This window comes from Phodopus roborovskii, unplaced genomic scaffold (assembly GCF_943737965.1).
Source record: "Phodopus roborovskii unplaced genomic scaffold, PHOROB, whole genome shotgun sequence".
In the NCBI taxonomy this organism is placed as follows: Eukaryota; Metazoa; Chordata; class Mammalia; order Rodentia; family Cricetidae; genus Phodopus; species Phodopus roborovskii.
Window position 1 is genome coordinate 76,898,008 of NW_026126418.1, and position 121,896 is coordinate 77,019,903.

The 121,896-nt window shown below is 47.7% G+C and overlaps 4 protein-coding genes across 7 annotated transcripts in view; 1 reads left to right on the forward strand and 3 right to left on the reverse strand.

The window, feature by feature from the left end:
• The window catches only part of Ttll11 (tubulin tyrosine ligase like 11), a 239,613-nt gene extending 233,688 nt beyond the window's left edge, over positions 1–5,925 (reverse strand). Inside the window, exon 1 of the mRNA XM_051185303.1 lies at positions 5,247–5,925. Coding sequence (XP_051041260.1) covers positions 5,247–5,702 — 456 coding nt within the window. The 5' untranslated portion in view covers positions 5,703–5,925. The remainder of the gene's footprint in view (positions 1–5,246) is intronic.
• A 49,075-nt stretch (positions 5,926–55,000) lies between these two features.
• Positions 55,001–67,432, reverse strand: Ndufa8 (NADH:ubiquinone oxidoreductase subunit A8). The gene is made up of 4 exons (XM_051185321.1): positions 67,264–67,432; positions 61,416–61,579; positions 57,645–57,810; positions 55,001–55,298 (listed from the first exon to the last, which is right to left on the reverse strand). Exons 1-4 carry the CDS (start codon positions 67,414–67,416, stop codon positions 55,161–55,163), a joined length of 621 nt encoding a protein of 206 aa, XP_051041278.1. The 5' UTR covers positions 67,417–67,432; the 3' UTR covers positions 55,001–55,160.
• On the forward strand, positions 66,947–95,914 carry Morn5 (MORN repeat containing 5). Its single transcript, XM_051185324.1, has 6 exons — positions 66,947–67,023; positions 67,485–67,632; positions 71,166–71,313; positions 73,359–73,470; positions 74,888–75,019; positions 95,737–95,914. Exons 2-6 carry the CDS (start codon positions 67,586–67,588, stop codon positions 95,814–95,816), a joined length of 519 nt encoding a protein of 172 aa, XP_051041281.1. The 5' UTR covers positions 66,947–67,023; positions 67,485–67,585; the 3' UTR covers positions 95,817–95,914.
• A 2,331-nt stretch (positions 95,915–98,245) lies between these two features.
• On the reverse strand, positions 98,246–121,174 carry Lhx6 (LIM homeobox 6). 4 transcript variants are annotated; one of them, XM_051185305.1, is made up of 10 exons: positions 120,646–121,167; positions 119,428–119,499; positions 118,867–119,049; positions 118,378–118,499; positions 110,183–110,403; positions 107,831–107,931; positions 107,539–107,634; positions 107,184–107,358; positions 103,756–103,859; positions 100,167–100,332 (listed from the first exon to the last, which is right to left on the reverse strand). In XM_051185305.1, exons 1-10 carry the CDS (start codon positions 121,105–121,107, stop codon positions 100,312–100,314), a joined length of 1,557 nt encoding a protein of 518 aa, XP_051041262.1. In that variant the 5' UTR covers positions 121,108–121,167; the 3' UTR covers positions 100,167–100,311. The 4 variants fall into 4 exon arrangements, with proteins under 4 accessions (XP_051041261.1, XP_051041263.1, XP_051041262.1 ...); XM_051185304.1 differs by lacking the exon at positions 107,184–107,358 and having other exon boundaries at positions 98,246–100,332; positions 120,646–121,171; XM_051185306.1 differs by lacking the exon at positions 103,756–103,859 and having other exon boundaries at positions 100,120–100,332; positions 120,646–121,168.
• Between the last annotated feature and the right edge of the window lie 722 nt (positions 121,175–121,896).

Below are 121,896 nucleotides of genomic sequence, written 5' to 3' on the forward strand. Positions count from 1 at the left end.
TGGCAAGACAGGACTTGGAAGGAATGGATGCTGGGTGTTCATCTGCCAGGCAACATGTAGTTCAGCATGTTTTATTTTAAGTGCTGTTTGTAATATTGCTCTCCTGGCTCTGAGTGACACTGCTGTCATTTGAGAGTTACAGGTTGGATGGGGAAAGGGAGGGATCAGAAGTGGAGAATTATGGAATACCCACAGAAGGAGCTTAGGAACACTACTGTTCAAAGCTGCCTCTCTTGCTTGGGTGCTGTGCCTGCCTTGCTTTTTCCGACCATTAGCTGGGGATAATGGTGGTGATGGTCTAGTCCCTAGCAGGATGACTTTCAACAAAGGATAGCAATAAAGATGGTTTAGGATTGTACACTGGTGACAAATTCTAGTCCTGAATGGCTCTGCCACTTGTCTCTATGTAGCCTTGGTACAATCTCAAACATTGGTTTTTCTCATCTCTAAACAGGAAATGATGTTAGCATCTGCCTGAGATTAGTGTGAGGGAGAAATAAGAGAGCCCACAGAAAGTGCTCCATCCACTTGGTTTTGTAAATGTTTCACTACAGTTACTCATTTAAATTGTTTTATTATTCTGTGTGTATAGGGTATTTTGCCCACATGTATGTTTGTGCACTATTGTGTGCCTGATGCCCATGAAAGCCAGCAGAGGGCACTAGATCCCTAGGGAATTGGAGTTGTAAACAGTTGTGAGCCACCATGTGCATGCTGGGAATCAAACCCAGGTCATCGGGGAAAAGCAGCTAGTTCTCTTAACTGCTGAGCTATCTCTCCAACCCTCATTTGTTCTCTGTGTGTGTGTGTGTGTGTGTGTGTGTGTGTGTGTGTGTGTGTGTGTATGTGTACATGTCTGTACATGTGGGCATGCCAAGGTGTTCCTATGGAAAGCAAAAAACAACTTACGGGGGGGGGGGGGATCAATAGTAAGTTCTCATCTTCTACTATATGGTTCCCAGGAATCAAATTCCAGGTCACCAGGCCTGGAGGCAAGCACCTCTACCCACTAAGCCATTATGGCAGCCCCTCGATCCACTCTTTTAAAAAGAACAAGTTGATTTGTTTGTTTTTATGTGTGTGGGTATTTTGCCTGCATGTGCATCTACACACCATGGTCACACAGTGCTGACAGGGGTAGGAAGAAAGCATCAGATCTACAGGAACTGGAGTTACAGGTGTGAGCCTCCATGTGGGTGCTGGGAAATGAACCTGGTCCCTAGAAGAGCAACCAGTGCTCTAAAGTGCTGAGCCATCTCTCCAGCTCCTTAATCTACTTTTAATGCACACTAAGAACTTAGTACCACACCTAGCAATACACCTAATAAATAATAACTCATGTGACACAAATGGGTAGTATGTATGTGCAGAAAGCTGGTATATTTCAGAAGATACACTAGAGTGTCTGTGACAGCTCTTAGGACAGGGACTATGCAAACCATTGCCAACAAATGACTTACTATCAAATCTCTCAGAGCCCCAATTCATGTTATCTGGTGTCCATGGCATCATGGCACCCATACACAACTGACATCTCCAAGGATGTGTCTTTTCTCCTTTGATAAAATTGGCAAGTGAAAAAAAAAAAAAAAAAAGCATGTAGGAGATGGGAAGAGGATTTTCTATGGAGCCTCCAAATGTGAGCCAGGAACCACTTCATCATTGGTGATTTTGGGACATGTGATTTTGCCAGCTAAGGATAGCTTTATTCACATCTACAAATTTACAGAGCTACCATCTGTGAATTTGTGAATTAGACCAGAACTGAAAACTGCACCATCGGCGTCAGCATGAGGCATGGTGGGCAAGGGAAACTGCAGGGCAGTACAGGTAGGAATGCAAGCTTCTTGGCATGCTGCAGCTGGCTCTCTGAACTGGCCCTTTCTGCATCTCTCTGCTGTCCACATGCTCTGTTAGCCAGCAGCATGTCACTGCTGTACCTGACACCTGGCCCTGCCTCCCTGCCTTGAGCCCACCGTGTGGGATTTCCTTTGCCAAATTAGACCCCAGAGAAGACTGTGACTATCTGTTTTGCAGCTCAGTGTCTCTTCAGTGAGAGCTCTTACACAACAAGGAGCTTAGTCTATTCATATCCACTGCTGCAGTCTTCAGGTGAGTGGGTTGCTAAAGCCCATCTACCTCAAATGCTAGCTGTGCCCCAACTAATTATGTGACCCTGCATAAGGTAGCAGTATGCACTTCAGTTTTCCCATCTAGAAAATGGGTATAATAGTGCACTTACTGTAGTGAGCAGTTAGGAAGCTTAAAGATTATTGTAGGCATCACGGTAGTCTTTAGATGTGTGTGGAATTAAAAAGAAACCCAGTAGCTGAGCACATTTCTGATTCATGGGCTAACTCAAGACCCCTGTGAAGTGGAACATGGTGAGAAGGTTCTTACTACACACCCTCAAAAAAAGAGGGAACGGTCACACTGATTGGCAGTCAAGACCTTCCTTCATTTATTCGTTTTGTTTTTTCAAACAAGGTCTTGCTATATACCCCAGGCTTGCCTTGAGCTTGTGATCCTCCAGCCTTGGCCTCCCAATTCCCTGTATGAGAAGTGGGTGCCACCACTCCTAGCCATGACTTTATTTCTCACCTCCACCAAAGCCAGGCAGCAGAACTCCCACAGTCTTCAGCAGCACAGCCAAACATGCAGGCACACTGCTGCCCAGTCACCCCTACCTGACACAAAGAGGCTCTCCTCACATTAGAGAGGGTCTGTCCAACATCGCTACATAACTAATGAAAAAAAAAACAGGCCTACAGAGGTTGAGCATCTGTGCTTTGTCAGTACCAAGTTTATCTCTATATGACTTGTCATGCATTCATTTTGTCTTAGATGCTCAGGGTCCAACAATCATAGTGTAAAGTCAGCCAGATCTTTAAGGGTTCTGTAGTCTAGTGTTTTAAAACCCACATTCTAGTGCACCTGATGGCATACATGTGCTACAACATCCTGCCATTCATTTGCTGGGTATGTCTTGAACAGAACACCAGGGACACAAGTCAAACACCACCCTGCCTTTAGGAAGGGTTGGTACTAAGTAAATCACTAAGTCACAGTGAAGTTTTGTTTTTGTTTTGTGTGTATGTGTATGACTGAATTATGTTCAAATATGCTAGAATGAGCATCTTTACCTACACGCCAACATGTCTTACAAGTGTCACAAGGCAGGCCTGGGATGGAGGGGTAGTCAAGGTAGGGTCCTAAAAAGTGCCCACTCTGCTGTGTTCACTAGTGCAAGGGTTTTACACTGTCATCCTGAAGTTACAGTAAGAGGACTGGGAGCTCTAGCTACTCATTGTGCAGATGACCAAACTGAAGCATGAAGAATTTCACTCGACTGTCCAAGGTAGTACAGCTGATGGACAGAAGCCTCAGACTTCCACAATGGCTTGTAAGGCTTCTTTTCAAGAACAGGCCCAAGTCCCATCACAGGATCTGACTCTGGCTCACACCTACTGCCTTCTCCCACCATCTGACTGCCACTCTGTGATCCAGCCAAACAGTGTTGCATATAAAGCACTGAGTGTACCTCTGCTGGCCCACACAGCTGCCTCTACCAAGACCTGGTCCACAATGATAAACAACTTTGACCCAATGTCAACACTCAAGACTCATTCGGGCTTTACTCCCCCAAGAAGCTGTGCTGGAGCTGGCCTCCTCTGTCTCCCACAGCACATAGAAAAACTCATCACATAAGGTATTCATGCATCCAACAAATATTTATTGAGCAACTTCCATATGCAAAACACCTTTGAGTACAGCAGTAACAAAACAAAATGCCTGCCCTTTAAGAGCGTACATTCTGGTGAACAAAACAAGCAATAAACAAACAAAACACAATGTCATGCTTTGAAACAGTAAGAGTTGGAAATGGCTGGAAGCACTGTCTGGCAGACTTCTCTCGGGATGTGGTATCTGATCAGAGGCCTCAAGAGGCCACAGAGAAAGCCACGCAAATAGCTGGGAAAGGAGTTCAGCAGTAGCAGCAGCAGAAACAGCAGTTCAGTCCTATGGATGCTGGTATTTACGGCATTTCATTCCCTACCGAACTATGAATGTCTGAAGGCGAGGGCACATCTTAACACATGTTAACTGTGACTGCCCAGGCCCAGCATACAACTTGGTATCACCCAGTGGATACTCACAAAACAAGTGAATGAACCTATGCTAGATTGGCTGCATGCTTAGCCAGTGTCTATGCCTGGACTCTTCCATTGACAGCACACTGACAAGTCCAGGTTTGCCTTCCTGACCCTCCTCTCTTTGGGCTGGACATGGGACTTTATCTCCAAACCTAGACACTGAAGAACTGGGTCTTCCCAATCATCCCTCAGTTTCCAGGGTGTGAAAGCCAAGACTGAGGGGTTCAGACACCTGGGAGCTCTCCAGTCGATAGCCTCCCCTTCTTGGTTTCTCTCCAAACAACCTCTTGCCCACTGGGACATCAACATTCTGGCCACAGTGGGCCTTCCTGTGGCCACAGTGGATCTTCCTGTGGCCACAGTGGACCTTCCTGTGGTTACTTCTCCAGTTTCCAGCTTCATTAAACCACATCTGTCATAGCCTCAGCACAGGTCCCAAAAGCTCACCTATGTCTTCCACAAAGTCAAATGGTTTTATTTACTCAGCTGATGGCAACAGAAACCTCTCAGATTCGTGGTACTTTGCCCCACACCTTAAAAGGACAGAAATGATTTCAAGGGTGAGTGATTCATCTCCTCACCAGCTTTCATCCCCCACTTACTGACTCCTATATGCCCTGAATCATTCAACAGTGGCTGCGGTGGTGGTGGCAGTGGTGGCAGTGGCTGCGGTGGGGGTGGGGGGTGGGGGAAGGGAGAATGGTAAAAGTAGCTTGTCACTTACTGAAGACTGTGTGATCACTTGGCAGTAAGCCCCCTGATGGTAACTACCTTACAGAGGTTAAGGGGCTGAAGAAGAAAAGCAGCTTGCTCAAGGTCGCACGGCTAAGCAGCTGGGTGTGGTGAGGCGCTGTGGAGGAGTACAAAACCTGGCCCAAGAGTGGAACTCAAGCACTCAAGTTTACGAAACTTTAAACAGAACTTAAATGAAGAAAAAGAAAGTCAGCGGAGAAGCCAGACAAACCGTGGGGAGGCCTTAAGGAGCTGTCGGGGAGCCAGGGCAAGGCGGGGCTGACCTGACCCGGGGGAGCGGTTCGGGGCCAGGCCTGGAAGGACGACCCCCCTGTGCCCACGCGGCGGGCCGGGCCTCACCTCCTTCCACCTGAGCTGCCGCAGGCTGATCTTCAGCGCGTCCAGGGACGTGCGGGCCTTGGAGCTGTCCACGGTGACCGGCCGCAGCGAGCCCGAGCCGCGCCGGTAGCCCCGGCTGCGACCCCGGGTCTTCGTGAGCTGGTACAGGGCCCGCGCCGGCCTCGGCGGGGCCAGGGGCGGCGCGGGCGGCAGACGCCGGGCGACGCGGGCATCGCCTTCCTCGGCCGCGCGGGGTCGCGCGGGGGCCGGGCCCGCGGCCTTGGGCTGCTCCTCGCGCGCCGGGCGCTCGGGCTCCCCGGCCGCGCCCGCGTCCACGCCCAGCTGCTCCTCCGCCTCCGCGGCTTGCGACTTGGCCGCCGCCGCCGCTGCCGCCGCCTCTGCCGCCGCCGCCGCCTCCGCCGCCGCCGCCGCCTCCCAGCCGGCCGCCAGCTCCCGCTCCGGGCTGCCGCGCCACATGGCGCTCAGGGCCGGTGCCGACGCCACAGCCACCGCCGCCGCCGCCGCCGCCGCTCCGCCGCCTCAGCGCCTGACCAAGCTGCCGCCGCCGCCACCACGCGCTCCCCGCCCGAGCCCGTTGCCATGATCGCTCAGGCTCCTGTTGACAGGGATATTCGGGACGGGGCCCGGGAAGGGACAATCGCCCTCCGGGGCACCGCGACCTCACAAGCGAGCGCGCCCACGTGACTAGGCCTGTCACAGAGGCGGCGGCGGCCATCTTGGAAGAGGGCGGCGAGCGGCCAAGGCCCAAATACCTGTGGGTGAGGTTGAGGATAAAAGGTGTTGACCTCCTGTCCCGCTCCCGAGCCTGGAACAGGAAGAAGTTGTGATGTGCCACATCTTTCACAAACACGAGATCCAGTTTCCCTAGCCCTACACACACTGGAGTAACTCCAAGCCCACATCCATCCATCCACCCACCCATCCATCCATCCATCCATCCCTTTGCCTCAACTGAGATGGGAGGCCTCCTTTGTCGATTTGCAGGTATGTCCTACAGAATAAAGAAGCCTTACAGATTCCCAGATGCATAGCGACATCGACAATTTTTTAAAAATATAATACATATAATTACCATTTTAACTTTTTAAATGTATTATGTATGTGTATAAGTTTTTCTTTTTCTTGCATGCACGTATGTGTACCATGTGTACACCTGCTGCCCCAGGAGGCCAGAAGAAGGTATCAGACTCCCTGAAACCTGGGTCAAAGAGAGCTGACTACCTCTGCCTCCTGAGTGATGGGGTTAAAGGTGAGAGCCACTATGCCACTGTGCCCAACTAAGGTTGTCATAAAATTGTGAAGCCAATCTAGAAGGGCTCTCCTCTCTGGACTAAGGGAGCCACATTTGGGTTGATTTGAGGTTTCAGGAAATAGAGTTAGAAAGTTATACAGCAGCCTATACTGACCAATGGCCATGATGGCACTTGGGTGAGTTCTGCCTCATTTAGTTTTAAGGGTTCTGGAGGAAGGTGGCCGCTTCTCCCATTTCTCCAGGAGTCTCATTTCCTTGGCCAGGAATTTCAGTGGGCTTCAAGAGCGGCCATGGACACTTTTCTTAAGTACCTGTACTTAATGAAGCAGAATCCTGAGCCTTTCTTCCAGAGTCTGTGGCACAGAACAACTGGTTGAGCCGGTGGGTGCGATTGTTAAAACTGCTGCTCTGCTAATCAATGTCCTGGTGGGTTTTTGCTAGAGGCCTTTGGATCCTCCTGGAGCTGTCCATGGTACCCAAAAGAGGCCTTCCCTGCCCAGTCATTCTCTTTCCCCCTCCTGCACCCCAAATCCCGTCCCCCCCCCCCGGTGTCTCCAGCTTCAGTAGTTGCCAGCACCCTCATTCACTGATGTTTGAAAATTGACAAGGCTTAACAGACCCCACTCTCTCCTTTCTTAAAGCTAGTGCAATCCTAAAGTCTTGTGACTTTTACACTAAGGATTTGTTCCTCTTGCTTATTCTCACTGTTTCAATCATCCTGTCCCTCTAGTCTGTTGCAGCATCCTCCTCATGGGTGTCTATAAATCCTCCCACCCATTCATACTGCAGCCAGTACTGCTCCCTCCTTGCTTAGAAACCTCTCCTCAAGCCCGTTGTTTCAAGACTCTTTCTGATCCCCATTCCTGGAATCACACCCTCTCTTTGCTTCTGTGACTTAGCACACACCGTTCCCTCTGCCTGGATCCTTCCTTTGTGTCTCTGCTTGGGAAACTGGCTCATCCTGGATGCTGTCTTTTTGAGCACTTTTTCTCAGTACCCTCCGGAAGTGGTTACTCTGTGTACTGATGGCATCCATGATATCCCTCCACAGCAGCCTGGCTGTCACATCATAGAAAAAGCATCTGGGTCCCTTCCATCAGTCTAGGCAAGGACAAATATGAACTGCTTTCTCCATAGAAGAGGACATAACATAGTGGTCTGCAAAAAGCAGTGTGAATGAGGTAAAAAATTGTTTACAACCTAGCAAATCCGGAAAGGTCAGCCTTCTGCTACAGGGCCTTTACATGTGCCCTTCCTTCTGCCTAGAACATTCTTGTTCTCCCACTTCTTCATGGTAAATGATGGCCCTGCTGAGAAGCCTCTGATCTCCCAATCTAAAACAGACCTCTCTGGGCTGAGATAATTATAGAAGAGAGGAAGTCAAGATGAAGCATGAGACTGCCCATGGCAAAACAAACAAACAAACAAACAAACAAACAAACAAACTACTCAGGAGTTCCAGGAATGCTAAGTTTCCTGAGAATTAAAAGTCACTCTCTACATCAGACATAGACTATATGCTGAATCTTGAGAATGTGACAGGCAGAAATTTAGATGAGGTGGCCACTGCGGAGGCCATGGCCAGATTCAGTAGAGAAGGAACAAGATCAGGCTCTGCCCACTTAGCCACATCACAGATGTCCACCAGTGGAGGACATCCCTGTTCCAGGGCCAGTGGAGGGCCTCACTGAGAGAGGGGATAAGGAAAAGGTGAGCATGGATGCAAACAGAGAGCATCAGCTGACTAGAGCAGATGAAAGCCAAGCCTCAGAAGGAGCTGCAGGGCACAGAGTGGCTCCACTGCCAGGGGCTTTGGGCATGGCAAGGGATACCTCTAACTGTTCCAGAAGCACCCAGAATGTATTAGTGGGCATTCCAGCCCTGTGGAGAAGCCCAAGAGAAGCAGCCAATGTCACCGCTGGGAGCAAGAGCAGGTTGGCGTGAAGGACCACCTCACACCTCCAAGGTGGGGGCTTCTTTTCCACGACTGTGGTGCCAGTCTAGGGGCCAGAAGTGAGAAATGATCTGTGGGTCAAAGTGACCCAGTGCCTAGCAAAAAGGAGGCACTCAGTAACGTATGAATGAATGAATGAATGAATGAATGAATGAAAATGTACATGGCTCAGATATTCCACAGTAAGGATACAGTTAATTTGGCAACTGCTGTCTGTGACAGCCTTAGCCCTAGAGGAAAATGTCAGTGATGTGACATCAAGGGATGCAAGCACTGTAATCACTGTTTAAAAACTGCCTAACATAAAGAGGGCCTGGAAGAATTTAAAGAGAAATAGGAATATCTGTGGTGCTGGAGACACGGGATCTTGTTGAAATTTTTCCTTTCAGTTTTGTATCAGCCTTTTGGCTTTTCATGCCTCTGGGCCCCAAATCAACTCTATTTCTGGAGGTTGATTCAAGGAATCAGAAGACAAAGTTTGCATCCCAATCAATTGTTGGGCTCTATGGCAGGCCCGGTCTGATCATTTTGCAAATGTCCTATCATTTCACTGGGACAGCTCCAGGAATAATGTTTTATAGACAGTAAAAATAAGTCACTACTCATTTACCCAAGTCACACAGTCAGTAACTGCAAACACAAGGTTCTAAACCAGGGTTAGCTCCCAGCATCTGAGAGGCTTCTCCATCCAAGTGTGTGTGTGTGGGGGGTGTGTGTGTGTAGAGGGAGCTGTGAAAATATGTAAAGAGCATATTGAGAGAAAATTACTGAAAGTTAATATTTCCAAATATTAATTACTAATCTAGGTTGTACCTCTTAAGTGTGTCATATTTCTTCTTTTCTATGCCTTCCAAATTTTCTGAAACTAGCATGTAATTTCCTTTCTAACTTGAAAATAAACTTTAAGTAAAATTAACTATTGCTATATCATTTTTACAGCAGGTCCACATCTGGAAAGACAGGAAGTCTAAGGTAGCACAAGGGCTACTTTTATGTCAGCCAGATTTTTTTGTTTGTTTGTTTCTGTCAATGTCAGCCACCAGGTGGCGCTCGAGGCCCGATGTTGGAATGGTTTGCGGTTGATGGACAAGGAAGGTGCCTACAGTATTCTGTACACTAAACAGCTGCCATCTGCCTCTCACAGAGGCACACGCTAGACTTGTGACAGCTGATTCTTCTGCCTGGTACATCCTCCTGCCTCTTTGTACTTAACCCCACCTACCTTAAGTCCCAGACTTAGTTAAGCACGTTAAGGTTTAGTTAAGCACCTTAAGGTTCTGATTAAAAAAAAAAAAAAAAAAAAAAAAAAAAACCCTCCTCCTCTTAGGCTGTGGCAAGATACTTGACACGGCATCTGAAATAAATTTTAAACAACTCCACATCTTAAGGACCCATGCTGTCCACTATCTACTTGAGGTGAGAATGGGGAATAGTCCCAACACAAAAGTGAAGGTGGAGTTTCTTTCCCAACTGGTCCCGCAGCCATTTCACCCCCAAATGAACACACAGAGGCTTCTATTAACTATAAGCTGTTGTCTGATGGCTCATGCTTCTTAACTGGCTAACTCTCTTTTAAGTATTAACCCATAACTACTAATCTATGTACTTCTACATGGTTTTATCTTCCCAGAGAATTTCCAGCACCCAGCCTTCTCCTAGTCTGGTAATCCCATCTAAACTTCCTGCCTGGCTACTGGCCAATCAGTGTTTATTCATCAACCAGTTAGAGAAACATATATACAGAAGAACATCCCTCATCACAAAGTCCACAGCAGTTGGGACCTGCTTCATGGCAGAGGCTTGAAAATGCCTTGCAATGTTGCACAGTGAATGACTGACTCATCCTGTCCCCACACAAGCCATGAGCAGGGGTAGGAGGCAGGTGCCTGAGGAGGGGACAGATCGAAAGCTGGGAAGCCCGGAAGAAACAACAGGGTCAAGGACTCCCAGAATGTTGAATGGGGATGGAGGGAGTTTGAGGGTGGGTTGGGGGTTTGGGTGGTGTGCTAGAGACATAGTGAGGCTTGCAAGCCCTTCTGCACAGGCATCAGTGTCTCTGAGAGGGTTTTAAGTGAGGGGCTGGATGGTCAGGTTTCTTTTCCAAAAATGAATGAAACAGGACAAGCAGAAGTCAACACTCATTGTGGTGGTTAATTGACCCTTTACTTGATGGAATCTAATATCAGGTCTAGCATCACCCAAGAGGCACACCTCTGGGAACATTTGTAAGGAACTATCTTGGTTAGTTTAATTAAAATGGGAAGAACCACACTGAATGTGGCCACACTTTCTACCAGGAAGATAGAACACAAGGAGATCCCAAGGAAAAGCTTTTGTGTTTTGCCTGCTCTCTTCCCTATCTTGGTGAATGCTGCTGCCACCACTACCCTACCCCCATGCTTCCCCCCACCCCCATCTTTCACTGACATCAGACCTTAGCATCATCTTTAGCCTTCCAATCTGGACTGATCAGTGGCTCTCCAAGCAACTTCTAGATTTCCAGACCCACACAGGGGCTTCATCTCCTTCTTAAACATCCCCAAACAACTCAGCCTTTTCAGAGTTCACTCTCCCAAGGAATATGCTTGGAAAAGTGCAGTCAATCTGGGATCCCACAGTTATGGTCTCTGTCCTGAGGCCCTGGACCTTCTATTAGATCTGGGATCCAGGAAAACCCTGCTCCCTCTCTAGTAACCATCCCCAGCCATCAGTACCCCTTCTCCTGTGCAGCTTTCTCCACGGTGCCCTCTCAGGAGGATGAGCCTGGAGTCAGGTTCCCGTCCATCTCAGGTGGATGACTGCTTACCAGGGGCTCCAGGGAGGGTCTCTGTCCTGAGAAGAAGCCAGGAGGGGCAGAATAGAAAACCTCAAAGGGCCTGACAGTTGCTCTAAAAAGGAGCCTATTTTTAGAAGTTGGAAGAGTGAAAACTGAGCAAGAGAAGGAGGTAACATGTGTTTCACTCTTCCAGCAGGTATGTGATTTCCTCTTTAGATCTGTGACCTCACCTGAGAAAAGTAAGTTTAGCCAGATCTGTGAAGCAGCAGGTCTTAAACACGCACCCTCTCTGGATTCTCAGTTATGCCCACAGTCCCAATAGGCTCTGGTCGGCAACTAGGTAACACAGGCATCAGGTCCTAGGCTCTTCCACTTTTTGCCCCTCCATTGACCAAAGATTTTATCTTATCAAAGCTGTTGGCCAACCTGTCCTCTGCCAGGACCAGCATACATTGGTAGAGAAACCTGCAGATCAGGCTCAGAGTCGTACAGAGATGCTACTCATGTGCCATGCAGGGGTCAGCATCACTGGAGACTTCTACAGGACCATGATTAGCACGCCCAGGTACAGAGCATCCTGGCTAGACACAGGTACCAGGGGCGGCCCACATAGTTCCTAAGTACAGCAGCCAAGAGCTGGGGAGAGGAAGGACAGTGTCCAATCTGGGGGATGGGTGTGGCACAGAACAGTCCTGAGCAGGGAAGAGTTTACCATGGAAAGTCAACAAAGCTGGAAGGTTGGAGTCAGGAGTGTGTTGCTTAGTCTCCCCTGCCCTCTTATGATCACCATAAGAATGGAGATTGATGCATGGATGGGGGCCAGGGCTGAGTCTTAGGCTGTGGCCACAGATTTTTGCCACAGATTGCCCACGTCTAGCCCCATGCTACAGAGGTGAGCCAAGATGTGCCCCCAATTTGGCCTGGGTCATGGGACCAAGCATGTGAAAGGCCCTGACTCCTATACTACAGGAACACACACACACACACACACACACACACACACACACACACACACACAAATTTTAAATTAAATCTTCTGATTCCTACTTCTGGATTTCAAAACTCCCAGAAGCAAAACAAAAGACAGAGAAGAAAAAGTAAACATTAAATAGGCAGGAATTAGCTGGATGTGGTGGTACCCTCCTAATCCCAAGCACTATGGAGGGTAGGGCAGGAGGAACACAGCTTAAAGACAGTCTGTAGGACACAAGATCTCCTGTCTTGGGGAGGGGGAGGCAGAAAGTATAGAAACAACAGGGCCTCTGTTGTTGTTTTTCAGAAACTTTATTTATTTTAGCTTATTATGTATGAATATTTTCCTGCGTGCAAGAGGTTGGTGCCTGGTCAGAAGAGGGCATCAGTTCCTCTGCAACTGGAGTCACAAATAAATGGTTGTGAGTCACCATACTTAAACTGAGTCCTCTGCAACTCAGTAAATGCTCTTAACCCCTGAGATCTCCGGTCCCGGTTTTTTAACGATATGGTCTTATTCTAAAGGGCTGGCATATAGACAATGATGACTTTGAACTCATGGTTCAAAGTCTTTAAGCAACTCAGCCAACCTATAAATCTCCAGCCTCTCCAGAGACTTTTTTTACACTTCTGATATAGTAACACACCACTACTCACTAACCGTCCACATGGTTATATCCCAAGACCAGAGAAGGGGAATTGTGTTGGGGCAGGGTAGGAGGGGTGCAAGGGGAAAGCAGCCACCGCCAGGCCAGGACCAACAGAAACACCAGGGAAATCAGGTTTGGGGAGGCAGGAACTGAGGGTCAAGCGCAACTGGAAGTCCCAAGAGTCACTAGCTAGTCACCTAGCAGCTACCGTGTAGGACAAGGGCTGGGTTGCTGAGGGGCCCCCTGGCACCAAGAGGCACCCTGTGCCTTAGATTCCTGCTGAAGTCCTATGCCTCAGACTCTGGCTGAAGTCTGATCATTGGGGGCTCTCAGACTGAATTAAATTAAGAGGAGCTTTTTTTTACATTTTCGTGGCTGTAACCAATGTGCTATGCTCAACTTCTCTGGGCAGAGAGGGAATGCCTGCCATCGCTGTCTGGCCCCTACAGCTCCAAGGGGACCTAAGGGAGGCGGAGTATCTAAGGCCAAGGATACAAGGTGTGGTCACATTGCGTGATGTGGGAAACGATTGGTGAACCCTGACTGCTGGACCCTCTGCAGTCTGTCACAGGATGGTGCAGGTCCTCTACACTGGGTGTGTGCACAGTTTGAACAATCTCCATTGCCATTCTATTTACCTCCGACCCTAAGGTAGGTGGGTGAGGACCGCGGATTTCCTTCTCAGGCTTTTCCTGACTCCTCTGGCCTCTGCCCAGTCTTCCTCTCAAAGGTTCTCGGCCCAGTTCCCCTCCCACACGAGAACCCGGACCTCTACAGCTCCTGTCCCATCACATCTCAGGTGGACCAGCCACTTCCCCACTCAAGCTCCCGCTTGGTGGCCCGATCTCCGCCCTTCCGTTGGGTTCCTCCCCAGGACAGAGTTCCGACTTGTCTGGGATGGGTGGGTAGAGAACTCCCAATTTCTGTGGACTATGTCTGCTCCACCCTGCCTGCTCCATCCCAACATCTGCCCACCCATCTCAGCTCCCATCAAGCTCTTCCTGCAGCTTTTCTGATACATCAATTTGTTTGTGCCCCCTTCCCTTTCTAGTTGCCTTCTATTCCTGCCTGCTCGGAAGCCAGGCTTCTTCAACCACCTCCTGCTCACAGCTTTCGCTCCTCACCCAGCCCAACCAATCTTTAGTCCTTTATGCCATTACCCAATCAAAGAATCTCTCTCTCCAGGCATGCCACTCCATTAGCTACTTACCGGCAGCAACATTTCCTTTTCTCTGGCCACCCTAAAACTTAAGAGTCCTTCATCTGTCATCCCCAAAGACGGGTTTCCTACACTATTCTCAACCCACACATGACTTATCCATGTGTTCCGTTAAAAACAAACAAGTTTATTTAGTACAGTTCAAAGACAACAACGGACATGGCAGTAACTGCTTGGGATATGCTGCTGTTATTACTATTTTAGACAGGTTCTCCTGTGTCTCAGGCTGGCCTCAACCCCCTGATCTGTCTGCCTCCCTGAGCTGGTGTTATAAACATGCACCACCATGATCCATGTATCCTGTTCTCCATCTAAAATGATGTTGGCTCTAGGTTTGTTATATATAACCTCCATTATGTTGAGATATGTTCCTTTTGATCCTAAAGTCTTCAGGCTTTCACCATGAGGGATCTTAGATTTTGGTCTGTGGCCTTTTCTGCATCTGTTGAGATAATCACATGATTTTTATCCTTGAATCTGTTTACTGATTTGTGTATGTTGATCTAGACCCAAACTCTCTGGAATGAAGCCAATTAGAGTAGAGTGAATAGTGACCTTTCTTTTCCTTTCTTTCTTTCTTTCTTTCTTTCTTTCTTCCTTCCTTCCTTTCTTTTTCCTTTCTTTTTTGTTGTTGTTTTAGCACTTTTTTTAAAGTTTTTTTTCCCTTTTTTCCTCCCTCCCTTTTTCCCTCTCTTCCACCCTCCCATGCCCCTGGACCACCCTCCCCTCCCATCCCTCCCCACTCCACATGTAGGGTGATGCCTTCCAGGAGGGGTCATCTAAATCTGTCAAGTCATTTGGAGTAAGGTCTAAGCCCTCCCTCCTGCCTCTAGGCTAAGGGAGTATCCCTCCATGGGGAATTTGCTCCCAAAGTCCTTTTGTGCACCAGGGATACATCCTGGTTCCACTGTCTGAGGTCCCTTAGATTTCTCATAGCTGAGACCCATGTTCAGGGGGTCTGAGTCAGTCCCATGCTGGATTCCCAGCTATCAGTCTGGGGGCCCATTAGCTTCTCCTTGTGAATAGTGACCTTTCTAATATATTCTTGGATTAAGTTTGAAGTACTTTGTAGAAAAATTTTGTATCTGTATTCATCAGGAAGATTGACCTATCATTTTCTTTTTTATATGTTTTTGTCCAGTTTTGGTATGGGATCTTTGGGATTGGTCTTATTAAAAGAGGTTGAAAGCATTTCTTCATTTACTTTGAGGAATAATTTAAGAAGTATTGGGTCTTTCAACTTGGGTAGAATTTGGCAGGGAATTCCTTAGGATCTGAACTTCTTTTAGTTGGGAGATTTTTATTACTGTTTCAATCTTACTGCCTATTATAGATCTGTTTAAATTGTTTTGGCTTAACTTTGGTAAGTCACATGCACCTAGAAATCCATCCGTTTCCTTTAGATTTTACAACTTAGTGGAACCTGTGTGCATTGGTTACTTTGTTCATTCGTATGATAAAGAACCTGACAAAACAACTTAGAGAGAGAAGAAGGGGATCATACTGTTTTTTGAGGACGCAGACCATCATTGGCTTCAGGAGAGTGAATCTTCTATTTTTCTTCAAATATTTTTCTCTGTTTGTTCAAGATGATTTGCCTATTGGTGAGAGTGGGCATTAAATTCACCCCCTATTACTGTATTGGGAGAAGAATATGACTTGTCTCTCATAGAGTGTTCCCAGGGTCAATATATGTATGTTTTAAATTGTACTGACCTATTAGTGGCTTGTTCCCTTAATTGATATGAAATGACTTTTTCTGTAAAGAGGAGAGGTGAGCATACACATGTGTATACAGGTGCATGTATGTGCTTATGTACACACACGTGGAGGCCAGAATTTAAACTCAGTTATCACTCTTCAGCAGCTATCCACCTTAGTTTTTGAGGCAGGATCTCTCACTGAGATGCGGGGCTCACTAATTAGCCTAAGCTGGCTGGCCAGCAAACCACAAGGATCTTTCTGTCTCCACTCTATAGGGAAGCAGACAGTATACACCAGATTTCAAATCACAACTCTGAAAAAGTCAAGGGAAACTGGAAGCCAGTGCACTCTCCTAACAAGTGCTTCTTCTCTTGGAGAACTGCCAAGGTTTGAAAATATTTTAGGCAGCAATCATCTGTAGGCACTCAAGAGAGATGCCTCACCCAGGCATGGAAAGCAAGGGATGCTGAATGTATGTGGTGAACCTGTGCTTTAGGGGAAAACTCAACACCACTGCTCAATGTTAGCCTGACATTAGAAATCAGGTTAAAAAAGAAAAACACCAAGTACTTCAAGATAACTCAGTCTGAGAAGAAATCTGCCTTGTAGGCAGAAGGGGTGGATTGAAAAAGAGGATGTCTTTCAGATTTTGGACACCTGATCCCTTTGGCTACAAACAGAGTGAAGGCTCAGCTCTGTGCTAACATGCCTGCAGGCTTGAGCGTAGCTCATTGCTAATGTGGATGAAGTCCTGGATTCCACCCGCAGTGCACTGGGAAGAAGGACGAAGAGGAGGAGGCATGGAGGAATCGGACAGTCATTTAGCACTATTCCTTGAATCAGAAATGGTGAGAGAGTGTGAAATGAAGAAAGCACAGGTGGGGGTGGAGATGGGGGTGACTCTTCTCAGCCGAGCAACAAAGGCTTGCAGCTTGGGTAAGTCTTCGATGCCCTGTATCTCGGGAGGAAACAGTCATGGCACTTCTGTTGTTCTGGGCTGAAGGATATCCCATAGAAGGAAGCTGTTCCCAAAGCCCCCGCCTCCTAAGGGAAAAGAGGCAAATACAACCAAGAAGTCAAAGCTTTTGCTGCTACCTTTGTGAATGAGACCATGTCTGGACCAGAGTGGGGTCAGAACCCACTTGACACTTGTAGACCAACATGCCCTGGACCTGGTGGGAGGGAAGGATTCTCAGATGTATTCAGCATCGCTACTGAAGGAGGAAGCATGACCATGGTGGACAGGTTCCTTGACAGCCCCACATAAATCATACATACACCCCCCTCGTGACCATGTGACTTGCTCTGGTAAGTATGGCACAGGTAAAGGCCTGAGGAGTTCCTGGAGTTCCTGTGCAGCAGGACGCATCCTCTTGGAAGTCCAACCCCCTGCTGTAAAGACTTGCAGACTTTTCTGGACCAACATAATTTCCTCACACATAAGTATATGTGGCTACCACCCTTCACCAAAGAAGCCTCTCTTCACAGCTTCTGAAGACCATCATAGAAAACCACAACTGGACACAATGCAGGGCTCAGTGGCTCCTGAGGAGCCCAGCCCCAGTGCGTACATCTGCATCACTCAGAGAACATCAGAGAAAAAGGGATGGAAATATTGCAAATGCCAGAATACCAGGAAGCCTGCTGTAAAAAAGTGTCTCCTAAAAATAGCTTCATAAAGGCATCACCCTCCCTGTGGAGTGAAGGGGGAATGGGATGGGAGGATGGTTGGGGGGCTTAGGGAAGGAGAGAGGGAACTGGAATAGGAGCAAAAAAAAATTTTTTTTAAAAAAAGAGAGAGAGAGGAAGGAAGGAAGGAAGGAAGGAAGGAAGGAAGGAAGGAAGGAAGGAAGGAAGCTTCATAAAGAAGACAAGGACTCAGAGCCATGGCAGTATCAGTGGATATACTAACACAGAAGGAGGGAATTCTCTATGGGTCCCACCCCTATACAGGCAACTAGCAATTTGTGGGAGGAGGAGACAGCCTTTCCCAGGCACGAGTTCCCTTATTGGTGAATCCCACTGACCCAAATTATGGCCAAACTAAAGCAAGCTATATTCATATGCATAAGATCTGGCTGGCGGCTGACTCTTCCTAAGGCAGAGTTCAAGAGACCAGTCCTGAGCCTGTTTCTCAGGTTCCTTTTATAAGAAAACCATAGGGTGGGGAGCAAGCATGGTTACAGAAGCAAGACCAGGCAGTTAAGATTATACAAAGAATCTTCCCGGGACATTCGTTACAGAACATTCTATGGTTACGGGCTGGGGTGCAGCCCAACTCTGAGGAACAGTAACTCAAGTTTTACAGTAAACAGGAATTTAACTGAACTAGAGAATCATAATGGTTCCTGATTATAAAATGGAGGCCTACTGATTACAAAATGTCTAATGCAGAGTGGTCAGCCTTGAAACCATATACACACAACAAAAACAGATTCAGGTTACACACACACACATGCATTTGCATACATACATATATGTGCATGTAATGAAAAGGCTATCAACTTGGGGGGAACAGGGAAGGGGCTGGAGGGAGGGGCACTTTATAAGAAGGCAATCAGGACAGCAGAGTGGTGAGCAATTAAGAATGAGATGTGCCAGGCCCCGCTGAGTATCACCACAGGGAGCAGCCTCAACTATAGCACATGGGGCAGTCCCCAGGAGAGGCCAGGCAGCTCCGCAGATCAGGGTCAGAAAATGACCACTGTTTGAACAGAGTCTGTGTTAGAGCCATGTGCTGAGTGAGTGTCAGTGAGTGACTGGCACAGTGATTTCCATTTGGACAAGATATGTATGCAGTTACACAGGAATGGTACATGAACAGGACCTGGACAGTGAGATATCCTACATTTCTGCTTCTGTACTCCAGGTCTGTGCAGGGCACTCTGGACAGAGATGAATAAGGCAGGTCTAGGGCCTGAGGAAAGTCCTATCCATTTATTGAACCGACACATCCATAAGTAAGTAACAGATACACAAAGAAGTCCAGTTGAGTCTCATGGCCAGGGTGATGTTTGAATATCCTCCAAAGTGTGAATCACCCACTGAGCAGATGGGATGGGGGTGGGGGATCATAGTCATGTGCTAAACAGAAGTGTGAGTCATCAGCTTGGCACAGTAGGCTGCTTGAAAGACCTATGATATGGCTAGAACATTTATATATAGCAGTATGTAGAGAGAGAGGCGGGGAGAGCATGAATACCACCATCTCTGAGGTTGGCAGAGCACCCCAGGCTTGAACAGGGCTAAGATGATCCTGCTACTCTGGCTACTCCATAGATGCTAGATTGCAGGGACTGGGTCTACAGGAGTTACTAGATTTAGAACTAGCCAGCCCTCCCACCAGACGCCTATGCTCCAGGCACTGTTTTGTGGGTTGGCCACAGTAGCAGAGAGAGAGGTGATGGAGAGAAAAGGGTAACCTAGAGATGACTGGGAGTTCAAGGTAGAATCAACTGTTAAACCCAACTGAGGGATGGATGGAGATGTTTTCCACAATGGAACCAGAGGGATGCGAGTTGGAGACCTGTGGTGAGCTGAGTGAGAACAGTGGCAGACTTGTTGCTTTTGAGATGCTTGGAAACCACTGAAATCCCTCCCAGCCTATATCTCCATCTATGGTGTGAGTCAGTAAGCCTGGCCACTGGAATCCCTGCTCTGAGTATCCTGTCCCAGGTGAGCCCTGTGGTGTAGATGTGTGAAAGGCAGTGAGTGCATGGTGGGCTGAGAGAACAGGCAGCATTAGAGGTCAGGAGAACTCAGGTATGGGGAGGAATGTGGGGGCAGGGTCTTCTACAGAGTCCAAAGGATGCTTGCAGCAGGGAGCAGATGACCCCTATTAACATGCAACCTCAGCACTGGAGAGGAGTGGTGGGCTGGGGGATGTGGAGGAGGGTGGGGTGGGGAGGCAGAGTCAGGCAGATCTCTGAGTTCAAAGCCAGCCTGGTCTTCTGCAGAGAGAGTCCCAGGACAGTCAGGGCTACACAGAGAAACCCTGTCTCAAACATGCAAACAAAAACCCCAAAGAACATTTTCTATCTCAAAATTGTTAAAGTCATTGAAGACTAAACTAGACAATTCCAGCTAAATTTTTAGCAAGAGTGTGTGCCAATTATAACCCATCACCCAGAGACTCTGGAAAAAGAACTATCTTCCCAGGGTTTGGGAAGCCTGTCAGCTCCAGGCCAGTCAGGAAGAATTATACAGAGCTGGACTGAAGGGAGCCAGGAAAACAAGTGAAAGGCCCCAGCAGATCCCAAGAGTTTGGAGCCTGTCAGGGGGAAGGCCCTTGCCCCCAAGAGATGAGACCGGACCACTGGATGCAAATGCAAGAGGTTATTTATTGTTTACACACAGGTACCTATGGACGCCCCAGTCTTTCGAGAGACTGAGAGAGCGTGCCTGGTTAAGGTTGGTGTGGCAAGAAGCAGGCTTACAGAAGCAGAAGCATGGTTACAGGGACTTCATTGTTTCATCTAAATGTAGCAGTTGTAGTTAACCAAGGATAGTTGGTTATTCGGGTTGGGCACAAAGAATACAAAGAATTCAGTTATGACTATCTCAGCATACTGGACACTGTCCTGCTGACCTTGCTTTAGTCCAAGCTGCAGACCACAGATATCTGGTTGGCGTCGGATGAGAGCAGCACCTGGTTCCCTCCTGTACTTTTCTCATAACTTGACCTTGGCAAATTAGCAAGAGCAATTTAAACAGGCAATAAGCATAATGGGGGTCTTTCACAAGATCAGAGCAAAGGAGTGCAGGAGAGGTGCAGACTGCCAGGGACAGGCAGTGAATCCCCTAGATCTTCGCCATCAGGTTGGGACCCACTGTCCCCAGCCCTGACATCTGTTCCCAGCTTGGGGCCAGATGCTGTCACTGCTTCCCCATACTTCCCTATACTTATGGCTAGTTCTCCTCCCTTCCTTGGGGAACTGGCACTAACTGGGTTGGAGGGCCAAGTGGTTAGAACACCAACTGGTCACCAGCAAGATGAGTGGCAAGGATAACCCAGGAAGAATGAAGGAGCCAGGATGGTGCTGTGAGGACACAGGGACACTTGGCACCCTAAAAACCTGCAGCCCTCAGAACATTGTAACCTGCCCTTTAGTGCCTATCCTGCAGTCAGGCAAACACCTTTTCTCTGAGTGAAGTGGAAAACTCTACTTAGGAATCAGTTTGAAGGCTGTGCTGGTAAGTCCTATGTGAACTTGACACAAGCTAAACTCATCCGAGAGGAGGAAGTGTCCACAGACAGGGCTGTAGGCAAACCTGTGGGCATCTCCTTCTTCCTTTCCTTCCTTCCTCCCTTCCTCTCTTCCTGCCCCCCCCCCTTTGTTTGTGATTTCTGAGACAGGGTTTCTTTGTGTATCCCTGGCTGTCCTGGAACTCTGTGGATCAGGCCTCAAATTCACAGAGATCAGCCTGCCTCTGCCTCCCAAGTGCTGCTGGGATTAAAGGTGCACACCACCACTGCCCAGCTGGCATTTTATGAATTAATGAGTGATGGTGGAGAGCCCAACCCATTGTGGGTGATGCCATCCTGGGCAGGTGGTCCTGGATTCTGTAAGAAAGCAGGCTAAGCAAGCCATGGGGAGCAAGCCAGTAAGCAGCACTGCTCCATGTCCTCTGCATCAGCTCCTGCCCTGCTTGAGTTCCTGTCCTGACTTCCTTGATGGACTACAATGTGGAAGTGTAAACCAAACAAACCTTTTCCTCCCAACTTATTTTTGCCCATGGTAATCCATCAGAGCAATAGAAACCCTAACTAGGACAAAGGCCAAGTCTGGCCTCATCTGGCCTTGCCCCTGCCTGACTCTATGTCAGTCTGGTCTAGTCAGGGAGAAAGGGCAACTCTTCCAGTACCACAGGGCTACCTACCTGGGAGAAAATAGACAGGTCAGTAATACTCTACCATCACCTCAAAACTGAATTCCAAAGGAAACCACCCAAACCAGGAGCGTAGGCAGGCCTTCCACACTGGCCCTAACTTCCTGGGCTGGAGTTGGCCACACCCTTCAGTGACGACATCTGAAAAGCTGGCACTTCAGTCAGCCCTTCAGTACTGCCGTCCTGCCAGCTCTGGGTGATGCTTGCTTTAGTTACCTTTGTGTCACTATGACCAAAGTTTATTTTGGCCCATGGTCTCAGTTTCATGCCTGAAAGGCATGATGAAAAGCTCAGTTCATGGTGGGGGAACATGTGGTAGGAATTGTTCACATCCTAGTGGATCAGGAAGCAGAGGCCACACTGGGAAGGAGGGCCTGCCCCTTATGACCTACTTCTGACAGCTGATTCCTACCTCCTAAAGATACCACAGCCTCCCATATGTAAGGACCACCTGTTCAAACCATGACTGTGTGGGTGGTATTAAAGAGGCTGCTCCTGCTTGGAGGATGCCTGTGACAAAGGACCCTGTGTCTCCACCCTAGCCCTTATCACTTTCCCTATGTTCCTGTTCCCATCCTATCCCTGACTCTACCCTGAGGGTGAGTCTCTTCAGGGGCTTTATGGTTTGAATATGAAATGTTCCCTAGTCTCACATGTTGAAGCCTGGGTGGAAACTTTAAATGGTGGGGCTAGCAGAAGGGAGTAAGTTCCTGGGGAGGTTTGCTTTTAAGTTAAACCTAATAGACAGTGAAGGAAACCACGGAAAACAGAAATCTGGTGAAGATGTAATTGAATGAGGGGATCATGTGCCAACCCCAGAAAGCAGCAGAACTTGGCAGCTTTAGCCACATGGTTCTAGCTTTAGAGTTAAGAATAAAAGAAATGGGTTATGGAATCTTCCTCTGTGACTAAGGAAAACTGCTGAGGCCAGGCATGTCCCGGGGGGTGTCCCTGCATGCAGGCCTAGGGAGGCCGTTGCATGAAGCTGTGAAAGTGAAGCCTACATTGCTTTTAAGACCCCAAAATGTTAGGAGAGCCAGAGCTGTGGGATACCTGCTGAGGAAGGCTGCTAACAGAGAGTGGAAGCAGCCCAAGAGAAAGAAGTGTGTTGCAGTCACAAAACTTACAGGAGTTGGAGTTCTGAAGAGAGCATTTTGACATGAGACATGGAGATGTAGTTTGGAGCTTGCCCAGATGGTTTCCAGGCTTATTTTCATCCAGCATTTCCTTACTGTCCTTGCTTTCCTCCACTTTGGAACAATAATGTATATCCTGTGCCATAATATAGTGGAAGTATGGTTTTTTGATTTTGATTTTATAGGGGATTATGTTTAAGAGATTGAATAAATCTCAGAAGAGATTTTAAACTCTGATTTCTTTCCTTTTTTGTTTTGCTTTGTTTTGTTTTGTTTTTTTGACACAGAATCTCTCTGTGCAGCTTTAGCTGTCCTGAAACTCACTCTGTAGGCCAGGATGGCCTTGAACTCACAGAGATACACCTACCTCTGTGTGCTGGGATTAAAGGCAGGCACTACCACCACCTGGCTTGGACTTTTAAACATAGTTGAGACTGTGATAGACTATGAGGGCTTTTAAAATGAATTTTGCATTATGTTATGGCTACAAGCCTATGGGGGCCAGGGAATGGGATATGATGGTTTGAATAGGTATGACCCTCATATTCTCATGTGTGTGAATGCTTAGCCTATAGGGAGTGGCACTATTAGGAGATATGGCCTTGTTGGAGTAGCTGTGCCCTTGTTAGGAAGTGTGGTCACTGTGAGGGCTGGCTTTGAGGTCTCATATGCTCAAGCTAGGCCCAGTTTTGTAGACAGTCTACTTCCTGCAGATCAAGATGTAGAACTCTCTACACCTTCTCCTTCACCATGTCTGCCTGCATGCCACCATGAAGATAATGGACTAAACATCTGAAACTGTAAGCCAGCCTGAATTAAATGTTTCCCTTTATAAGAGTTGTCATGATCATGATGTCTCTTCACAGCTATAGAACCCCTAACTAAGACATAGTATCTGGCAGGCCCTGATGCTCTGCTCCTGCCTGACCCTCAGCTTTTAATGCTCACTTTGGCAGGGAGGGGCCTAGTGGATCTGCTCAGTTTCAGGGACTTCCTGAAGATATTTTGAGTTGTTACTTTCCTGCTTAAGGAGCATTTGTGTAGCATGGAATGTTTCAATATAGGAGGAAACTGTTGCACAACAGCAGCTGTGACTAAGGCCCTAGTTCTGTTTTGGTTAATTCACACTCTATTTATAGAAGAGACCCGAGAGGATTCTGATGTGTTTTCTTCCAATAGAACACTAAGTGGGGTTGTCTTTGAGGAAGCAGTGGAGAGAGGGGGCAGGGGGTGCTGAGGTGGGAAGTGAGGAGGTTGGGTGCCTGCAGGCCAATAAGATCTGAAATAAATTCAAGATATAGTTTTTGAAGCAAGACAGTTCTAGAAGGAGGGAAGGGCTTCTGTGGTGTTGGAGCAGCTGCCCTTGGAGCTACCACCCATTTAAAAATGAATGTTTGTTCATTTATTTATTCACCTCTCTTAGATGCTGAGCCTGCAGCAGTAGCCATTAACAACCTGACAAGAATAGTGTCCCTGGAGGCTGGGGAGTGAGTCTCTGTTTGTTTGTTTGTTTGTTTGTTTGACACAGGGTTTCCCTATGTACCTCTGGCTGTCCTGGAACTCACTACACCAGGCTGGCCCCGAACTCACAGAGATCCACCTGCCTCTGCCTCCCTAGTGCTGGGATTAAAGGCATGTGCCATGACAGCTCAGTGTGAGCCATTCTTAGTAAGAAAGGAAGACCCAGGACACTGGGGTTTAGACTGTGGGGAAGACAATCTAGATAAAAACAGGAAGAGGAACAGCCAAGAAAGTCATTTACCCAATGATGAGTCAAAGAAATGAGCAGAACTCTCCAAACTACAGCCAGTGCTCTTCTGGGCATACCAAGCTGCCCCAGCAGCTGCCCTCATGGCTGTCTATACTGTGTGGTGTGTACATCGTGCAAGCCTATTGCAGGGGCTCTGTTTTTGAAGAGATCAAGGCCAGGAGAGCTCCATGGAGGAGGTGAAGTAGGAAGCTAGACTTTGGGAGATGGGTGTGAGATGGTCAAGTTAAGAAAGTGAAGTGATGGTAGCTCCTAGATGAGACTGAGACCAGCTAGGGGAGAGGGGCCTCACCACTAGGAGAGGAGTAAAGTGCTGGACTGGGACAAGGGGGTGCTCCATCAGGATATGAAGAAACAGGCAGAGGAAGAACTGGAGAGGGGAAGGGGTTCCAGGAGAGGGTCTGAGGCTGGGCAGCCACAGTGGACCAGCTGCCAGTAATTGAGGCTCGTTGTCATCTCTTCATCTCCAGGACTCTCAGAAACTGATTAGCAATTGTTCCTCCAGCTTCTGGAGAGGCCTGGGGATTGCAGGGGTGGATGTGGGGAGAGAGAGGTCAGGGGCCTGCAGTGGTGGATACGTGGGAGGGGGAGGCCATAGGATTACAGGGTATGAGGGGAGGAGAGGCCAGGGGATTGCAGTTGTGTGGGGAGAGGCCAGGGGGTTGCAGGGGCAAGTGAGGGGGTGCAGAGAATTGCAGGTGTGTGTGTGTGTGTGTAAGAGAGAGAGAACCCAGGGGATTACAAGGGTATGTGGGTGGGTGGGGGGACAGGAGATTGCAGGTGTGTGTGTGGAGGGAGAAGCCAGGGAATTACAGGTGTGCGTGCATGCGTGCGGGCGTGCGTGCGTGCGTGCGTGTGTGTGTGTGTGTGTGTGTGTGTGTGTGTGTAGGGAGGGAGAAGCCAGGGGATTGAAGGGGAGGCAGGAGACTGCAGCAGTGGGTATGTGGGAAGAGGTCCTGGGGTTGCAGAGGTAAATACGTGTGGGAGGGTGGTTCTTGTTGAGCCTACAGGCTTCCATAGAAGGACCCATATGCAATGTAGGGGATGCAAGAGACCCCTCAGCAAGAAACCTAGCTCTCTAACCTTCTGTGCTTGCCCCCTTCCCAACCAAACCTGAAGGAATAACTAAATATACTGAGACCGAGACAAGGCAGAGAGGGACCTTCCAAACTGAGGCAAGATAGCTCTGAAGGTAAAGGCACTTGTTGCCAAGTCTGATCACACAAGTTTCATCGTCTGAACCCACATGGTATTAAGCCACGTACTCAGAGCCACTAACTTGGACCTCGCCCTGATCCAGTGTCTCATCAGGTAATTATCTTGAGCAAGATGTGAGGAGAGCATTCTAGTAATCCCAGGGCATTTGGCCACTCCCCCACAGGCCTCTGGGGGAAGCATGGACACAATGGCACCAAATATGGTGCAGGAACCCAAGAAGAAAACCACCCAAACACAGCCACAGCCTTAGCTGGCCATTCTGCTTCCTGGTTCTGATTCCCCAGCAGGGAGGGCTGGGGCATGGCTCTGGAGTGTGTGGTTAGCAGGCATCTCCAGCTCCAAGAAAAATAGCAATGGAAAAGCTTGTGTCAGTGGTGTTTACCGCACACAAGAAAACTGGCTTTGGTGTGTTGTGTATTTTACATTGTAATTTACTGAATCCCCGCTGACCCTAAAGGTGGGTATTGTTCTTCCCATGTTGTGAGTGACCACCAGTATTAAGGTTAACATCCACAGGTTCGAGAAAGACCACCTAACTTGAACACCCTATAGCAATAGTTCTCAACCTATGGGTCGTGACCCCTTTGGGTTCGCATATCATACATCCCGCATATCAGATATTTATATTACAATTCATAACAGTAGCAAAATTACAGTTATGAAGTAGCAATGAAATAATTGTATGATTAGGGGTCATCACAACATGAGGAACTGTATTATAGTGTTAGGAAGGTTGAGAACCAGTGACCAAGAGTCTAGGGTGATTTCAGGATTGACAGAAGCAGTGCATAGCCCTCGCTGCACTGAAAGGGAATGTCTAGTTCTATGGTACTGTTGGCCTCCATCAGTCCTAACCCAAAAGTGCTGGCAGTTGTGAGCATAGCCTGGGGCTCTAGAGAGCACATCTGATTTTTCTTCTGATCAAGGATATGGTATGGACATCTCAAAGAGGTGTCACTGTCACATGAGCATGTTTTATCCAGTGACTAAGAACCTTCCAAGGCTGCTGTGGAGAGTTATGGAGGGGAGGGGACTGGTGCAGTGCCTGCTGAGTCTGGGGCCACCCAGGTCATGGGGTTACCTGCTACAGCATGGCCCTTAGCTGGACCCAGGGTTCAGTGACAAGCTTACCTTCTTGCTCCTGCAAATAATTCCTTGAGGAAGCGATGTGAGGGCAGCGGGGCCCAGGAGGAAGCAGGAGGTGAGGTGACTTGCATTAAAACAAACTGCAAGTGCCAATAACAACTGAGGGGAGTTGCCAACATTTATGAACTTCCCTTAAAACCTGCATTCCCACCGTCCTCTGTGAGCCTCTGTGAGCTGGGAGGAAGGAATGTGTCTCTGTGACTGCATAAGAACAAGGATGGGGCTGCTGTCCCAAGCCCAGCTCTGTCGCTAGCTTGTGTGCGTTCTTGGTTGAATAACTTCACCTCTTTTCTGGTTCCTTCAGGTGCACAATGAAGATAACAAAAGTCCTTGCTTCAGGACTGTCATGAAGACTGCATGAGAAGGCGCCCACAGAACACAGCCTTAGGATACTCTAGGACCAGTTAGGTAAGATGGCTCAGCAGGAAAAGGTGTTTGCACTGCAAGCCTGGAAATCTGAGTTTGATCCCTGGGACCCAGGTAAAAGTGGGAAGAGAAAACTGAATCCACAAAGTTGACCTCTGATCTCCATGCATGCACTGTGACATGTGCACCCCATACACAGGGTATACGATACACACATCTGCATAACAAATAATTAATAATGTAAAACACTCTGGGTACAAGAGAAGCATTCAGGATGCTAGTTACTACACTGATCTCGCCGTCCTCTTAGGATCAGTATGAGAGCTCTCACTTCACATTCTCTCTCCAGGACAAAGCTGTGGGGCCAGGGAGATGGCTTAGTGAGTCAGGGGCTTGAGGATCCGAGTTTGATCCTCAGGGTGTACAGAGAGACAGGTGGACCCTTGAGGTGTGCCAGCTGGGCAATCTAACCAAAACAGAAAGCTCCAGGTTCAGTGAGAGACCCTGTCTCAAAACATAAGGTGAAGGGTGGCAGAGGAGGACACCACTGCCAACCTCTGGTCTTTACACACACACACACACACATACACACCAACCAATATGATAGTGGCAAGGACTAAACAGCAGCCACTCCTTTACGTGGACTGAGAGCCCTTCTTTGGTCCCCACCTCCCAGCCCCACAAGCCCAGGCTAACACTCTTTCTTTCTTTTTTTTTTTTTTTTTTTTTTTTTTTTTTTTTTTTTTTTTGAGACAGGATTTTTCTATAGAAATTTCTCTGCCCTGTCCTGGCACTTACTCTGTAGATCAGGCTGGCCTTGAACTCACAGAGATCTGTCTGCCTCTGCTTCCCAAGTGCTGGGATTAAAGACTTGTACCACCACTGCCTGACAATAGGCTAGCACTCTTAACAGAGTTCTGGGGCTGAAGAGATGGCTCCACAATGAAAAGCACTCAGCACTTTTGCAGAAGATCCCCAGTTTGTTTGCAGCACCCACTCAGGCACCTTACAACTGCCTATAACTAGCTCCAGAGCACCTGACACTCTATTCTGGCCTCAGGAACCTGCTCTAATGTGCAAATACCTACACATGCACACACATAATTAAAAAAATCAATCTCTCAGAATGAAACAGTTGAAAATTAAAAGAAAAAGGGAGTAACACCATGTAGAACCCTGCCTGGAATTGCTGCTTGGCTTGGATCATCACTCTATCTCTCGAAAACAGTTTCCCATTTATAGTGGGATGCAGAGCCCTGTGAACACACTCCTTCATGAAAGAAACCATGCAGTGTGGACACCTTCATCAAAATGTCTGCCATTGACAAATCTGGGGCAGGGTGTAGATTTCTGGGGGGTTAGAGGCCAGGTGGCAGAGCTCCTAGTGGTCCTGGGACTTCCTTTGTAGTGATAGAAAATTCTGGAGCTAGATGGTGGTAATGGTTATGCAACCTTGTGGATACACTGAAATGAGCACGTCAGTGTGGGGTTACATAGGTCAATTATACCTCCATGTTTTCAGTTTCACAGGGATGGCTTGGCTTTCTGGTTAGGGGTGTGGGGAAGATCAGAGGAGGAGTGGGCTGGATGGCTAGCAGAGTGTGGGCACCCGCTGACATTCTCCAGCACAGCCAGCTTGGCCTAAGTGAGTAGGAGCAGTTTCCAGGCCTGAGGCCTGGGTTCCTTCCCACTCACTTGTCTCTGTGGCCAAGATCTGCCTGGAGCCCTCTTATCTTCAAAGGTCGAGGACACTACTTGCTCAGAGTCTGCTCAAGGACTCTGCAGGGCAGGATTGGATGGCTTCCCGAGGGTACAGTTGATCCTGATGGCCCACAGAGAGCTCAGCCTGCAGGAGTGGACTGAAGAAGCAGTTTGTGCCCAGAGCTAATAAATTATGCTTCCCTGATTCCGGAATGTTCTTGTAAGCACACCTCAGCATCAATGTTCCTGGGCACCTCCACATGTGCATAAAAATGGACAGAAGTGCATGCCACATTGGAATCTGCACATACATGTAGAATTTTGTTTCCTCACCCATGTCTGCACTCCTGATGCTGCATGTACCTGATTCAATAGACATACAGCTCTCAAACACAGTGTCCTGACTACACTTAGAACCTGGGTGTAGAGCTGTGTGCATGTGTCTGCTGGTGTGTGTGTGTGCATGTGCGCTCTCGTACTCAAAGGGCTCTCCTGCATTCAAGTCAGTGCACAGGTCTTTTCTGTGGTACAGAGCCAGACATTGAAGTGGTCATGGGACAGCCCAGGCCTTGGAAGTATATCTGGGCACAAATTCAGCACTCACTGCATGTTGCAGGTAGCACTCTTGTACAGCATGGAAAACACAGGTGCCAGAGAAAGCAAGGCTGCTGCCTGCAGGCTCTGGAGACTGCAGCACCTGCAGGACACACAGAGGGAGAGGGGACTGCTTACAGCTGACCCAGTGACCCCATTGCTCATATTCCTAATGTGTAATATCCATTCTCCTAGGACTCCTGGAATGCAAAGCCTCTGATAGAAAAGGCTGCCCCACCGGTGCCTGGGCCCAGGTGTAAGAATGTGGGAAGGGCCAGCATAGACAGGAAGAGGAGCTTCTAGTCTGAAGAATTAACAACAGCTTAGGCAAGGACCAATGCACAGCCTCCCTCCTGTCTGAGGAGTAGCTTAGTCTGGCTCTATGCCTTAGGCTCATTCACCAGAGCAGAAGGCTTAGGAGGGAGGCAAAGGCTCCTGTGAGATCTGGGGGTGAACAGGTGAGCTATTGGGTGGGGGAAGAGCACTCACCAGCTGGCCAGGCCCTGGGAGTGCTTCACAAAGCCTGGTGAGTGCTCAATGATTCACAGGGCCAGCACTTGCTGGTTCCCTTCACCAGCCAAGGCTCATCAGTGAGAGAGTATATGACCCATCTCAGCCTGGATCCTAAGAGCCAGGGAGCGGGGAACTCTGATGGCCTTGCCATGGGTGGAAATGATGCTCAGAGACTTCCCAGGCCACCTGGGAAGGAGTGGTGACACTCTTGTCCTTGGATTAGTCCTGCTAATCTCCAAGCCCATATATTTATACCAAGACCCCACTGAGTGAGAGCACTCCCAAATCTGGACCCCAGTGGGTTCTTTTTGTTTGTTTTTTCAATACAGGGGTTCTCTACCCTAGTTGTCCTGGAACTTGCTCTGTAGACAAGGCTGGCCTTGAACTCACAGAGATTCATCTGTCTTTGCCTCCCAAGTGCTGGGATCAATGGTGTGTGCCACCACCACCCGGTCTCCAGTGGGTTCTAAGGGAAGAATTGTGCTCCACAGACATGTGGGTGGCCCAGGGTTGCTCCTCTTTTTAACAATGTTAAGGTTATCAAGAGTTTGTGAATGCTGCCCAGAATCATGGGTATGTTTCCCTGCAAAGGCTAGAGAAGGCTATCCATTGGTTCAAGGTCACACAGCAGGGAAGGCTGTACTAGCCAACTGTGAGTCCCTAAGTGCTGCCCTGCCCTTCTGCCCAGGCTGCCCTGGGGTGGCTTCTGTGGGGAAACACTGTCCTTCAGGCAGGCAATGTCCCTCCATGCAGTCCTGGTCCTAGTTACCCCACTATTTCATCAGTAGTGATCAACTGAGACTGCTTTATCATAGGAAGGGGAGCCTACCCTTCCCTTCATCTCTAGTGAGGTCACTAGAAGCCCCCAGCACAACAGCTTCTGTGAGAATCTGATCACAACACCTCTTCAGAACCACCTGTCCAGATCTTACTGCTGTCCTCAACAGGCATCAGAGGACACACAGGCAGCTGGGGGCAGGGAGTAGGGCACCTCAGACATCTGTGTATGGTGAGGTGTGGAAAAGGAAACTCTTGGTCGTTCAGATGGGCCTGCAGAGGGTATGCACATGAACACAGCACGCTAGCACTCCTATTAAACTAAGCCAGAGGAGCCTTCAGAGACTGTGATCACTGGCTGCTTAAACTGGAGGCAGCTCTTAGGTTGCTTAGCTTGCTCATGCTCTGTTCTTGTCCACACTATCTGTGCCTTTGACTGTGGGGCTTTCTCACTGGGCTGAGTGAAAATACAAGCTGCAAGCTTTTGCTTCACAGGGAAGAGTTCTAGAGATTTCAGTGCCCAACTGCTTCACCTGCTAAAAAGAAACAGGCCCAGGCAGCCCAAGGATACTTGAAGTAAAGATCTGGATAGGTCCTTAGACAAAGAAGCATGGATGGAGGCAGGGACTGCTTTTGCTATTCTCTAGTGGTCATAGGGTAAATTGCAGTCTGGCAGCCCCCTGTCCCTTATGTGATGTCCAGCCATCCCTGTGTTGGCTTCCTTTGTCTCTTACTGGGAAAACTCACCTCAGTTCTGCCCTAGTGTCCAATCTCCTTCCTTTTTCTCACTCTGAACTGTCCTGAAAGACAAAGGTCGTGTAAAAATCCTCACCCAAGGCTGTCCCCCTTAGGCAGGCAAACTAGCAAGGTGGACCAGCTTAGAAATGCAGAGTGAGCTCAAATTTCAGAGCTCAAATAGCCACTCCACAGCCACAGCTGGGCATGATCCTCAACCCTCATCTCCTCTAGTCCTGGACATGATCTTCTTGAGACTCCCTGTCCTTGGCCTCCCTGACTGGTCCTTCTTGGCTGTCCCTGGTCTTCCAGGTCTTTTTGTCCCTGCCTGTGGGTATTTCCTTAGTCCATGGCCTATTGTTCTTGCAATATTGGGAGCTGGGTCACAAAACAGGCAGGTGTCACATGGAACTTGCCGGCAGAAGCACCAGTGGTGTTGGTGTCTACCATTCGGTGCATTCAGTGAGACACAGGTTTGTGTGGTGCCTGTGCTCAATCTTACCTAGAAGGTTCCCCTTTGATGTTCAGGCGGGATGAGCACCATCCATCTTCAGTTCTTCTGGCCTTTCAGGGCTTACCTCAGTGACTTCTCAGCCACCTGTCAGCAAATTTCCAAGTCACATATGACTTTTCCAGGCCTGATGTCACTGACTTCCAGACAAAATCTTTTATTACTGTACCAAATTGCCTGGAGGGGAGGACACTTAGTGGAAGATTAATTTACTTTGGCACATGGTTTCAGGATATTGGCCTGAGGCAAAGCTGAAACATCATGATGGAGGGATATTAAGGAAGGCTGCTTACTTCATGGTGAGGGCTGCAGAGAGGCAGAAGGGGACCAAGGACAAGCACACCCCGGTGACCAACTCTATCCAACTATGCCCTAGCTTAGCACAGGCCTGTAAGGAGTACAGTTTTTCCTCCCGCCGCCTAGTCTTGTCCTGCCGCCGTGCCAGCCCCAAATAACACAGAGAGACTCTGTATATGATATAATTCTGTTGACCAGTTACTAGTTTCTTATCGGCTAGCTCTGTCTTAAGTATTAACCCATTTCTATGTATTTCCACGTGGTCTTACCAGCGAGAGGCAGCTGGTGGTTCTAGTCTCTCCAGACTCTCCATGTTGACCCCTCCTTCCTCCTTCCTCTTTCCTCCTTGTCTCCTAGTCCCTCCTATCTTCCTTTCCTATTGGCCAACAGTACTTTATTCATTAACCAGTATGAGAAACGTATACAGAATGGCATCTCCCATCACAGGCCACTTAATTATACAGCCACATTTACATTAATTAATTGATGCAATTAACATATCATGATCTAATCACCCCTCAACAAAGCTGGGGAACCATGTCTTTGACCCACAGAGCTTCTATAGAAGGCGCCTCATATCCAAACCACACCACCCTGGCTTGGCAGCACCATACCAGACACACTATTTCCCCCATCTTGTAGTCCTTCAGTGTCCTGCCCTTCAAGGCTGATCTCTCTCCAAGCTGGGTGGGCAACTTTCTCCACAACTATGAAACTGGGATACCTCTACCCACCCATCTCTCACCCTCAGCCAGGTCCAAGCCATTGGTTTCCCTTTCAATATCCCTGCCTCTCATCTCCTCAGCCATTTAACTCTTTCTGTATTAGTTTATTAACATACCCCTGTAGGTCCAAGGATAAGTGCATGCTCCCTATAGTGGCCTTCCAGATGTCTAAAAGGTAGCTTCCTTTCCCAGCACCAGAGCCTTGCACCATGCCCCAATGCTGAGATAGCTCACTGCTTAAAACACACACACACACACACACACACACACACACACACACACACATACGCACGGAAAGTGGCTGGGCTGGGGTGGAAGTAAAAGAATAGTAGAAAGGACCCCTGATGTTGTCCATTCTGTTACAGAAGGCCCAGCTTCTCTGCCTTCCAGGATGGGAGCTCCTGCTCTCCCAGTCTCTGAATGGGTATTGCAAGTTCTGTGACTGGGGGATAGCAATATAGAATTGAAATAAGAATAACAGGTGTCACCTTCAGGGACACCTGATCTCTTCTGAGCCCTATCCATGAAAGTCCTGGTTCTCTGGATCTGGATACCTATGAGCTCTGTAGTTTCTAAGGAAGCAGGTGTGAACACAGCAGAACTCCACAAAAACCACCAGGGGGCAGTGCTGCCCCACTCACTGCCTGGGAAGTCCTGGCTCTGAGGTCTTTTGAGGAGAATCAGTGTGTGTGTGTGTGTGTGTGTGTGTGTGTGTGTGTGTGTGTGTGTGTGTGTGTGTGTGACTTTGGGTGTCTCCTGGTAGATCGGGTGTGTCCGTTTTTGTTCACATCAGTGCTTCCCAATCTAGTCATTTTGTGGACTTCTGGACAGGTGGCAGGATGGATAGCCTGAACCTCCATCCATTTCTGTGTGTCTGCCTCTCTTCCTCAGGAGATCTATGGATTCTGCTCAACACAAAATTATAAATGTCTTTAAAACATGATGAAGTTGTTTGGGAGATGGTTGCTACAAATGTTTTTATTCTATAGCTCAGTTCTATGATTTTGTCCATGGGCTTTGTTGATGACAGTGTTCTGTGTTGATGTCGAATGGATGGGCAGCTGGAGAGATGGCTGAACAGCTGCAAGTGCTTACTGCTTTCTCAAAGGACCCTGGCTTAGGTTCCATTCTCAACATCCACACCAGGTGCTTCAAAGGACTGCCTGTGACACCAGTCCCAAGAGATTGGGTGCCCTTTGGCTTCCATGAGCAACTGACACACTCAGTGTACATAAACTCACGAATGTACATACAAACACACATAAACAAACATAATGTTTTACAGGGGTGGAGCCTGAGACTGTAGCTCAGTTGGCAGAGTGCTTACCTGGTATAGTATGAGCATAGTGGCACATTCCTCTCACTCCAGCTCTGGGGAGGTAGAGATAGGAGGATCTGAAGTTCAAGGCTGTCCTCAGCTACAATAAGGAGCTTGAGCTACCCTGGACAAAAGACTAGCTCCAAAAGAAAAGTTGGATACATCTGATTGAGCCTTACTGACTACATCCAGGCCTCAGGCACCTGCCAACCACAGCAATGACCTTGAGAAGGACCAGTTAGTTGTTCTTGTCACTGGCTAGAATCCAGGCTGACCTAACTGATGAGACCCACATAGGCTGAAGCTTCAAGGCATTCTCTCCCAGTCTCACATCTGTTGGGGCCGGCCAACACACAACAGTGCAGATGATGGGTGGGCATATGCCCACATGGCAGAGGATTCTTGTTTTTTCTCAGCCCTGAGCACCACACCGGGCCTCTTGGTGACTCAGCCAGCCCTGGGAGCCTCTCAGGTCAGACCTGGGGAACAGAGATGAATGTACTATGCCAGTAGCTCTATCAGGGTGTGCTAGGAAACAGGGTGCTCTTTAGAGGGAACTGTCTCCTGCTGGGAAGAGAAGGGTAGGTTAGCTGTTTTGGAAAGGGTGCCTATTCACTGGAAGGATAGGAATGACTACACAAGGTACGCATGGGACAAGGATACCTCTGAAGTCTTGCGATGGGGAGGGCAGTGAAACATCCCCTCATTGCTCCTGCTTTCTCCTACAGTCCAGGAATCCAGAACGCAGGGAATTTCTGCAGCTGGGACCGGGAGGAGAAATGACTGGCATTCCTTTGCCTGTTCCACATTCTTCTGGTGCTAGGGCAGCCCTAGGGGTCTGGTGCTTGCGAAGCACTGCACTACATCCCAGCCTGGGTTCACGTTCTATACCTGGGGGAGACACACACGGAGTTGTAGAGTCAGAAAGTGTGTAGTGCACCGAAAAAGGAAAGAGGAGAGGGAGAAGAAGAGACACCCGGAGAGTCGGGGACAGGGAAAGGGCGGGAGGGGGGGAGTGCCCCGAGGAGGGGGCAGGGAGAACTTTCTTGGCCTCCCTTTCCGCGCCCTTGCCTGCAATCAGGCCGGCAGGAGGCAGGTGGTCCGGGCAGACAATGGCGCGGAGGAGTGCGGAACCTGGAACTAAATTTGGCGTTGCCTTTGCAGGGCTCGGGGCCGCCCGTTCATCTCCATGCAAAGGAGAGACGAAATGAATATGCAGCGCGGGCTGTAATTGGGCCGCCGCGGCCGCCGCCGCCGCCGCCGCACTATAATTTTCCAAACAGGATCTTGCAATCAGGGCCTTATTCATTAGCGCATAAACAATTTTGTTTCTCGGCACTCGAGCCTGTCAATCATGCCGAGAGGGAACATCTTGGCCGAAGGCGCGGGCCGTCGCGCGCGCTCCTATGCGCGCCCCCTCGAGCGCCGCCAAGTGGCTTTGTGCCTGGGAGCCCTTGGGTGCTGGGATAGAGGGGGAAAGGGGGCTTACTGCAGGGTCTCCTGTCAGCACACGTTTGGAAAAACCAGACACCCCATTGAATCTGCTTCTGACCCCCAGCCTTGTCTTAGGGCCATCCTGGCTCCTCTTCCAAACCTCAGTTTCCCCATAAGCCAGCTGGACTAGAGCAGCTCCAGAGAGAATAAAACATGACTACAGCTTTTGTTGCTGAAGCTCCAGGAGCTAGGGAATGTTGCCCAGTCATCTAGTTTTATCGTTTTTAATCAAAAAGGGTGTCAGGGATCTGCAGAGGGCCCTTCATCCCAGCAAGGACACTCAAGACAGCCTTCTGGGTTACTGTATGCCTCTGACAGCGCGAGGGATCCTGGGAAAGCTGAGCCCTGTCTTGGGCTCCTCACAAAGGGGCATACTAGCATGTGTCGTCGCCTTCCCCTCCGCCCCCCCCCCCGCCCCGTGCTTGCTGGCAGTTAAGCCTGCTCTAGGGCACCTGTAATTCTACAAGTTGGTGTGTAGCATTGGCCGCGAGGGCTCTGTGCCTGTGGGTGGCTGTGTTTGTGTGCCTGTGATTGAGTCTGTGCACACAAGCCCAATGCTTGTGGGAAGGCTATGGTGGTGGCTGTAGCTGCCAAGCTGTGACTCAGTGACGAGAATCCAGGCTGTGGGGCTCCAGGGGGAGAATGTTTGGGGTTCAGGAGATCCAACAGGAACCATATATGGAAACCCCAATATTGGCAGGCTATTTGTCTCAAGACAGATGACAGCTCTGCTTTCTTTGCCTCCTTGTCAACCCCTTCCCACTGCTGCCAGTGCGGAGAGCTTACTCTCCTTTTATGAGTTCCCTTGGAGGTTGCTGATTCCCCCACCACCACCACTCTGGCTATTGAAGGAGTCTAAGGTCGCTGGAATGCCAGGGCCACATATTCTGATCAGCCCAGTTTTGCATGGATCACCTGTCAGGGTTATAGGCTCATTGCCTGAGACAGGAAACCAGGAAGAGACTAGCTAGAGGTGTTCCTGCTAATGAGAAGCAGAGGCAGGGTTTCAAATCATATCTGACCTTCTGTCTGTCCCTGGAGATCAGAGCCTGATTCTCTCTCTTTCTCTTTCTCTCTCTCTCTTTCTCTCTCTCCCCCTCTCTCATACACACACACACACACACACACACACACACACACACACACACGACCAAGCCAATGGTAATGGCAGGCTATGGAGGTATTCATAACTCCATAACTCCATATACTACCTCTACTTCCTATTTCTTCTGCTTTGTCTCTCTTCCCCACCCCCAACAGTCCCCACTTGAAGAGACAAAGAATTTGAGGATGTGCAGGCAGCCAAATGACAGGCCATCAGTCTCTGCCCAGACACTCTCTTCACAGTTCTAGCCCAGCCCGGATGCCACTCCACCCCATGGTCACCCCCAGCACCAGGCCAGGAAGGGAGGCGGCCCAGGGAAGGGGCTGCAGTGGGAGGCACGGAGTCCGGAAGCCCAGAGGAACAGTCTTCAACCTGTGAATCCGGCCACGCCTGGCCTGCAGCCTCCCAGCCCTTGCCAAATCCCTGGATGCACGATGCATGCTGATCCCAGCCCACGAGGGACAGGCTATTTGTATTGTGACCTCTGGAGACAAATTACCACCTTCACGTGCTAGAAGACAGAAGCAATAATTCTGGGCAGGGGAGCCAAGGTTAAAAGCTATATGGCTACTTCCTGGCTGGAACGTGTCATCAAATTTCCCCGTGACTTGATTTCCTTGACTGTGAACAGAGCTATTCAATCCACCTGGCACAGTAAGATAAAGAAGAGCCTAAAAGAAGCCCCCTCTCCTCCCCAGCCAACCAGAGACCCCAGATATGGGCAGAGTTTCACTCATGAGGAGCCCCTGCTGGAGACAACCCAGTCTGTCAGGATCTCAATGTTAAACATGAGTTTGTACTTTAGAAAATGGATCTTTTCCCAAACCCTTGTACCACCCTTTCTAATGCACCATGTGCCTTGTGGCTATCGTGTGGTCCCACTGGGGACACAGGCGAGTCTGCCCATCTCATCAAAGTACAATTTGAAACCTAGGTCAAGTCACCTTCCCCAAGGTTGCCCATTAGCAAGAAAAGGAATCAGAAATTGGACACATGGTTTCACACAGAGCAGTGATCCCCCGCCATGCTTCCACCCTTTTGCTGCCTTGCTGAGGGTGTCTGCTTTCATGTTAGAGACACCTGGTTGTTCCTAACCCAACCTCCAGAGCCATCAGGTCATATAGGTGTAGGGACCCAAGGATCAGACCTCCTTGGAGATCCCACTAGGTCTCCAACCTCCTTCCTGTTGGAGCTTTACTTACATCTTGGTTACTTGTAACATGGGACAACAAAAGACTGTGTGACCCCCCAGAAAGTCACTCACCTTCTCTGGGCATCAGCTTCTTCACCTAAGAATGACTACTCCTAGGGCCAGTTCTAACCCCAGTACCTACTGTAACCCCAGCAGTGTGGTGGGTGGAGACAGGAGGATCCCTTGGGGCTTCCTCCACAATTAGTCTAGTTGAATTGGTAAGCTCCAAATTCAGTGAGAGGATCCAGTCTCAAAAATAAAGTAGATTAGTGCATAGCCCTACACAAGACTTTTCTCTCATCCTTCCCAGGGCTCTGGGAGCACCATGGAAGGGGGGCAAGAAGGAAGAGCAGGCAGATAGGGAGAGAGGCTGTGACATACCACGTTGTGAATGATACACAGCAATTGCAGTCATGAACTTTCAGCAGCCTTGGACATCGTGCCCTAGATCTCCACAGAATGGCTCCGTCAATCCCCAGGTAAGGATGGAGAAAAAGGTTAGCACCCTCACTGCTAAACTATTTCCTGCTGGTAGATTCAAGGAATGAAGCAATCACCAGTTTCAGTTGTATACCCACTAATGACCCCACGGGGCTCCAGTGGGTGGTCTCAATCTAACGGTAGTACTGAGCACATGGCCACCAGCACCTGGTCGGTAATTACTTCAAACTGGGTTGTGCTGCACAGCACACATACAACTTTGCCAAGACTTTGTACTGAAAAGAGAAAGGTGAACTAGCTCGTGGATGCTTCCTGTTGATAGCCTGTTGAGGTGATCAGGTGGCTGTGTGGGATGAAGTAAAATACATTACTAACCTTGCACCATCTGATTCTTTATCTCTTTATAGTGCTGTTTACAAGACCATGTTAACTCTCCACTGACAAGCTACATCCTGTCTTCCCTAGAATATATAAACTGGTGTGTATGCTTGCTCTTGAGGTCTGCACTGTTTTTCTATTAGAAGTTCCATGTTCATCTAAAGCTACCCCCTGTAGCTCTCCCAATGCACTCAGGTGCAGGACAACCTATGGCCTCTGCCTCAGTCTCCCTCTCCAGCCCCTCCACTTCTGTCCTGCCAGGACCTCATCTTTGTGGGGCCAAAACCACCAGCTCAGGAATCCTTGGAGGCCTGGGGCACCCATCTCCCGTCACTGAGGCTGCCACCTTAGTCCTGCCAATCATTTTCTGCAGTGTACTTCTCTACATCTCCTCCAGGTGTTCTCCACTCACCCAGGTCCATTCATCAAACACATATTAGGCACTAATGTCCAGGTCTCTTCTTGGAGCTTAGTAAGTACCTCAGTGGGACTTCCTCTTATGAGCTCACATCCTGAAGGGGATGAAGACGACACTAGCGTTTGAAGCAACAAATGATCTTTATTAGAAGGGAAACACTAATAGCAACAAGGCTGAACCAGGCAGAAGACAATAGTTTACACTGGTCCCTCACCCTTCAGGCTTGCCCCTTTGACCGTTCTTTGTGGGTAGCTGGAGGGAATCTCATGTCCAGCCAGGCCACCTCCCTGATTCAAAACCCTTCCTTACTTCCTAAACCTCTAGGTTTAGGGACAAGTTCTTTAGCGGACCCTGCAAAACCCGGCATGCTTCCGGGCTCTGCCAACTCCCTCCCCCATCCCCATCCACCCCCAACTCCCAACTCCCACCCCACCCCTACCCCGTTTGGCACTTCCCTGGCCTGCTCTTTAGCACCCCCTGCGTTGGCTTGTTCTCATCTTAAAGGGTTCCTGTGGGGCTCGGGGAGCTTTGAGTCCTGTCATATGTGTCTCGAAAAGTGTGCCCCTGCTGTACACTGGCAGCCATTGTGGTTAACACACACGTGCGCCGACTCTCTATGATCAGGCAAGCCACGTGTCCACGAATCTTTCCCTCTGGGAGAGACCTAGCTGGCCTCAGGGTCTGCCAAGGTAGGTCTGACTTTCCAGAGCCCCAGCAGGACCAGGCTCTGTGATTCGGAAGTTGCCATGGCAACCGCTGGGCCCTCGTGCCATCTCCTGCAATCAGCGCTGGGACCCGGACACCCGCTGGGCTTCCTGGAGATTCGTTGCCTTTGTAGCCTTCGGTGGGAGGCAGAGGGGAGGGAGTATGGGGAAGCCTCTTAGCCCTCCATCCCTTCCTGCCTATCCTCCCTCTTCGCTCCTCATGACAGGGTTGGGACACTGGTACTTGAGAGATAACTGCTCTGGACTTTAAGCAGGGACAGAAGTTCTGGTACCTTACAAGTCACCCACACCTCCTGAGGCTTTGGGTAGAGATGATTCCTTCCTCTCTACACCTCCATTTTCAGCCCCCTGAGATGTTTCCCTACTGAGTCTATGTAAAGGCTCAGGCAATGGCATTCCATGTATCACATGCTCTGTTAATACTCTGTCACAGACCTTCAAGATCTGCCTCCCCCCTTGTTTAGAACAGGTGGATGGTTTAATATCAGTCTGGCAGTAAAAGAACTTAGGGGTCAAAGAGGGAGAGAAAAAAGACAAGGTCACCTGCATGAACACAGATGCTGATATGGCCAGGAGAGGCTGACCGGAAGGGACAGCATGTGTTACCAGCCAACAAGTGACCCAGCCTCCCTTCTATTTCCTGTATCTCTTACTTTAGGTTAGATGAAGGGAGTGGAGAAGGGGCCCCATATCCCAGGATCCTCAGTGGCACGATCCCTGAGTCAGAAGAAGCCTATCTTGTCAGGATCCCAGGAAGGTATACCCACCATCACTGAACCTCACAGACCTCTGGCTCACAGTCTGGGTTATAACTCCTATTCTAGATCCAGCCAAACTCTCAGTGGCTGTAACCATGGGCAACAGGAACCTGCAAATGTGACATGTGACAAGAGCCAGGCCCAGACCTCTGCTGCTCTGGGATGGGTCCTGCTTCATACCTGCTCATTCAGTAAACAAGGGATATCTCCATTCTCCACCCAGAGCCTTGGGTTTCTGATTCAGAATCCCATGGTATCTGGTTCTCCATCTCCCTCCAGTTCTTGCTCAGGTATGGGAAATGAAACTATGTGTTGCTACACATCTTGTGCCCCATGACCTCATTTAATCCCTACAACTCTGCCAAGCAGCTTTTATAGCCTGAATTTCATGGGAAAGGAAACAAAAGCTCAGAGACGTACAGTGATTTACTCAAGGTCATATAGCTAATAAGAGACAGTCTGGATTTGAACCCAAGTTTCTCTGACTCTAGAGCCCAGTAGAGACATCATCCCTGAGGCCTCTGCATAGTTACTTGTCTCACCCTCAGCAGGAGTTGAGGCCCCTTCTTTGGCGACTGTGACATTGCCTCTCTTTTTTTATTCTCTCAGGAAAGATGCAGAGCTAGCAAGAGCCCTTTAAAGAGACCCAGAACAGCCCTGCCTGATGTGTTCTGCTTCTGCACAGACAGGGAGCCCGGTAGGGGCCAAGCTTGGCTCCAGAATTAACCAGTGCAGTGCTGTCCAGCCATCGGGTGTGGGGGGAAGAAGGCACTGTTCACCCACCAAGACCCCAGGATCACAGCTCTCAGAGAAAAAGGAACTGACAGGCTTTGTGGATGCTTCTAGGATAGGAAAGCCTGCTGGTCAGTGCTGGAAGAGTTTGGAACTGGCTGGCAGAGAGGAGAGAACGCACATACAGGGTGGGGGCTGAATGGCCTGGCCAAGTGGAGGGTCAAGCTGCCTTGGCCCAGCTCCCATCTCCAGCTCCAGGGCCAGCTTGTGAGGTGGAGCTGAAACATTCAGGCAGTTTCCTCTCCTTTGTTGGGAGTGATGTCGCCCATTTCCTGGATGTTCAAGAACCCGGCTTCAAACAATGGTGCTGTCAGGAAGCCAGGAAGGGGCTGCTGCCCTGTGCTTGGTCCTGCCCCATCCCTCCCCACCTCCTGAGACCTGGCCAGGCCATCCTTTATGCTTATCTCTTAGAGTCTGATGTCGCACTCTGCCACCAGCCAGGCTGCATTCCTGTGGATGGGCTGCCTTACTTGGCTTCCCATTTGAAGATCCAGAGACACATCCTCACCAAGCAGAGCTGGTGTAGCCATCAGAGGACAGAAACAGGAATAGCAAAAGCAGCTAACCCACTAGGCTCAGGCAACAGATGTTCTGGAAACTTGCCTTTTTTCTAGTCATTCAGAAAATTCCAGTCAGCTCTAAATGATGGGAATTGTCAACTCACTTTCAAGGTTACTAATCACCAACCATGTCCATGTGATCACCTATATATGTTACTTATTAAGACTGATTCAGGCTTAGAGCTTAAAGGTCAAACAAAATAGATGGTTAGCTTTAATCGTCAACCCCATACAATCCACAATCACCTGGGAAAACAGTCTTAATGATAATTGTCTACACTGGCTTGTTCTGTGGACAACTCAGCCCACTGTGGGTAGCATCATTCCCTGAACGATGTGAAAATGGGAAAACTGAGCTGAGTATAAGCAAGCAAACATTCATTTCTCATGTGAGCTCTTGCCACTGCGCCACCCTGGATATGAGAGACTGTAAGTGGTTATAAACGGAAATAAACTCTTTCTTTCCTGAGCTGTTTTTGTCAGGGTGTTTCATCACAACAACAGAAATGAGAACAGAACAAGTGAAATCCAACTTTACGATGGCACGTAATCTGGGACAATGATGTGGCCTGTGAGCTTCAGTTTCTCCATCTGTAAAATAGGGTAATAATAATAATGCCTATGTTATGTGTCTCTGTGAGAGACAGACAATATGTGTAAGCCACTTGGCTAAGTGCCTGACCAAAAAGTAGGTATGCAGTAAACGCCAGCAATCATGATCATTGCCAAAACACTGCTGTTATTATTTCCATGGTGCCTTCACAATTCCCATCTCCAGTCTTTGCTCCCAGGGTTCGCCTGCCTCCAAGCCTTCCTTCTCTGTTGCTCACACATTCCATGCACAGATTGTCTAGTCACTGCCCACAGGTTGTCCAAGGTAAGAGAGGCAGAATCTAGGCTTAACTCTAATTTCTCATCTTTGGGGCTCAGCTACCCCATTGTTAAACAATGGAAATCATTGGCCTCTCTGTTTCCCCGTGCTGCTATTTCAAGAGCCATTCCAGTCCTCTTGACATTGAACTTGCCAGCATTGAAGCCTATACCCAGCATTAGAGGGCGTCTGTGTCCCCACTTCCCCAACAGACTGGAATCCTCCCCGAAAGAAGGGAGCTGCACAAGTGGTTCAAGCTGTCTCCAGGCTTGGGAGCTGGGTGGGTGCTTTTGTCAAGAAACATGGCCTTTTCATTAACTCCATTGTCCGCCAATTAGCCCAGCACTGACTCACAGGGAGCACAGTGCTGGGGGCCCGCTGTTGAGGCGGCCTGTGGCTGCAGCATTGTGTTCTGTGAGCCCTGTGGCCTGTCCCCTGGAGAGCCTCCATTCTGCTGCTCTTCTAGGTGGTTTCTTCACCCCACTGCGGGTGCACCTGTCACCTCAATGAGGGCACATTTGTTGCACATGGGCAGTATACCATCATCTTGTCTCATTATTGAGTTAACAAAGCCACCCAGGAGGACAGCAAGCACTGTTGTCTTCATCGTTCTGCAGAGGAGGCAGTGAAACCTCTGAGAAGTGTTTCTCAAGGCTCAGAGGACACAAAACCATCTCATTAGTCACCAGCACTGCCGTTCGGACTGTGTCTGCTAAATAAGCTTAGAGTTGTGCGGCCTTAGGTGAGTCACATCCCTCTATTTGCCCTCAGTCCACTCAGTCCTCCCCATTCCCCTTCAGCCCACAACTCAGAAGGGAGCATGAAGTCAGATAGTGTACACACACAGCTTCTGACGGAGATGCTGGAGAGAATAAAAGGAGGCAAACAGTACAGATAATCACCATGCTATTAACACAGGCAAGAGCTACATGCCAGAGACATTTCCTGTGTCAATGCAGAGTCACCCCAGAGCTTCTCATGGATGCTCAGGCTTGTGTGCGACGGACCTATCACAGATCAGGGGGCTGTCATGTTACTGGTGGGCCCTTTATTGTTTTCTCTCACTATTTCTTACATTTCACTGAAACCCTCAGAGCACCTCTCCACATACCTCAATCTGCATTTCTACACTATCACTTAAAGGTGACAGCTGCACCTTCAGGACATAATGCATCAATATATCCATTATGATGGCCATATCTGTGTCAATACATGATATTATCAGATTTTTACATTTTTGCAGGCATCTTGTGGTTTTAATATGGGTTATTCTGCTCACTGGTTAGATATATCACATGCTCATTAGTTGATAGTCTCTCCAGCAAACTTGTGTCCTGTACCTTTGTGGATATCTGTAAAGCATGTTTATCCCCTAGACATGCTCTCTGGCAAATTCTTGATTCCACACCTGCCTTTCTGGCTTCTTGGACCTAGACCTCCTCTAGCAACACACCTGCTGTGCCTCTAGGCTCACCATAGAACCCAAGAGGCCAAAGGATTTCTCTGACTCAACTTTGCTCAAGCAGGGCACGATTTCCAAAAGGTGTCTTTGTTTTTAAAATCAAACACTTATGTTGTGGAATATTTGTTCACACTGTGTGAATGTGTGTCATTGTGATTGGTTTAATGAGCTGAATGGCCAATACCTTGGCAGGAGAGAACAGGTGGGATTTTGGGAGACAGAGAGAACTCTGGGAAGAGAAATGAACAGACATCAGGGAGACACTGAAGAGGTCCAACATACAGCACAGAGTAGAGGCGACTGAGCCATGTGGCAAAACATAAATTAATAAAACTGGTTAGTTTACGTTATAAGAGCTAGTGGAACAAGCCTAAGCTAACGGCCAAGCTTTCATAATTAGAAAGACATCTGTGTGTTCTTATTTGGGGGCTGGTGGTCCCACAAAAGGAAGTGTGACAACATTAGTAGGAACAGGGGAGACAGCTCAGCAGTTAGGAGCATTTGCTGCTCTTACAGAGGACCTGAGTTCAGTTCCCAGCTTCCACAATTTAGGTCACCCACATGCATTTACATAAACAAAAAATAAAATCTTTTTTAAAAGCTTCCTAGTAATATTTTAAACCAACTCAACCTCAAACAATAACAAAACTACGTGAAGTTTCAATGAGGAAAATGGAAATTGAAATCTCAGAAATTCTTCCATAGTGTGCCCTTTAAATGTCAGTGTGGATGATCTATTTAAACAGGGCCCAGGGCTGGGCATGCAAGCTGGAGGCCCTGAGTTCAGCTCCCAGAACCCATGTAAAAGTGCCAGGATTGGTGGCAAGTACTTGCTTTGTATTTTTTTTGGGGGGGGGGGTTGTTTGTTTGTTTTAGTTTTTGGCTTTTGGTTTTATAAGACAGGATCTCCATTACATAGCCCTGGCTGTCCTAGAACTCACTCTGTAGACCAGGCTGGCTTGTACTCACAGAGAACCACCTGTTTCTACCTCCAGAGTGCTGGAATTAAAGGTATATGCCACCATGCCAGGCCTGGTGACATGTGCTTATAATCCCAATACTAGGGAGCTATCGAGATGATCCTTGAGTTTTTCTGGCTAGCCTAATTGGTGAGCTCCAGGCCAATGAGAGACCTCATCTCAAATGAAGCAGACGGTGTCCTGAGGGTGAGTTTGTCTTCTGGCTTCCATATACACACACATGTATGTACCTGCATACATACACATGCACAAAATACACACATGCACACATATATAAAATTAGAGACCCAAAGGTCTTTCTTATCTTATTTAAATGTCCAAAATTAATCACCCAGGTGAATAGATCTAATTTGAGAGAATCATCTGAATCCCATAGTTACCACTAGCAGGTTAGCCAAAAGACAAAACACATTGCATGAAATTCCCTTTGAAAACATTCTTACTTGCTCTTTGACAATTTCCTACCTATACACAATGTATCTTGATCATATCCTCCATCCACTCCTCTTGGACCTTTGCAAACCTCCACATACACCTGCTCCTCTGCCTTCGTGTTTGTGCCCCATCCCAGCTAGGGTGGATGCTAATGAGTCCCTCCCCCTCCACAGTGGAACTAGTGACTGGGATGATCATGTGGTGGTAACCATAGCTACTATGCATCTTCCATGAGTGCAACAGACCTGCTACAATCACAAGGTAGCGTTTCACAGCACTCCCCCACACCCTCCCGCCCTCACATTCTTTTTACCTTTCCTTCCACAATATTTCCTTGAAAAGCTTCAAGAAGTTGGCATAGATGTCTCAGTTAGGGCTGAGCATATCCTCTGTACTTTGACCATTTATACATTTCTGCACTGACTACTACTCACTACAAAAAGAAGCTTCTCTGGCCAAGGTTGACAGCGACATTCATCTATGGGTTTCAGCATAAATATTTAGAAGGCAATTTGACAAACATGTCTGGTTAGCATGACAATAGGTTCCCCTCCCTAGAGCCCATGATCTTCTGAATAGTGGCTTTTGACCAGGTTTCCAGTATGAGATGCAAATTCTTTCCTGTAGAGCAGACTTGTAATTCAGGCTGTTGCCTCTGTGACAGTCAATGTCACTATTATGTCAGTAGGCACATCTTGCCTGGCACGTTTGTGATGACATGCAGGGTCCACCACCATGTAAGTCATTGACTTCCCTCTCAGCAGCCTGCATAACACCTTTGGGAATAGGAAAGATGGTCAGCAAGGAGGAACTTCTAGTTCAGTTCCAACTTGATTTTTCAACATGCTGCAACTGGAGTATGTTCTATCTTCAGCTACAGAGTCTTACCATCTGGTGGGCAATCAAGAGCAACATTAATGACCTATATGGGGGTACTCTGGGATCCCTCTGACCAATACACATGTGGAGGTAATCCACATTGGCACTAAAACTTTTATTTGATAGCCTGTATTTTCTGGTGTTTGCTTGTTTGTTTGTTAAGATGGGTATTTAAGTTAGCTTATACAATAGTGGGCTTCCATAGGCTTTTTCATACATCCTTAGTTTTGGTTAACCTTTCTTCTACCCATCCTCTTCCCATCCCCTGGCTCCCATCCTTGCTTAAGCCTTTTAAGCCCAAGTACCCTTCCCCAGTTTCAAATCACTTGTGACATGTAATAACAGGGAAAAAACCCCAGATGTTCACTTCCTCCAATTCTTCATCATATAGTTGAAGAATCAGACTCAGAGAAAAAGGTAACTTGTTAGGGCCATGTAACAAAGTTAGAGGTGGAGTGGGCAAAGTTCCCCTGCCACAGTATCCTCTTTGTCTTATTACCTGTTACTCTAATATGGTAGGTCAGATGCTAAAGAACTTTCCTGAGAGTTCTACTTGAGTTCAGCCGGGGGACCCACAGATCCTTGGAAGCCACCATAGAAACATAAGCTGTATGTCCAATAGATGATGACATAAACAATGTCTTTAAATCAAGCTGTCATATAATGCTCCCATTCCTATGGCAGGGGGAAGGAATGTTATTATCATTTTCTTTTAAACATCCACTCTTCCACCAGAGCAACAGAACTGATTAAAATAAGGCTTCCAGAAAGGGCATGCCTGCTTCATTTGCATTCAACCCTCAAATTAAAGGAATCCTGGCATGCAATTAAATATCTTATTACCACAGCCTAATTTGACCTTTTTATGTATCCTTCCTTCAGTTCACAGATGGCATTTCTCCTGAGACTGCTATGGGGATTTCTGGGCTTCCATAAAAACAAAACAAAACAACAACAACAACAACAACAAAAACTGCTGAATTCATCTTTTCTCCGCAGTACCAATCACTGTGTTAGAATGCCTGGCCTTCCTTGTGTGTATTCTGTAGACAGTGCATATTTCTTGGTGATCCAGGCTACTCTTCCTGGAGAAAGTTTTGTGGTGGAGCATGTGTTCAACAGGTTCTCCTACAGTGCTGACATCCTTTAGGGGCAGAACAATGGAAAACAAGGTAGCTTTCCAGCTCATGAGCAGGAGGAGGGCAGCACGTGCAAGGTGTTCCTGAGCAGAAGGAAGATAGTGCTTCACAGAGGGGACACAGTTTGAGCATCATCCTGAAGGAATGGTCCCCCAAGAAGAGGTGGAGAGACATTTTAGGCAGTGGCTAGAGCAAGTGGGAAGGTACAGGTAGATGTCAGGGTGCAATGGTGAGGGCTGAAGTGGAAGACTTCTGAATCTGACTCTGGGGACAGGCGCAGCCACACACACTGGACTTAGTGCAACAGGCTATGGAGACACCATGACAGCAAATGTCTCTGTCAGAATAAGACACAAGAAACTGCATGGGATCAGATAGCTGAATCTCACACACCAAGACCTCTGTCAGAAGAACATTTTATTCCCACCTCAGGGTTGTTGATCCTGCTGTTCCCTCAGACTGGGATGGTGATGGGAGATGTCATTCTGTATATGTCTCTCATACTGGTTAATAATAAAGCACTGTTGGCCAATAGGATAGGAAGATAGGAGGGACTAGGAGACAAGGAGGAAATAGGAAGTAGTAAGGAGGGGTCAAGATGGAGAGTCTGGAGAGAGCTGGACAGCAGCCACCTCCCCGGTAAGAGAAGGCCATGTGAAAATACATAGATCAGCAGAAATGGGTTAATACTTAAGCCAGAGCTAGCCGATAAGAAAGTAGTAACTGGTCAACAGTATAATATCAAATACAGAGTCTCTGTGTGTTATTTGGGGTTGGCGCGGCAGCAGGACAAGACCAGTGGCAGCAGGCAGAAAAACCGTACTCGTTACAGGATAGTTTTCTACCAGCTCTTCCTCAAATACCACTTCCCCAAGCAGTTCTCTACCCCCATCATCCAGCTGCCCACTCTAGCCTCATACTTTACCTGTGTAGTTCCTTCTCAGGAGTTAGCATAACCTCAAACCACCTTGTTTCTGTGTTTACCTGTATACTGCCTACAGCATGTTTGTTGCCTATTACTGAATAGCAACCAGCAGACTGTAAAATAGCGGTTGGTGAATAATTAATGTATTCCCACCTTCTTCCCATTGGACAGAAGACATTGAATATAAATGAGCATGCACAGTACCATTTAACCACAATATTTATGCCCAAGCCATTCTATACCAAGTAAAGCTGTATTTCAAGCAGTGGCTACAGATATTAGTATTCCAAAAGGGGTATCTTGTAGAAGGTAGAGACACAGCATGGAGCGGTTAGAGAGGAGTAAAAGGGCAAGGGCAAAGGCCGGACTATTATGGGATGTGGGAATGCACTCAGGAACCCCTGAAGGTTTTGGAACCTTTGGAACCTCATGTAGCGTTGCAGAGGGTGAAATGGATGGGGAAATGGTGCTTTTAATGTTCATGCCAGGCTTAAAGTCTGCTGATCCCAAAGGACAAGAGCATGGCCATTGGAATCAGGCATTCACCATTGCTTCCCAGATCTACCAATTCATATACAGGAAGGAAATTTATGTTTGTAGATTTCAATAACATTTTTTGATAAAGTTTCATGTAGCCTAGTGTGTCCTTGAACTTGTTATACAGCTGAAGATGGCCTTGATTTTCTATGACCATACTTCCTGGGATTATAGGTGTGTGGTAGTCTGGTGGTTTGAATAGGTGTGGCCCCATAGACTCATGTGTTTCAATGCTTGGCCCATAGGGAGTGGCACTACTAGGAGCTGTGCCTTGTTGGAGTAGGTGTGGCCTTGTTGGAGGAAGAGTGTCATCAGGGGATGGGTCTTGAGATCTCACAAATTCAAGTTTTCTGCCTGTTGTCTGCAGACCCAGTTGTAGAACTCTCAGCCCCTTCTCTAGCACCATGCCTGCCTGCATGCTGCCATGTTTCCCGCCATGATGATATGGACTAAACCTCTGAAACTGTAAGCCAGCCCAAAATAAATGCTTTCCTTCAAAAGAGTTGCCATGGTCATGGTGTCTCTTCACAGCAATAGAAACCCTGACTAAGACAGGGGTTTGAATGGAAATGTTGCTCACAGACTCAAGCATTCAAACACTTGATCCCTAGTTGGTAGTGCTGTTTGCAGTAATTACGAGGAGGTGTAGAAGTGTGTGTGTGTGTGGGGGGGGTTAAATGATCACACCACTTCCTGTTCACTCTCTGACTCCTGTGTTTGATTGAAGATGTGACTTTTCAGCTTCCTTCTCCTGCCACCAGGCCTGCTGCTTGCTAAGTGTCTCCACCACAATGGACTCTTACCCCCTGGAACCATAAGTCAAACAAAACCTTTCTTCTATAAGCTTCCTTGGTCATGGTGTTTTATCACAGCAATGAAAAATTAACTAATATAGAAGTGAGTTCCCCAGAGTGGGCTATTGCTGAAGACCTGACCATGTTGTTTGTTGGAGGAATATTAAAGACTTTGAAACTTTGGACAAGAAAAGTGGTTGGATACAGTAAGAAGAACTTAACAGGGCACCCCAGTAGGAGCCTGGAAGAGGGTAGCTCTGAGAACAAAGCAGACTATAGAGGCCTGGCTCAAAAGACATTAGGAGGAAGCAAGGAATTTAATAGCATCTGGGCTAGAGTGCATTCCTGAAATATTTTGCCCAGGAATCTGGCTGTCTTCTGCCCTTGTCCTAAGAACTTCCCTGAGGCTAAATTAAAAAGCAATGGAATAATCTCTTTGGAGGAGAAAATTCCCAGATTGTATAATGTCAAGTGTGCCATATAAATGAACTATTCCACGTATGAGTTGCTTTGGTCATGGTGTTTTATCACAGCAATAATAAAGTAACAAGGCATGTGCCAAAACACTTGGCTTTTCATTATGACAAAAACAGGTGACTTGGGATTTTTATTACAAATGTTTAAGAACCATAAGGACATCACAACTCCAAATTGAGATTTTTCCCATGTGGTAGAAGCAACTTTTGTTTTTTAGTTGGATTTTGTTTTTTAATTGACCTTGTATTTTGAGACAAAGTTTCATTCTGCAGCTCAGGTTTCACTTGAAGCCTGCAGTGCTCCTACTGCCTAAACCTTCCCAACACTGGGATTATAGGCATGAGCCACCAGACTCAGCTATTACAGGCAACTTTTAAAAGCCCAAGGACTTCATGGCCTGTTTCATGGTGTAAGAGTACAACCTTCATTACACTCAAAGCTTTTCACCTGGGATTTGGTACCTATAAAGAAGCAATTCAATGTGAATGAATTAGGCACACTTTTACAAAGAAGAAAATTTTGGGGGGATGGTGGGCTTTGGAAAGGTAAATGTAGTAGTCAGTTAGTCATTTCCTAGATGTCTGTCATGCAGTGGGAGCATCAGAATATAGAAGATAAAATAAGAGACATTTAGCCCTTGGAGTTCAGGACCAGGGGAGGTAATACCCAGTGCCATGACACTCATGTCACATGTGTTAGGATACTGTTATCATTTGTCAACACTGCAGGGTGCATATGTGTGTAATTCACCAAGTACTTATGGCCACACCAGAGAGTAGGTACCATCTCTGTGCTCCTCGTTCTTTTACAGGTGGAGAAACTAAGGTATAATGCAGGTAAGAGCCTTGTGTAGGGTCACAGCTAGGCAGTGGTACAGCCTGTATCCAACACATTCCACAAGATTCCTGAGCTCTTATGCTCAGCTATCACGCTGTATACCGTGTCATGGGAACAATGGGGCAGGAAAGACCACTTCTGTGTGTAGGAAGATGATGCTTCCTGGGGAAGACAGGACTAGTATCTGCCTTGAGAGATGGCTAGAGGTCCAAGGGGCAGAGACGGGGGAAGGATGGTTTCCTGGTGAGATAGCAGCCATATAGACTTAAACTTAGGAAAGTGTCTAGACTTCTAGGTCTGATGGCACAAGCCCATAATCCCAGTTATTCATGAAGATCACCAAGTTCAAGGCAGTGAGTTCAATGCCAGTCTGAGCAAGTTAGTTAAGATCATGTCTCAAACATGAAAAGTAAAAATCAGACTGGGAATGTAACTTGGGTGGGAGGGTTTAATTAGCATGCAGGAAGCCCTGAGTTTAAACTCCTGCACCAGTGTGAGGGGTGTGGGGGATGTGGAAAACAATCTGGGATTGACTTTCTATGGAGTACAGATTAATATGAACCGGGGGAAATGAGCTAGGCTATGACCAGATTATGGAGTATCAGATACCAGCAGAAGCTTGGGCTTTCCTTAGCAGGCATTCGAGAGCCGTTAAAGGTTTTGAGCACTAGAGGCACAAACAGCAATGTGTGAGATGGACTGAACCACAATTAGGAAACTTTTAACAATCCAGGCCAGGGAAACAAATCAGCCTAGGGTGAGGACAGTGAGATAAGAGAGGAAGCAGCCAATGTAAGGCCACAGAAGAGGCTCAGCAGGGCTTGGTGTTGGGTTGTGAGCGAGAGAGGAAGGCGGAAGGAGCCAAAGATGCATCTCAGGTTTTAACACTGGGAGGATGGAGACAGTGTGGACTCTGATAGGGAAGTCAGAAATGAATGGGCTTGGCAGGGGAAAGGGGGCAGATATGTCTCCTTTGGGAATGCAAGGAATTAGTTTCACTGTCCTCAAGCCAAACCAGAGTTTGTTATTTGTAGCCCTGTTCAGGGACCTTCACATTAACTGCTTTCAAATTGTCTGTGACCGTGACCTTTTACTACTGACATCGAGACATGCATTTGTTGTGAGCAATTAATATCTTTAACTACCTAGACTTTCTGTCCTAGAAGGCTATGATGTGTGATCCCATCAAGAAGAGCACAGGAAAGCCAAAAGCTGGTTTCTTTGTTCAAGGAATTCAAAGCAAGGTGGGGAGGGAAGACACAGTTGCTGTCCAACTTGGGTAAAAGTTAAAACATCCTAGAATTGAATTTGAAGGCATTAAGAGTTCAGGCTGCATTGTTGTAATTCTACAGAAGTGGATTAGCATTTGGGAAGTGATTGGCACTCCACAGGCCACTTGAAGAAAGCTAGATCAAGTCAGCTTCTTGCACCCCACAAATGCTTCATTCCTTTGTTACCCAATAAGTTGTCAGCAGTCTGTTCGGGAAGCTTGTTAGAAATCTCAAGTCTCACTTCAGATCTTCTGAACGGGAATCTTCCTGTCCTGCATGTGCACTGACTTCCATTAGGGGTACAGGCTTTGCTACTGGCTGGAACTGGATTCAGATCTCAGCTTAGTCACTTACTACTCAACTAGAACATGACCTTCTGGCTGGCTTCCATACACAAAATCAGCCCAGAGCCTTATACCTTGGTTTTGCAACAAAGGAGTTTTCAAACCCTTGTTAGTCCACACCACAGATCAATGAAATCAGAACCTCTGAGTGTGTGGGGTGGGGTGCAGATACCAGTAAATACAAGTTTTGAGATGATTCAATGTGTCCAAGGCTATGAAGTACAAATGGTGTTGATGAACCTTTCACCTGTACCCTGTATGCCTTCTCCCATGGGGTGGGGCCCTCTTCACTGCTCCCTAGGCATTAGTTCTTTTATCTATGAAACTGGCTAGTTGACATATTTTTCTTCAAGACAGGGTTTCTCTGTGTAGCTCTGGCTGTCCTGGAACTAGTTCTGTAGACCACGTTGGCCTTGAACTCAGAGATCTGCCTGCCTCTGCTTCCCAAGTGCTGGGATTAAAGATGTACTCCACCATTGCCTGGCTAGAAACTTTATTTTAAATCATACATATGCCACATACGTGTTAGTGTCCACAATCCAGAGGTGCTGGATCCCCTTAGCATTACAGATGGTTGTGAGGCACCTGATTATGAGTGCTGGAAACTGAACCTAAGTCCTTTGGTAGAGCCATACATTCTCTCTCCAGACAACAGTTATCACTTACAAACAGCTCTGAACTCATAGGCGCTGATTTCCGTATAGCACTGGGCACATTCCAAGTGCTCAATGTGTGTTATTTAGGTAAGACCCAGCCTCCCCTGAGAGGGAACCAGGGAAGTAAACTGTGGCAGGCAGTATACCATATACCTGTCAGCTGGCCTTGCAATTCTGGACAGCAGCCCCTGAACATCTCATGTGTCCTAATGCGTCACTCTCCCCACTGAGAGTTGGATAAACTTGAAGGAGACACATGTCCCAAAGTTCTATTTTCAGTTTTACAAAGAAGCCCAAAGCCATTGAGTTTGGATGACTTACACAGCCTTATGTGGCAGTGTAATGCCACAACCAGAAAGTGCTGTGACCCAGTCAGCTGTAAAGGAAATGGCCGAGTAAGTGAAAGGGAACTGGATGGGGTGAAGGGACTTGGGGGCACAGTGCTTTGAACCAGAGCTTTATAAACACTGGGACTCTAACCTGCCCAGGAGGTAGATAAACATGTGCCCTTTGGTTTGTCCTCAAACTCAACCTCTCACAAGGGTTAAGGAACACACCCAAGGTTGGAATTGACACACAGACCTCCAACTTCCTGGCTTTGGAGCTGGGAGTTCAGCCTCCACCTCCCTTGTCTATCAGGAAAAACATCTGGGTTATATCGCACCGGACGGACGACAGGCTACTGAGGGGAAGCGGTGGAAGTTAGATTCTTTAAGGAACTTCAAGCAACACTGCCTCGGACCCAGCCAGCAGCCCCTCCCGTGCCTAAGTTACAGGCTCAAGCCTTTACTCTGTCCTGGACGTGTCCCTGGATTGGGTTATGGAGAGCTATCTGCCTGGAATGCTGGCCATGAAGAGAGAGCTGGGGTTTCACACTGTACGCCGAACACCTCCAGGAAGCTGCTTCAGGGTAGAAAAGCTTCCATGCTGGAGTGTGTCTCTCCTGCCACACTGGTGAGGCCATCCTAGGGCAAGCAGTAGGACAGTCAGTAGCACAAGAAAGGACAGGGGAAGTCATCTCTAAAGGCTAAAAGGTTACATAAAGTGTAATAAAACACAACTGTTTCCTTTAAAATTTTAATGGACAGGAAATGTATAGAATAACTGCCAAGTCACATAAATTAACTTTTTTGTTAATGTCCATGATCCAGGAAAGAACACGCGAGCAGCATGGGCATTTTTATCAGCTGTCATCTGGGCACGTGTGGGCCATGGACCCTTCTTTACACGGTCCAGAAGAAAAATCGGCTGCCATGCTTGGCAGGCTTCAGATCCCCTTCTATCACAGGGTTGGGCTCCGGCCTCGCTCTTGAGTGATAAGGGTTCTCTGGTAAAGGACGCTCAGTTTTCACTTTGGTGACCTGCAAAGGCAAAGAAGGGAGGCAGGGATCAAAGGGACTGCAGCAGTAGAGACTCTGAGTAGTGACCCCTCTACTCTTGCTACTGCTCAGCTTCAAACCTCAGGCAGAAGTGTCTAGAATGATTTAGCCCTTGCATAACCATCTGAAAACCCAATTTTTGGTCATTCTGCAAGGAGAAGACACATGATGTCCTCTGGGGTTCACTCACTGGCTAGTGAGCAAAACAGAACTGTGAAGCAAGACTTCTACCATGCTGCCCAATGACAAGGGAAATGGGTGGACCTTGTACAAATCACTCACACGAAATCCTGGACCTAGGCTATTTCTGAAGAGAATCGGGAGTCAGCTAGGGAGATTAAGGAGGAAGACAAGTAAATAGATAAGGACAATTGTGGTGACATCTATAGAATTCCACAGAACAGCAGACCACACACCTAAACAAGCTCTGGTGTTCAGTGCTGATGATGAGGATGTTATCTCAGCTGGCCCTTACCAGCCCTTCCCACCAGGTGACTTCCCAGAGGTTTACTACGCCCACCCTGCAAGGACAGTCAGGCCTGTCTGCTTCGTGCTTGTAAATTCCATGCACAGCTAAGGACAAGGCAGGGTGGCACAGTATATAATGCTGTGCAAAGGTGCTTGGATTTAACCTGATGACGGTGCCACTGTTTGGGGAGGCAAACAATCACTATCTGCAGGATGGGAGGCAGGGAAGCTAAGCTAGGCCTGGTGGTGGGACTGGAGTTAAGAGTTGAGTCCTTAAAAAAGAGGGGAAGGGGGCTGGGAGATGGTTCAGAGGTTAAGACCACTGGCTGGTCTTCCAGAGTCCTGAGTTCAATTCCCAGCACCCACATGGTGGGTCACAATCATCTGTAATGAGATCTGGTGCCCTCTTCTGGGCTTCAGGCATACATGCAGGCGGAACACTATACATAGGTAAATCTTTTTTTTTTCTTCTCCGAAACAGGGTTTTTCTGTGTAGCCTTGGCTGTCCTGGAACCAGCTCTGTAGAGCAGGCTGGCCTCAAACTCACAGAGATCCGCCTGTCTCTGCCTCCCCGAGTGCTGGGATTAAAGGTGTGTACCACCAACGCCTGGCTACATAAGTAAATCTTAAAACAAACAAACAAACAAAAACAGCTGAGCCAACAGCCAAATGAAATGGTAGGTTCTAAACTGAAGCCAAGAGGGAGATGAAGAATATCTACAACTATCACCCCGATGGCCACCAAAATCTCAGTTGAAAAGCAACCAGAAATTCATTTTTAATTTTTGAATTTTTGTGTGGATCTGGGGACTAGAGTCAGGCAGGGCTTTGTACATGCTAGGTAATTGCTGTACTATTTGGCAACACCTCTGGCCCACAGATTACCCCTTTGAAAGTTAAGGAAGCAGAGTTCTTATAGGCGAGCCAATGGTGGCTTTTACTCTAAGCCATGTGCCAGCTCTAAGCCACATGCAGCATAGAGGCCAGGACCGTCTGCCTTGATATACCATTTCTGTGCCCAGAGCTCCCAGGCACACAACTCTATAACCACCCTATGTGCGTGAAGTACCTCCAGCTCACAGGACAGTGACTGGATCACCTCAGATGACATCAGAGCTGGTGCTGGAACTCAAGGCATTGAGTTCAGGTCCCTATCCCCTGCTCTAACTGCAGGTCACTAACAAAGGGTTCCTTGACAGAGTAGTTCCAAATGTTCATTCAAGATATTCATGCAGTGAATCTAGAAAGCTGTCATTCTTTGTTTTTGGAAAACGCTGAACATAAAATACCCAGGGGCCCCTTGAAAGAACAACTGACCAAGGGAAGAACAAAGCCACTTGCTCTTTGGTAGCATTCCCCAGAAAAGGAGTACTCCCTAGCTTTAAGAGCAGAGGAGCTGAACTAAAGCAGCAGAAACTGTAGGCCATTGTGGGTAGGGCTTCTTCAGCTGCACACTACATAGAGACAGTGCATTCAGCTGGGGAGCCAGTGGAAGTCTCGACAGGTCTCTACTTTCAATGATGGATCTTTCTTGCCCACACAGATCACTCCTACAGTGAAGACAGAGCTTTGGACCTAGAGTCTTCAATTTCACAGAAGTATCTCAAGAAGAGCTCTCCAAGAAGGCCACAGTGGTGGGCTGGGGGATGGACAGGCTGAGGAGATCAGCACTCAGAATGCTCCTGTGCCAAGTACAGTCACGAGAACACAGAGGAGGTGCAGACATCAGGAGGAAGGGAAGATGGAGCTCCTCAACTATGAACATAGGCTTTTAAATTCCTGGTGTTCTCTGCCTTGTCATAGCCCATCCCCTCTACCCAACCCCACCTCCAGGTCAGGGTGAGCCCAGAGGAACCTTACCTTGGACAGCTCCCCAAGGTCAGGCCGCACCCAACCCAACTCATCCAGCACACACTTGTCAAATTTGGCCTGCTGTTTGCGACAGTAACGAAACAGCTGCAGGTTGGAATAATCAAGGCAAGTCCAGTACTCTGTGAAAGGCTCTGCACAGTGACGCTTTATCTGCCTGGAGAGGAAGGAGGAGGTTAGGGTAGCTCTTCTCACAATAGAGCACCCACAGGCAAATGGGCAGACTTACATTATGGAAACTGTAAGAGTCAATAACGCCATACCACACATTACCTTCCAGGCCTTCAAGTAAAAATTGACAACAAATGCTGAGACTGCACGGAAGGAGCCCTTTCCACTGCTGAAATGCAAACTACTGCAACCACCGTGGAAGTCAGTGTGAAAGGTTGTCAAAAATAAAAACTACAACACCATGTGAACCATCTACACCATTCCTAAGCTGTACCCCAAAGACTCGCTATAACCTTCCTTAGACACTAGGACCCACATTTAGTGCCAAGTGGCACCCCACTATAAATTCCATCCTCTGATGGATAAGACAGGGGATCCCACAGCAAGCTGACCAGTGAGACTAGCCATAGTGCTAAGTGCTGTGTCTGAGTGAGAGACCCTGATCAAAGAATAAAGACCCCTGATATCAGCCTCAAGTTTCTGGGTAAATGAGGGCACATGTGCACACACAGAAACAGACACACAAAGAAAACACATGGCTAAAGAGGCTAAGTGTGGGGCACAGGACTATAATTCCAGATGTGGGACAGGAGGATCAGGAGTTCAAGGATAACCTTAGCTACAAAGTGAATTTGAGGATGGCTTACATGAGATCCTATTCCTCCCCTACTCCATCTCCCCAAGAGAGGGAAGATGGAGATAAGAGAATAAAAAAATGACTGAAGCAAAATTCCCCTTCCCTTTTCATTCAAACCTGTTAGGAATTAAATACAAATTCAAGGAAGAATAAAATAGCACTATTTTTTGTAACCCCCACCCCTCCCCAGAGCTGAGAAGCAATCTCAGGGCACTGTCCTTGCTAGGCAAGTGCAAAATAGCACACTTTTATTAGAAGCTATATTTAAGGCAATGGGAAGGGGCTAAACAAACTCAGAATATGTTTCTGTCAGTGGAATCAAGACCGAAAGTGTTTCCTACTCTATTCTAGAACCTGAGGACACTCAACACGTGGCCCTCCTTTAAAATGTAGCAGGAAAATCTACACATGCAGCAAAAATCTACTTTTCATGGCTGCCCTCCTGCCACTCACTCAGTTTCCTTCCTAGGACTCACCAGTGTTACCCAGCACCCTGTGTAACCTGCACCCACTCCTTCTGTGTTCTCCAGTCTTTTTGCATTGCAGTGGGAGATCCTGCCTGGCCTCTGCTCACCATGCCTGAAGACCCTAATCATCTCCAGCCCTGAGTATCTCCTCCCTAGGAGGGCCTCAGGGCCAAGGGGAGTCTTCATTTCCCACTTATTTCATCTCTGCCTCTCAGGAAAAGATGCTTTGACAATGTTCTCTTAGAAAATCATTTGTATTCCCTAAAATAAAGTCATATTTAGCCTTGCTAGCAATCAAATTGACGTAATTCACGCATCATAAAGTATCATCTCCTATCTACTCAATATTTAAACACTGTGCATACCATCAGTGCAGAGGGCAGAATAAGTTGGCCCAACCTAGAAAACAGTAAGGCAGAGGCTGGTGGTGCACTGGGTAAAACCGTTTGCCACAAAGCCTGATGACTTGAGTTTACTCCCTAGAACTGACATAAAGGTGGCAGAAGAAAACCAACTCCAGCCAGGTGGTGGTGGCACATTCCTTAATCTCAGCACTCGGGAGGCAGAGGCAGGCAGATTTCTGTGAGTTAAAGGCCAGCCTGGTTTACAAAGTGAGTTCCAGACAGCCAGGGCTGTTACACAGAGAAACACTGCCTGAAAAAACAAAACAAAACAAACAAAAAACAAGAGAGAGAGAGAGAGAGAGAGAGAGAGAGAGAGAGAGAGAGAGAGAAGCAACTCCACAAAGTTGGCCTCTGACCCTCCATCATGGCATGTGGACATGCCCCCCCCATCAATAAATAACATATTTTTAAATTAGGGCTGGAGAGATGTCTCAGCAGTTAAAATCATTTGCTGCTCCTGCCAAGGAACTGGTTTGGTTCCCCAGCACCCACAGCAGCTCATCTGACGCCCTTTTCTGACTCCCTGTCCCAAGGTACACGAGGCACTCATGAACATGGTGCATAGACATTTGAAAAACATTTAAATCATTCATTTTTTAAAAAAATACATAGCAATAAAAGTTCAGAAGCCAAATGTGATTATCAAAACCTTAAAAAAATTCTATTGTTGGAAAATGTATACTAAGGAATTATTGGGGGAGGGGGGAACTAGGCATAGTGCACTTGGAAGGCAGAAGCAGGCCTATCTCTGTGAGTTCAAGGCAGCCTGATCCACACAGTAAGTTCTAGGACAGCCAGGCTACTTAGGAAAAACATGTCCAAAAATAATAAAAAGAAAAAGGGGGAAGGAAAAGAAAGAAAGGTTAAACAATACAGACTGATGATCACTAACAAAAGCTTTCAGATACATTACAATTGGTCCTTCTACTAATAGACTATGTAGTCATTAAAAATAGATTCAAAAGAATGTATCCAACCATGTCCAGTGACAATCAGTTTTAAAATATACACATTATAATTATAGCCACAAAAAGTATCTTTTCATGTGGACAGAGGCAGAAGGTTGCTACTGAGCTGTGACGTTTGATTCTCCCCTCTAATGTCTGTGGTTTTGACAGCCAGCAGTTAGTCCCCATTCTTCTGTAATGGCACTCCAATGACACCCTCTCAGGGCTTACTGCTGAGGAGGCCAGCTTAGATGGTTGATGACCATCTAGGCAATAGCAAAGGGAAAGGCTATTTGAAAAATGGCATCAACAGAGAAATGCTGAACTGAGAGATTATACAGAAAAGAGGAAACAGATACCACATAGCTCTGCTGTCATTTAGACCCTTGAATCCAGCCCTGCCTGACACCAGAACTATTTCTGGACTTCACAGTCAACTTGCTGTTGAGTTGAGTTTCTGTCTTTTATTATAACACTCAAACACTTTTTCCAAGGCTGGGTGAGGTAGTACCCATTGGAAGCCGATGACTTGGGAGCTGAATCAAGAATTCCTGGACTACATGTGAGGTGAGTTCTAGGCTGACTGAATCAAACCTTTTTTTTTTTTTTTTTTTTTTTTTTTTTTTTTTGAGACAGCATCTCATGTAGCCCAGACTGACTTCCAACTCCCTATGTAGCCATGGCTACTCTTATTGATCCTCTTGCCTCCACCTCCTGAATGCTAGGATTACAAGACCATAACATTTTTCAGTTTATTACATACCTGGGCTTCTATGAGTACTGAGCATAATGGCCCACCTAAAAACCAACTCAATGCTTTCCTAACCACTACAACTGCCTGTTGTCTGTCAGCATGTATTGGGCTGAGATGGCAGAGCATACCTTTCAAAACACCTACTGTAATACTGTAGAGGACAGACACTATTTCACAGATGAAAACTGAGATTCATGGAGGAACTTGCCTTATAAAAACAAACCCAAAACAAACAAAATAACTAATTTTGGTCTATCCAATTTCAAAACCTGCACACTTGCAACTCTACTTAATTAGCTAGAAGTCACTTCCTCATTGGAGAATATTTCAGAATACCTTGATGTTACAACTCATATAGGCAGTGCCTTCAGGCGAGTCTTACCTGAAGAAGTCCAATGCACAGCTGTTGACCAGCTTGCCCTCCTGCAGACAGCGCCTGGGGTCCTTTTCCTCCCAGCGACATAGCATAAACTCCTTATTGGCCTTATCACACTGAGCCCCATAGTGATGGGCAGCAGCTTTAAGGACGGCTGAGCTGACCTTCACCTGGAAAAGTGATGTAAGCGGGAATCACACACTAAGCCAGGTACAATAGAGTGCTTTAGGCTCTCCCCAGACCCATTTTCTCTTTAAGGTGAGGATGGTGACCCTAACAGAATCTTGTTTAAAGTAACTGTCAACGTTGCTATGGTCCCTCTACAGGTATGAAATGAATCATATAAGGACACCTGAAACTCTCAGAGGACTGGGAATCAGAGGAATCAGGGGAAAGGAAAAGAAGAGCTCAGTCTGGTAATTACTAAGAATAAAACCTTGGAACCTCCCTACAGCTCATGTTAACTCTAACACTGTGACCATGCCAGACTTCCCTGCTTGCCTTCCAGCACTTCTGAGAAGCACTATTGAGCAGTTGCAGATAACTCGCAAGGATCGGAAGAGTACAGGGCCCAGCTTTCTGCTCTACAGCCTTAGCCTAGGCGGAAGACTCAATGTTTCAGTTATTGGAACCTGACAGAGCATTCTGCTGTCTGGGAGAACTCATCTTTATCCTTGCTTTTCAGTCATTTTGATTACTATGCTTCTCTTCTAATATCTCAATCTTACTGCCCTGTTAAAGCCTTCCAGCCAGACACTAACCACCAGCTCTGCCATGGGGAACTTTTAAGAACAGGGCAGGGTATTTACTGCTGTCATCTGGGTGCAGTAGTCCCATTCAGGGCTGGTTGATAGTTCCATTCAGGGCTGGTCTGTCTGATCTAATGTGCTTTTGCTTTACTGTTGCTGTTTTCCCAACCAGAGAATTTTCAGATTCCTAATTAACTGAGAAATTAATAGAGAGCATTAGTAGGATTCCTAAAACTCCTTGTCAGGAAACCATACTTTAACACACACTGAATTGGATTTTTAAAAAAATATGAAAACTTTTATGTGAGAAAGTCCCTAGTCGTATTTTTATGCACTTTATACATATTATTTTACTAATAAGACAAATGTTGGGAAAAGAAGAGGGAGGTTCACCTACATCCTAGAGGAAGGAGACAATAGCCAGGACAGTATCAACACAAAGCTAAACTTATAAATAAGTGAAGTTTACCACACCAACTATAACAGTTAAATTCATACCCCAAATCTGTAAATTTTTGTGTTTAAGTTTGGTGTACATTTGCTTATTTTATTTCCTACAGCCTAATAAAAGGTACTCAACCTTTTCATTTTGTTTCTAGTTTTTGGAGACACTCTCAAGTAGGCCAGGCTGGCTTTGAACTATGCAAGCCAGGCTGGCCTCTTACTCTCAGTCTCCCTAGAGCTGGGATTACTACCATGTGCAACCATTCTGGCTTCACGGTTTTGTTTTGTTTAGACCTGTGTTTAGTTCTTAGCACCCACATGGTGTCTCACAAACAGTTCCAGGGGATCTGATGCCATCTTCTGGCAATGGTAACCAAACATAAATGGTACACATACATTCAGACAAAACATTCATACACATAAAACAAGTAAATCTTATTTTTTAAAAAAATAAAAAACTGAGCACCATTTCACTTGCTTGCCAAATGTCTCAAAAATATCTTTAAATGGCTGGTTTGATTACTAAAGCCTCATGACAACAGCCCTCCAAAAGCCTGCTTGCACACTGGCTGCTCAATTTCCCTACACAGGTGGCAATCTTATCAAAATGAAGGTATATTCATGCTATCATGGGGAAACAAAAGATGAGATGCATTCACTGAACCAATTCCTAAACAGTGAAAAAACAGATGCATACGAGGTGACATTCCATCCATCCTCAGAACTGGAACCCAGATACTGTGGCCTCTCCTCAGGCCTTTGGCATGACAGTGCAATCACAGAAAAAGTGCAGAGCTTGAGATGTAACCATGTGCCCTCACCAACTTCTTCACAGCTGATGAAGTTCAACAGTCCCCTCTCAAGTGCATCCTGCGTCCTTTGTCCCCACAACACAGAATTTCAGCATCTCCTCCTTATCCCTCACACAGTCACTCTGCACTGCAGGTACCCACAGACAAAGTCACACCAAAGCCTCCAAAGCTCCACAACTGACACTGCTTTCACAAACCACGCATACCTCCAACCTTCCTCACACTTAATTTATGGCAGGCCTATTTCTGATTTATGTAAAATGGAGCATGACACACTTATTTCATAGTACCTTGTGAGGATCTAATGAACTCATAACTATAAAAATGATAAGAATGTACCAGACACATAAAATGTTATCAGTACTGGCTGTTGCTTAATTTTTACTCAAAATTATCAACATACCAGGAATATTTTTGTTGTTTTGGGGTTGTTTTGTTTTGTTTTCCAGACAAAGTTTCTCTGTGTAGCCCTGGTTGTCCCAGAACTCACTCTGTAGACCAGGCTGGTCTTGAACCTGGAGATCTGCCTGCCTCTGCCTCCAAAATGCTGGGATTAAAGGCATGTGCCACTACCACCCGGCTGGCATTTTTAAAATATAATTTATTTAACTTTATTGTTTTATGTGCAATGGTATGAATGCATCAGATCCTCTAGAACTGGAGTTACAAACAGTTGTGAGCTGCCATTTGGATGCTTGGAATTGAACCCAATTCCAGTTAAAAGCCAGTGCTCTTAACTGCTGAGGCCCCACCACCACCACCAGTGGGCATTTTTAACTCAAAGTTTCTGGATGTTTGTTTCCATAGGGCTGTGACATGACTCCTAAGTCATAAAGTCCAAAATGGATTCTACCTGCTCTCTGAGCTGTTTTTTTTTTTTTTTTTTTTCCCTTAAGTTAAAAATACAGTTCCAGAAAACAAGATTTGGTTATAATTCCTTACACACTTTATAAACAGAAGAGGAAAGCAGTCAACAGAAGGGTGAGAAGCAACAGAGTGCTCACATCAGATGCTTGACTCTGTCCTTCAGCGCCTTAAAGGTGACTCTTCTTGCTAAATTTCTTGTTGAAAACAGCCAGGAGCTGGTCCTCTGACATGTGATGGTCACTCTTCACTGTGAGGGACTGAGCTATAACCTTTTTCTCCAACTTTTTGATTGACATCTTGTTGTCTGGAGCCTGACTCAGACCAGCTTTAATGGCCCCTTCCACTGGAATTTCCCTTTCGCTGGGACCTTATAGTCCTTGGACTCTCCCTCCTGTCCTGGCAACATCACCTTTTTCTTCTTGTAATCAGACTCAATTTCTGAGTGTTTTCCTGCCCGTCTTGGCCTGCCCCTCATCACCATCTTCACTGGGCACCAGTTTCTGTCTGCATCCTCTTCTGAGGCCTGCCCATCCCCTTCGGCATGTGGCCCTCAGGGTCTCCTCAGCTTATTCTTCACTGGTATCATTTGCTTTCAAAGATGGCTGCCGATCTTGTTCACTGCTGGACGCTTGGGAGATGTCACACACCTGCTCCACCACAGTTACTGTGCACTTTCAGGCTGTTCCTCATCCAGTTCTGAAACTCTGCCCTTTTTCTGGGAACACTGTCAAAGGCACTGATTTGCTGCAGAAGTTCTCCAACCTTAGGGCTGACAATGGGTTTCTTTATTAATTCATTAATTTTCTGAATCCACGCCTGCTGCTTTGCATAACCTTTGTGGGTCTTGGCTTCACAGTCTTTGCCTCCACACTTCTGACCTTCACTGATACACTTCACGTGGCTTTTATAGTCATCACCCCAGAAATTTTCCTCACAGTCAATCCAAGAAAGACATTCACAGTTTCTGCAAACAAATACATGCTTTTCCACCAGTATCTTCTTCAATGATTCCCTACATGCATTGCATGTAAATAATAGCATTTTTGGGGTTAAATGACTAAATATTCTATTGGAGACAGGTCTGACCTCTTGCCTTCTCAGCAGGGCCACAGCCACCCACTGCCATGCTGCCCCTGGCTAGCCCAGTTCATTCACGCAGTCACTCAGTTACTTTAACATCATTGGAGCAAGTCTTCCTGAGTTTCTTACTCTTCAATTTACTCTCTACAAAGCTGCTGAAGTAACCTTCCTAAAAGATTCTTACTTTACTCTACTGCCACAACAAACCAGAAACAAGCTCCCCAAAGGAGTCATGCTTAGCATCAGGATGAAACCTGAACTTCTTGTTTGCTTTCTAGGCTCAACCCATGTTTCCAACCTTCTCAGCAGACTTCACAAAGGGCTGTGCTGCTGAACTCTATGCCTCCAGGATTCACTGCCAGCCTCTGCTTCCCCCATTACCTTACCTTTATTCACTTCCTTCCTCCACTGCTCTGTTTTTTTCTCTCCATCCCTACCCATAAAACATCTGCCTTCAAATACTGTGTTTTACATTAAGCTAACATGTGGTTTCTCCATCCTTTCTATGTCCTCATAGAAAACCCTTGTCTACAAGTGCTAAAAGTTACTCAGGGTGACAAAGCAGTCAGGCCTAGAATTCAGATCCAACATCAAATCGTGCATTCTCCTTAACCCGTGCATGCCTGGCTCTCATATTTAATCATGTGTGACTTATCTTTTATTACACTTCAGCTATTTGCATAATTAGATACATCAACTGTGCAAACTTTAAAGAAAAATATATTAGCAAGCTCTTGCATGAAATGTTTGCTGAGCCAATTAAAAAAAAATCTAACAAAAAAACCACATCAACTCATGTCTAACTAGTTTTATGATGGGCTAAAAATAAAAAGCTGGCTCATGGGAACATCCCTTGTCACCTCTTAGTAAATGTCTCTCACACCACGTACAGCTAATACTTTTTTCATCTGAGGAGAGTAACAGTTGCCACCTGCACAGGTCTGTAAGAGACTACAAGAAGTAGTGTGGGGAAACCCTTAGCAGCACCAGTTGTGTCCTTGCCAGTCTGTTTTTTTCTATCAAGTCCTGCCATGGCAGTCTTCTGCGTTACAACATCCACCCTTCCTCACCACCTCACCGGATCAAGTTCAAACGGCTCCGGCTCCGGCCTCAACAGTGACTTCACCACCACTAACACCAGGCCTACATCAAACAGCTCTGGCTTTCGCTATGCACATGGTCTCCGCCTCCATTTCACTCATAGCTTTAACAGCCTAGGCTTCAGAACAGATCTGTTCCCCATTTCAACTCCCACACACTGTATGTGACCTTGGGCAAAGCACTTCTACTCTCTTCTGGTCTACGGAAGACCCCCTTACTGTGTGTCCCAAGCAATTAGTAGCTTGACCTGTAGAAGTGCATGTTTGCAATAATCCCAGTAACACACCGCCTGTACTTCACTTTTCACACCACTAGCTGCACTGTGTCGTACAGCCTCTTTACCTAACTCCTTATAAGCTACGAAAGCAGGGCATTGTCCCTTCATTTTCATTGCTTGTGCACATAACGAATATTTAAATGTCTCTTGAAGAAGTAAATGCTTTAAATGTATCTTGTTACCGAACACCCTGGCCCATGCCTGCCTCAATGTCCAACACGCACTGTATGCTGCCGCGGCCCAAGGCCTACTCTGTACCGAGATTTTGACAGACTCGGCGGGAGGTGAGCACCTGGGAAGGCATACATACTCGCCTCACGGGGAGGTACAGCAAAGGGCTAGGTGACGCTGTTAGAGAGTGTCACCCGGATTCGCAGGAGGAGAAGCCGGTCACGGTTGGCGGCCAGGGTGCTTGGAGCCATGGCGGGATGTGATCGTGCAGGTCGCAGAGGCCGGGCCCGAGGTCGGGATCGCCTGGCAGCTGCAGCCCCGGGCCTCCCGCCTGCCCTCAGGGCGAGCCTCACCTCCTCCACTTTCAGCTCCTCCAGAGTGGGCAGCTCCATTATTCCCGGCATGACGGCGGCAGCCGAGACCCTACCAGGTGCCCTCAGCTGTACTGCCCCGTCTCCTTCAATTCCCCTTTGGGGCTTCCAGGCTGCCCTATACCATCTGCGCATGCGTCTCTAGCGGCGCGCAGGCGCAGTGCTCTGCGGTCGCGGGAGGTGACGCGTGTACGCCATTTCAGGAAGTCAAGCTTCGTTTGAGCTCCGCCCACACTTCCTGGTTGTCATAGTGACACTGAGGCCGCTGAAGTTGGTGTCTAACTGCTAGACACTAGCCTCTGACATGCAGTACACGGGGAGCAAATATGTCGGGTCATACGTAAACGGGAGGTAAGGTCCCATTCGTCTGCGTATGCACTTCTGGACCGGGAAAACACAGCTAGCTGCCTTTGGGCCTCTGCCAAGGGCTTTGTGCCAAGCGCTTTCAAACACTTGTTCTACTTGTTCATGTACACATACCTAATAAGGCACATGGGTGGGATTCACTCATTCTATTTATTTTGTGGTATGTGTGTGTCCCAGCTCTCACATGGTGGCTCACGACCATCTGTAACTACAGTTCCTCTTCTGGCCTCTGTAGGAACCAGGCACGCACGTGGTGCGTATACATACATGTAAGCAAAACTCTCTCACATTAAAAATGAAAATTAAAATAAAAAATGATGCACACAAAGGAAAACAGTAAATTCTATTCAGAAAATGCTGTTTGTAATCCCTGCCCTCAAAAAGCTCACACAAACACAGTGGGTTAAGTAAGCCTAACACAGTTATGACAAGTAATCAAGGTGAGCACCGTGGGCAAGAGAGGCAGAGGACGTGTGGAGGTGGCCGCTTTGCCTTGCTAGCAGCTCTGAATGAAGAAAGTAGAATATTTTCAGAGCCGAATATCCTGAGGCTGGGGGATGTATACTGACTGATAAGTGCTAGTTGTTGGGGATGTAAAGCACTTCATGGGCCTGTGAAGATGAAGAGATGGAGGGCCTCATTTGTGAGGGTCTTGTGCACAGGCTAGAGGAACCGCAGGGTGTTTTGAGTTTGAGGCAGTGGAATCAATAGTCTAACCAGGCAGAGGGATAGATAATAATACATATGGGATGCTGCCTCAAATCTTCAATCAACTTTGCAAGGGAGATGGTAAAGGAGGAAAGGGAGCCCTAGAGGACTCAAGACCTTTGTGTAACTCTTCAGGAAGTGGCAGAAGTGCTGGGTGCGACACTTCCACGACAGTGAGAAAGTTCAGGCTGATCTTGAAAATAAACTAAAGCAAAATGGCATGCTCACTATTATGAATACACAGCTAAGAAGTGGCAGAGTCAAGAATTTCTACCCAGTTCTGTGTCTAAACCATATCATTTTTTCCCTCAAGGCTTTGCTACAGCAAAATTTTTGTCAGGTGGAGATGAAGGACTGGGTATTTTAGGCACAGAAACTGGAAAACCAATACACATCTTTATGATGGGTTATGCACATAGTGAGACAGACAGACAGACACCAAAGGAAGGCCTTCTGTGCATTTTCACCTGTCTGTCCTACACCAGCTATCCCCCTGCTTCATTGCACATTGCTTGGGACTTTTTGGTACGGCTGTAGTCACAGTACTGAAACCCATTCCTGAAGAAAGCCTCTCAATTGCCCACAACCCACAAGAAGATAGTCATTTTGCTTACTATACTCCTCTTCATAGTTCTGCCATGTACTCTGCCTGAATCTTGATTTTTAGCAACAGGCAGCTAAGTCATCCTCCAGACTACTTAAATTCCAGCATGTGATGAGAGAAACTACACTGTGAAGAAAACAGCCTTCTGTCTGTGTTTGTGGAGCTGCTATAGTCAGCCAGCAGCCCCAGGTTCGTACCTGAGTGGAGGAGTGTAAATGATGTCGTGCTGCCAAACTAATGTCTTATGGAATAACAAGGCAAGGTTGAGCTCTCTGAACTTGTAGCAAGATGGAATGAACTCCTTTTCACGGGTCCCGACAATTCATCCTTATTAAGTTAATAAAATAATACCTGTGCCACGCAGACCTCAATTTCCTAATCTTTAAAAGGGGGAAATAATGCACACCCTAGAGAGAGGTCAAAGGGATGCGTATGGATGGTGTTTTCATGTGACAAATAACCAGTGGGTTATGTTTCCTTCTCTGGTCTGAGAAGAGGCGATTTCTTTTTAGATTTTAAATGACTAAAATAGCTTCATATATAGAATAAGTTAATACTTACTTAATTTATATAGATTCCCTATTGAAGCCAGCCCTTTTACTCCTAGGCATTAGCCTGATAAATGAAAATATATGCCCATGCAAAGGCATGTTTGTGAGTGCTTCAACAATGCTATATAACTGAAATTTTGTAATAACTGAAAATTGGAATCAACCAAATGTCCACCAACATTGGAGTAAACAAACAAATGTGGTATGGCAGTTAAAATGTTGGTTCACATGACAGTAACATGAGTGGATCTCAGAAGAATTATACTGAAAGGAGCACATATTATGATATTTTTATATAAAATTATAGAAAACATAAATTAGTTCATGGTCACAGATAATTGATTAGTATTTGCTTAGGGATGAGGAATGGAAAGATCAAACAAGAAAGATTAAAGAAAAAGTATGCAGTTCCTGGAGGTGGTGGATATACTAATTGTATTGACTAGGATGACTGTTTCTTGGATGTGTGTCAAGACTCACAAATAGTTCATTTTAAGTGTATAGTTTTGCATGTCAATTATACTTCATAACTACAGCTGTTTTAACAAAACATTAAAATTCATGATTTGTTTGTACCATATCTAAATATAAAAATGAAAAATCTGGTTGACGAGCAATGTAATTCTGTAAATGTGTTTCTCTTATTGGTTAATGAATAAAACACTGTTGGCCAATAAAAAGCATGATAGGAGGGACGAGGAGAAGTGGAGGATTCTAGGAAATGGAGTAGAGTCACGATGTGATCTCAGGAGGAGAGGAGGAGGGGAGGCGAGTCTAGCGTTCTTGGTAAGATAAGACCATGTAGAAATGTGTGTGTGTGTGTGTGTGTAATTATGGATTAGTATTTAAGACAGAGCTAGCCAATAAGAAACTCTAGTAACAGGCCAACAGCTTTATATCTAATACAACATCTCTGTGTGCCAGCTATGGGGCCAGGCTGGCAGTAAAATGCTCATGACACTTGGTATAGTGGCTTATACCTATAATCTCAGCATTTGAGAGTCTGAGGCAGGAAGACTGACATGGCTTCAAGGCCAGTCTGAGCTACGTGAGTTCCAGATCAGCATGGGCTACAGTGAGTTCCTATTGAAAAAAAAAAAGTCTCTCTGACCTCATGATTTCTCTGGTAGTGCAGCACAGTTGAGTTTTAGAACAGAGAATGAAGAAAGACCATTCACATTTTATAGCAGCCGCCATGCATCATTTCTCCTCAAAGTGATCCAGTTTGACAGGCGAGAAAAGGAAGGTAAGGTGCAGAGTGGTTTATGTAGCTGGCTCCAGCTAACAGTTGACTGAACAAGGATTTGCTTAATGGGTAAGGCTGGACTGGTCATAGTAGACTCAGAAGCAACTGCCTGAGCTGCTGATCTCTGCAGTTTCTGCTGTATGGCTTTGACACAGCCCTCAGCCTTCTCTGAGCCTATGGAGGCAGTATCTCAGTGAACAGCATAAACTCCAGGACAGTCTGCAGGGCAGGGACGATGACAGACTGAAGGCTGCCCCATCTTAAACTTTTTGTTTTTGTTTTTGTTTTGATGAAAACAAAGCACCACAGAAGCTCTGGCAGAATATTGAGGGATGATGACATCCGAAGATGTAAAGAGTGTTTTCCAAGCTGCCATGCAGAGCTCAGTGACTTCCCCATGTCCTTACAGGATGGAGGGCAGTGCGGAGTACATTCTTCCTACTGATACAAGATATGTTGGGGACATGAAGGACGGCATGTTCCATGGAGAAGGAACCCTGTTCTTCCCCAGTGGGAGCCAATTCGATGCCACCTGGGAGAAAGGATTGGTGGTGAAGGTGACCAGCTGGGGCTTGCAGGAGGTCTTCAGGGAGGAAGAGCCCTACCACCTACTGTAGCACCTTAGCTTCCTTGCCTGTTGCTTACCTCTTTCCATTCTTTCCTTTCCCTCCTTCTCATTCTCCAAGGACTCTAGGATCTTCACCAACTTGATGTGCCATTTACTATCTGATCTTGGGCCAAAGACTCTACATCTCTAAAATTCATTCTCCTCCTTCTGCGTGTGTGTATGTGGTTTTCTGAGACAGGGTTTCTCTGTGTAACAGCCTTAGCTATCCTGGCATTCACTATATAGACCAGGCTGGACTCAAACTCATAAAGATCTGCCTGCCTCTGCCTCTGCCTCCCAAGGGTTGGAATTAGAGGAATGTGCCACCACTGGCCCATGCTCCTCAGTCTTAAACTAGCAACAGTCATCTTGGCTCTCTACTGCTGTTGTGGTGGATTACCCCTCAGTTTACCATTTTAAGTCAGCCTCCATTCACCATGATCTTATAATTCTAGGGGTTAGCAGTCTGAACAGGGCCAGCAGGCAGACTCCAGAGGAGAATCTGTTTCCTCACATTTTTCCTACCTTCTAGAAGCTGCCTGCATTTCTTGACTCAGGACTAGGTGTCACTTCAATCTCTGCTTACAGCTCCAAGTCACTTCCTCTCCCACTGCTCCTGCCATCTTGTCTTCTCACCTGGACCTGTCTACCTCTTTCTTATAAGGACCCTTACATTGGGTGATTCTAGAAAAGTTCTGTTTGAAAAATTATGCAAGGTAACAGCAGGTGTGGTCAGCTTTGGGGGAGTAGGGTGGGATGGCATAACTCAGCCTACCACATGGTGTGGACACTAAATAAAGACACAGGTGTGTGTTCTCAGCCATTTCCTAACACAGAGTAGGCACTCAGTAAGTATCAGCTTTTACTATGACCACCTCTACTAATCATCTAATCCAAAGATTTTGATCTTTGGGGTTTATGATTGGGTGTCAGTGGAACCCCCTGATTTTTTACACACAAAAGCCTCTATGGATATGGAACTATATTTTACTATGGGAAATGATCTGTGCTCTTCTGAGTTTCCCTGAGCATTTGCTGGGCCTGACTCATGACCTAAAAAAAGGTTAAGAAATGCTTCTTCTTTTATAGCTTGGGGACTCTAAGCCTCAGGAAGGGGATGTGACTTGCCCAAGGTCACACAGTGAACAAACAGTATTGTGGGAATTTCCACCCATGTTTCCGATGCCTAGGCTGATGTGCTCTTACATCCTGAGGCTCCCTGTAGCTCTGAGTAGCAAGAACAGAATGCACATGTCTGGACACAGCCTGTGGCTCCTGGCTCTGTCCTTTCTAGCTACAATAATAATAAAAAGAAAATAATATGTGCAAGGGTTTCTTCCATGAGCATTAGAGTACTCAGAGAAGGGTGATCAGGACGGCATTGACAGAAACATAGAAAGACATTATGAGAGTTTGGCTCACAAGATAATGGTAGCTGGACCACAGTGTCTCCTTTGCAAGCAAGAGAAGCCAGACCTGTAGTTCTTGTCCAAACTGACAAACTGAGAACCTAGAGAGGCAGTGGGGTGAGTCCTAGGCAGAGGCCAGGTATGCTGATGCCCACGGCCAGGAGGAATAGGTATCCCAGCACAGCTGAGAGCACAATGGTCCTTCCTCTGCCCTGTGTTCTGATGGGTGAGGGTGATCTCTGTACTCAGCACATTGACTAAAATGCTAATCTCTTTGGGAAACACACACATGCAAACAAACAAACATGAGCACATGCACACCTCCCAGCTAAGCTTGGCATGTACCTATCTCAAATTCCCAGCCATTTCTATTAGAGTGACACTGTCATCATCTTAATCTTTTAAATGAGTCCCCATGCTTTCTGTGTCATACACAGGTTAGGTTCTGTATCTCCATCTCCCTTAATGCTCACAACCATGGCCACTGTGACAGCTGTCACTTCTTTCCTGAGGCAGTCAAAAGTCAACTGTTCCCTTGGTAACAGCCTGTGTCTCCTCTGGTGCCCTCCTGCTTCTTCTCTTCCAGGGCAAATATACCTTTGCTGATGGGCTGCAATATGAGGACAGACACTGGCACTACTGCGACAGTTATGACCGGAGGTTCCACACCGAGATCTGCTTCGGCCTGAAGCCCTCAGGTAGCACACCCACAGTGAGAGGGAGACCAAAGGCGCTTGAAATGAGTGTCTGGTACCCACTGAACCTTCTCAAGGGGAAGATGGCCTCTCAGGCCCCTAGACTGGTCAAGGGGAGGAGACCAAGGGACTCCATCTCTCTGTGCCTCAGTTTTCCCCATCTAAATCAGGGGAATGATGTTTTCTGACTTACAAGTCCACTGGCAATAAGAAAATTCACACATGGAATAGTGCTTTGCATGCATGTCAGGTGCATGGTACATGACAGTTGTCATGCTAAAAATATGTAAGCATTAGAGCATGAGAGGGTGAGAAAGTAGGGGAGAAACTGACAGGACGTGCTCTGTGGATTGTCCAAGATGCTTTATCTGGTCACTCTTCCCTATCCTGTCTCACAGAGAAGAAAATTGAGATGGTTAAGAGTGACCTTGACTTCTCCAAGCATCTCTAAGGTGGTACCTGGTCTGAGGTTTCAGCCACAGAATGGTGTCAGAACCATTGACATGGGAAAGGCATTTAGTAATCATTGCCAATATGCATGTGTTTTGGTTAGGGTCAAGGTCAAGTACATAATTAGACAACATTTGAGCATTTTCTTTTTCGGGATGCGAACCTGCAAGCATGGCATGGTGGCATTCAGCTTTCTGCTCAGAGAAAGGAAGTTCAAGATTTACAATTAAAAAGAACATTCCTGCATCTCTCTCTACTCCAGCCATGGCATTCCAAGACCTAAAATGTCTATATGCCTTTCTTCCTTCTTTGCCCCTGACTAAGGGATCAGACTCAGACCCAGAGCCCAACTGCTTACTAGCTAGCTAGCTTGGGTCACTCAGCCTCTGATGTGAGTTCTTGTCTCTGTAAGACAGGGCCGCTCTGAGGATTACCTGAGATAGGAGGAGCCCAATGTCTAGCACACAAGAAACAATTAATTGTACCAGAGTGGACATTTAGGAGGAAGTCCATGGGCAGGGGTCTTTCTACCCTTTCTGGTGTCCTCCCTAGTCTAGATGTTTGTCCTTAGTGTGGCCAAGGGCTCATCCCTGTGGCCTCTGCCCACATTCTGGCTACACCCTCTCTTGGATCTATCCTCCTGGTGGTCTCTGACTCACCTTCAAGTTTTCTCTGACTTCAGAACTTCATCATGGTGGCCCAAGAAATGGATAAGGGTGAGGTCAGAGAAGGCAGGGGTTCAGCTCCCAAATCCCTGCCCACAGCCCCTGTCCCCAAAACTCCCTGAAGGCAGGGGTTCAGCTCCAAAATCCCTGCCCACAGCCCCTGTCCCAAAAACTCCCTGGACCCTGTTCCTCTGACTTTGCTCCTGGCCCTGCAAAAGCAGCTTTGGTCCCACAGCCACATGAACAGCAACCAGGGGTGCACCTGGCCTTGGTAATATCCTAACTGTCCTTTGTGCCTCCTCAAGGCATCTCTCAGCTCACCAATATGGACCCACCTAGAAAAATCCCCCCAGGCTGCTATGACTGCGGAGATGGCTTCTATAACCCCACCACCAGGGTCATCAAGGATTACCGGAACCGCTTTCTGAGAAACGCAGGTAGGTGTATGCTGACACCATGGACACACTTTCTCTTCATCTGTGGGGTTAACCACACACACATGTGTGTGAATCTATTACGAAAGATACAAATATGGGTTATCTGGATGTCTCCTTGATCTCAAAGCTGGCAAGTTTGTGAATGACCACAGAGTGAGAGCAAGGACACTCCTAGTTTAACTGTGACAGCTCTGAAGTGTGCTGCTGGAAGATTAAAGCACTTCTCTCTGTCTGTGTACATCCCTTTGTCTAGCCTGAGTGGACTCCTACTGTGTGCATTCTAGATGCCAAGCTTGGTGCTGGCTATAGCAGAGACAAACTAGACCCTGGCCCCTTCCTGCTGGAGCTGATGCTCCGCTAGGCAGTAGAGAGAACAACAGAGAGTTGATTGCATCATGGAGCAGGCCATCAAAAGGAAGACATGGCCCCAGAAGTAGTAAAAGGCTGGTGGCACCATAAAGGGGTGGCTTAGGGTCCCTAGTCCAGAACCAAGGTATCAGGGGTTTTGAGAAGAACATGGCATCTCAACTGGCACATAGGAATTGACCTTGGACATGGGGAAGGAGCTTGTCCATCAGAGGGAAAACATAGGTGTGGCCAAAGAGGAGTGACGTGTAGTCCAGGAAGGCTAGCTGGCAGATCCATAACTTCATTTTTTGTGAATTATCCCAAAGCTGATAACACTTCATAGTAACTTGATTCTCAGGAGACAATGTACAAATAAAAGCATGGGTGTCTCCTAGAATTCATGGGATCACAGTTGTTTTCCTGGAGACACACACACACGTACACACACACACACAGTGAGAGCTGCATATATTTTAAGGGATTTACAGCCTCTGTGGTGAGGACATACTGAGTGGAACAGAACGGCAGTGGACAGCATCCACTTCCCACAGGGACTTCACTCAGTCAGTGGCGATGTCAGAATGTTGCCTATGGGGCTGGCATAAGAGCCAGGGAACCAACCACTGATCCCAAGGCTGGAATCCAGAACTTCTTTGAAAGGAGCATGTTAAATGCTGAGACCCACAGGCTCAGGCTTCTGTTTCTGGTGATGCCCCTTCTTGTATGGATGCTGTACCTGGACCAAGTGAGCTGCAGGAAGCTATCTTTCATTTCCCAAAGGGCCTATCAAATGCTAATGTGACTCCCACATTTATTTCAACTGTAAATACCCATTTCTTTTATCATGTGCTTAATGGTAATCTCACCATCACTTGTATTCAAGAGTGGTAAAGAAAACAGGAAGAAGCTGCTGTCAGGAGCTTGGCTAGAAGGCTAGCACTGAGAAAGCTCCAAGAGGACACTGGGGCAGCAGAGAAAGTCACACATGAAGCAGCCCCACCTCCTGGCCTAGGGCAAAGGACAACAGTGGGGATCACAGGAAGTGAGTGGGGGTACCAAGGAGCTGTAGCCCAGGGCTCTGTGAAGAGGGCATTGCCAGGCTGCAACCGGGCTCCCAGGGGGGCACTGCCCAGTGGAGTCTTGGAGAAGTGCAATGATGCTGTTTCTGGAAGTGTAAAGAAAAATGACACTGGTGTGAAATGTCACTGCTAAGCAAACAGCAAACAATGGAGTCAGAGCACTGGCTGGCAAAGCACAGGTGTGCTTTTGCTGCCTTCCCCTGTGTGATGTGTCCCCCACACAGAGCAGAACACCAGTGAGCCTCCACTGCTGTGCTCCCCCAACACAGAGCAGAACATGAATGTGCCTAAGCTGTGCCCCCGACACACACAGAGCAGAGCTGAACAGTAGTAACTCCTGCCTGGCCCAGTTCTTCTTCACAATATCCCTGGGCAGGTGAGCTCTTCTACAGATGTTAGAACTTCCCAGTAAAGGTGTGTCCTGTGTGTCCTTGTTGGCATGGAACACGGGGCTAGCGCATGCTGTCAACAAGTTGAACTGTCCTTTCTAGAAATACAGATTCCAGCACCTTCTCCCCACATGGGGACACAGAAATCGAAAACCCCTGGACTGTGAGTTCAACTAATATTAATTTCTAATCAGTCCTGTCTGAAGAATCTACAGCCAGTCAGCCACTGTCTGTAATCCCTCTGTGAAACAATTATAGGGAGGGGATGCATTCATGGAGGAGCACATAGGGAGAGCAGATAAACCTACACTTAGAAGCAAGGGCGAGAAATCTTTGACTGGTCGTGAAGCTGAAGATGGTGTTTATGAACTCTTCCTTCCGCTTTCACACCACATCCTATTAGCCTCCAGCTTTATATTTCCTCTGGCCTAGTTTTGTTGTGTTTGTCCATTTGTTTGAAATCTGGCAAGGTGGCTTAAACTGTCTGAATCCTGACAAGACCTGCCCAAAAATCCAAACAGAAACACTCTGGCTATTCAGTTGGTTGGCTCTATTTCTGTTAAGTTTCTACCAGCAGTGGAAGTGTTAAGGAATGTAGGGAGACCCCCTCCTGGGTTCCTTTGTCAGACTGTGTAACAGCAACCCAGTTAAACCTGCAACCAGTGACAGTCACTCTAGCCTGTATAGTGCTCTCCTCCATGCTAAGCACTGTAGCAAGTCTTTCTCTGTCCTACCAGCCAGATCCCAGACTTCTTATTATGAAAACTCAGCCAATAGCTTAGGTTTGTTTCTAACTAGCTCTTATAACTTAAATTAACCCATTTCTACTAATTTACATGTTTCCATGTGGCTAAAGGCTTGTTACCTCATCTCCCACATGTCATGCCTTCTCCATGTCTACTCGAGATTCCGCCTTTCTTCTTCCCAGCATCCTCTGTGCTTGGCCTGCCTAGCTACTGGCTGTTTAGTTCTTTATTAAACCAACCAGAGTGATACATCTTCACAGTGTACAAAAAGATTGATTCACCATTGCATCACCTGATAAGACCATCCCCCTTGAGAACTGAGACCTGTAAAACAGTAAATTTTAAAGCCACAAGGCAAAAATTCTTCCTAAAGCCCAACTAAGTGCACCAGGCATGCCTTGGCACTGAACTCAGGGCTAGCACACAGGGGGTGCTCATTAAATAGGTATGAAACAGGGCTGGGTGTATCTCAGAGGTAGAGAGCATTTGTCTAGTATGCATGAGGCCTTCATTTCAATTCTGGGGCAACAAAAAAAAGTAAGGATATGTAAACAAGGTAAATCAAGAAATGAATGAGAGCTATGAACCTCAACCTGGGAGACAGTATTTCTTTCATGTCTCAAATTCACTTGGAAGTGGGGCAGTGGGAGCATTTTGCAGAAGCAGAGCTGAATGAAGTCTATTCTGGGCCAATCCAGAGCACGGTGTGTTTGTTACATCTTTCTATATGTATGGTAGGATACAGGTGCTTCATTTGAAGTTTTTGAGATTTGAATTGTATTCCAGTCCTGTTCCAATGAGGAGTCACAGCCTAATGTGCATACCAGACACGGGAGCTCACAATTGCAATATAATGGGCAGGATTTGTAAACAAGTGGGAGATGGAGGAGAGAGAAACTTGATACAGAGAAAAGGACTCACAGAGGTAATGGGTCTTAAAGAATGAATGGCTGGGTGGGGCTTAGTTGGTGGAGTGCTTGTCTCATATGTGTGAAGCCACAGCACACATAAATCAGGTATGGTGGCACGTGCCTCTAATTCCAGCACCTATGGGGTGGAGGCAGGAGAACCAGGAGGGCAAGATGATCCTCATGCATAGCAAGTTGGAGGCCAGCCAAACAATGGGTATATACTGATTATATGAGCAAAAAGGCAAGGCAGAGAGATATATAAAGACACAGAAGCATAAAATAAATATGTCATGACCAGGTAACCAGAAAGTTCAAGAAATCGGTTGTTTTTTTTTTTTTTTTTTTTTTTTTTTTTGGTTCTTCTGAGACAAGATTTCTCTGTGTAGCTTTGGAGTCCGTCCTGGATCTTGCTGGTCTTGAACTCACAGAGATCTGCCTGTCTCTACCTTCCAAGAGCTGGGATTAAAGGCATGTGCCAGCACTGCCTGGCAAGAAGCTGGTCTTGGTGTGGCACTTGGAAGATGGACACATATGGTTTACTTGGCAAGTATTTACTGCCAAGTGAGTCTGGATCTGGGCTAAGTATGGGGGTGGTAGTAGTGCCCAGAATCTTCTCCCATGAAGCAGGAAAGACTGCTGAGGAAGGGACCCTAACAGTACAGAGTTGCCACTATATGCAAGTGACATTCAACCCTGGAGGCCAGCAGGTCAGGGCTGCTTCACAGAGCATCTCTGGAACCAACACAAGAGCAGAGAGAACAGCATGCACAAGGGCTTAGGGTTGGGAGGAAACGCCTGACACCTGGGAACTCCAGTGGCAGGAGGCACAGAGTGGGGGGACGACTGGAGGAAGGGAATGCTTCAGACTGGAAGCATAGCAACTGACTTGTCCTTCAGAGAGACTCATTTATACTTGTCTCCCGGGTGCCCTTCTCCCTACATCCCAATCAGCCATTAACAGTGCCCCCATCTGCAACCTAGGACCTGAGCTGCTGGCCTGTGGGGCTAATGTGGTCACAGTCTCTGGAGTCTTGGATGCCAGCTGGCACTCAGTTATACATACCCAGTGCATGCCTACTGCTTAAAGAAGCCTTTCTGACCAAAGTGACAGCATTCCACATATGTGAGTAAAAATATAAGTATTTAGAATGCATGACCATTTAGTAAAACAACAGCTGTAGGTTGTTGTTCACATCCACCTAGCCACCCAGCCCACTGCCCAGGGCCTATGATCTTCCCTCCTGTGCAGCAAGCAGGTCTCAGATCCTAATCAGACATGCCACTGTTATGCATGAGGGCACATTTCCCAACAAGTCGGTGTTGCCCTTTCTCCCCCAGCAGCCCACAGAGCACTTTCTGACACTATCTAAGCTAGCCAACAGAGAAATAATTTCCTGGTCAATGTGAAGTTGTTTTCTCTATAGACACTTACTTTGAAGGAAGTGATGGGCTCTGGAGTGGATTTTCTCCCTCCAGACCTAACTGTGCTGCCTTGGCTCCTTCCTTGTCTCCAAAATAAGCTACAGCCTCACTGGGCAGCCCTGCTGCTGGACTTGGGCTTCAGTGTGTACAGTGTGCTGCTGGCACTTTATGTCTGCATGCCACATGCATGCCAGGTGCACAGGAAGCAAGAATGAGGCATTAGATCTTCTGGAGATGGTGGTAAGCCACTATGAGGATGCTGGGAATGGCTCTCAGGTCTTCTGAAAGAGCAACCAATGTTCTTAACTACTGAGCCGTCTCACCAGCTCTAAGAGATGCCTTTATCACCTGAAGACTCTAGCACCTGCAGTACTGGATTACTGTGAAAATTAGCTTTTATTTTGAGACAAAGTCTAGCTATGTTGAGATGGCTGTCCTTGAACTTCTGGGCTCAAGCAAATCTATTTGTTTCAATCTTCCATGCAAGCCTGTGCCAGTTAGCTTTAATTATCAACTTGACACAATTCAGAGTCACCTGAGTAGAGAGTGTCACTGTGGATGTGTGTTATCAGGTGGTGCTGTGGGCATGTTTGTGATCTTGATTACTTTAATTAAGAAGCCCTCTTGATGGGCAGTGGTGGTGCATGCCTTTAATCCTAGCACTGGGAGGGGTGGGGCAGAGGCAGGCTGATCTCTGTGAGTTCGAGGCCAGCATGGTCTACAGAGCTAGTTCCAGGACAGGCTACAAAACTATACAGAGAAACCCTGTCTTGAAAAAAAAAATAAAAAAAAAAAGAAGAAGAAGAAGAAAGGAAGGAAGGAAGGAGAAAGAGGAAAGGAAGAAAGAAGAAAGAAAGAAGGAGGAGGAGAAGAAGCCGCAGACACTACCACCACCACTGCCCTCTCCATTCCCTGGGCAGGACTGCACAAGGGTGGAAAAAGCACTCTGAGCACCATGGTGAATGCAACTAGCTGTCTCAGGATCCTGCCACCTGACTTCCCATAGACTATAACCAGACTGTGGGTCACATAAAGTCGTTGTTCCTCAAGTTGCCTTTGTCAGGGTAGGTTGTCTCAGAAGCAGGGAAGGAACAAGCCCTTGGGCACATCAAGAGGGTTTCCTACAGACTGCACATGACACAGCCTGTGTGCATGTGTACTGCACATATGCAATGCTCAATATCTTCTGTTCTGCTCACTAGTAAGTACTGACTTCTATGCATTACGCTGACTTCACAGATCTCTCCAAGAACTGCTAGAGGCAGCCTTTCCTGGCCCACCTCCCCTCCACTGCCCCACCTTCCTCCCTCACTTCTGTGACTCCATAAGCTTCTCAAGCAGTGCTTAGCCTGTGACAGTGCAGTATCTTTATCTGGGAGCTCATGAGGTCAAGGACTGGGTGATTGTGTCTGACTCATCACTGTTCCTAGAATTTCACAGGTCCCATGAGTTGATCGAGTCTTTGCAAAAGACACATTTTCACATATTCTCCCTCTGAAATTCAAAGTTCAGTTCTCATACATAATAGACTACTTGTTATCTTGAATAAAAGCAATCCATTATATTTCTACATGGTGCCAAGGTTTCAAATCATCTTACCAGCTGACACAGGTCACAATCCAGGGACTTGGGCCATATGTGATTAGCAGGGTTTTTGTTTCCTTGGTCTAATACTTGAGCTTGGGCTAAGCTGCTAGATTGGCACACAACACTCAGGTCCCTGCTATGTAGGTATGGCATTAATCATTTCTGTCCTCCTCATAGCCTCTGCTCATGTGCCCTAAACCTCATGAAAGCCTCTGTGCATACTGGCCGCTGGAATGGGGATGTCCTGTCTGAGAACAGTAGAATTGTTCTATCTCCCCCATCAGTGACCTTTCTCTTCTTCCCCGGAGCTTTCTGTGTTTAAGACAGTAAGCTGTTAGTAATAGCCACTAGACACATTTATTGTATACTACTCTCAGTACAGCAAATACAACAAACCAGGCTTGTTTTAGGACCTTTTGTCCCATGAGAGATATGAAGAATGGGAGAGGTGCTGTAATGATTTTAAAAAATGCAGGGTTTAGAACCCCTATCAACGGTAGACCTCTAGTCTGAGATCACCCATAAGTGAACTGTGTAATCATGAACAGCTCACTTTTTCCCCTGAGAGCCTCAGTTTCCTCATCTACAAGATGGGTATTGTGCTAACACCTCTCTGGAGGAGTTGTGGGGAAAAGGGAGATGAAGTATATGCAACATCTGGCCCAACAGGTGCTCAGTGACTGCCATCATTGACTGAGGCTGGAAGAAAGAGTGAGTTGGACCCTGGGGCTTGTAATGTTTTCTCTATTGGCTGAGGAACAAAGAAGTCTCTTGAGAGACAAGTGTGACTGGTGATGCTAATCTTGCTGCCTCCTCCTGGTTCTGCTTGGGAAATGGAACGCTGCTGGGAATTTAGGGTCCATAGATCCTTACTTACAACATTCAGAGCTCCGGTTCATTTTGTTTGAAAGTCTACCTTCCACACTCTTATGTGTTCTACACCTTGTTCAAGTCCATCCAAGCTACCAGTCATCCCTGAGCAACAGCACAGATGGCCTTTTCCTCTTTCCTCCACCTGCCACAGGCCTCCTCATCTCTCAGAGTTTAGCACAGAGCCACAGGCCACAAGATCTTCCTGTTACCACTGAAGAATGGCTTCCGCTACACGTTCACCTCTCAGGATGACAAGGCTGGAAAAGGAGTGCTCCCTGGAGAGGAGGCTGGCCAGTCCCTGTGCTTTGGACTTTCTCTCATCTCTCACCCTCACCTTGTCTCTAAGAGGTGAACTTGCATGACCTACAGTTTGCAGTGTGATACCTGGTGTCAGACAAGCTAAGAACTTCCATATAGGGGACTGGAGAGAAGTCTTAATGGTTAAGACCATTTGCTGCTCCTGCAGAGGACCTGTGTTGGATTCCCAGCACCACATGGTTGCTCACAGATATCTCTGTAACTCCAGCTGCAGGGGATCCCACACCCTCTTCTGGCTTGTGTGAGCACCAGGCAGGTGTATGCATACAGATAAAATATGTCTTTAAAAACAGGGTTTGCTTCCATTTGGTCACACAGCTTTTGGCAAAGTTAGGCCCAGAGGCTGTTTGCTGTGGTTCAAATGTGGGCACTGTCCCTCAGAGGTGTCAGACCCCAGGGGTGTTATCAGGAGGTGGAGCCCTAGGGGAGGTCCTTAGGCCACTTGGAGCATCTAGTTGAAAGTGTCTTTCCTTTGTCTCTACTTGGCTTTCTGGATTGCAATTTCACAGTCTGCCCTTCACTGATATGCCACCCCCATTAGAGGCCCAGAACAACAAGACTGCTAATCTTGGACTGGAACCTTTTACAACATAAGCTAAATACTTTTTCCCCCTTTATATTAATTGCCTCAGTTACTTTGTTATAGTCACAGCAAGTTGGTTAATACATATTCTTTTCTTCTTACCAGTTTGTGCACTAATTAATTTTGTGCTCTTCAACCTTTATAGACAGGGACATGCCTGATTCATAATTGTCCCTATACCACACATCATCACTGTCTTAGAACGAAATCACCAGTCTCCCAAATTAAATGTAACCTTATTTGAAAAGAGGTCTTTTATACATTGTGATTCAATGCAACAGCATTTGAAGATATCCAGACTGTAGCTTTAATATGATGAAAACATCAAGAGATTAGTTAATGCTGTCTCCTCATGTACATTGCCTTCACCATTCTCAGGAAGGATTAGGCAAAGTCACATAGGCATTTTGTTCGTGTATCTATCTCTTTATGTATCTGTTGCTTGTCTCCATGGTACTAGTAGAAACAATTTTTGAGAGAAATGTATCACTAATACTTACTCCCTCCTCCAAATTAATGACACCCTATTTGAGTCTCTGATGAAAGGCGTGTTATTAATATTCAAGGAAAAAACCCTTGTAACCATTTTAACAGATACAGCTAACAATGAACTAAATTTGCTTTGTGCAAGACAGAGAGTGAGCATCCCAAATTAGTTTATGTAAAAGCTGAAATCCTTCCCTGAAAGGTCTCAGTACCATCCCCAAAGAATATCCCGATCATCAGCAGTGCCGTCAAGATTCCCGCCAACATTATCCCTTTTGTTGTCTGAAATGTAGAATCAAGCACATCTGGCAAATGTCCTGGAGCTCACAATCTCTCAAACAGCGTCTAATTCCCAGTGGTGAAAAAGAGAACGCCACTGCCTAATCGTGCTGCTCTTCAAAATAGCACCGACTTTCCTTCAATCAGAAACAATGGCCTTGGTTTCGTAAAAATATCACACGCCGGTGATTATTTGCAGAGAGGCCCTTTTTACACTTGAACCTGTGGGTCCCAGACAGAATTCAAAATTAAGACCACGACCCTCATTTGAATGTATGTTTAGTTGGGTGGGCAGTGGGAAGAAGGGCTGTGACCTGGCCTATGCTGTCTGGAGCCTCTGGGAGGAAGAGGAAGACAGTGGTAAGAGCTACCACTGAGTTGACATCTACCATCACATAAGAGGAAGTTCTCTCATCAGCTACATTCAACAAACTGAGGCTCAGTGAGGTTAAAGAATTTCCCCCAGGAAATTCAACACAGATGGGAGTCACACTTGGGATCATCTGCCTGCCAGGCCTGTTTACAGGGGCAGGGGCAACTGCCCCCAGCCAACTCTGGAATATGCCAACTGCAGACTGTATACCTGAAAATGGAAGGCCACTTTAGTCTTCTGAAGTGTAAACATCCCAAATGCCCAACAGGAGGGACCAAGGGCCATTCAGGATGTGGGATATGATTTTTTTTTTTTTTTTTTTTTTTTTTTTACTGAGTGCCCCTGCTGTGTCCCAGGTACCAGCCTCTACCTCACTTGACAGCAGCAGCCTTGATAAGTAGCTCTCCTGATCATTCCCACTTCACAGATGGTGAGGCAGCATCCCTGGTTCAAGGACAGCAGAGCTGGAATGAAAACCAGGACCAGCTGACTCCAAAGCTAAACAGTGATGGCATTTGGGCTAACTCTGAGTGAGAAGGTGGGATTTGCTAGTGGAAGAAGCAATGGCCTTCCCATCACCTGAGAGATAGACTGGTCTGAACTGCAGCCAGCTACTTCTGCTTGCTTTATGCTCAATATCTGGCTCAGTTAGTTCTCCCAGTGCTATGGAAAGCCAAGACTCCTCTCATTTTGAAGCAGCTTCGTACCTGTAAGATACGTCAACCACAGTCCAGCCAGGTCTAGAACCCTGATTTCCCACTGCTAGCCTGCCCCAAACCCAGGCTACCTCTCCACGGAGCCTCCCTGGGGTTTTCTGTAAGATGGCCAGTGAGACTCCGCACAGCCCCTCCCACTGCTAGCTCTCTAGCGAGACAAAAGGCAATTTACCCAAATGTTATAATCACCTGGAGGCTGGCATGCAAGGGCATCCCTGCTTTATCTGTGGTATTGTGAGCAGCACCATAATGAAGGCTTTGTGGAGGGATAATATCACACTTGTAACTGCCAGATAAAATGCCCCACAGATCACACATCCCTCCCAGCAGACGTGGGTATGTGCTGTCAGCAGAAGGCATAGGAAAGGACATAAGGAACACTGAAGGCTCCACTGTGCCAGCAACTTGGTCCCAGCCCTTCAGGAGATGCTATTTTCCCTACCAGACAGATAGGGAAACTGAGGCTCAGGGAGTGGCTCAGGGAGTATGTTATTTGCTGACAATTATGCCTCTGTTAAAGGGACTAGCCAGATTTTGAACCCAGGTCTCTCTGACAATATATAGGTAAAGCTATGGAGCCCTCTCCCCAAACAGAAATTGCCTGGAAGTCATCCATGTGCCCTTCCCTGTCAAGATCTATACTTGGTGATAACGGCTGCCTTGCTTGCTGCTCCTCCCTGACCAGCAGAATTGCCTACTATCACCCTCTCACCTCAACACTCCAAAGATGTTGGAAATCCCCTTTCCGGCTGCAGGGCCCCTGGTCTCTGGTAACCGTGCTTCCCTACCTCCATAGCAGCCTCCTGGAAGCATCCAGAAGCCACAGCTTCCCCTTCAGCCACTGGACTAAACCTGGCCAGCATGGTTTGTTTTGTCTTCTTTCATGGAAGCAAGTGCAAGGTCAGAACCCCTGGGCAGAAGCCTCACCTGTCTTCCTCAGTTACACTCTGAAGTCCAGGTACTTAGCTGAAGCTGAAGCCCACACCCAGGCTTGAGGAGCAGCTGGAGCCACTGTAAGCCCTTGGAGATGTCACTTACAAGCTGGGCAACTTTGGGCAGGTAGCCTACCTTCTCTGAAACTCAGATTCCTTACGTGAAAAATGGGAGTATTAGAGGGTCTGTCATATAGTGAGCATGGAGTGAGACGGGCGGTCTAGTGGGCGCAGTGTGTGGCTCTGCCCATGGCATGGTACACACCAGGGGTCACCACTGTGGTGGTCTTGTATCATGGATAAAAAGTCAAAAGCAAGTACATTTTTCACACTGTACACCCATCAAGCCAGGGTTCCTTGGCAGGTTGTTCTCTGGTCTCCACCCACCTTTTCTTGATACTGCTTTCAAAACGGAAACAGGAGCCTGCTGTTTCCATATCTCTCATTGGTATTTGGTTTTGGGGCACGACCCCTCATCTTCATCCTTTCTTATCAACCTAGTGCTTCAGATCTCCTGGCACCCCAGACTCAGGTCTATGCTTTTTTCCTGTGTACATGAGGGTTTCATATGACATCATAGACTTTCCCCAAACCCCAAATCAGTGCAGGATGCAGAAAAGCACAGACAAAACAGGCAGATACAGGAAGCCTGGGGCCTTCAGGGAGCCTAAGTGTTCAAACAAACCACAAATGACATGTGGAAGGCAGTCCAACACACTTCCATGTGGTCTGTGATGTTCATGCTCCAAAACCAAGAGTGCCCTCAATTCTCTGGTACCCAGAGCTGCAATGGTAGTGTGGTGAATGTGTGACTGCGTCCTGTGTGGTTAAGACAATGGCCCAGAAAATGATGTGCTCAGGTTGGCCTTAAAGAGCAAGAGATGAGGTTTGTTAAATGAAAGGGAAGGAACAGTAGGGGCCCTAAGATGTAGCACTATGAACTGCTTGTATGTTAGAGGCTGGGGGAAGACTCCAGGGGGCTTCCCAAAGCAGTGATGTCCAGCAGGGCTTTGATGGGTGTGTCCAACTGGGTCTGAGCTGTGCATCCAAGGCAGAATATGAAGTGAGAGTGAATGCTGGTTAGGGTTTGGCTTCAATCCCACAGACAGTGAGCAGTCATAGGGTAGGAGCTGCCACAGGGTTTCTCAGGAAGCGGGGCATGGTCCCACCATGGGCTGCAGCTTTGAAGATAGGCATGGCTCTGTTGATGCACCACTGGTGAGCTTCACTCCCCTCCCATGATCCAGAGATGGCAACACTGACCTGCAAAAGCAGTGTACTTCCCATTCCTCCTGGTTGTCCACACTACCCCAGCCTAATCCAGCCTTTGGCACCTGCACGTGCAGTCAGAGATCAGGGGCAAAAGGAACAGATGCTATGAAATCAGGCTGCCAGAGTGACTTTGGCTATGGCACTCAGTTTTTCTGAGCTGTCTTATCACTATGGCAGGTGGCTAAGAAACATAAATCCAATTATTAGTACTCAAATAGCAGGAAAAATAGTTAATGGTACCAACAATGTGGGTCGCATGCACCCCTCCATTCAGCATACACTTGCTCTGGGGTGGTAGAGAGGCCGGGCCAGCAGTCTCTATTCTGGAATGCTTCCTGTCCACATTGGGCACAGACGATGGTTCTAGATTAGTATCACCCACAAGCACAAGTCATATGTGTATCACCACCTCAGCAACAAGTTCTGTTCTTTCTTCCAACAAAAACTGCCTGTGCGGCACTTAGAGAGGTGCCCTTCCAGCCTAGGGCCTTCCTAAAGGACTTCCAAGTTTCATTTTCTGACTCTGGGCACTTTCCCCCTTACCCACCAACTGAAGCTCCCCCAACTTCCACTCCAAACCACATGAGCCATATTTTCAGAAGTGTTCATGAGGTCCACTGAGGTAGGGCATGTGTTCCTGCTGTGCCCAACACCTGCCCCTGGAAGTGCTTCCCAAGATTCTTAACTCACCCCCTCCCCAATGATAGCTCATAAGGCACCAAGGCAAAGCCTCTATCCCTACCATTTCAATATGTCGAAACAAAATGCAAGCTCTGTGGACTTTACTTGGTCCATTATTTGCCTGCAATTCTGTTACACTAGCTCTGATTTCTTGGGAGGGGTGTATATAGCCAGAGAATTCTGGCAAAATGAAAAACCAGAGCCTGCAAATGGATTTCAAGGATAATAAAATTGTTTTGATTTCTAGAATTAATAACTAATCAAGTTTGAATGCATTAATTATAATATTTATTTATTTCAGTCTTACCATTTCCTTTTTTTATTTCCAAGCCTCTTATATCTGAATGGGCTTTGGCAAGCTTGCAGATGCTGGGTTCTACAGCTCTGGTTCCCAAGGGGTGATGTGGCTTGTCCTACCTAATCCACTCCCAAGAGGATTCTCCACTACAGGGAGAGACAAGAGCAGCCTATGGTCTCTCACCTGCCTGCAGCAAGCTCTGCCTGGGCAGAGACTTCTCAGTCAATATTGACAGTTCTGAGGTCTTTGCCTCTGGCCACCACTGCCAGAAAAGTTCAAAGCCTCCTTTTTTGTTGGGAGTTGTGATAGGAATGCCAGGTCATGGTGGCATTGGTCCACCTCCACCATCTCATGCATTTGTCATCTGTGCTGAAGGTGGGGCAGAGCTATGGGGTGGATGCCTGCCATGGGCTGAAAGTCTGATTTGATATGTACCTCCATCACAGCCTGGACTCCTGTTGGCAGTGACCACAGGGTAAGGAGCAGTGTCCCATGACAGAAGCTTTCTGTCCCAGAGCCTGGCCTGGCTGTGGGCCCACTGCCAGCCAGCCTGGCCTTTTGGATCACCAGGTTGGTAGTGCCTCTTCCCTGTACTTGTGATGCCACACACTCAGACTTCAGATACACACCCACCGCTACACTCAGCCAGCCCCAAGTGTGCCACTCATATATCAGAGCTCCATGCATTACAATGTATACACTGAACCCTCAAACATAAGCACTGTCACACTCACAGGCACACAGCTATATACTGAGAACAATTGAGTAGAAATGGACATTTGTGCCCATACACACATTAGCTGCTTCATTGAGCCATCTCCCTCTGCCCCAATGGAGAGAAGAAATCACTACATCTCCTAAGCCTTTCTTATGGTAAGTGGTGGTGCCCCTATCTCATTGAGGGAGAATGAACACACACACACACTCACACACATGCACACACAAAGCTCAGTACCCTCCCAGGCTCTGGGCTGGACTGCCCCCCTCCCTGAGGCCTTCTTTGTTCATTCTGGATCTCCTCCCTTCCCCAGTTCACTTGCCTACCTCACACTAGTGGGATCTGCATAGGAGTGGTGATCACAGGGTGACCTAACCCAAAGGTGTGCCAACAGCCCAGCTTGTGGGTACCCAGTGACCCCAATCTACCTGTTATCCCACATGGCTCACGTGCCCCAGCCTGTCCTCAGCTTTGAACAGAACTCATTAACTGAGCTGTGCTCTTGGTCCTCACGTGGCCAATTCTGAGTAATGACCTCCTCCCTGTGGTTCTCTCCACCCCATAAATGGCAGGGACCCAGAGATCCCAAGGACACACTGGCGAGTCCACCCTTGCAATCATCCAGTTTGGGAATTGAAGACCCACTGGAATAATGTCTAGTTTTCATCTCCTCAGTACTCACGGAGCACCCTTCTTCCCAGCCAGGCCTCCCCCTGCCTTCTGTAGGAGGTCTGGTTCAACCCACTGTGCAGATAGGGTCCTGAGGCTAGAAATGGAGAAGGGCTACTCACCCAGCAAGGGGGTGGGTGGTTCATTGTCTGAACCAGGTCTGTCTGGTTCCAGAAGTTCCACCTTGTAAAGAAAACCAATTTCTGGCTTCTCTCTGAGCCTTTGGCATTTCCTGTGCACCAAGAGCTGCCCTACACGTTTTACATGTGATTCCATGGCAAAGCTTCCCAGCAGGGGCATTTGGAGAAGGGAAATCAGGCCCAGGAAGGTGGCACAAAGCTCCAAGGCAACACTGTATGTGTGTGTTGCATAAGTATGCCTGGTTGCACTTTCTTGTGTATTGTACATATAGAGGCCAGAGATAACTTCAGTTACCTTCCTCTACTGCTCCTAACCTTATCATTTTTGAGGAAGTGTCTCTCATTGAACCTGGAGCTAGCCAACAAGCTAGTTTCATTTATTTTGCATAGCCAGCAAGCCTCAGGGATCCACCCATCTACTCTATCAATAATGACTTTACAGACACACACTGATATGCCTGGCCCTTACACAGATGTTGGGTGCCTGGCTCCCGAGTATCCACATTTATATAGCAAGCACCTACCCACTGAGCAGTTTCGTTCTCAAGCATGATCACAGGCCAGGTGGTGAGGTGCCCAACCTATGGCCTCAGGACACAAAAGGCAGCAGTGGCTGGCAGTCCTGGACCTGCACTTGGCATCTCTGTACTGTCTAAGAAGCTCCATTTGCCCAAGGAGGGTCTTCTCTTTTGATCTTAGTCACACAGAGTGAATCTATTACTTTTATGTCCCCAAGTTTACATTTCTTTATTTAGTTATTAAGTACTTTAAATGTTCTGGATCTGTGCTAGGCTCCAATCTGTTTGAAGCAACCATGACCTTGGCTTTGTCAGGGAAGTCTGGCAACCAAACAGTCTGTGAGGGTGGAGTGGAGTTAGGCATGTGGTCCCAGCCTACACATCATGAGGTCCTTTGTGCCCAGACAAGTAAATCCCCATAGGTCCTTTCCCAACACCACAGCCTTTACCACTATAGGAATTTAGACTTCTGAAAGAAATCTCAGAGCATCACATTTTACATTAACAGTTGTTTGTGTTAAAAGGAATAATCAACATGGATATTTAAAGTATACCACAGTTGGTATTATCTTGTTTAGGCCTTTCTTGATTCTTTTTTTTCTGCTGAGAATAGAACTTAAGCTCTCCTTGTACATATCTGGTCAATGTTCTACTACTCAGCCTGGTGTTTTAGAAGGTATGTGTAACCCAGGCTATCCAGAAATTCCTTTATTCTCTTGCTTCAGACTCTTGAGGCAAATCAGAATTCCACCGGCAAAGCATGTACTGGGCACTTAACATGCTGGGTGCAGTGCTCCCTGCACCAAGAGCTTAGCTCCAGAGCCGTGATTCTTAATTGTCCTAATGCTGTGTCCCTCTAATACAGTTCCTCATGTTGTGGTGACCTCCCCCCCCCCCCCGCCATAAAGTTACTTTGTTGCTACTTCATAACTGTAATTCTGCTACTGTTATGAGATGTAAATAGCTGATAGGTAGGGTATCTGATAATATGACCACCACCCCGCACCCCACCACCACCCCGGGGCGGGGGGGGGGGGTTGGCCCACACCATTGTTCTAATGGGAAAGGAAGGCATTATCTAAGAAAGGGTTTTAAAAATATGGTATGAGTACTTTCACTTGGGCACCTGGCTTGTGTGAGGGCTTTGGCTTCTTTTGGAGAGCATGATGTCTGGTCAGTAAAGAGCACACTCGATTTTCATGCATTTGAAAGAAATAATCTGTTTATTTTTAGAGCAGTTACAGTCACATAATCAGTGTGAGGCTCCTACAGCAATTCTCAGTACACCTCATGCCCATTTCTTATTTGTAGCCACTGTTGTGTGGTATACTTGGCAAATTTATATCGATACTAATGTTGGTGAATTAATTTAACTAAAGCCTATCAATTTAGTAGAATCCCCTTTTTTACCCTCATGTCCACTTTCTGCTCCAGGGCCCCTTTCCAGGATAGCTATCACATAACATGAAGTTGTGTCTTTGTGGGCTCCTCTTAAATGTGACAGTTCTTCTGGCTTTCCTTTATTTAGTGGGTTTTTGTTTGTTTGTTTGTTTTCAGACAGGGTCTCATTATATAATTCTGGCTGGTCCAGAAATCACTGCAAGCCCAGGCTAGCCTCAGTCTCACAGAGATCTACCTACCTCTGCTGCCTGAGTGCTGGGAATAGAGGCATGTGCCTCCATGCCTGGCTAGGATTTGGTTTTGGCTTTGGTTTGGTTTTCAGCCCCAGGAACTAACTAACCTAAGTTGACCTCTACAGCTACACCACACACATAGGTGCTTATTTCCTTGTTTGGGTGACAGTTTTAAGGCTGGCATTTTATAGGATGGGTTTTGATTAATAAAGTTTAGATGTTTCTCTTCCAATTAGACTGGGATTGTACATTTAGGGAGGAAGCCCACAAAGGTGAAGAGCCATTTCCATCTAATCAGAACAAGGAGACAGCCTGCTCCCTGGGATTTCCTTGGTACTGTCCTGAAACTGGCTGATGCCAGTTTCTCCCCTGCAAAGTTATTATTTTTTTGTATTTTCTTCTCCCTTCCTTTGGGAGATGGCCACTCTGCATGCAGGCAGTGCATCTATTCAGATTTTTGTGTATTTTTGTCAACATTTTTATGCTAGGATTTTTACTTTTTAAAAGTATTAGTGTTTTTAGGAACCTAGAAATCCTCTATTTCAATGAACAAAATACATAAAGAGCACCAAGACATTACACTTCAGGGCAGGACAAAAAAGGCAAGGGTTATTTTAAAATTCTTTTTTGAACAACACACATAAAGGAAAAAAGATTTGGAAACACAAAAAAACAGGAAAGAAAATCACAGTGCTCAGAGTTATCCCAATTCATTTTATCACCTTTAATTTTAATTCGAGCCACATGGATTTCTGTATAAAAGTCCATGGATTTTTGTTGTTGTCGTTGTTGGGTTGTTTTGTTTTGTTTTGTTGCATCATCTTATTTATCCTGGCTTATTATCTCATCAAAAGAGTTTCCCGTGTTGCCATTACTGACTTCACAACTATCATTTTCGCTGGCTGCTAAATATCCCCTCCCCATGGCTTTGTAGTGAGTGCCCACTGCCCCCTCCCCAAGCCAGTAGGCTGCTGGCATGTATAGTATTTAGAAATCATTTGTTAAATAAATAAACAGACAACAAAGTAACCATTCCCTAGTTTAGAAATTCTATACAACTGGTGACAACTAGATTGTTTCCTTAGGATAGTGTCCCAGAGTGACATTACCAGGTCAACAAGAACCAAAAACTTAGAAGGATGCTAAATGCACCCAAACAGAAGTACCCCCCCCACTTCCCTCTGCCAAGGCTGATCATTTACAATTGATTAAAGATTCGAGGGGGTGTTTTCCCCATTTTTTCTTTTTTTTTTCCTTTCCTCCCCTTCTCCTCCCCTCCTGCCAAAAAAGGAGGAAAATTACCCGAGAAGGTGAAGATGTTCTCAGACAATCATATTAACATATTCCAACAATCGCAATTTGCAAAATAGTAATCACTACTCTCAGGCTCCAGGAGGCATTAATCAAAGCTACAGGTTTAATTCCATTTTAAATATTGATGAAATGTGCTCTGGCAGCCTCACCCTGGCGTGGCAGGGCCAGGAGAGCCTAGGAGGCGCCCAGGAGGTGGAGGGAGGGTGGAAGAGCAGCTGCCCCGAGGGAAGGCATCTGGGATTCAAATTGGTGGCTGTGCAGCCAGGTAGAGAGTAAACGGAGTAGTGAAGAGGGCTGTTAAGTCCATTGCTGTCAATTTATAACGATCAGGGAGGGGCCTGAGGACTGGTTCAGCACAATACACCCAGTTTGTCTGGTTTCAGGGGTTACCGCTGAAGAGGCTGCAGCTGCACTGATTCGAATAGCCTGGAGACTTCAGAACTGTAATTATCAACCAGGCTGCTCACAGTATGGCAAAAGTGGGCTCCACCAGCGGTTAACTCCTTGTGTGCTGACACGCTGACATAGCACCCCATCATACTCCCTTGGGTTGCCAGCCTTAGCCAGTACATTCAGGCAGTCTGCTAGTGAAAACTGAGGCACAATGGCTGCTTAGCTAAGTCTCCCAGGACCAGAGCATGCTCTCACAAGTAAGCCTTTCTTCCTTCCTTCCTTCCTTCCTTCCTTCCTTCCTTCCTTCCTTCCTTTCTTTCTTTCTTTCTTTCTTTCTTTCTTTCTTTTCTTTCCCCCTCCTAGAGTTACAGAAATAGTGAGGCTCTTCTGGAGGCAACTTTGGCCCCAGCACCATCAAGTTTGCCCTGAGGTGAGAAGTTAGGCTGCAGTTCCTGATGAACTTGTCTGAGATTCCAGGGGCAAGGGATCTAAAGCCTCAGTTCTGTGACATGAGTGTGATCTCCCCAAACCCTGCTGTATCTTACAGACCCAATGAGATACAGGGCTTGTGTAGCCCTTTCAGCTATCCAAGAACCTCTTCCCAGTGTGGGCCTGGTGCTTCCCAAGGAGGATGGCCCTAGGGAGGGTCCCTGGACAGAGGCTGGAGGAGGCTTTTACTAGCCTTCTGCTTTTAAGCTTGCAGTGCATCCCCTTAGTCCTTAGTTTCCAGCATTTGTTACCTGAAGAGAATGGGGCGTCCCTTCCTCCTACAGGAAACAGTGAGTTAATCATAGGTAAGGAGAAAATTCGTCCATTTATGTGGCCCAGAGGAAGCCAGCCTGAGGTCAAGGATGGACAGGAAGGACAAAGGAGGACAGCAGGAAGGTGGTAGGGTGGGAGCACAGGTGAGTGAAGTCTGTGCAGCCCCATGGTGCTCCCTGCAGAACAAGTTCTCCCATGTATCATCTACAAAGGCAGAATCCCTACTGTGCCTGGTGTCCCTGGTCTTGAGAAGTTGGAGGCTGGGAGGACAGAGTCAGCCATGAGAGCAGCCAGCTATGGGATATGAGACAGTGGCAAAGAACTAGCTGTACATTTGGCCATAGGAAAAGTGAACCATCACAGAACGAAAGAAGTCGCACACAATGCGCTCACAGCACAATGCCATTTTTGTAAATTAAAAACACATTTGCACACAAAGCAAGAGGGCATATTTTATAAAGCTGCATACATCTTTAGGGGTGCCCTGCCATTAGAGTGGGTCCCTGTTGTGGTGGGGGAGAGGCTGGGTATGTGTTTAGAGGAAAAAGAGGGAAGAAAGGAAAATAAATCCACAGAGGGATGCTGCTTATGGAATGAAGATTGGGGCTCATACGATTGTGAGGCTTGGAAAAGCAGCATCCATGAGCTCAGACCCTCCTGGCTTTCCCACATGCTGACCAGGAGGCTGGGCACAAGTGGTCAGACCCCTGTGAGCCCCTGTTCATCTGCACAGTGGTGGGAAAGAAGCGCTTGTGGGGAGGCCATGAGGATAGTGTGCAGGGAGAAGGCTCTGTCTGGCCTCTGAGAATAACACAGGCAGTCCCTCTGTGTCTCCCACTGTGTACCTGAGGGAAGCCAAGGATTATGGGAAGAGAAAAACTGGTACCCAAGCCTGTGTCTTTTACTTCTTTTGTCAAGGTCTGACCCAGTGCAGTGGGGCTGCTGCTTGTACGGCTGTCAGCAGGTGAATGTCTGAATGTGAGGCTGCCTGTCAGGATCAAACCAATCAAAGTGCCCAAATGCTCTTGAGCTGTCTTCATCATCTCCATCCTCAAACCATGACTCTTCTCTAACTAATCCATTTTCCCAGCCTAGGAAATTTGCTGAGAGATACCATGATAGTTAAATAAAGTTCTGTTCCAGCTACTCAGCACTAAACACCTAGGCTAGCAGTTGGCGATGGAAGGCACTGCAGGCCCTGAGGTCCCACCTGGGGGACTCCCAGGGCCAGTAGGGTCCTCATGAGTACAGGTGTAACTGGCTTCTCTCCCTACAGATGATGATGAGCACGAGTGGATCGTCAGGACATGCCGCAAGGGCTGGGCAGAGAACCCTGCACAGAAGCCCAAGCTGTGAATGCCTGCCTCAGCATCTCCATCAGGGGTTTCCCTCTGTCCATGGGCTGCCGTTGTAGCTTTGATGAGTTTCAGAATAAAGGTTTCAGGCACTGAGTGGCCCCAAGGGTGAGTGCTTTAGAAGACACTCCCATTTCACCTGCGCCAGTACCATGTTGGTAGCACTGAGCCCAAGCCCAGACTCGCCAGTCAGAATATCTGGAAATGGGGCTTGGCAATTTCATTCCCAATTACTTCTTGTGCATGAGAACATTCAAGAACCTTTATCTTATGATATACTTCTAATTGAATGAACAAGAAGGGGGTGAGAACCTCCTTCTGCAGATGGGTAATCTGTGGCTCAGAGATATGTGACTTGCTGGTGACTCAATAGGTCTCAGCAGTGGCACCTTCCATCAGAACCGCCTTTCCCTCTGGGTACTGGATCCACAAGGTGCTTTGGTGTCTATATAGGGTTCAAATCTCAGCTCTGTCATGGCCACACACCACTTGTTACTGCTCTAACCTTCAACTTCCAACATCTATAACACAGTTACAAGAATGCTTAAAACAATAAAGCACCACAGTATGTCAAATGAGATAGTCAAAGAAGCTGACACTTGTTGGGTATTCATTGTTGAACTTACATATCAATTTGTACCACTATATCCTAGCATTTGGAGGAGTAAGGCAGAAGGACCCCATGCTCAAGAGGCAGCCTAGGTTACATGGTAAGACCCAATATAAAAACAGACATAAAAGTAAATCTGTTCACTGTGCATATAATCATCCCAGAGGTCACATTTGTCACCTAAATTCAGAAGAGGGAATGGTAAAATGTGCCAGGGCCACTCTTGGGCCCCAAGCATCCTATATTTTTACATAACTAGTCCATGGAGGATATCCCCCCCCCCATTCAGACTACAGGTTATGATAGCTGGTTTACTCAAGCTACCCTATAGAGACAGGCTAGGGGGAGATCTGCTGAGATCTGCAGGGAAAAAAAAAACCTCAGAGTGGACCTGCAGGAGAGCCACCGGCCAAGGGAAGGTTCAGTCTTCTTAGCTAGCTAGCTGCACCATGCAGTAAACCTGGGGAAGTCATCTCTCCCTTCTAAGGCTTTAGTTACCCTAGAAAACTGATAGGCTGGGGTTCCACTGGTAGTTCTCAAACTGGGTTTTCAAGACAGAAGGGACACTTAGCAAAGAAATACATATGTAATCATGTACACACACACAACTAAATGTATATTCTCTATCATATGCAAATAGAGTTTAAAGCATATACTAGAGGGAGAGGCCAAAACAGCATTAGGGGTAGAGGGTAAAGAAACAATAAAGAGCCAAGGAGATGGCTCAACTGGTAAAGTCCCAGCCAGACAAGCATAAGCTCCTTAGTCTTGCTCCCTAGCACCCAGGTAAAAGGCCAGGTACAGTGGTGTGTACTTGTCATCCCAGAGCTACTGGCATGGAGACAGGATCCTGGGGCTTGCTGGCTAGGTGTTCTAGCCCAATTGGTGAGCTCCATATTCAGTGAGAGACCCTGTTTCAAAAGATAAGGTGGAGAGCTACTGAGAAAAATAAGGGATATACCCCTGGCCTCTTCTCTCTCTCCCTTTTCCTTCTCTCCCTTCCTCCCTCCCTTCCTCCCTCCCTCCCTGTTTCCCTCCTTCCCCTTTTTCTATCTTCCCCCTCCTCCCCTCCCAACCTCCCCTTCCCCCTTCTCTCTCTCCCTCCTCCCTCCCCCTTCTCTCTGTCCCTCCTCCCTCCTTCCCCCTCCCCTCTCTCCCCTTCTCTCTCTCTCTCTCTCTCTCTCTCTCTCTCTCTCTCTCTCCCTCTCTCTCCCTGCAGGAGGTAGGGAAGCATCCACACCCTATAGGCAGCTTTATTCTCTATTCTCAGGGCTTTGACTTGAACAAAAAATTTTAGAGAGGAATAAATCAGACAACTACCAGACCACTGTTCAGAATATGTAGTAGCCCTAGAACCTGACAAAGCCATCATATTGGATTCTTCCCCCAAAGATCACTGTGTACCTTCTTCCCTGACCTCTCCCAGCACCCTCCTGCTTCCTACCTATTTTGTTTATCCAGCTCAAATGTCTCCCCTCAGTCCCCCAACATACTAGAGGAACGTCTGTTGACAGCACTGGCCAGACAGAGATCTTTTTTAAGGCACAGCAGCACAGGACAAAGCAGACAATTGGTATTCAGAAAGCAGAGCAATGGTCAGCAAGCAGCCTGACTTCCCACAAAGTAGCCAATACATAGGGACCACACTGTTAGAAAAGAACCCATCAGCATGCCTCAGCCTAGTTCACTGACTGGCTATGGTACCAATTTTCTAGGACCCCACCATCCAGCAGCTCACATCTATGTCAGGGACCTAACCTTTAACCGAAGAGCAAGAAAGAAATGAGATCCCATCACATTCTGGATTTAAGTGCCAGCACTTCTACTTGCATCAACTTTATTTATTACACAAATAAGACATTTACAAAGCACAACATGAAAGGTATGTAACAAAACAGACATTGGTTTTACAAAAAAAAAAAGTGCTTGCAATTTTTCCATTTGTGTGTTCCCCCCTTTGTGTGTGTGTGTGTGTGTGTGTGTGTGTGTGTGTGTGTGTGTGTATTTAAATAAATAGCCCAGGCTGTTCTGAACAGGGTATGGAGACATCTGAACTGCAACATGCTACTGCCACATGATCCACGCAAAATTTAGACTCTGGGGGAAGGCTCAAGGCAGAGTGGGTACTGAGTGACCCAGGCTCAGCTGGCCACTTCCCACATGGTTGCATTTGGGGTTTTGATCATTATGAGCAAAACTCAAAGGAAAGATCTGAATTTCCACAAACCACAGATCAGGCCAGGTTCCCAATGCTTGAATCAGTGCCTGGCACAGGTAATAGGGGAGTTCTGAACTGAACCACACGCACAGCATCCTGGGAGGTGCTTTCTCTTTGTCCTTAGTCAGTTGACAATTTGGGAAGGGAGAAGATGCAAGTTTCCTTCTGGGATGTCACCCACGCCTAACCCTCCTCCAGGTCCCACAACAAATAGCACAGTGGTTCTCATATTAAGTGGAACTTCAAGCATGGAAATTCTGAAACCTTATCCACACTCCATGAGATAGAGTACTGTGATTGATTAGCGATGTTTGTCATGGATGAAGCAGGGGCAGTAACTGCATACATACTAAAAACTTGTCTTCCCTGTCCTGGAGTCTCCTTCTCAAAGCAAGGAGGAGGACTTTGGCTAAAACACTGCCAGCAGCCTCTAGTGAGAAGTGCATCAGGCCACCAAGTTGTTCCATAATTACAAGATAAGCTTGGAACAAAGGGGCATCCCCTGAAAACATAAGCTGGGGTCCTGTGTAAACTGAGACCTTTATTTGAATCAGCCTCTGCTCTCAGGAGTGTGTGAAGCTGCTCTGCAGTTGGAGCTGCTCGCAGTTGGTGAGGAAATTGCAGAGGTGCCAGCTGGAATCCTGGGCTTGGTGTACTCACTGAGGCCATGGGTGCCTCTCTTCCCTCAGGGATGAATCAGAACTAACATTTGGGCTGACATTTCACTGGGTTCTGTTCCTTGGTCTTCATGAATGGTCCCACCCCACCCCAGGGAAGACTGGCTCAGGCCCTCCTCTCTGGACTGAGAAGTGGCCAACAAGGGCCCCTAATCCTAGTCCACCCTAATATTTAGCAGTGTCATTATGCAGATGAGACATCATCCTAGCAATGACTCCTGCTGGGTAGTTGGTGGGGGAAGGGTCCTTCCCAAGTTTGCTCTTTTCTCTCCATGAAATGATCAGTGCCCCTCCAAGCCCAGTGTACCCAGTCCTTCTCCTCCAAGCCAATGGGGGAGTCTTTGGCACCCATCCCTGCCTGTCCCTCTGCCTCTTCATCTGGGCAGGCCTCCATCTCTGCCCTATTGGGCCTCTCAGGGTTGGTCAGTGTCTCTTCTTTTTCTGAGTTAACTTGACAGAACCAGACAGATGGAAATGATAAAATTAGAACATAGCTTTCCTTTGGGGACATCCCACAAACACTGTAGAGCTTTCCAGACAAAAGCAATGAAGTCTATAACTTTGGGGGTTGTTGGCTATTCAGAATTCAGAGACGGTTCCAAGGTGGTAGTAAATAAAGACCAATGTCGGGGAGAAGAAAACCTGTAAAGTAGGAGGCTGTTGGTGCCATTGCTGCTGTGATCAGCTGATGATAAAGATGATCCTGCTTGATGAAGGAGGGCAGGCCACTTGCTTCCATGCTGATGCCACATTTCAGGAAGCCTACCTTCCAAACGAGGGCTCTGCTGCTCCTGGTTCTGGTTCTGAGCAGGGCAGGGAAAGACAGACAGGGCCTGGGGTGGGGGGACCACTGGCAGAGGGCAGGATGGCAGCAGGTGGGGGTGTATGCAGAGGTGGTGGATGGATCCCTGGCCACAGCTGGATGCTGGATCTCAGCGGCTGAGGGGCAGCTGCGCAGTGCCCATGGACAGATGCGCAAGTGCTGGTAGCGTTAATACTGAAAAAGGATGACCTGCAAGAGAAGGAAGTGGCTGAGCTGGCACCTTCCTCACCCAGAAGACCAGGAGACCTCGAGGCTTGAAGAACAATGGTGGACTCGGAGCTAGACTGGAGCTTAAACCCCAGCCCTCAGTTTACTGCCATGAGACATTGGGCAGCTCACTTCCCTTCTCCAAGCCTGTTTCCTCATGTGTAAATAGGGATGGCAAAATCTCTCAGAACAAGAGCAGCAGCACAGACCCACCATGTGCTTTACTCTGGACCCCATGAACTGTTCTGTTTTATTATTTGCCATTTTATTAATCTCTGACTGTGCCCAATTATGAATTGAGCTTTACCATGGGTATATATGTGTAGGGCTCAGTACTAGTCGGTTTCAGGCATTCATAGTCCCCGCACACTGAGCACCACTAAGAAGATAGTGATAAACAAGAGCTGCTAAGTGCCTTCTATGCACCGGGCGGAAACTATTAATAGCCCCAGTTAGCAGAGGCAGAAACTGAAGCTGCAAGAAGCTAGTTGTGCTTCAAGGTCTTCAGGGGAGGAGATGGCTCTGGATCTGGGTCACCTGACTTCAGAAGTTCATACTCCATTCCTCACCTAGCTCTGGATATAGCTTCCCTCTGGTCTGGAAATTCCTATACCTTGCACTCTGATTAGGAAACGACTCTGGCCAGACCCAGCCTCCTGACTTCAAAGACCCTTTCAAGTGCTAAACCTGTGGGATCAGGGTATATGACCAGAAAGAAATGTAGTTCTGGGAACTTAATCAGAGTGGGGCAAAATGATGTTGTCATGGAGATAGGAAGCTCCACCCTGCCCCAGTGATCAGGGCTAGCCAGGCCAGCACTAGTCTTTGTGTGTGTGGGGGGAGGGGGAGGGTGTTGGTTTGTTTGTTTTTCAAGACAGGGTTCCTCTATCCTGGAACTTGCTCTTTAGACCAGGCTGGCCTCGAACTCACAGAGATCTTCCTGCCTCTACATTCTAAGTGCTGCCATTAAAGGTGTATGCCACCAGCACCAAAGGGACTCCAAGTATGCTCATAGGGTTTCCAGAAAGATTAGTGAGAAAGCTAATATGGTCATCTGTCTGTCCTGCCCTACACTTGTGACCCAGCAGACTTCACTCACATGTGTAAGCTGATGTGGCTGGCAGAGGTACTTAGGAAATGGCAAGCAGGCCTGCCAGCAAAAGGTAGTAGATCATGAAGGAAGGACACATACTATCCCACAGAACTTCTGGCTATAAATCTGGGGACACAGCCCAGAAAGAGAGATTTTGGCTCAACAGACAAACCCAGAGGCCAAGAACCGAGAGTCAAAGCTGCCATCACCCAGCGTAGCTCATTTTTCAGACTGAATGGGACACAACCATAGCTCAGCTCAGCCCAACCCAGTGCACTTCCAAAGCTCCCCTGACTCAAAGCCTTCACTCCACAGACAGGGCCTTTTGTGACATGGTCTCTGCCAGTTCCCCCTACTTCCCTGGGCCATCAGAGGTTCTTTGAGCTCTGTTTCTTCTATTTTGTTGTTGTTGTTATTTTTTGACATGGATGCCCTTTCCTTCCCTGCCTCTCTCCTTGAGCTTGTCACTCCTCTGGAGTCATGCTTGTCCCCCAGTCTATCTGTTCCAACACCCTACAAAGTAACGGCCCCAAACCTGTCTAAACCACACAGCCCTTATATTATTCTTTCTCCCTCTGCAGTCCCAGTGCCGGGTCCACCTTCAAGTCAGCAGTGCTAGGATCCAGATCACTTCTGCCGTGTCCACTGTGACCCTGGGTGAGCTACTACTTTCTCTGAGCCTTAATTTCTATGGAGTTGAAAATGAGAGGATTATACCCCCCCACACACACACACACTCAGGGAGGCTGAGAACAAAAGATGAGGTCAGAAAGAGTACTGTATAAACTGTGAAGTGCCACACAAAAGCATCAACAACTAAACTGTATAGACTTCACATTCCAGTGTTTGGAACCCCCAGGTCAAATAGTGCCACCTCTCTGATTTTGTTTCTCTGTCAATGAAAAGGCCATGCCAGGTGTAGTGGAGCACATCTTTAATCCCAGCACTCAGGAGGCAGAGGCTGTCGGACCTCTGTGAGTTCAAGGCCAGCCTGGTGTACAGAGGGAGCTAGGACAGCCAAGGCTACACACACACACACACACACACACACACACACACACACACACACACACACACACACACACACGCACACACTATCTGAAAAACAAAACAAAACACACACACACACACACCCCACGAAAAAAGAAAAGAAGAAAAGGGCAAGTCCCCACTGAAGGTAGCGGGAGGTGTCAACCAATGTGTATAAAGTGCCAGCCTCAAGCAGAGGGGGGACTCAACAGTCAGCAGCTCTCACTGTGGTGAGAAGTCCAGGGGCATCTTCCTGGAGCTTGCTTACTAGCATCTGATACAATGCTACTATATGTCCTGCTGGGCTGTCTGGACCTTCATCCTTCTCCCCCTCTCCTTGGCGCCCACTATCTAAGAAGCCCTGTGCAAAGGCACAGCAGATTTCAGAAAGCAGTGAGGAAGGCCTGTCCTGAATGCGTGCTCTCTCCCGTGACAGCCCATCAGAATTACTCATGCTGGCTTCCATTGCTCCTCTTTATCCCTGGCTTAAGGAGCCTTCCCAAGCTGCCTCTAGGATTCCCAGAGCTCCCTGCCTCCCACCAACACACTGATGCCTGGTAAAGTCCAAGCCCCACCTAGCATCCTCAGGGTATTGCTTTCACAACTTTTCCCTCGCCCCGGCTCTATGTCTGTAATATTATCTGAGCCTGTTTCTCCACATCTGAAATAAGGAGCTGTTTGAAAATAATGGCTTTGAGGGCTAATTATTTGGTATCTAGAACTGAAGAGACAAGGTTCCTACCCACTCCTGGTTATACCTAAAGTAGGCCCAGCTACTTTCACCTGTCATGTGGACATTGATGCACCCTTTAGGAGATTCAGTATTAATGCCTGGAGCAATCACAGATTCACTTCCACAAAAAAGGCCCTAGCCTTTGACCCTGGATCACATGTGGTCTTCTCTTCCTGGGACCCACCAGCACTAGATAGTTACTGCCAAAAGTCAGAAATGAATAGAGGAAAGGGATATAAAATGGAAAGTGGAGTGGTGTGGGACAGAAACCCTCCCCAGAACCTCAAAGCATGAATAAATTCGAAGTAGGTAAATAAGAAGGCCTCACTGCCAAAGGTGAGGAGGACAGGACTACAAAGGTGACTTCAGAGAAGTCAGGCACATGAAACACACAAGTAGCTGCTCTGATGACTGCTGTGGGGACACACTGGGGACCTATGTGATCTGCCATAGCATGGCATGGTACCCACTCAGTGACAGGGAATGCTGCCAGAAACCCATTCCCAGCAGGAAGGCTCTGACCCACCAGACACAGCCAGGCTCCATTTACCTTCTCACCCCGGTTGGAGAGCGGCCCATCCATATCGGCTTTGAGGTGGACAGGGGGCGCGGTGTAAGGCAGTCGGCAGTGCACCTGCCCGCACTGTACCTGACCTGTGGATGAGAGGATGCCTTGGAGCCCATCTCCCAGGCTCTACGCAGGATCCCCACCTGATGTGTGCTCTGCAAGCTTAAGGCTGATCCCTAATCCAGAGCTCTACCTCTGTCACTTGCCACCTGGGTGGCTCTGGGAATGATCTCAATTGAGTTGGCTGCAATGTGTGAAGGACTTTAACAAGGTCTACAGCCCAGCTCACTACTAAGTCAACATTCCTATATGAATGTATTGAGCTTCCTGCACAGAAGGATGCCCCCACCTATTCAGACCCTGGCCCACACACTCTGATTTCTAGAGCATCACCAGTTTATGAACTGTCTCCTTGGAGATCCTGTTCTCACAACCCTGCTTATAACTGCAGCCCAACAACAGCCCCCATTCTTCCTTCTTCTGCACTTCATTTTTCTCTTGATTATCCCTAATCACCTGACTTACATATAATTTCACTGCTTATTTAATACTGTCTCTTCATCAATTGGAGTACAGGTTCTGTGACAATGGGAGTTTTCCCATGCACACTCAATCTTTCTGGAATACACAAGGCACACTTTTCTTCTTTACATTTTATTCTGTGCCTATGGGTGATTGGCCTGCATGTAAGTCTGTGCACTGCTTGCATGGCTTGTGCCAGTGGAGGGCAGAACACACTGGATCCCCTAGAACTGGAGTTACACACAGTATTGAGCTGCTGTGTGGGGTTATTATTTATTATTTATTTTTTATTTCACCTGCATTGGTGTTTTGCCTGCTTGTATGCCTGTGTGAGGGTGTCAGATCTTGGAGTTACAGACAGTTGTGAGCTGCCATGTGGGTTCTGGGAATTAAACTCCAGTCCTCTGGGAGAGCAGTCAGTGCTCTCAATCTCTGAGCCATCTCTCCAGCCCCCTTCTTAAAGATCAGCCAGTGCCCTTAACTGCAGAGTGATTTCTCCAACCCCCTGCAAGGTACTCTTTAAATATTTCTTGAATGGACTCTGTATCCTATTCTAACACCTAAAACTGTTGAGGAAAGTTCATCATTGGTTCTGATCCAAATCTCTCCAGCATTTCATCCTACTCTCCAAGAAAGCAAAGCATTGCCTGTCTCTTCTTTTCTCTAGAGTGCCCTACTTGCTCACAGTAGAGCACAGACAGACATTTGCAAGTAATAAGTAAGTTGGGACAAGTTGCTGTGCCTTTCTGGAATACCTCTCTTCTGTAGTGTAAGGCAATTCTATTTAATTGAGGATTCCCAACTCTCTGGGTGTTCAAGACATTTCTGAACAAGTTACTCAAATAACTGTGTCTACATGTTTTTGTTTTTTGTTTTTTGTTTTAATCTGGTTCCATGACTTTAAATCAGATTCTAAGCACTGAATTTAGTTGACTGCAAGGTGGAAGGACACCACTTCCCCCACCACCACCACCAACCCGGGTCTGCTTCTAAACCCTGTACTGTCTAAGATTCCATGTCTTTAGTTCACCGTAAAGTGAACTGCTAGGCTGCCCTTAAGCATGTTTTGACTCTAGGGGAAGAAGAAAGGATTACTGTTCTTTCTATAGAAGCAAAGACAAATGTAGGCTTGATCAATAGAGTACATGAACAGAGTCCTGATCCTACTCCAACAAAAGTCACCCAGACCTGTAACCAACTCCACACCAAGTATTAGCTGGCTGCCAAGACTGCTGGGAACCACAGTCCCTAGTCCTTGGCACCTTCAGCAATATTTAATAGGTGTTATTCTGGCTGAACATTAAGTCATTGTTTAGAAACAAAAGGGAGAAAGTGTCCCTCCTGGTGAGAAATGGAACTGTCTAGAGAGACAGTGCCAACTGGCAGCCTGGTATAGCACACAGGGTTTTGCCCTTGCCCTGCCAACCAAATCCACAGCACATCCCTAAGCCGCTGATGCTTAGTCTGTATGTACTAGGTGGGGCCTTTAAATTGGTTACCTCAATGTTGCTCACAGTACTGTTGTGGGGGTAGCTACTGTCACTGTCCCTGTTTTTACAGATGAGGAAACTGACTGGCAGTTCAGGAAGCTAAGAAATTTGCCCAATGTCACCAAGCTAGGAAGTGACTACCTAGCTTGATCCCTGACAATTACACCACAACCCACATTCAGCCATTAGAGTCCCTGGAACTTAACAGTGGGCCGTTTGGTTTCCTGGTCTATGTAATGGAATAACGACCTAAGACCTTCAGAGCCTCAGATAGCATCACCTCTGGCACAAGGCAGGTACTCCATAAGCAAGAGTTTGATCCCTTCTTTCCCCTTTTATTGGGAGCCATAGATGATTACTTGAGAGAGAGAGTATGCATGTGTATGACTTTTTTTTTTTAATCATAACCAGCTTTGAGAAAACGAGAGACTCCGTAATAGCAGATTCACTGACTGCTCCTGTCTCAGAAATCCAGGTCATTCAAGACATTTCACATGACCCATCCACCCATTTAGTGCTCACCGCCCACCCACACATCCACTCTCACTGTCTCTACTTGGGACCAGAGCTCACTGGCATAGCACTTACCATCATGCCCACATGGACTCTGGGAGGGAGAGAGGGGTCAGGAGAGAGAGAGAGGGAAAGACTGAGATGGAGTAATTTGTCTCTTCACTGGAAGTCCAGGGAGCAGTGCAATTCTGGCCTATTTATTGACTCTTCTATCTTGGTGTTAAGAACACAGGAGACACTCAGAGTATATATTTGCCAGATGCCCACGCCAATCAATTCTCAATACCCTTTGAGAGGCATTATCATTATTCTATTTCAAAGCTGAGGAAATGGAAGAGTTTGAGGAGAGTATATGACTTGTCCAAAAGCCTCACAGCCCTGGGTGGTTATGCCACCCTGACCTCTGCTCCCAAATGCACCCATGACAGGATGCCTTCCAAGCCAGAGTTTGCCCATTTTCAGTTCACCAGTCTATATGCCTCAGTAAATCTAGTTCATCCTTTAGAGATCAGCTTGCTCAGAGGCAATGCTCCTCCAGCCCCAACATCTCCAGACACGCCCACCTGGCATCTTTCCTATAGGAATCAATGCAATAAAAATTGCACACCTGAATTTTGTTCTAGGCTGTCTTGCCCATCAGAAGGCAAAACTCCTTGGTTCCTGCTCCCCATCCCACGCACTTACACAGTGGTTGCTTTAAGTTTTGCTATCTGTTCCCTTTACCAAGGTCCTGACCCACTAAGGAAGAGCGGGAAACTGACCCTCTTCACTTCTTCATCCACCTGACTCCCTCAGATCCCCCATGCCTACGAAACCAAGAAGCACTCCTCAGCGTCCCCTTCCCCGCACCGCAGGCCTGGCGGACCCAGAATCAACATCACTTACTCTCGATGTAGCCGTGCAGGGTGACCATGCGCGCCCGCTCGGGGCTGCTGAACGGAGAGTAGTGGATGTCGTCAGACAGGGCGGAGGGGAGGCGGGACGGGGGCGCCCCTGAGGGCGGCACTGGGTGCTGCGGTGTATGTTTTTTATGACGCGCTCGGCAGTTTTGAAACCACACCTGGAACGACAGCCTCCGCAGTCTCAGCAATCTCGGGAAAGGGTCAGCCGCGCCTCCAGAGGACCTCAGGCCACACTGGAAAGGGGCGGCCACGTGCACCCACGACCCTACAAGCTACGAGCTCCAGCGCTCGCCCCGGGGCCCACCCCAGACCTGAAGGCCGAGACCCCGGAGCCCCACCTGGATGACCCTGCGGCTGAGGCCCGTCATGTCCGCCAGCTTCTGAAGCGTCTGCGCGTCGGGGTTGTTGTCCTGCGCGAACTGCGCCTGCATAACCTGCGGGGCGCACGAAGGCCCTGAGACCTCCGCCCAATCAGAGGCTCGAGGCCCGAGGCCACGCCCCAGGCAGCCCCGCGTGGCCTCCCGCGGGTCACAGCACGAAGGGGCGGAGTCACAAGTCCCGCACAACCACGCCCACTCCAAGGCCCCGCCCAGACGTCTCGGGGCTAGAAAGGGGATCAGGGTTGGGTACCTGCAATTGCTCTGCGGTGAAAGACGTACGCGCGCGCTTTGCCGGCTTGGGCTGACTGTCCTGTTCCGAGGGCACTGCCCCCTCCAACGTGAGACCGTTCCCTGGGGGGCAACAGAACCGGCTGACCACGCGTCCCCATCTCTTCTAGTGGCAGCCTGGAAAGGACCGGGTTGGGGGGGAGCTTGTCCCTGGAAGGGTCAGGAGCGAGGATGCTGGGAGCGGGGATCCCCGGGCCATCGTCCCCGATCCTAGGGTGTCCTCTTCATACTCTCGCCCATGTTTTAAGAGAGGGAACGACTCAGAAAGAAGAAAGCTCCTGTCTGGGAACCCCAAATTATGTGTCTCAGATCTGGAGCCCGGCTGATCCTAACTTCCCTCCTAGCTAAGCTAGAGGGAAACCGAGATGGAGATAAAACAAAATCATGCGGTTGAGAAGCTATAATCAATCAATTTCACAGAAATTGAAACAATCAGAAGGAAAAAGGTGGGGACAGTAGCCTACCTCCAAGGAGTATGATTGCTGTGACTTTTTACTTTTGATATTTCTGTAGCTTTTTCTTTTCTTTACTATTATTAATTATTATTATCATCGTCATTGGTTTTTCAAGACAGAGTTTCTCTGTGTAGCCCTAGCTGTCCTGAAACTCAACTCTGTGGACCCACCTATCTCGCCTGTGACTAAAGGTGTGTGCTACCACACCTGGCAACTTTTGAAGTATTTAAAAGAATTACATTTTACCTTCTCTAAAATACAGTTTAATAACTAGGATATATCTTAAGTACTGTCTTCCTGTTTTATAGAACTTTTGCTGCTATGATTGTAAATCAGCATTTATATTTTAATACATTTTTCTGAATACAAATATAATACACTGACCTTATCAAAAGCCAAAAAAATCTAACAAGCACAGAGAAGGAGGTTACCAGTGATTCTACCATGCAGGGACAACCACTGCTCACAATTTGCGGCAATGTTTTAATGGGGCAGTGGGCTATGCAGAAGAAAAGAACTACATGTACAAAGAAAAACTGAAAATGTAAACAGGGAGATAATGACATCTCACATTCTTCTTTAACCACCTCCTCTCATTTCTCTATAATAAATGTGTGTTGTTTGTTTAAAAGAAAAGCAATAGCTAATGCTGATGGCCAATGAACATGGCTGTGAACAGAGCCCCAAGTGTTCAAGTTCCCCTGCATAGGATGTCATTAGCGAGGCCATGACTAAGGGTGGCCCTGGGTGGTCTAGGAGTCAAAGGAGCCTGTGGTTTACTGATTAACCATGGTGTAGAGGAAGTTCTGACTTGAGTTCCCAATCCAGGTCCACTGCCAACTGGTCCAGCACTACAGGAAACTTCCCTGTGCCCCAAGTTCAGTTCCTCCCCACTTAGCTACTGATCCTAGCAGGAGAAAGTGATAGCCTTGGGTGAGGCCATGGCCAGTTGGTTCCTGACTAGCCCTCCACCAGTGCCTAGAAATTGAGGTAGGGTGGTTCATACTCCTCGAGAGCTGTGCAATATTAATATTCCAAGAAAAGCAATCAGCTTAAGGGTTATTTTGTCTGGTTTTTTAGATGGGAAAAAAATGAAACTCATAGAGGCAACCACATTCCAGGAGTCTCCTGGCTGTTGAAGGGTTCTGGGGCATAAAGATGAAGTAGCAGATAGCTTCTGCCTCTTTCCTATGAATACCACAAAGCCCCTAGAAGTGTTGTAAAGATTTAAACAGCAGCCACATTCTAGGGAAGTTAGCATATCCACAGATCCTAACAGCAGAACTATGGAAAGGGTTGCTGCCTCTGTCCACAGCTCCACTCCATTTTAGGGTCTCACCTCTCTTTATTTCATCACCCCAACCCACACCACATGCTTGGAGAATTTCACCCTGACCCTGGGATGTGTGGCTTGGAAAAGTCATAATGTCAGAGCCAGAGGAGATTCAATGAACATAGACCAACATCTAGATATCTTAGGATAGGAAGGGGCCCATTGAGGAAAAGGAAACCTCATCTATTAGCATTGTATGGTAGAGCCCTGCCCCGTTTAAACCTTTATATTCAGAACCCCTGATCCAGGGATCACCTTTAGTTTCTAGTTTGGTATGGCCCATAAGGATGTGGGAAGACTGTGGGCTTGTCTCCCTGACTGCCCAAAAAGCTGGCGGGTGGGGTGGGGTGCCCCGTGGGCCAGCGGGCCAATGAGCTGCTGCATTGGAGGGACCAGTCTAGACTTGGCGACCCATGCAAATTATGTAGCCAGAGCGTATGCTCCACGTATAATCTCTGTCCCCTTGTGGACCATATCTAGTGCTAGGGATGGTGGATAAGAGCTGGGAGTAGGGCGGGTTAGGTACCGTTCTCAGCGGCCCTCTTGAGGTTCTCGATCATGGTGTCGTAATGGATGCGGCAAAGCACCTTCTCCTCAACCAGACCGAATTCCTCCCCAGTGGACAGCTGGCGCTTGCAGGAGAAGCAGGCGAAGCAAGCCAGGTGGTAGGCGTTACCTCGTGCCCGGCGCACCCAGTCACTGGCATAGATTTGTCTGCCGCACCGGGCGCACTTGGTTCCAAATCGGCTGCAGGACAAAAGGTGGACAAAGACCAGGATAATAAGTTTGGAAAGGCCATCTTTCTCCCTCTCTCCTGCTCAGGGCATTCATTGCCCAGAGTTCACATAGCCCCAATGTTACCCTGCTCTTGAACCCATTAGACTTCTGAGCATCCAAGTCTCACCAAGAAGATGAGTGAGAGGGAGATTTTCGTTTTCTTCTTTTTTTCTTTTTCTTTCTTTCTTTCTTTCTTTCTTTCTTTTCTTTTCTTTTTTCTTTTTTTTTTTTTTTTTTTACTGAATCTTCAAATATTCTACAACAATCACTTAACATTTGAGTATTTTCTCATAATACTCCATGAGAGTTAGGAAAATACAACAGTACAAAACAGGGAAAGTTTTGAGCATCGCCTGCCTTGCAAGATTCTAATGCTTCACAGAGTTTAATCTCAATTCTCATTTTTCAGAGGAGGAGACAAGCAATTTAGGACCTAGGATTGGCTAAGTCTCACAACATCACAAGGACAGGGACCCCAGCAGGCCTGACTCTGAATACTCCTACATGCACTCACTGGCTTTATGTCCCCACAGATCACTGAATTTCTTATTTTCCTTGATCCAGAACTGCAAAGACAGCAATGACTGCTACTATTTGTTTAGTGCCTCACAGTCAGTCCAAGCAGTCCTGAACTCTGGGGCCCCTGGCATCCTAATACTAAATGGGGGAGGGGGAGTCTAGCTAGAATGTTCCCTTGTCCCTTACTCCCTCTTTTCCATTCTGTCTGTCTCTGTCCCTACCCCTTTTTTCTCTGCCTTCTGTAAAGAGGCTGTTAGGCTGCTGCATCCTGGATTCCCAGGCTGGGAGTCTCTCCAGGAAGCAACAGAGCCTAGTCTACCTTAAAGTGGCTGACTCACCTGTGACCATCTTAACCCTTAAGCTGGTTTTCTCTAGTGCACACTCTATTCAGGAAGCAGACCATCAATTGCCCAGCCCTCCAGCATGGCTGTCAGGATGTCAGGACCTTACACTCTCACCCCCCACCCCATTGCTGCCTTTCTAGGCTTGGTTCCTACCAGGTTCCTTGTACTGCCCATCTGCACTCCTACTTTTCAGTATCGAATTGTCAGTGTGTCATCCATACTGTACTTTGCAGCTAAATTTTCAGCATGAATACAGAATCTGTCCCCTGGCCCATTTAGAGTCTCTGGTGGCTCCATGCTATCCTTAGGATCTAGTCCAAGATACTTCTGATTTGCAAAACCCAACAGACCACATCCTCCTCAGGCCCACTTCTTTCCTAATCGTCAGTATCCCCCATCCTGTACTCAATCATGAGTCCCCAAGGCACAGTGGAAGCTCATTTTCAGCCCTTTGTTCTTCTTTCCACCCCCAGCATTTTCCCACCCCCAGGCCTGTTCCTTCCCTGGCCATGACTCTCCTCAAAGTCTACCATTTCTGATCACACTGCTCTTTAAGTATCTGGATTTTGGCTTGCCCCTTTCATCCTTGCCATTCTTGGAGATAAGGTAAGTATGCCAACAGGGTTTGTGTTTCTGTCTCCAGGGCCAGCACCTTTTCAACACAAGGCACATTCACGATACTTGTGTATAGCCAAACAGCCCAGAAAAGTCATCCAGTCACACCACAGTGTTGCCTGTTTCAGCAAAGTCAAGTGCTGAGATGCAGCACATTCAGCCACAGCCGCCTCTCACACAAACTCCACAACATCACTCTCTCCTTTCTGGTACAAGGGGAGTTCAGGGACCCTGCCCATGCCTCTAGGTTTGCTCAGGCTGAGCTTCAGCCCTTTGCCCAATCAACATACATACACACACACACACACACACACACACACACACACACACACACAGAGAGAGAGAGAGAGAGAGAGAGAGAGATGCTTTTCATGATCTCAGAAATCATGGCTTCCCTGTGGGAGAATCTAGACCAGTCTGTGGCCTCTATTCCTAATCCCTCAGAAAATGGAGATAAAAATCTCTTTGCCGACACCCCACCCCCAGCCCTGCTACCCCCAGCCCTGGAACCACTTTCTGGCTGCCCATGAGAGGCTGGCTTTCCATTGTTTGTACTTTGGGGTAAGGGAACAACCAGCCTTCCCAGAGCCTTTGCTTCCTATTCACTGCCCACCCCAGACACCCAGCTCAATACCTTCAATACACCCTGTTATCTTTGATGGAGCCAGTGAGGTACTAAAACTAATTTTTTTTTTTTTTTACAGGAGTCAGTGGTTCAAAAACAGCCAAGGACTTATTCATACAACACAGAGTGTATGGAGCAGCTGGGATGGAGATGAGGACACTTGGCATCCCAGTGGGGGACAACAAGGGACCTGGTCTAATGCTGGCCCACTCCTGGTGTGGATTCTAAGAAGTGCCACATAGGAGATCAAGGAAAGGCAGAGCAGAGAAGGTCTGGTGTTCAGAGCAGCAGCCCCTGGTTTCCATGCTGTGGTCCTCTGCACCCAGAAAATGTGATCTCCATGGGATTCCTGGTCCCATTCTCCCCGAGAATCCCCAGATCTTCCTGTTTACAAGTCCATGTTTGGTGCCTATATAGGTAGGTCACAGTGCCCTCACCACCTCACTCTTGAGTGAGTGCTGCTAGAAACCTACTCACCTGCAACTTTTTCACCCCCTGAGCAAAATCTCAAATGCTGTCTTCAGCCCTAAACTGAAGTACCACGAATTGGCCCATCAGCAAAACCATCCTCCTCAATTAGATAGATCCTTGGAGAAAGGGTGGTGGTGTCATTGTCCCTGTTAGGATGCATTGTGTCCTGAGATACAAAGTGTCCTCAGAATAGGGGGTAGGTAGTTTACAAAGAAAGAGCAAAAGGAAGATGTAATCCAAGTCTGACAAACGGACAAGCTCCAGCCCACACAGGCTTTCAGGCTCTAGGCGCTCCATTCTGGAAGCAGCGGGGGGGGGGGGGGGACACGACAGCCTTGCCGCTGTGCTGCCGAGATAATGAAACTTCAAGGAAAGGGTGTTTGGGAGCTGTGAAGGAATTGTCAAAGGCATTGGGGAACAAATCTACTGACACCCTCATCCATGCTATAAGATCTGGATCTCTTGCCACCAGAGTCCCAGCACACCACAGGTGGAGATTCAAAGGGCAGATGAGCTTCAAGGACAGAAAGATGCCCGACAGAGGCTGGGAATCCTAGCAACTGTTCAAGTGAGACCAACAAGCCCTCTCCACACAGGAGAGAGAAGAAATCCGAAGAGCCAGTTTTGTAGGTGGAACTGTGCCCTTGACCAAGTCGGGCTCATTCTCCAGGCCTACTTCCCCTAGACACACAGAAGATGCTCTAATATTTGTTGGGTGAAAGTGCCTCTAAAAATTAAATACTTTGGAATTCTTTCCCCGCCTGCTAAATTGCTCCTTTCTATATGGGGAAATGAAGCTCAGGGTGGAGTCTAAAACACATAAGACTAAAAGAAACTGGAGTTCACTTATTTTAGGTTTTAGACATTCAAGACATGGGTTTCTTGAGGCAAACAAGAACTGGAAATGAAACCCTTCCTATCCCTGCTTCCTTTCTATACAAAACTCTTAAAAGGAGGAGGGGTGCAGAGCCAGTGATTAAGAGGTTAAACAGCAGACCAAGCCTGCCTGGAGGTACTGGCCTGAGGCTCCTTTCCCAGCTCTTTCTACTCCCTCAACATCTGTCCTCCAACAGCTGGTTGCTGCTGGGCCTCTCTGCACATGGTTGGGGAGCTGGCATTCTCTCTCAGTCTTCTCTGGGACCCTAGCTTCAAGGAAAGGGACTGAAGTCCAGAGACAGAGCTTAGGCCCAAGGTGGAAGGCCACAAAAGGCTGGAGCCCCCCTCCTCCAAAGTAAGCCAACCAGAGAACAGGATCTTCAACTAGTTCTGGAACTCTAAGGCTCCCAGTCCCATCCCTATAACTCTTTGTTCCCCATTTCCATTGTCAAAGAGAAAGGGATAAGGACCACCGTCCTTGGTCTCAGGAAAGTTGCTAGTTATTGATGTCTAAAAAGATTACTTCTGTTCTAGTGCCCCTGGGACCATACTACAACTGTATGGTGGCTGCTGTTTATGTGAATCGGGTGAACTGGGTAAGAATCAGAGGGATAGCAGAGAGAGCTTACAATCGCAAGCAGTGGCAGCTGCATCTTGATTGTAGAAGCATAGGGCCTCTCAGAGGAAGAAGTTGTGAAGTCAGGGGGCTGAGCATTACCACATATTACTTGACTGACTTATCCCTCAGAGCTTCAGTTTCCCTTCTATAATATGGAGATGTATCATACAGGGTGGATCACATGATTAAATGAGATACAGGATACAGCAGATAAAAGGTTTGATAATCTCACTGTATGCTCTCAATCATTGGGTGACCCTGGGCTTTTCTCGTAGCACATGGGACTTCTCTGCTACAAATGAACATAGGAGACCATAGGAGCTCTGAGGGCCATGCCAGCAGGCGCAGGGCAACAGCTGCAGGTAGGCACACCAAACTGCTTTGGGCTATGTTTGCTGATGACAATGGAAAAATGAATGTTCCAAAAAGGAACGTGACACCCCTCCACACACACATACACCAAAATTTTCTACAGTTCATGGAGGACAATCAGGGAAAATGTTTCAGAAAAAAAAAAAAAAAAAGGAGAGAAATTAAACCCTACTTCCTTGTTGGTGATTTTATGTTTCATCCACAACTTGCCAAGAGTAGGGGGTAGTTGAAGAATCAAATTGAATTCACAACAGCTGGTGTGTTCTCTGCTTGGAGAAGAAATTGGAAAAACTGAGGCCAAAATGTCCAGAAACCTGGCAAAGGGCACATAAGGGGGGGGGGTGACTACCAACTGCCCTGTACAAGTGCAAATAAGTGAGGGGAATGAAGCGCCAGGCTCCCCACTTCCCCCACTCTTGAAACTTCCCTCCCAGATGAACTTGAAGTTTCTTCCTGATCTCTAACTTCTGAGCCACCAACATCCACTGTGCCAGTGGAGACTTAAGAAAAATCTAAGAGATAATGTTAGGAGAGGGGGAGAGAGAGGAGGCAGAATCGGGATAAAAACCCTTTTGTGGGGACAAGGTCAGAGGTGAGAAGCTCTTGGAGCCAAAGTGTTCACTCTTTCCCTCACCATTCTCCTCTACCCTGTCGGAAGATCTTACCTCCCTTTGGCAGAATACTTCAGTCCACACCCTATCAGACCCTTGACCCCCTGTTTCAGGAAACAGAGAAGAAGTAGTATAGCTGGCCTTCTTTTAGGCCCAGTTCTTAAGCGGGAATTCTGCCTCCCACACACCATTATTCAGCTCTCTGGGAAGAGTCTGTGTTGCTGCCCAGGCAGACAATAGTCCTTGCATGATGCTCCAAGGCTCTCTTTCCCTGCCTTGGGCTTTCTTATTTATGTTACTGGTGAGGCTGCCAGCAATGACTTATGCCTGCATGGAGATTGTCAGGGAGAGAAGGGATCAGACAATTTACAATTCTACCCTCCTTTTGGGTAATGCGAGATTTTATTTACTCCATTTTCTTAAATTAGAATCTGGTTTTGTTTTGAGATTGCCTGCCATTGGAAAAGGGTTATCAGTCAGAACCTCTTCATAGAAATGGCACAGCTGAACAGTCAGGTCCAGCTCTCTAGGCTGCCTGGGGAAATGCCATCACAGGTTCATGTCTGGCACCCACCCTGCCAATGACCATAATGGTTATAACAGAAGCACTCATATTTGCTGTCATTTATTGGCTTTTATGGAGACTGCTCCCTCTTGGTGGCCTCCTTAGTTCAAGAGACCATCTTGGGAAAGGAACATCAGACCAGAGGTGCCGTGACTTGCCCAAGGTCACAATTAGCCTCACAGAGCTCTTTCTCCTGTCCATTCCCAGGTTGGCTGCAGTGGTGTGGTGCAATGGGGATTGGTGGGGGCTATAAATGATGGAATCAAGAGCCTAGTTTTGACTAGTCCTTCAAGCTTTTGTAAAGCATGACATCTGAGGAATCTCAATCCAGCAAGGAGATAATGGGAAGAAATTCCGACACAGGGTAAAGCTGCTCAGGCCTTTGTCATCAGAAAAGCCAGAAGGCGGCACCTGCCCAGCCTTCTTCTATAGAGGCCTAGACACGATTTTGGTGGGTTCTTGAGTTCTTTTGACCTGCTCAAAAGCACCCCAAAATCAGTTGACTCCCCTCTCCCTAATAGGAGTTAGGCCTAGAGCAAAAGGTGACTAGAAAGCAAGTGTAATATACATTATCCGTCTAAACTAGACCAATAATACATCAGACAGAGCAGACTTCATCCCTTTGTTACACACCATATAGGCATGACCTTCTTCTATGTATATGCACAGCAGTTTTCAGCCAAAAAGAAAAAGAAAGAAACAAAAAGAAAACCCAAAAAACAACAACAACAACAACAACAACAACAACAAAAACCCCACACCCTCACCTCTGCAAAGCTCCCTCAGAGAAGTTGGAGGTGGACTTGTCCTCCTACATCCTGATCCAGATGTGTCTGTCCACTGTCCTAAGCACCTGGCAAGCCACTGGGCCCACCAAAGTTTCAGCAGACCTATATTCTCAACACTCACATGTGAATAGAAAGACATACCCACTGTCCACATGCCCTGCTCCTGCTCAATGATACATCTCCAGCAACATGTAAATTCCAAACCATTCCTGGAACACAGTCCTAGAAACGGCAGGTAAAGCACTCCATCCCTATGACATGAAGGAAGAGGCTGCTTCACCTGGTTTCTCGGAGAGCTGCAGTCCCACAAGCTACTAACTTCTTACTAGGTTCAAGGACTTCTTTCTAGGTCCCTGGTGATTCGAAGAGGATGAGGGTGGACGCCCACCACATTCTCTGACTTTCTCAGTTTTCCTCGGAAAACTGAGTCAGGACTTGTGTGTGTGTGTGTGTGTGTGTGTGTGTGTGTGTGTGTTCGCGCGCGTGAGTGCGAGCGCGCGCCTGCCTGCCTGCCTGCCTGCCTATATGTAACATATGCCACAGGACAGTTTTCTCCACTTCCGGAGAAAGCGTTTGGAAGAAGGCGTTGCTCCGAGAAACCAATTCCAAATCATTCTTCCGGCTTAGAACGGGCAGATCTTTCGTGATGCCCCTGGGCACTGCCGTGACCTGGACTCTGTGACCCGGTCAGCAGGCGCCTACTGCGTGCCTAGAAGTTAGGCGCCTGCAAGAGGTGGAGCGGCCAGGGCCGGGCAGGACCATACAACCAGCAAAGACCGGTGGAGAGCTGCTGGGGAACACGCTTACTGCACTGCGGCGCCCTGAGAGTGTAGCCAGGTGGAATGCAATGCGGCGGCGCCCTGAGAGCTGATCTTTATAGGCCCAGAGCTAGAACCTAAACCAAGGCAGGTAGAAACGATGGCCGAGCAGTAGTGGGACCCAGTCATTACTCCAGTTCAAAAGCAGACTAAGGCAACGGTTGAGGCAGAGGCAGAAATCGAGGTTGGTGCCTAGGACTAAGCACCAGGGCCAGACGAGTCTAATATGGCGTTGGCCCTTGGGGATGGAGCAGATCTAAGACCAGAACTGAGAGCAGAGCAAAGTTAGAACGAGAGTCCCGAGCTTAGCTTAGGATCCCTCCCAGGACAGGCCAGGACAACTGTATTTTAAGACGGAACCAGAGCTAGAGACGCAGCCAGAAGGCAGCTGGCAGCCGGACCGATCCCAGTCAGAGCCACGGACTGACCCGACGGACGTCAAAGCTCGACAAAACACAACTGGAACCTGAGATTCAAAAAAGACCAGAGACGAAGCCAGAACCGTGACCGAACTCTGGGCCCAAACTCGTGCTAGCACAGGCATTTTCTCTACCTGGAGCCTTCTGTTTGAGAAGTGCAGAGCCGAAGGGCTGGGCCAGTGTGCCGAGTGCGGGAAGGCAGGGTGCAGGAGTTGGAGACCACAGGCCACATTAGTGGCCTAGACACGCTTGTGCAAGCCCTGCATGCATCAGCCCTTGCTGGCCCAACCGCCGCAGCCTACCTGAAGTAGTCCATCTTGCAGTAGATTTCCTTGTTCTTGATGTAGCAGCTGTTCTGCTGCCTCAGCGATGTGCGACACACAGAGCACTCGAGGCATCGCACGTGCCAGATGAGGTTGTTGACCTGGGGAGGGGGCAGAGGTGGGGGGGTCGGCTCAGCGCGGGCCTCTTTCACACCCGTCCCCAGCCTCCCCAGCTTCATTTGCAGAGAGAGACACTGAAGCTCGGAAGAGGCTTCAGTATGGCTTCCCTAGTTTTCTTCTATAATACGGAGGCTCAAGAAAATTGAAATACTCTCTTCCCATTTTCTAGTTGGATCTCGGAGCAAAAGGCGACCTCCCACACTTGCCCAAAGCTGTGCAACCCGTCAGCGGCTGAACTAGGATGCGGAATAAAATGGACCTGGCAAGAACATTGCCTCCCTACCAGTCCTCATGGTTTCCCTAAAGTTCACACCCACCGACAAGCGGGCAACACCTACCCTGACTCACCTTGAGCAGATACCGGTCCAGAATCTCGAGGCCGCAACTGGAGCAGATATTTTTGCCTGCAGACGGCACGGAAGAGGCAGCAGAGGGCGGCGAGCAGACAGACGGTGTGCTGGGCGTACATGGGGAGGCTCGACCTTCGTCCTTGTCCAGAGAGCCTGCCAGGGCCTCGGTGTCTGACTGAGCCTGAAATGGGAAAGAAGAACAACGAAGCGTTAAGCCAGACACACCCAGAGTTGCTGTAAAGACAAATCTGGTTCCTTTGCGCACTAACTGACAACGAAATGTACCAGGGAAGTCGGACCCTAGGCTGGAGGACAAGAATGAAAGGACTTATTGGAGAAGAGAGGACGGCCCCCAACTTTCAACACAATGTATCCTGGGTGCAGGAAGTAGCCAAAGCCCACATTCCAGGCCAGAAAAATCAAGAGTCAACGCGAGGCGGCTCCTATCGGCAATTCTCCAGGGCTGGGGTAGAGGTTGGTAGCCAGAAGGTTTAGCCAGACGCCCTGGCCTGTGCTGTTGGGGGGATTCAGGGCGGAAAACAGAGCCGAATGAACTCACCATGGCTGGCGGCGCGGTCCCTTCAAGACAGCGGGTGGTCGCTTTGCAGCCGGACCCTGGCTGGGCCATCACCTGGGGGAGGGGGAGGGAAGGCAAGCGACGACGGCTGCTGAACTGGCTCGGAGCTGTCAGAGCCCAGCGCCTCCCCGCGCCTGTTATATAAACCGGCGGTGAACAATGAGTCCTAACTTTGTAGTGGGCATTTAAAGCCCTTCCCCACAAAAGCGGTGTCTCTCTAATGAAGCAATTTGAATTTGGATTGGATTTTTTCCCTCTCTCTCCCCCTCTCCCTGCACTTAACCCGTGGCTCTTGAAGTAATCGCTTAGTTCCTTTGCAATCCAAGCCTCTGAGGGGGGAAAAACACACGCACACACACAAACTACCTGCAATTAGAAATTGTCGTGAATGCCCAAGATAAGAGGTAGCCAGAGTGTCAATTCCAACTGTCAATCAGTGAGATCCATCAGGCCGCCCAAAGAATTGCAAATTTGATTTTTTAATGGTAGTAATTAAAAATCGAATTTTTTTTCTCCCTTCACCCCTCCCTTCTCCTACTCTCGGTACAAAATGCAAAAAGGAGAAAAGAGAGAAAGAAAATAAAAAAGGAGATGGGGGTGGTGGTGGTAGTGGTGGTGGTTGAGGAAAATAAAACCCAGAGCACTAGGAGCATCCGCCCTCCCGCCCGACGCGTGCCGCAAAATTGAAGCGGGGATATTGACACCGATTCAAACGCCTCTGGACGAGCCAGTCCAAGGGAAGCCCGTAGCTAAAGAGGGCGAGATCGGCAAGTGAAATGAGGCCAAAAAGAAAAGAGCGGCCTCCCGGAGGAGGCAAGAGAACCCTCCACACTCTCGGAGCGCCCGGGACGGTCCCCGAGTCGGGATTCTCAGCGTTGCGCCGGCACAACCCCCGGCGCAACGGCGCTATCAGCGCCTATTCAGGCGGACAATACTGGCCTCGCCTCCTCTTGATTCGCCTATGTCTTTGCTAAATCGCTTTTTGAGAAATTCCTCCAACATTTGCATAATGTGTTCCCGCTTTCCGCGACCCCCCCCCGTACTCGCTCGCGCGCTCTCATACTCATAGACACACACTCCCTGGGCTCACCCAGCACCCCTCCTCCCTGCTGGCGCCCGCTACTCGGCTGGGCCGAGCTGAATCCCGGCTCTCACTGGCCTCGGGATCCTCGAGGTTTACCCATTCGCCAACTAGCTCACCTGGTCCGTGGCGGGGCCGCCCTCCGCCGGCAAGCGGCAGCCCTCGGGCAGCGCCGGGGCGGCGCTCTCATGCTTCCAGTACATGGGCCCGGGAGCGGAGCGATCGGCCTGGGCGCAGCACGGAGAACGGCGCGAAGGGGGGCCTGGGGCGCCCTGGGGGCAGAGGCTGCTGAGAGTACTGGAAAGCGGAGGCTCGGGCCCCGCAGCCCCGGGCCCTGCCCCAGCCCCCGCCCCCGGCCTGAACGCAGTCCCAGTCTCCCTGGCTGCCGGCGCCACTGCCTCCTCCTCCGAAGGTCCCGACAAACTTGAAGAGGTCCCCGCAGCTGCCTCTGCGGCTGCCGCCTCCTCCTCCTCTTCCTCCTCCTCTTCCTCCTCCTCTCCCTCCTCTTCGTCCTCCTCCCCTTCCAGCTGCGGCGACGACCGCCCTGCCGCTGGAGCCCAGCTCCGTTCAAGATGAGTCATGCGTGACCAATCCCCTCCCTGCTAAGAAGAGCGAGACACTCACAAGGAGGCAGAGACTCAGAGATATACACATAGCGAGACACACTGAAACTCAGCGCTACAGAGAGACTCTCAGAATATGCTAACATACAAAGACACTGGCGGGTTTACATCCTCACAGCTCCTACTGCCGCCCCTCCCTCAAAGACACCCACGACACTCACACAGCAGGTTCGTAAGTGCTAGGGGAATCCGTGGTCAGCCTATCTGCAGAGCTGGATTCCATGTGAAGCCACACTCTTGATTCAATGCTGAACTGGGCACATTTGTGTACACATGGTCGCAAATGGTTACCTGCTCACACCAACCTCCAGGGCCCGGACTTCTACACTCCCCTCATACTCCTGCAAAGGTATCTCTGCTCCACAACAGCCAGAGCCTGCAGTAGCTCTTAGGAGCTGAATAGGATTGTGGTCAGAGCAGAGTGTGATAGTGGCAGAGGGAGGGTAGTTTGGGACATCCACCTTTAAGATTGACTTCGCTCCATTTTTCTACCTTCCATGGGGCTCTAACGATAATGAGAGTTAGAGAAAAGCAGAGGCCTGGACATATAGAGCCCTCCAACACAGAGCCCTCCAACTCAAAGTCCTTATACTGACAAACACAAATGGACACTTAAAGCCTCAGCCAAACTGTGCCAAAGAAGTGTATAAATATACAACCTCTTCTAAAAAATGTGCACACTCAGATTTAGATCCAGTCCTGCATAGCAAAACAACCCACCCATCACAAGACCACAATTTCCATAAT

Excerpts from the sequence above, each read along its gene's own strand:
- Ndufa8 (XM_051185321.1), bottom strand. The coding sequence starts at position 67,416 with ATGCGCAGATGGTATAGGGCAGCCTGGAAGCCCCAAAGGGGAATTGAA. Across the intron at positions 61,580-67,263 it reads AGGAGCTGAAAGTGGAGGAG|GTGAAGGTCAGCTCAGCCGT; the intron begins GTGAGGCTCGCC and ends TCACTTTTCCAG. Across the intron at positions 55,299-57,644 it reads ACCTTGGGGAGCTGTCCAAG|GTCACCAAAGTGAAAACTGA; the intron begins GTAAGGTTCCTC and ends TTGCCTTTGCAG.
- Morn5 (XM_051185324.1), top strand. The coding sequence starts at position 67,586 with ATGCAGTACACGGGGAGCAAATATGTCGGGTCATACGTAAACGGGAG. Across the intron at positions 73,471-74,887 it reads CTTCGGCCTGAAGCCCTCAG|GCATCTCTCAGCTCACCAAT; the intron begins GTAGCACACCCA and ends TGCCTCCTCAAG. Across the intron at positions 75,020-95,736 it reads CCGCTTTCTGAGAAACGCAG|ATGATGATGAGCACGAGTGG; the intron begins GTAGGTGTATGC and ends CTCTCCCTACAG.
- Lhx6 (XM_051185304.1), bottom strand. The coding sequence starts at position 121,107 with ATGACTCATCTTGAACGGAGCTGGGCTCCAGCGGCAGGGCGGTCGTCG. Across the intron at positions 110,404-118,377 it reads TGCAAGATGGACTACTTCAG|CCGATTTGGAACCAAGTGCG; the intron begins GTAGGCTGCGGC and ends TTTGTCCTGCAG. Across the intron at positions 100,333-103,755 it reads TCTCCAACCGGGGTGAGAAG|GTCATCCTTTTTCAGTATTA; the intron begins GTAAATGGAGCC and ends CTTCTCTTGCAG.